A 144,179-nucleotide genomic window follows, 5' to 3' on the forward strand; every position below is an offset into this window, starting at 1 on the left:
TTGTGTTCATTGAAACATTGAAGTGTCTGTATTGCTATAGTATGCTGACTTTAATTCCTTTGGATAAATACCAAGGAGTAGAATAGCTGGGTCATATGTGGTTCCACTCCTGGTTTTTGTTTTTGTTTTTGTTTTGCTTTTTGGGGAATGAAATGGCAATTACCTAAGAATCTTTCATGTTATAAAATTTAGGCAACCAAATTTAATAGACTAAAACTCTGAGAATGACAGGTCAAGGCAAATAAAAGAATTTGGAAAATTCAGAGCTCTGGAAAATGGAGAAACTAAAGAAGTGCATAAAAGAATAAATACCTTAATTAAAATCTGAAATATAAGGAGGCAGGAGGCATAGAATTTAATATTTGGTACAGAAGAATAGATAATGTAAGGCGAAGAACAGAAATGAAGATATAATTACATCAAAGAACACAGATTTTTAAAAAGTCAAATGATGCAACAAAATAGTAATTATAGCCTGTGACGGAAACAGATTGACAATTTAACTTTGTGATACAGCTAACTCAAACACAAATAAATGTCAAGAAAGAAGATGAGCATAATTTTCAGGCTAGAAGACAGGAGAAACGTGACCATCATGGAACACTGTTAGAAAAGCTAACAGTGTGGGAATTGATGGATCAAATTACACTGTACAGTTTCCTGGGTATAATGTTCTGTCCTTAGTTCCCTTAAGCCCTGGTCAGGCACTGCTGTTGCTGACTCTTCTTCCATCCTGCTCTGTCTTACCAAGGGCTCCAGCACCATCTCAATCCCCATAGTACCTGCACATGATCCCTCTCACCTTGTGCTTTTGCTCCATCTGTTCCTCCTGTCTTCAAAACTCACACATCCTGGAGTGAACTATTTTTATACTGGGTGCATGAGTTTCCTCAACTGAAACTGTGTTTGTGTGTCTTTTTTTCTTTTTCTTACATTTCATGAAGGTGCCCCACATTTCCATCTTCAGAGTGTGAGCTGTGAATCAGGTTTATTTTACTTCCCACCCAATGTAGAAAGCACCTCATCTTTTAAGTTGAAAGTCTGTTTACTCTAAATCTCATGTATTACCACGATGGAGTCCCTCACTCTCCATCACTCCTATCAGCCCAGTAGTCTGGTTGTTCTCTTATTCAGCACTGTTGGAAGATTTGTATGAATTATGAGTTTATTTGAGCCATTTAAGGCCTGGAAGTTGCTTCTCTGGGAACCCCTGGGTGAAATTCCCCACTTTGAGAAAGCCCAGATCATGCTGGCACCCTGCCTTAGCTCACAGCCCTAAATTTAAACACAGGTGCCCGGAGATGGCATAACCTGCTCAGCCCTAAGTAATTTGTTTCCCCATTTTCATCTTGTTTTCCTGAAGAAGCTCCTCACTGAGTCCCTCTGGTGCATTTCAGTATAAATCAAGTATTCTCGGCATTTCCCTTTGTTGGGATCAGACCCCTCAGGTCCCTGCTTTATCAAAGGTATTTCTCATCTTTTTTGTTTATTTAATACTACTTTTCAGAGCTTTTACTTCCACCGGCCCACACCTCTGAGGGTTACTGATTCCCTCCCCACACAGGCCATGTCCGAGAACCACCACAGAATAAAAGGCACCTTTTCCAAGAGGTTTTCAGCATTTTGACTATTTAAGTCACCAAAATAAAAATAAATGCTATCTTTTATGTATCAAATTGGTAAAAGAGGTTCAAAGTATACCAAATGCTTATGTGGATATAGGGTAATGAGGTGTTTTCAGGAACTAAAATGAAGTATTGATTTGTGTAGTCTATTTAAGAACAATTAAGCTGTGATTCATAAAATATGCACATAACCTACAACTTAGCAGATTCATTTTCTAGAATTTTATGAATTAAAACACAAATTTCTTATCGTGCAGTTCTGGAGATTAAAGGTCCACTCTGGCCTTTAGGCTCCAGTGTATCAGCCAGGGCTGCTCCTCTCTGGAAGCTCTACTGGAGCATCTTTCCCTTTACTGTTTTCCCCCCAGGTTCCAGAGCTGCCTGCCTGCATTGCTAGCTGTTGTTCACATTCTTTATCTTCAACAGGCATCATTCCAACATCTGCTTTCATGGTCACTGCACCACTCTATCCAGCAGCCTCTTAGAAGGCTCTCATAAAGTTCATTGTGATGAACTTGGCTGTACCCACATGATCAAGGAAAATCCTTTCATTCAAAATTATCAATTTAATCTCATCTGCAAAGTCTTTTATTCTTAACCCTCAAAGTCATATATTCATCACTTCTAAGAATTAGGTGGTTAACGTGTGGATAATCATACAATTTTAATAGCCTACACAATTGTCAATAATTCAGTGTCCATGATTCTTATTTGAAAATGCATCCAAAACAGTTAGCTTGACAATGAAATACAACTGACTAAGAAATTAAGTGAGAGTTTCAGCTCACTCCATTCAGAATGGCCATTATCAAGAATACAAGCAACAATAAATGTTGGCTAGGATGTGGGGGAAAAGATACACTCATACATTACTGGTGGAACTGCAGATTGGAGCAACCATTATGGAAAGCAGTATGGAGATTCCTCAGAAAACTTGGAATGGAACCACCTTTTGACCCAGTTATTCAACTCCTTGGTTTATACCTAAAGGACTTAAAATCAACATACTATAGTGACACAGTCATATCAATGTTTATAGAAGCTTAATTTGCAATAGCCAAATTATGGAACCAACCCAGATACCCTTCAGCAGATGAATGGTTAAAGAAAATGTGATATATATAATATATATATATGATGGAATATTATTTAACTTTTAAGAAGAATGAAATATGGCATTTGCTGGTAAATGAATGGAGTTGGAGAATATCATGCTAATAGTGAAATAAGTCAAATCCAAAAAACCAAAGGCCAAATGTTTTCTCTGATATGCAGATACTAATTCACAATGAGGAGTGGGGGAGCTAGGGAAGAATAGAGCTACTTTGTATTAGATAGATGGAAGTAAAAGGAGGGAAGGGAGTATGTGTGTAGTAAGGAAAGTAGAGTAAAACAGACATTATTATCTCATGTATATATATGACTGCATGACCAATGTGATCCTACAACAATATGTACAATCAAGGAAATGAAAGGGAGAGGGATATGAAAAATGGTGGAATGAAATAGACATCACTACCCTATGTATATATGAATATGAGAATGATATTAATCTATATCATGCACAACCATAGAAAGGAAATAATGTACTGCATTTCTGTACAATGAATCAAAATGCAGTCTATAAAAAATTAAAAAATAAAAAATTAATTTAAAAAATGTGTATAATCAGAAATGAGAAATTACACTCCATTCATGTATGATTTATCAAAATGTATAGATGCATTCTACTGTCATGTACAACTAATTAGAACAAATTTAAAAAATTAAAAATGAGAAATAAAAAGACACAGGATTAGAATGTGTACTGAATCCATGCCTATACATAAAAACAAGCAAGTACAGAAATTATGATTAGAGAAGAAAATGTAAATTTTTGAAAGTTTTACAGATATAAGTAGCTACTAAAACCATGAGATAGAGACAGAAGTAAAAGATAAAATGTGTTAATTTCTTCATCTCCAAAATTAGGATTTCATATATATGTAGAAGTTAACACTGTACCTATATTAATAGTTTAAGCCTTTATTATTTACTGGGAATTTTAAGTATTAACAAACTAATTTCTATGAAACCCTTCAAATTCAACAACAATGCTAAATTCATTTTTTTTTCTTTTTTCTGACATATTCAAGAATTATTGAGTTTTATATGTGATTTAATTTTGGGAGAATAACATATATTTTTTTCCATCATGCATCCTTCCTGCATGCACATTTGAACATATTTATTGATGTGTAATTGATAAGCATAGAAATCTACATATATCACACGTATAATTTTCTGTTTTTGATTCATCTCCTCATTTTGCTTACTACTATGTATAAGTAGTTTCTGGTATGATATTTATTTGGGGTGACCAAAGTTATTTAACTAAGGTTCAGAATGGTTACATTTGATTAGTAAACGGGTAATTTTCAAATTTATATTTTTTAAAAACATTTAAATTTCTATTTTAATACATATCAGTCACACAAAATCATTCATTAATAGTAAGAAGAAAAAGTCTGGGGAAGATATTTTGAAACTTTTGCAGAGTTCACTATTTCTTTCACTAAATACCTCCTTTTGGAGGATTTTTACTTAACAATAGGTCATCACATTGCTGAAGTTTCTGATATTTTTTTTTGTACCTGGAATTGAACCCAGGGGCGCATCACCAATGAACCTCCAGCGCTTTTCTTATATTTTATTTTGAGACAAGTATTACCCTGAGATTCTTAGAGCCTGCTATGGTGCGGAGGCTGAACTCCAGCTCTGCCTATCCAAGAACACGGGAGATCTTTCCATCTTCTAAGGTCTTCCTCAATTTCTTTCTTTAATGTTTTGTTGTTTTCATTGTAGAGATCATTTACCTCTTTAATTAGATTGATTCCCAATTATTTTATTATTTTTTTCAAGACTATTGCAAATCGAGTTGTTTTCCTCATTTCCCTTTCAGATGTTTCATTGCTTGCATATAAAAGTGCTTTAAATTTATGCATGTTGATTTCATAGCCTGCTATTTTCTGAATTCATTGATGAGGTCTTGGCAGAAAGAGTGAAGCAGGGGGTATCGCAATACCAGATCTTCAACTCTACTACAAAGCAATGGTAACAAAAACGGCATGGTATTGGTACCAAAATAGAAAGGTGGATCAATGGTACAGAATAGAGGACACGGACACAAACCCAAATAAATACATTTTTCTCATACTAGACAAAGGGGCCAAAAATATGCAATGGAGAAAAGATAACCTCTTCAACAAATGGTGCTGGGAGAATTGGAAATTCATATGCAACAGAATGAAACTAAACCCATATCTCTCACCATGCACGAAACTAAACTCAAAATGGATTAAGGACCTCGGAATCAGACCAGAGACCTTGCATCTTATAGACGAAAAAGTAGGTCCAGAGCTTCAACATATCAGCTTAGGACCAGACTTCCTCAACAGGACTCCCATAGCACAAGAAATAAAAGCAAGAATCAATAACTGGGATAGATTCAAACTAAAAAACTTTCTCTCAGCAAAGGAAACTATCAGCAATGTGAAGAAAGAGTCTACAGAGTGTGAGAAAATCTTTGCCAATCATACTTCAGATAGAGCACTAATCTCCAGAATCTATAAAGAACTCAAAAAACTCAACCCAAAGAATACAAATAACCCAGTCGACAAATGGGCTAAGGAAATGAACAGACACTTCACAGAAGAAGACTTACAAGCAATCAACAAACATATGGAAAAATGTTCAACATCTCTAGTAATAAGAGAAATGCAAATCAAAACCACCCTAAGATTCCATCTCACCCCAATTAGAATGGCAATTATCAAGAATACATGCAACAACAGGTGTTGGCGAGGATGTGGGGAGAAAGGTACACTCATACATTGCTGGTGGGGCTGCAAATTAGTGCAGTCACTCTGGAAAGCAGTATGGAGATTCCTTAGAAACCTTGGAATGGAACCACCATTTGACCCAGCTATCCCACTCCTTGGTCTATACCCAAAGGACTTACAATCAGCATACTACAGAGATACAGTCACAACAATGTTCATAGCTGCTCAATTCACAATAGCCAGAGTGTGGAACCAACCTAGATGCCCTTCAATTGATGAATGGACGAAGAAACTGTGATATATATACAACGGAATATTACTCAGCCATAAAGAATGATAAAATGATGGCATTTGCAGGGAAATGGATGAAATTGGAGAATATCATGCTAAGTGAGATAAGCCAATCTCAGAAAACCTAAGGAAGAATGACCTCGCTGATAAATGGATGATGACACATAATGGGGCGTGGAAGGGGTTAGTTTTAGGGTTAGAGTTAGGGTTAGGGAGGGGGGCAAGAATGGAGGAAGGAAGGACTGTATAGTGGGAGAAGAGGGGTGGGAGGGGTGGGGGAAGGGAAAAAATAACAGAATGAATCAACCAACATTACCCTATGTAAATTTATGATTACACAAATATTATGCCTTTACTCCATGTACAAACAGCGAAACAACATGTATCTCATTTGTTTATAATAAAAAAAAATCATCCCCTGTCATGGCTTATTAAAAATGTATCTTGAGTTGAAGGAAAGATGGCCCTGGATCTAATGTACCTACTGGAAGTATAAAGGGAAAACTCACACAGGTCACTGGAGATGCCACATGTCCCCACCTCCTTGGCCTGGAGAGGGCTGCCTCATTTGTCACGCTCCCTAGGATGCTCACTGCACATGTTTTGCCCTTTCTGAGCTGATCATGTCTTTCTTTTTTACCCCTTTTGCTGTTTGTGATTCTTAAGTTAATCACCAACATGAACATCTCACCTAGAGGGCACAAGCCTGGAATCAAAACATCTTGAGCAGGAAGAACAAAGACAAAAAACACACTTTTGTTGTGAACCTAGGAAAACATTAATTCAGGGATGTAACACATTCTTGAGAAATGGTTGTCATCCTGTTTTGAATTAGGAGGGGTGCTCCTGAGCACAACAACCCTTTTTCAGTTATAGGGATAGTAATGACTATTTTTTGTGTTAACAAGAAAACTTAATCAATTTCAGTGCTAAAGAAAGATTTGAATGATTTCGATTTGTCGATCAATGCATGTGGAGCTGTGTGATCATCATGCTCATCCTTGCAACCCTCCAAGAGAAGACAAAGCTGAAAATGACTATAGCTTTCAGCCTCAAGAGTAGATTGAAATCCAAGGGACATCACAGCTCCTGAAAGTGGGTCACTGAAAATTCATACCATCAGCTAAATTGAGCAGGGGGCTCTGCTGGAGACTGAAGTCTTATATAGGAAAGCTGACACTGTCATTGGCATATGGTTAGATGTGCAGTTTGGTCCCACACATAACTAAAATTTCCCAAGGGAAGAATGAGCTTCCTGGAGCTCCTCACACATTCATGCATTTACCTCTAGTTGCCACACCAGATTTTCAGGACTAATATCAGTGAATGCTTCCCTCATGTTTCAGTAGGGATAGAGGAAATTGAAGCATTTTCACCTATGTCCACCTGTCTCCATTCTCCTTCTCATGAATAGAACATCTGCTCCCAGAGAAGCCATCCAAGCAGACCCTAACCAGCTTGGTTTCCAACAGTCTCCCTGGTCTATGAGCAGGAAGACTCCAAATCTAGTCCCTTTGCCTTTTAGTGGGGAGAAAGGAAATATCTACCTCACGTTCCTCAGCACTTCCAGTTCCACCTGAAGAGGAGGAATGAGAGGAATTGGAAAAAGTCACAGCCCAGGGTGTCAGGCTCACTCTCTGACTGGTCTCAGGATGAAATAAGGATTCCCTCACTCCACACCTCACCCTACATCTCTAGGAAGACAGCATATACTAACTTTAGGTTTCAGCAGAGGGAACTGCAAGTCTCAGATCTTATGAAAAAGGAATCACTATGAAAACCAAACTCACAAGTACTTCAAAAACAAATACCCCACATTATCATACCACAACTGAGTCAACAATATATAAAAATTAACTGTAGAGGCCTAAAGTCCTCACAACTTTTTTCCCAGAACATCATGTTTACATGAGGACTAAATGTGAAAGGTGCACTAAAAATAAGAACATAGTTTGAAGAGACAGACTCAACACCATAATCATCCTGAGATACACAGTAATTAGAGGCTTGGCCAATTGAGAAAGAGAAACAACAATGGTTTATATGCTAGGGCTCTAATGGACAAGTAGAGGAAGTGATAGGAACAGAGAGAATGTGCAGGGTGAAGAGCTAGAGCAAGCCTGAGAATCAGGTTCCGATGGGGCAGAGATATTGCGTTGGTAACTCCAGGACTTTAAAATCACTATGATCAAATTGTACCTGTATCTAAAGTGAAAGGCAGACAGTATACAAGATCTGATGAGGGATGTAAAGAGGACAGTGCAGACTCTAGTAAGAAAACAAACATGAAGGTTAGAAGTTAAAAACATGCTAACATGAGAGGGAATTCCATACATGGGCTGCTGCATAGACTGGGCAGTGTGGCCAAGACAGAATCTGTGAGACAGAGGACTCAAAAGAGTCATTTGATGTGAACTCAACAAACCCTGAGAAAACACAGAGAAGCAATAAAAAAATCTTCCAGAGAAGGTGAACCAAGGGATTCCACTAAGTGTCCAAAGTCATACAGGAATTCTGTAGCTAAAAATTACAGTGAACAAGCTCTGAAACATACAGAGACTCAAAGCAGAATTGATCACCCAGAGGAAAGAATAAGTTAGCTCAAACACCGTTCACTGAAAACATCCCAAAGAAAGGAGAATCAAATGGAAGAAAAACAGAGTAGGAGATTTGGGAAAGTAAGAAGAAATGCCATCTCTTAAATTAAATAGGTGCTCTGATTGACAAACATTAAAACAACACTGAAACTACCATTGTATAGAAACAGTAGTGAATAAGCTGGCCATATTTCAATGTGGAAAACAAGGTAGAAAATCTTGATGAAAATTGGATCCTTAAACTTGTTACATTAGCAAAATCATTGACACAAAACATGTATAATAAAGAATTTCTACAACACAGTGCTCTTACTGTTCAATGAACGGGTTGTGTCCATTAGAAAGATGCAACATCCTTAATGACTGTTTGCCTCTGTTCCTTCAAAGCCTGTAAGTTAATAGAAGAACAAAGTACCTCAAAAACATAATCCTGATCTCAAGGTCCATAAAGTCACTGATGAGGAGTAAGAACAGCCTCCTATACCCACCTGTGCAAATCATGACTGGAAAGCATTCTTTCAAAAGCAGAAACAGACTACAGCAAGTTTTGTAAGAGTGGTGACATGCTGTATGCATAATCTTGTTTTCTAAATTACTGTCCTTACTCCTCAGTCATATCAGAATACACTAATTTGTTTATTCTGCACCTATGTTATAATTTCCATAAGGAAAAAATAAAATCTTCATAATTACTAAAAGAGAGGAAGGAATGCAGTGCCAAGGAGCAGCTCTATGTTGGGTCATCACCTCGAGGTTTTCCACCTATCAGTTGGCTTGACTTCCATCCATTCCCATTTCTACTGGGATTCTTACTTTACACAGAACCACCTAGCCTGCTCCAGAAAGCTGTCACTTTATGCACATCTCATATTTGTTTATCTAAGTTCTTCAGGGATGGTTTTGGTATATGTGCAATAATGGCTTCATAAACTTGGAAGTTTTCCATTCCTTTCTATTTCATGGAGTAATGAAGAGTCTTGGTATTAGTTTTTTTGTAAAGGTTAGTTCACTTGGGTTGTTTTTGTTGGAAGGCTTTTTATTACTGCCTCTATCTCATTACAAGTTACTGATCTTTTTAGGTTTTCTTTTCCTCTTGATTCAGTTTTGGAAGATAATATTTATTTAGAAATACATCATTTCTTTTAGATTTTCCAATGTATTGGAATACAAGCTTTCAAAATAGTCCCTAATGATCTCTTGGATTTCTGAGATACCTATGATGATTTCTTCTTTTTCATTTGTAATTTTTCAAACATGGCTTTTTTCTCTTTTTCTCTTGGTTATGTTTGCATAGAGGCTTATCAATCTTATTTATCTCTTCCAAGAAACAACTCTGTTTTGTTGGTTCTTTGTATTATTATTTTTATCCTCAGTTTCCTTAAATTTGGCTCTGATTTTAACTATTTTCTTCCTTCAATGTTTGCTCCTCCATGATAGCCTGGCTTTTAAACATTTTACCATTTACACTGTGTATGATGTGGACTTTCTTAGTAAATGGTGCTGAAGGAAGTTTTCAGGATGCAAAGGCCTCTTATTGCCAAGCTACTGCACCATTGCTTTGTGATGCTGATATGAGTTCATGCCAGGACAGCATGGATCAGGTGATGGACAGCTCCTGAGGAAGGCATTGGTCTCCAGGAACAATTTCCCAACTCTTTCCAAGCTTATCTTTGATGATGGTGCACATGTGTCGAATGGTCCAAAGGTAGTGGGAGGCACCTGGATCTCAATTTAGGACCTAGCAGTCCCTGTTCCTTTCCATGCCCACCTTCCTGTGGTTGTAAAGCTAAAACCCATCATATTTTATTTTGGAGAAAAATTTCCAGGATATCAAGGAAGGGCAAGTGGAAGTCAGCTTCCCGGACTCCTTGCTTTACACAAAAATTAAAAGCATCAGTTTTGAAAGTGGCTCCTAGAGTAAGACTTAGGCACCCTACTTTTCTAAATACCCCAGTTGAGTTAGGTGTGCAGCTAAGCAAAATCCATCAGTGGGACCTGAGGTTAGAATTTGAGCGACTGCTTGCTTGCTGCATACAGCCAAAAAATCCTTTCTTATCTATGTTATAATGAGAATGGGGGAGGGTGAGTTCAGTAGGTTCAAGCAACCAAAGTCCAAAGGCTTCAGCATAGTTCCCAGAACATAGCAGGTCCACAATTTATGGTAATATTATTGAATGACTGATGAGATCAGAGTCCTCATCATCTGATCACTGCCTAAGAACCCCAACTCTGAACCTTCCTGCATTGGGGACCATGGATTCAACACATGAACTCCGGAGAACATTGCGGATAAAAATGAGAACATCATTTATTTTTTACTGTCAAGCAAGCATCTCCCATTCTCCAGTCTCCTGTGTAGTCAGTACATGATCTCTGATACAGTGGGGGATCCCCTCTACAAGCCCAGGGACAAGCATGTGTCTCAGGTCAGGGAATTCAGATCTTAAACACACAGTGCTCTGTTTACCTGAGTAGTAGCATACCAACCACACTGTCCGTGACAGGTTAATATTCCCAAGGGACCCTCTTTCTGCCCAGAGGTTGCTGCAGAACCCAGGACTATGAACCCAGTGCGTAAGGCAGGGACAGGCAGGCTGGGGAGGACATTGAGTCTGGGTGTTGTGGGGTGGAAGTGTGGGGATATCTCTGGGCATTTTTAAGATGTGTGCAGGGGTGGATGTCGCATGAGGATCCTGCCTGCTTCAACTGAATGCTCTCCTGTGCCCTTGGGCTTGTTCCCCAGGGACAGAGACACAGCAGATGGTGCTGCACACTGTGAAGAAGGAGGTAGGTGACAGGCACAACACAGAGAGGGTGCAGCTGCCTTGGGTTGAGGACAGCAGCTCCTGGAGAGGTACTCCTGAGTGGTGGGGCCACCACATTAGAGGCAGGCTCACCCAAGGTAGGTATCTAACTTTAGGGGTTGGGGGGTGGTAAGTGAGTTTGGGGGTTGTGGGGTGAAAAAGTGGGGGTATCTCTGGGTATTTTTAATATGTGCACAGGGGCAGATGCAGCATGAGGATCCTCCAGGTGGGGAGCATACCTTGAGATGTCTGGGTGGGACCCCATCTTGTGGAGGAATAGGTTTATGGGTCTCAGTGAGGGGGTCATATGTAGAGAAATGATCCGAGGGACCGGGAGTCCCTTTTTAGGGGGGTGATATTGAATGGGGCTGCCAAAGAGGACCCAGCCTTAAGCAAAGGGGAGTTAAGTTTGGGGACATAAAGACTTCTTCCTGCACCCCCAGATTCTCAGTTCTTGAAGCCACCTCCAGGACCCAGGAGACACCTTCCTAAGAGTCCTGGGTCAGGGTCTGTGGACTGTTTCTCTGCTCACCCCTGCCTCCCCACACTGGATGAAAGACAGGCTTCAGCTGCCCCTTTGTCCTTTCACTCTCCCTTGGGCCAGCCCAGAGTTAAGTCCAGTTTTCAGATTCATAACTAGCCACATCCCAGCACCTGTAGAAGTGGGAGCATTTATAGTGGTGGGGACTAAGGTTGACATTCACAAGCCTGGACTGTGAGTGTGTGTCTGTTCACACATGGGTGTGTGTATGTGAAGACTTGTGACTGGACATGTTCATCCATTTGGCAATGTCCAACTCTATTTCTAGGCAGTGTAAGTGAACTGTGTGAACTGTTTTTGTGAGTCTGTATTTGTGTGATGTATGAATATATGTGAATTAATAAGTCTATAATTGTGTGTGTGTGTCTGTTGCCATCCTCTTTTCACCACCTGCCCCCCACTCAACCTGGCACCCCATTGCAGTCATGTTTGCATCCTCTGAGTTGTCAGTCCAAGATCTTGTGTGGTTGTAGACCTTGTGGGTCAGACTGGTCCTTGTGTGTGCAAGGATGTGTGTTTGTGCCTGTGTTTGTGTGTGTTAGGCATGTTTACATATGGTGGCAGGACTAAGAACCACTGAGGATTCCCTTCCCATGAGGGGGCAGACAACCCTCTAGGGCATCCTGGAGACTGGGATTTGTTGCTGTGCCATTTTCAGTGTGTGTGTGTGTGTGTGTGTGTATCTGTGTGTGCCTTGTCTCCCTTTAAGAGTCAGTTCCAGGGTTGGTTGCACATTCTAGTGTTTTGCAAGGAAACTTGTAAGATATCTGGGATCTCTCAGAAAGGCCTAGTGGTTTGCTTCTCAGCCCTGGTTTGTAAGAAAATGGCAGGTTGATCCAATTGAGAATGACAACCCCAGGCAGGAGACTGTCAGCAAAGACCATGGGAGGGCTCTGGCTGAAGTCCTGGTTGCAGCTCAGCACAGACTCCCTCAGAATCCTGCCCAAGACATTTTTCTTCTCTAGGACTGTGTGTCTGACAAGTAGGTATTTTTAGGTATTTCTTTAGATACAGTAGTGAACCAGAGAGGTTCAACCCCTGCCCTCCTGGAGCTGACATTCTACTGGAAGAGAGAGACCTTGGAAAATTGTCGAGAATAACTATGAAGATAATTGTAGGATGCATTTGGCACCATAAGAGCACTAAAAAGGGGGATAGGGTGTTGCCTAGTAGTCAAACATTGCCTAGGGAAATTCATGTAGGTCCAGGGAACATGGCTTGGGGTCAGGTACATTCAGACAGAGGAAGAGGCAGCAGGAGTGTCCATTCATCCCAGTCTGTGCAGGACTGTGAAATCCAGGCTGCATGATTTGTATTCATCTCAATGGGTAGCAGGGAGCTGTAGAAGAAGTAAGAGCAAGGAAGGGTTTGCTTAGAGCTGTCCTTCAGGGTGTCTCAGCTGATAGCAAGAATGAGGGTGGATATTTTCTACTGGATTATAAAAGAAAATTTCATTTTACCCTCTCCCTCCTTTTCTTACTTCCATAAATATTTATTGATGTCGCGCTCCCCGCCCGCAGAGTGACACGACACCTGGTTCTTTTCAGCCCTTTTATTGCGCGCACCCCCATCCTCTCAGTTCTCTCTTTGTTATCCTTTTGAGGAACTTACACTCCAATATATACAGTACTTGTAACCAATCAGCATTTTCGCACGAGGGGAGAGCATAACAGATACAGGCAGCAAAGGCAGGCATATCGTGGACCTGTACTGTCCATCAGGGAGCTTAGCCAATCCCTGGAACTTCCTCAAAATAATGTCAGTTGTTTGTGCAAAAGTTAACTGCTCTGGCTCACTGCCAGGCGCCATCTTAGCCTTGCCACACCTAGGGCCAGGGGTCCGGCCGAAACCCCGACAGTTCCCCCTTTTCTCTTTTAAAAAGAAAAGGAAAGCTCGGGACCGTGCCTGTCTTAGGCGGAGTGGTCAACCACCGTCCTTACCCGTCATCGGATAACTGTAGAGCATGCTACAGCTCCTGTCTTAGGTCGGTACAGTGGTCACCTCCTTCCTCACCCGTCTGGCTAGCGATCCAGCATCATGAGCCATACTTGTGGGGAACTGCCGGCCTCTAGGGCAGCCATGGCCTGATGGAAAATGATACGATCTCTAGCTTGATCTCGGCGCATGTGCATGATAAAGCGTGTGAGGAAGACAACAGTAATAACCATGAACATACAAAAGGCTCCCATACCTGCCCATTGTTTTACAAAACTGAAAGAAGAGGATAGCCAACTTAGCACTTCGGACATAGGGGCTACATTAACTCTAGTAGCATAGAGACTAACAATTTGAGATCTAAGAATAGCAGTAAGATTATCAAATTCATAAGACCAGTTGGAACGTAGCTGAACAGACAAGATTCTAGACAAATTTGCTGCATAGCTGAAGTTATGATAAGCTATGGGTGTAACACAAAGTCCTCTTAGGTGATAAATGCATCCTACGCTTAACAGTTCCTGCAAAATGTCCATTTGTTCCTGGAGTAAGTCCACCCTCTGGTTCACCAAGAGAATTCCCGCTTTCATGTGTTGATCTACTGTTTGTTGAGTAGACAGAGCAGTAGCTGTCTGCTGGACCACTTCATTAAGCTTAGTTGCTGACTGTACTGATGTCGTCAAGGCTACAGCTGCTGCGGCTGCTGCTGCTGCTGATGCAACTATGGTGGTAATGACTGCTGTGGTGATTCCAAAGTCTCTCTTGTTTCTAGAAAGCAATACTGGCAATTCATCATCTGTAACAGAAACTGGTATGGGCAAGAAAGTAGGAACACACATTAAGTCTGCCAGCAGGAACCTAGAAGCATTTTAACATTGAGAGATAGCACAAATCTGAAGTACAATTGAGAGAAGCAGTTGTTTTGTTACATAGTTGAACTGTTCCTCCTAAGAGACTAAAAAGAGGTAGTAAGTAGTTTATTCCGTGGAAACACACAAACTGAGCCGCAGCTCCAGTAAAGCACCAGGTTACCCTTATTACCCAGAGTTAAAAAAAAACCCCAAACAAAGAGACAAAGAGAAAGTTTATCTTTAGGGGACCTGAAGGTCTCCTCTATTCCCCCTTTTTGTTTATAAAGAGTATTTTTGAGGGTGAGATGTGTATGTTCAACAATACCTTGTTTTTGTGGGTTATAAGGTACATCTGTGGTTAGAGTTATTTTAATTTTAGTGAGGAATTGGTTCTTACCAATTTTAGTTTTTAAAGAAAAATTAAGACTTTATAACGTAGTACAAATTTTTAACAGTTGCTTAACCATAATTGTATAAACCCCTATTTTTAATAAAACTTAAGAGACACAAAGTTAAGAATGAATTGGTGTTTTTAAGAAATCCTTGTCATTTTACCATGTCATTTTACCATATAGATTAAACTTTGGCTTATATTAGAACATTAGTATTTTACCTTAGGAAAAACCTTAAATAGCTTTAGCTGTTTTACATACACACAACCAACTTAGTTACACACAGACTTGTTGAAACTTGCCCTTTGTTACACACAGACTTTTTTGTCCAGAAACATTTTCTTTTCCTTTTTATTAAATACATTTTTAAACCCAGAACCTTTTATTTTCTCTTCCCTATTTGTTGACCCCTTTTTGTTCACATTCTGAAACAACTCTTATGAAATTTCTGAATTTAGATAAATCACCCTATTTTAATAAGATTAAATATTTTGTTGTTTATAGTACTCTTAATTGAAACACAGTTGAAACTTTTGGGACCCTTTGTATATAGAATTCCACTTGTTAGGACATAACTTTTAGTAACCTTGTTTTTAGTTTAGTGATGACACAAAGCAATTTTAAACCCTTTTATTTACCATCCTATGAGAACACCAATAAGGTTTAAGTATGATACCCCATGGAATAAAAGGAGTTAAGAGTACCTGATGTTATTTAACAATTAGCATTTTAACTTTGTAAATTAACCAGACGTCTCTACAAACACATTTGAGTAATCCCATACATGTTAACTCCAATTTATTTATTTTATAAAAACCAAGATATCAGACAAGTGTCCTGAACAGGATCCGTTGCCTCTTTCCTGCTGAAGAAAAGTCCTAGAAGTAATTGATATTAGACATTGTTTAACATTAACATTTCATTAGTTTGACCACCTGGAGACTTATAAGTTATTTTTAAAAACATTTTACTTTTATTAGTTTACCCATTTTAAATTGAACCTTTTTAAATCACGTGAATAAAAGTATTTGGATCCATTTTTAAATTTTAATTTAAGAGCTCTCAGTTTTGACGCAGACAAAACATGACATTAGACAGCACAACATAACATATAACACAAAATTAAAGGCCTTATAACTTTATAGGTAAATGTTCATTGCAATGAAACAGCTGTTCAAAAACTTCAGTTGAATAAAAAATAGAACTGATCAAAAATAAAATCATTAACCTAGGTATGTAGGATTAAACTTATGAGCTCAAAAATACAGCATTAAAGAAAAAACAAAACAAGAATCCTGAAGAATAAGTTAGTTTTTTGTAGCGGCCCAGGAGTTAAAACGGACACTTTTTTTTTCTTCTTTTCTTCTTATCTTTAGGTTACCCCCCTTTTCTCCTTGAGACGCTGTAGTTACATTCCAATGTGGCAGGGGGAGGGAGGATCACCCAGGACTTTTTAACCCTTTTTTACCTGGTTGAGAAATCAGGTTAGGTTTGAATGCAGAAAATTATGAAACAATTATCTCCCAATACTTGTGGGGACTATGGCTACTATTTTATGTTCCCACTGTGGAACATTCCATGACTTTTTAGCAACTCCCTAAGAGGCTGTTGCATTTTAGTTTTAGACAGTTCTGTTCCTATGATTAAATCTTACAGCACTAAGAGCTCCGAGCACACAAACAAGCCACACAACAAACACAAAAATAACACACCACACACACAGTTTGGTACCACTTCATAAATTGAAACTAACTAATTTTACCGGGCAACGAACCTGCCTTCTGTGAACTTTTACCGGGCTTTCAGCCTATTAATCTTTCTCTGCTACCGGGCTTAAAGCCTATTAATATTTCTCTGCTACCGGGCTTAAAGCCTATTAATATTTCTCTGTTACCGGGCTTTCTAGCCTATTAATATTTCTCTGTTACCGGGCTTAAAGCCTATTAATATTTCTCTGCTACCGGGCTTTCTAGCCTTACTTACTTTATTACTTTATTGCTTTATTATTTTATTACTTTATTACTTACCACTTAACTTACCCTTGTCTGTGAAAAATTATTGCTCTTTGGCTCCCGGGTTTCGGCGCCACTTGTCGCGCTCCCCGCCCGCAGAGAGACACGACACCTGGTTCTTTTCAGCCCTTTTATTGCGCGCACCCCCATCCTCTCAGTTCTCTCTTTGTTATCCTTTTGAGGAACTTACACTCCAATATATACAGTACTTGTAACCAATCAGCATTTTCGCACGAGGGGAGAGCATAACAGATACAGGCAGCAAAGGCAGGCATATCGTGGACCTGTACTGTCCATCAGGGAGCTTAGCCAATCCCTGGAACTTCCTCAAAATAATGTCAGTTGTTTGTGCAAAAGTTAACTGCTCTGGCTCACTGCCAGGCGCCATCTTAGCCTTGCCACACCTAGGGCCAGGGGTCCGGCCGAAACCCCGACATATTGACACATGCTGTGTTCCAGGCTCTGTTCCAAAGGATGCAGATTCCATACTTACTCACATGCTCTCATTAAGTGTACATTCCAGTGTGAGGACATGTGGATAAATAATATGTCAAAGGTGACAAGTGCCATGTGGGAAATAAAGACTGGAGAGAGATGGAAGGGGCTCACCAGAGGTGGTGGTCAGGGATCGCCTCCCTGAGGGCATAACTTTTGAACTGACAGCTGAAGGAAGGATGTAGACATCTGCAGGAAGGTAGCTCCTGGCAGAATGATCAGCATATGCAAAGACCTTGAATGTGAAGAGAGCGTAGCAAGGAGACTGATGAAAGCAGAGCCAGTGAAGAGTGTGAAGATGAGACCAGAGAAAGAACAGAGTTCATCTTCAGAGCCTCATGGCTGCTGAAGTCTTTGGATCACACTCTGGGTATGATAGAGGCCCTGGGAGTTTTTTGAGCAGGGAAGATACATGCAAGTATTGGGGGTGAGTGGGAAGGAAGCAAGGGATCTAGATCATCAGGCAAGAAAGGAAATTTCTACCTATTCTTTGCAGAGTTTTAATTATGGGCTGGGAACCCCAGGTCCCAGCCTTCACTCCCTGAAAGACGGGAGGTGAAGAATGCTGTTCATTGATTGAGTGAAGAAATTCCAAGAGGGACATTTCTGGGCACCCTAAAGCCTGTAGGATTGACTCAGTTCAGCTGCATGCATCGTGTTTGTAGACTCATGGGAGCAGAAATTCTCCTCATGAATAACAGTCCTGTCCACCTGGTGAATTTTAATACTTTTTCACAGATCTGGCAGCACAGTTCCTGGGAGCTTTGAATTGCGACATGCATCTGAGGCAGATTTGCGTACCCTGGTTCTCAGTGGCAAGAAGAGCAAAAGGGTCCTGGCTTTCTTGCTTCCTGTGTCTCCTGTACCATCTACAGGATCTCTCTGTGGAGATTCATAGGATACCATAGGAGCTGGTAGGAGCATTTTGTCTTGTATTAGCAGGTATTTAAGGGTACTTTTGTCATCCCTGTGGGCACAGCTCTCAATAACTGATAGGTATCATTATTCATGTGAAACAGTTAATGTGGTGTCTTCAGCCTGTTCTTTAAGAAAAAGGATGTTCACAAAGTGTTAATGTCATGGAAACCAAGGAGCACCTGCACTGATCTACTGGAGCTAGTAGCCTTTTGGGACATGCTCCCTGACTGTATGTAAATTAAGTGCCCTGGTATACATGGACAGGATTGAAGTCAACCTCAATATGAGTTGGAAAACCTAGAAGTGAGGACAAGAACTGTCCTCAACACTTCATTCCCTCCATCTATTGTGTTCATCATTAGGAAGATTTTATTTTTCCTTGGGGAAATGCGTTAATAGGTGGTGAATAAATATCTTAGTCACTTCTGCGGGGGCTCAGGAACAGTTGTAAGTGCTAAAAAAGCTGGTTTCTGTGTATCACTGTATAACCAGTCACAACCCTTATGAAAACTTTTCAGTCTGTTTTTGGATTTGTTGAAATGTTTCTCAGCCACATTGTATAGAGTTGGGGGGAGATGGTCACTTTCCCTTCTTTTTTTTTTTTTTTTTTTTTGTGGTGCTGGGGATTGAACCCAGGGCCTTATGCTTGCAAGGCAAGCACTCTACCAACTGAGCTATATCCCCAGCCCCTCCCTTCTTATAAATTTTTTTAATAGAAATTTGTGATTTGGATTATTGATTTAAGATTATTTAATTTACATTTGAACAAATTCCCATGTGAAATGACATACATCAACAGTCATTAAGGAAGAGGCATCTTTCTGTTGAATATAAGCCATTCAAGGGAGAATAAGGATAGTGTATTTTAGAAATTCTTTAGGATGTGTTTTTGGGTCAATAACATAACTTGCTTAGATTTTAATAAATATTTTGTCAGGTCAGCTTAGTTTCTACATTTTTGATGAGAGTAGAACATTATCTTGTTTTCATATTTGTTGATGAGAGGACCTATTTATCTTGAGACATCATTTAGTTCTACCATTCAAAATGTGTAGGTGTGTAAATCCAGTTGCTTAGGTGAAACTACTGTGGTATAAGGAAAGTCTTTCAGGTGTCTGGGCACAGAACAACACAACAGATTCAAGTACATCTCTATCTAAGGGTTGCAGTGATGTCATCAGGATACTGCCTTTCTCCATCTCTGCAATGCCCTTTTCTGCTCATGCTGTCTCTGTGGAGAGGTAGCATGTTATCTAGCAGCATTAGGGGCACAATCTGCTGGCTTGGCATTGCAGAAAAAGAGTTTCCCCTGCCTAATGATTATATCAAAAGTCACAGGATTCATTGTGACTGGGCCAAACTGGGTCAGCCTGCACCATCAGTACAATGGATTGCTCTAAATGGTCAAGACTGGAGGACAGGAATCACACTTAAGTCATCTTCTCCCCTTTTCTTAGGAATTTTGTAGCTGATGAATCTACTGGTATTTTCAGGCGAGCATAAACAATGATTTTCAAACTTCACTATCAGTTAAAAGAACTTAGCATTATCTGCCTCTCACCTTTGGTTGGATGGTAATGAGAAGCCACTTAACTCCGTGTGCACAAGGAAGATGGTGCTGAATCTCCTTGGATGGTTAGCTAATTCTTGAGGTTCCTTAGGACAAGGGAAAGACATCAGCTCCTTATGTTCCATTCAACAGTGAGCACAGGGAGCTCATTGGACTTGCATTAGGTAGGTAAGCTTTCCCTGCAGGGAGTGGTCACTTGTTCACTTTCCAGTCCACCAAAGTGTACTGTCTGTCCTTCTGACTGCTCTGGTCACCTCAGATCTTGAGTCCATATTGCCCCCTGAAATGCTTTGTTCATACTACTCAGACTTTATGTCCAAATTGTAGTAGGAAATATAGGAGTAACTTGGGTATCTTGAACTACAATAAAAACAAAAGGAAGTGACTTGCTGCCACCCTGAAAGAAGCAGTGTAGCCTTTCCGTAAAGATGGGAGAAAGAGAAGTCCACTCCTATGGTTATGATCATGCTATTGAAGCAACTCTTGATCACATCACACCATCCTTGTTTCTTGATATATTTTGTGCATCAGTGAATTTTATAACCCAAATACTTTCTCCTAGGTGAGGCACTTAGAAATGGAAGCAGGGAAATGCCAGCTCCATGCCATTTCATGGTGTCTCTGGGTCTCTGCATGCTGCCACACTAACTTTTTTTACAAATTCCTATAATCCCATCAGTTCACTCTGTTGTGGGGCTATGGAACCAGACAGAAATGAGACTTCCCATGACTCAGACTCAGAAATGATATCCCATGAGGCTTGCTGATTTCTGTTTTATAGAAACAAGATGCTGATGTGGATACCCTTAGAGGGAAGGGAGCTAGAAGCCATGGGCATCAGGATCCTGTGGTGTTTGGGATCCCTTGCAGTGTACACACATCATACAATGAGAAGAGGCCTTGAAACAATTGTAAATCTCACAGGAATTCATTGGCAGGTCTATGAAAGTTAGTCAGATCAACCTTCCAGTGATACAGTGGGAACCATGGCTAGGCAAGCAGTTGACTGACTTTCCCTCTCTCAACGTGGTACTCAGGTCATGGTAGATTTGCATTTCATCCTTTCTCCCCGAACTTCCTATATTGTGTCATCTGTATATTTGTGCATATATTAGGATTTTTCAGAAAGTACATGTATGGGCACATACACCTACTGACAACCTCTAAGCAGGCATAGGAATGATCACTGGGGAACATGTTTAGATCCCAAGGAGGCTCTGCAAGGCACAATGACTTCTTCAGAGTCACACACAAAACCAGAAGAAGGGGATGGGTCTGAACCAAACTCTGTCCCAAACCAGGGGTACTGGCTATACCCAGGTCTCTCTGAGGACCTGATCCAGGGTGTGTTGGTATAGCTCTGTCCACATTTGCATGTCATTTGAATGGGAGCAGCCTGCCTCCCTGGGGGCTTTGGAACCATCTTGTGTGACCTCACTTCCTTGGCAATGGAATGCATAGAACTTGAAACCCTAGTAGCTAGGTACCCACAGTCTACATAGAGTCCAATCTGCTCACTGGTGTTGAGACAGCAAGCCCACAGTAATGAGTTCTTTTTGACTAGCGATCTGTGGATTCTCAGGTTGAAGGAAAATCCTTAGTATGGGCCTTTCTCTAATATGGAGGTGCTGGGTCAGCACTGTGTCCTGACTCTGGTGATTTTACCCAAGGAGAACAGAGGTGAGACAGGACAGGGGACTGCACATGACTGTAGTCTAGCCCACCACTCAGATTCCCTTTTCAATAGCCCCAGACCCTCAGCAGGTTCCAGGTGTTTCTTTCTTGTGTGTGTGTGTGTGTGTGTGTGTGTGTGTGTCACATCCCCTGAGAATAAGGAGAAAAACATTTTTAGTTTTGTTTTTACTTGAGTGTATAGCAGGTAGTCATTTTGCAGATGTCTATTGTTTCCTTATTGAAATGCCCCATCTACTGTATACATGTTGAAATATTCCTTGTTGGTCCCTCACCCTAGGGGGAAGATGACTAAGATTCATCAGTGGATGTGTCCTGTCTAGTGGAAACCTTCAGAATGCTCATCCAGCAGGAGCTCAAGATTGGCCTGGTACCTACCCTGTAGAAGGGGTATCAAAATGGGGCTGGGTGCAGTGGTGAGCACACAAAAAACCCAAGTATGTTATAAACCTCTCAATAAGATAGAGGTAACTGTATCATTAAGATTTATGAATATTTTATGAAACAAAATGCTTCATTCCCCAGTGTTGCTCAAAAACTTTGTATAGCTACTGTGTATTTTATCTATAATGTTTAAACATAACTTGCTCACAAAAATGATTTTTTTGTCTGCTATTCTTACTGAAATCATCTATAATATTAAATCAGAATTTTGCTTTTCTTGACTCTCATATGCCTTGGAAATATTTGTTTTAGTTATATAAACCCAGAGACGTGGTGGTCAGAAGCAGGGAGACAGCAATTTGGAGACCAGCCTTAGTAACTTGGTGAGGCCCCAAACAACTTAGCAAGATTCTGTCACAAAATTTAAAAAAAAATGAAAAATTCTGGGGTTGTGGCTCAGTAGTTAAGCTCCCCAGATTTTTCTAAAAATTGAATATGATATACTAAAACTGAATTATTCTTCTCCCCTTTTAAAATATGTTCTTTCTGTCAACAGTAGTTGCATATTTTTCTTTTGGCTCACATTTAGATATACCACATAGTATGTTAATCATAATATTTAATTTGTTCTTAAGTTAATTCCTTTTCCTAAGCTTTTATTTTACAATGAAATCATTTGCCATTACTCTTTTAACATAAAATTTACAATCTTTCTCTCCTTTTCTCACCAAGTCTACAAAGTACTATTTTATTCTTTGGTTATCTATCAATATTTCTCATATAGGAAATAAGTTTGACTATAAGAAAGCTAACAAAGATTTGGTCTCATGCCAAAACACATTGAAAATTAAATGCAATAAAGTGTTTCAAAGTTAATGCAGTAAAATGGACCATATACGTGTTAGAAATTGTTTTAAATTGTGTTCCTACTAGGATGTAGTAGATCATTATGTTACTATGTGAATTATAAGAATTTTAATTAAGTTTGGGAAATAATCATTTTATTTGCTGTTTGTGTATTTACTTGTTATTTAAATATCTGTATTTTAAATAAATTTATTTTACCAAGTTTTGTTTCATAGTTTTTGTCTCTGGCAAAAAGTAGAATACACACAATTCTTTCAGATTGTTAAAGAAGACAAAAAATGATTGATTAGATTGATAGTTTTCACAGTGTTAATGGGATATGGTCCTTAGGTATTTGTCTATAAATAATTTTAATGTGTTTCTATATAATCAGATCTATTGGTTTATCTTTAGTGTAGCTAGAATAAAATTTAATCACCAAAAATATGCACATAAAATTCATTTTACTAATTTGCACAATATTTACTTAATATTATTTTTATGAAATAATTCTACTCCTACAAATGATCACCTTTAATGAATACTATTTGTGTATGTGGAATTTGAAATATAGTATTGTTTTTTTCTTTTATTCAACAAAAGTTTAATACCTATGAAGTATACTTAAATTATTTTCTCTGAAATATTCTATTTTCTAAGTACTTACACTTTTGTCATGCTTGACTATATTGCAGTGAATCGGTGTTAAATAAATAGAAACTCCAAATTTTGTCTTTCTCACCATACAAAAACAACAAAAAGTGATTCCTACAACAGTCTAAACTTATTTAGTATACACTTTGCACAATGAATTACAGTATGAATTTAGAAATCTAAACCTACTTGAATGGGTTTAGATAAAACTCCTAAAATGGGGTTATTTGAATGTATACAGTTTGTTTCTGTTGCAATTTTATGTGACATAAAGGCAGTTAAACTAGTCAGGAATTAGAATGCAAATATTCTTATTTGTAATGAAATAATAAAAAATTATTCTTGGATACCATAAAAACATACTGTATGTATTATATAATTTATCATAGATTTGATTTACAAAAACTGAGAGTTTAGAATTTAACCTTCATTTCTTTTGACTCATAATTAGAAATGTTTGATACTTGAATGATTTATGTAACTATAATAGATGATAATTATATAAAAACTGTATAGAAAGTTGAGTTGTTATCTCTTTAATTTTGGGGGGCTTAACATTAAAGCAGCCTTTTTATTTGTTAATGTCACATAAAATTTAAACATGTTACTGATGCATTTTAGTAGAGAAGCCCCTCCCTCCATCTCACCACCCCATCCTCATTCCCCTCCGGAATTAAGAATCTAACAGAAGTAACCATAAAACCAAGTTTTGTGGAATTCTTCATCCACAGTGTTTACATGATGATTAGATTAACATCAACCATCTTACTAAATGTCTCTTTTCCATTTTAAAAAAAGTTACTTTGAATGCTTTTTACAATAAAATTCAGGACAGAATTTCAATAGATTAAAAAATGTTTTCCCCAATCCCTCACAGCAGTTTTTTTTATAGCAGAAAACAATCAAGAGCAGATCACTAATCTGTATGGAGCAATCTCCAAATTATGCCAAACAGTGATTTATTTATCCTTCCCTCACATTCTCAAAGAAATTTAAAAATGAAAAAGAAAAGAAAATACATGTTTTTTAAAGCCAAAAATTGTGAGTGACCCTTTCCACACAGTACACAGTTAATAGTGTCAATAATTCACATCTTGCAACAAAGTGTATGGATATGATTTATTTTACAAAATTTTCAGTCAAAAAGGAAATTAAGGACATCAGATTCACAGCGTAAAAACTTATGTAAAAGAAATATGAAAATAGTCTGTGCTTTTGAGAAGGCTCTGCATTGTATATCCTTAACAATTATCATACATCTTTACCGTAAGGAAGGCAGTTGACTTGAGAAGTTTACATAATTGCATAGCTTCTGTTGGATGATTTTGGGGCTCCCTGCTGGTGGAATACTTCTTCCTCAACAACCACCCCAGTTAGTTCTTCCTCTTCAGGTATGGTTGTTTAAAAGACTGTACTTATTTGTATAACCTCCTCTCCCTGTGAAATTTTCAGTATAAACTACACATCTTCACCAGTGCCCAAGAACTCTGGTTCTTCCAGAAGAGGTCAGTGGGAGGACTGGTCATGACACCAGGATTTGCAGCCCCCATTGAAACAGTCTGACCTGCCTTCAGCACATATCTTGAAGTATGTTGTGAGCATCGATGTGTCTACAATTTTCATGATCACTTCTGCCTGCCATTGATTGATCCTGTTCACAAGTGAATAAATTTCCCATCAACCTCGATCTCTTCAATGGACACATTCCCAGTGACTGAGGTGGAATGAAAGATGCTGACACTACTGCTGACCTTTGATTCTTCCACATGAACTCCCTTCTGCTTTCCTCTACTTGTGCACACACTACCCCTTGAGGATGCACAGGGCACTGACACATGGGAAGAAGGACTTGTAGAGGGCTTCAGCAGCTCCTCTTTGCCTTTTAGGAGTTTCCTGTAAGCACGGCTTTCAAGTTTAACATCAAGAAGTTGTTCATAATCAGTCAGCTGTTGCTGCACCTGATCCCTTATCCCTTATTTACCCATCGCTCTTTGTCAGCATGCAGTGACAAGCTCTTTCTTTGCAAGCAAGCCCTCAAACTTTTGAATTATTTTCAAACATGCTCTATCTAGATTTTTGTAGAACAGAAAGTTGAGATGAAAGTCTTTCAATTCTCACAGGATTTTCCCTCATTTCTTCCCTGGCACTGTTGACAGTAGCAGTCAGTATTCATCCCTGAGGACAGTCTGGGATTCTCAAGTTTGGCATGGTAAATCTGCTCCACCTCTTCCTTGTACAGCCTCACTTGGGCGTCATGTTGCTTTCTCACCTCATGAAGGACTTGAGCCTGCTTATATACATACTCAATCTGACATCCAGAATCCACTTTTACCAAATGTGTTTCATACTTTCTTGTCTCATTAATCTCTTCATACAGGTTTTTACAAAACTCCAAATCCTCAAGAAGACTCTGAAAATGATTCTCCAAATCCACTTTAAGTAAAGTTTCTTTGTGTTTTTGGCAGCAGCTCATGGGTCTTCCACCTGGGAAAGCTGATCCTTCAGGTCCTCTAAATCTCCCTCTAAACTTGTTTTGAACACCAAGTGTAAAGTAGCTAGAGTTGTATCTTTAGAGTTTAGTGCTGCTCCACATTCTCAAAGCTTGATCTAGGCTCAATTAATATCAGATTCTTTCTTAGCATAATTGAGGAGAAGCTAGTCATGTTTGGTCTTGCATTTACCCAACTCCATCTGCAGCTTGGCTGACTCTTGAGTTGCATCCTCTAGCGCCTGTCGTGCATGGGCCAGCTTGGTTTCTTATAGTGCCTTGAGTCCCTTGAACTAGTGACTGGGTACCTCTTTCCACTCAGTCACCTGCAGCTGCAGCCCACTCTTCTGTCTCAGACTGCGCACATTGGTTATTGAACTCATGGAGGTCCTCCTTCTGCAGCTGCAATAGTTGTGTGGGACTCCTCAGAGTGGTGGGGACACCCGCGCCAATGCCTGTCCACTGTGACAAGGAGGTCACTGTTGCCATGGCAGGCAGTGAGGCATTCTGGCGGGGAGAACACAGCAATGGGACAGTTGGCAGAGAAGAGGCTGCAGGGGCTAAGCCAAGACCAAAAGCACAAACTGGTGACCCACCCTTGCATTCTGAGTCCACGCAGGGAGGGCAGAAGCACCTAGGATAAAGGCAGCAGGTTAAGGAACAAAGAGCAAAGGGGAAGTGCTAGGAATCAATCAGTGGATCCTAAATTGTCATTTGGAAGAAAATATGCACACAGGCAAGGCCTGAACAGGAAAGAGGATGGTGACCAGAAGGAAGAGCAGATCCATGTAGCCACCACCAAGTCTTTGGCTCCCACAGCACTTTGTTCCTCTCAGACTGAGCTGAAGCTGCTGCGGGCTGGGAACAAGGACCTTTAATTTTTTTTTATGGTAGTATTGCAAGCATTAAAAACTTTAACATTGTGATTGAAAGTAAAGAATAGTCGTTAATTTACACAATGTGTATTTATATTCTAATTCTAAGGTTTACAATATGATCTTAGGAATATTAATCTTCTTTTGCTCATTTTTTTCATCTTTAAAATTGGGATTTATGAAAGTAATACTTTTTGAGCACTCATGATTCTGATTGCTGTTACAAAAAATACTACTAGTTTAGTAGATTAAAAGAAAACTAAGAAGCTGAAGAAAGAATACCATGCCTTGCTTTTTCTATCTTCTAGGACTTGGTGGAATTCTTGACCTGTGGCTTCTCTTGATCATTTAAAGTAGGAAAACCAGACTGAGGCTTCGCTTTGCATGACTTCATCTTTGCTTTCTGTCATGTTTTCTCTAGAATCTGCTTCAATCACTCAAGTTTGAAAAGGCCTTGCAATTATACTGAGTTGACCTGGCTCTTCTAGGGTGATCTACTTAGCATGTGACTGACAACATTAATCCTACCTACAACCTTAATTTCCTCTGGTCATATAACACTGAATCTTCTCCAGTTGTTGAGATTAGGATGGGAACATCTTTGAAAAGATATTTTTAGACCTCTCATAAATGCAAATTATGCAGGCACTATTCTATATTTTTGTGTATTGTATTAAGGTGAAATTAATTTATAAATTTATATAAATCTTAAAATCAAAGCTCATAAATTTCAGAGTATAATTTTGTATTCATATTCACAAGAACCTATGTACTTATTATTATCTCCACTTTACAGAACATTCAGCTGAATAGTAATAATAATGACTCTCTCAGAGTAATTGCAACTATTATTTGGAAATGCTGTCAGGACTAAATAAAATGACTTTGCTGAATTGTAAAATGGTATATAACAGTATATTAAAATTATTAATATTATATTATCTTGGCTTTTACTATTCTTATTCCATATTCCATATAACACTCTTCTCAAATAGGATTACTCTGAAGAAGTAAATACTTATAACTTCTACTTAAATATTACAGATTAAATCTTATATTTATAATCTCTCCCCCCAAAATAATTCTGAATATTAAGTGGATATAAAAAGTGTAAGTAAATAAAGCATAAAGAATAAGGAAAATTAGAGCATGACAGCAACATCACATTTACAACTGGAACTAAGTCATAAGTGACTTAGAATAGCAAAGATATTTAGACCATAAACGCACAAAAGGGGAATTTTACATATAAAATAAATCACATAATAAAATTTTAAAGACTCAAGAACTGAAATGACTGGAGTCTTTTAAAGTATAACTGCTGTTGGTTAAAAATTCAAAATCGTTTGTTTAAAAAATATGACATGATTAAAATCTTAGAACATAACTTACCCAACCAGTTTACCCTGTGGAGCTGTTGAAAGAGAAATTGAACCCTAGAATATTGCCAGTTGAATACCTGTTGAAGAAAATTTGGGCGGCTACAGAAAATATGATATGCTGAATAGTTTTCAAACACTACAGATTCAGTTTCTTTTAGTGTCTAAAACTGGGTAGTCCAAGATCAGGGTACCAGAACATCAGTCTTTGGTAAGGGCCAGTTTCCTGGTTCCTAGTGCCTTCTCACTGGGTCCTACATGGTTGAAGAGTTCCCATGTGCACTCATAACCCTGTTTCGTGAGAACACCAATCCCATAGGTCACATAATCACATCCCACTGCCCACTTCTAGTATCAACACCCTGTGGGTTAGGATCTCAACATAGGAATTTGAGGTGGACACAAACATGGAGACCATTAACTTCACCCAGCAAGATCTGTTTTCTGAGTGCTCCCCTCCCACAGTGACAGTGAGTAGCAGCTCATATCTATTATGAGGCCCGGAGAATTTCTCCTTGCTTATCCAGACATGAGTGGGAAATAAGTCCCTACCATCAGCTCTCTGAAGACATGTGGTGATACATCACTTATGAAAAGGAAAAGAGCTACAGGATCATCTTATGGTAAGATGTATATTCCAGATCACTAATTGCTCTTCCTTGAATCAGATAATATATCACAGATCACAGATGTTCTTTTTTCCTGTTTGCCTTTGTTCACTCTAGTGCAATTTTCTCCCTAAGCATACAAACATCTCTTAATAAGTGCAGAGCAAATTTTTTTCATTAGGCTTTTATTTTCCTATTTTCCTTTTACCTTTGTAGTTATCTTTGAATAATCAATGTGCAAACAATATAATGGAATGAATTACATTTAATTGTATGCAAATGGCTCTTGAACACCTTAATAAGTATGCTAAGGCAATTATAAATAACTATTTTCTTAGTAATATAAAAATAATATTAAAGTGTTGACATATCTAGGGTTCACTGGAAAAGAGCCATAGTGCCATCCTGGGAGACCACCTCCCTGAAAGTTCACACTTCAATTGTGAAAATTCTAATGTATACTAGTTTCAGAATACATAGTCAAGCAGAAGGTTATGTGTATTAAAAGTATTTATTCTTGAAACTTGGCAGCATTTTACCTTTCAGTCATTGCACAACCCCTATTATTTTCACTACACTTAGGTATTCAGCACACTTTAAGTGAAATTCAGGTTCTGGTATTTTCAATCTCATTACCTTTAGAACAATAAATACTATCTCTTCAGGAGAGCCAAATTAGAGATGGATATAGTTAGCAACCTAACCAAATGACAACATTTTTTATGACATCCTAAATGTTGCAATGACCCATATCTTACATATGCCACCTTATGTACAGAAAATTTTAGATCTGAGACTATTCCAGAGGAAATTGGCCTCAGACACATTCTTCATGTGAAAGTTTGCAAGGCACTCCCCTCTCCCAAGAAACCATAAGATCGTGGATTGGTTTTCAGGCAAACAAATCAAAAGAAGAAGCATCCAAGTTCCTAATTCAGTCATTTCAAGAAATAGAATTTACAAATACTCCACAGATAGACCTGAATATTTTGTTTAAATAACAAGAGATTAACTGCAAGAAGCATATAATCAAATATATTTTTCTCATAGGTAAGATGTGTAATGCATAAATAAATGAAAAATAATATTTACATTCAGTTTTATAACTAGAATTCAAGTTTGGCTAATAAATCTTAATTTTATAAGTGTATTAATTTTGAAATACAACATGAAAGAGGCAGTATTGTCAGATATACAATTGAATTATTATAACAGAAATAACAACAATGAACAGAGAAAGAGGTTTCTGATAGAAAATTCCTTTTGTTATCAGTAAATAGAAACACCTGAGTGTATTTCAGATTATTTTCATTCAAAGGCTATCAGAATTGACTGCTAAGAATATTAAATAGCTTCTGGACAAATCAGCAACACTCAGGCAGCTGTAGCATTTGCTTGGTCTCATAGAGTAATTTGCTAGAGAATAAAGCAGAACTCGGAGTGTTGCAAGTTTTAGAAATCAATTTTTATCCCATTTTATTAAAACTAGCCTCTTCACAATCTTCTGATGTTGATGGGACTTGGAAGTGAGGGGGTGGGAGGAAGTGGACAGGGAGTGGGTATGGAGGAGGGCATGACCAATCATGGTGACAGCCAGGGATATACATCAGCTCACACTGAGTTCAGCAAACCCACTCAGATTCACTTCATCAGGAATCTCTTACCCTTCACAGCCAGAAGCCAACTTAAATGTCAATCTTTTTAAAGCTTTGGCATCATCAATAATCTGCTGTAAGTTAGCAGCCTCTATGACTACATCAGGACTATCAACCAGGCCAGCAGAGAAGAGCTCCTGCAATATACCATTGACCATATCTCTTCCTGGAGAAAACTCAAACCACATATTATTAAGTCCCTTTCTGGAGTTTTTCAATCTTAAACAAGATGCACAGCACAAGAAGCATCTCTGTAGTCTTCACTCACATTGGGGTTGGCCCCAAGATTTGTGCTCAGGGGTTACTCTATTTGCTGGGGGATGATACTGATATTCACCAAGACCTCTGGATTTTCTTAGTTTTCATGACTTTTCTTGAGAAGTAGCTCTTTTCCCCTCTTCACTTTTCTCATCCACCTTTTTGTCACTCCACTCCCAGTTCCTACCTTTAGTTTTATGGAGGTGTCCACTTGACAACGGAACTACTCTTACCTTCTTGGCTCTTTGGTCTATGTCTGGCATCTGGTAAGGAGACTCTCAATCAAGTACTCTCTGTTGTTGGATTTCTGGAAGTGTTTGTATTTTAAAAGTTCTGCTGCTGTGGGCCTTTTGCAAGGATCTTTTTGAAGACAAAGTGAAAGTAATTTTCTAAGGACTTGCTGTAATTTTTCATCATTTATCTTCTACTTGGGTTTCTAAAGTGGGTGCATCATTTTGCAAAGTCAGCATTAACACTTTCATGGAAGGTTATTTGTGATACGGTGCTGCTTGGTACTATTACAATGGTGTAATACCCAAACTCCACATGTCAGCCTTGAAGTTGTAGTCTCTTACTAGTTTCATGACTTCAGGTGCCATCCATCAACTCATGCCAAGACATTTTTTTACTTTATTACTTGTATCATCACCCCCTGTTGCTGAGAATGCACTTACCCCCAAATCTACTATTTGTGCCAAACATCCTCACCCAGAGGAATATTACCAATTTCAAGTCGCTGTGAATCTGACCATTTCTGTGTAGATAGTCTAAGCCTTCTAAAACCTCTTTAAGAATTACCACATCTTCCAGAACTCTGTTCTTGAGGCTGTCTTTGGTTGACAATGGATCTGATGATGTCCAACATTGAGCCTTCACTTAGCAATTTCATGACCAGTCAAAGTTCATCTTTTACCACAAAGGAGGTGTAATAGGTCACTACATTGGGATGGCTACACTGACTCATGGTTTGAATTTCTTTTAATGATTCATTCACACTGGTCTGTCATTTTTCCAACTTGATAACTTTATTGCTACACATTCTTGCTTGGGCTTGCATAGGGTAGCCTGAATCACAGTAGTAACTCTACTGTCCACAACTTTCTGCAGCTTATATGCACCACTGTAGATGGGCCAGCCAGGGCCAAGGCCTGGGACCAGCTGGGACTGAAGCAGGCACTGCTGTCATAGTCACAGGAGCCTCTGACTTGCTGTCACCTGGGCTACCTCCTAGGGAAGCTGGATATGCATAGGCAAGCTGCTGGGCTCCAGTATGATGCTGCCAGAGGAGAGCAGGACAGCAGAAACCTTTCACTTGAAACTTCCCTTCCCTCACCACAGACACCTCTTGGCCAGTACACACCCTCCCTTCCTGAAACTGCCAAAGAATTATTGATCATTACTAATTGACACATGCAATAAAATTCTACAAGCCAAAGAGTAAGGAAACAGGTCATTCTCAGTTCAAAAAAGGAAAGCTATTAGGTTTCAATACAAAAGTTAAGATATTGGAAGTTTTCTTTGTATAGGAAATTATCAATTCAAGAAAAATTAGCTATAAATGTTGAGGAGTGATGCTATTCCATGAGAAGGAAAAAAATCACCTTAGTTCTGTCCACTAATTAAAATGCACTGCTGATTCACATGCATTTCAATAAGATTTGTTTTACTACTTTTAAGGCAACTTCATGAATAATCAAATATTTGCAGGAAACAGCTTGTATGAAAACGAAACAAAACAAAACCAGGCATGTAATAAATTCAATTTCAAAGATATTAAAAGCATGCAATAAGAAACAGAAAAATAAGATTTTGAATCCATCCAATTTATTGACTCTTGATTTTACTTTTTGCACTTTAGGGATCTTGTTAAGGAAGTGGGGTCCTAAGCTGACATGGTGAAGATTTGGGCCTACTTTCTTCTATTAGGTTCAGGATCTCTGTTCTAGTGCCTAAGTCTTTGATCCCTCTGAGTTGATTTTTCTGCAGGGTGAGAAATAGAGGTTTATTTTCCTTTTGCTACATATGAATTTCAAGGTTTCCCCTGTACCATTTGTTGAAGAGGCTATCTTTTCTCCAATGTATGTTTTTGGCACATTTGTCTAGTAAGAAATAATCCTATATGTGAGAAAATAATTACAACATGCACCTCAGATAAAGCATGAATCTCCAGTATATATAAAGAACTTAGAAAACTTAATACTCCCCCCCAAAAATAACCCAATCAATTAAATGGGCTAAGGAATGGAAAAGACACTTCACAGAAGAAGTAATATAATTGACTAACAAACATATGAAAAAGTGTTCATCATCTTTAGCAATTAGGGAAATTCAAATCAAAACTATTCTGAGATTTCATCTCACTTCAGTCAGAATGGTAATTATGAAAAATGCAAGCAACAATAGTTGTTCTTGAGCATGTGGGAAAAATGGTACACTCATACATTTCTGGTGGGGCAGCAAATTGGTGCAACCACTCTGGAAAGCAATATGGATCTGGAAAGCAGTATGGAGATTCCTCAGAAAACATGGAATGGAACCACCATTTGACCCAGTATTTCCACTCCTTAGTTTATACCCAAAGGACTTAAAATCAGTATACTACAGGAACACAGACACATAAATGTTTATAGCAGCTCAACTCACAATAGCTAAACTATGATACCAACCTAAATGCCCTCCAATAGATAAATGGATAAAGAAAATGTGATAAATAAACAATGGAATATTATTCAGCCTTAAATAAGAATGAAATCATGGCAGTTGCAGGTGAGTAGATGGAGCTGGAGAATATCATGCTAAGCTAAATAAGCCAATCCCAAACAAACAAAGATTGAATGTTTTATCTGATACACAGATGATTCATAATGGGGGTGGTAGGGAATAATGGAGGAACTTTGAATGGTGCAGAGAGGAATGAGTGGAGAGGAGGGATGTGGGGAACAGAAGGACAGTGAATTGAGATAGACATTATTACCCTCTACACACGTATGATTACACTATGGATGTGAATCTGCACCATGTACAGCCAGAGGATGGAGTGGTTGTGCTCCATTTGGATACAATGTGTCAAAATGCATTCTACTGTCATGTATAACTAATTAAAATAAGTAAAAAATTTTCAAGAAACAAAATAAAAAATATGGGAAATTAAAAAACCTTAAACTCTAAGTGTAATATTGTTTTACATAATAAAAATATACTCTTTATAGCATCATTGAGTTTTTCTATAATTTCAAGTTATATGCTACCAAAAAAACAAAAAAGGAACAGAAAAATAAAAATATAATAATATCCCAAGACATGTTTTAATCACACAAAAACGTGATACTTTGTAATAGTAATTTCAGAGAAAAAAACTAGTACCCAAAAAGGAAAACTTAAATAAAGGTGTATTTATTTAGGTAAAGTTACCAATGCAATGGAAGCCAAACAAAACATGTAGGTATTTATTTCTCAAATTTATTGTTTCACACAGGTGTCTCTAGCAAGTAGTTACCTATATTTCATATATTAAATTAAATGTACATAAAATATCAGAGAATATTTTGCTGAGAAGGTTACAGTTGTATTTCAACATACCTCTTTTAGATTCTCTGTGCATTCTTTCTGATCAGCCATTCAAGAAAAGAAAAAGAAGAATCAAAGAAGAGTGAATTAATAGGAATCAAACCAAAATTAACACATTTGAATAAAGCAATATGGTGGAATAGGTAATGCATGTATATGAATATTATATCAGATTATGTACATTTTGCAATAATATACATAAATATAAGATGCATGTATGATTATACCACATGTAAAGTGTAAAGTGAATGTTATATTACAAATATATAAGTGAAAATAATAAATATTAATATACAATATTTAATTATATAAAATATATTCAACATATTACATTGTCTATTTTATATTGCTATAAATTATACATAAGTTCCTACTGAACCCTATAAAAATAAAATTAGCTATTTGTACCAAATGAATAATTTTCTAGAAAAGTTGAAAATTCTGAAAGTTGATGACAAAACATTTGGAAATATTATCATTCAGTATAATGAGAAAATGCATAAAATTTTAAAAGAACTGTCCATAACCAAAATACCATTCCAATTTATTCAAATAATGATATGAAAGATAATTGTAAAACATTTAACAATATTTTAGAACATATAAAGAAATGTTTATAATATGAAGATACCTTAGACTCCATAAATCCCCCAAAATAAACATAAGCCTAAGAGAACCTACTCTTAGGTTCTGAGCACCTATTCTGAGCACCTTGGCTAGGAGGAATCCTTGACCTTCTTTTCTTTTCTGTTTTTCTCTCTGTGTTCCATCGCATTCTCTGCTGCCTATGCTACATGTGCCTGAAGTACTAGAATTACTCCATACTGACATGTCTTAAAGAGCCAGTGGTCTCTCTGACCATAATGCTGTGCACTCTGTTCCCAAATCCATAAACTGCTAACAAGAGAGTTAGAAGATTACACTGTGGAGTCCAGTTTGAAATAAACTCACTGTTGCACAACAACCCCAAGACACACTGACAGAAGTAAGTTGCATACTGTGAAGGCACCACATAAAAGTCAAGAAATATCCATCCAAGCAGATGTGCAAATCTTACCATAGCAACACAAGAAATGTGGAAAAACAAGGTAACGTGCCATCTAAAATTTACAACTTCAAAAGGCGACTGTGACTAGGTGAGATTCTTGGCAGTCAGGGCTGCTGAGGAAGAGGAGTGGTGGCATCGGTGACTGGGACCAGTGCGGGGATGATGGATGTACCACCTGGGCCTAGCAGCCTCCTCCCACAACCAGCACCTCTGGCCCTGGCAGTGGGCAAACCCGTTTGCCCCTTCCGGGCGGGTTCTGCTCTCACCTGCTGCAGCAAGGACCAGAAGGATGACAAGGAGCACAAAGGCGTTGTCAGCAGGAGCTGGGTGGGCGGCTAACTGATTCCCCAGGAGCAGAAACAGGTCTTTGGATTGATCAGCCATGAACTGTGACACGTCCGTGTGGCTGCTTCCCTCAAGAGCAAGGTCCAGGTGGCCAGGAGCACAGCCAACCTCAACAGGGACCTCAAAGTGACTGCAACAAAGGGAGCCAGGGATACTCTCAGGAGAGTGACCCCTTCACTCCTTCTGCATTAATGCAAGAACTGTGCTCCCCATCCCAGGGCCAGTGACCCTGCGGTGGCCTGCAGTAGACTGACGGCAGGCACAGAGTAGAAGACTAGAAGTTGTGGCTGCTGTCTTGGTCCCTGGTCAATGGTTGCTGTTTACAAAGTCATTAGGAGAGCAGGGAGATCGAGCCTATGGATGATCAGATGACATGATATTTCTGATATGAATCCAAGCTACAAATGCCTGGTATCATGAGACTGATCACCAAAGATCTGTCTGACTCCTACTGCATTTATATGTATAGATATTGTATCCACAACTGGACACAGCTGTGCTTCTTGGCCATGGTAGGGAAAGAGTGTGTAGGTGTCATTATTTGCAAGTTGGATATGCCAAAAAAATGTTTTTCAGAGGTTATATTGTCATACTAGCTGTGGATTCCAAATACAGGAGAAATGGCAGTAGTAGTAACTTGATTAAGAAAGCGACATGTGCCATGGTTGAAGGAGACTGCAGTGAGGTTGTTTTGGAAACAGAAATAACAAATAACAAATAAATCTGCTTTGAAACTTTATGAAAACCTTGGTTTTGTTTGAGATAAGATGATGTTCAGACTATATATAAATGGAGTTGATGTGCAGAGTGCTGTGGTGCAGCCTATAATTCCAGGGGCTCAGGAGGCTGAGGTAGGAGGACCACGAGTTCAGTCAGCCTCACAGACAGAAAGGCACTAAGAAAGCCAATGAGACCCTGTCTATAAATAAAATACAAAAGAAAAAAAAATAGGACTGGGGATGTGGCTCAGTGGTTGAGTGCCCCTGAGATCAATTCCCGGTACCCTCCCCAAAAATAATAAAATAAAAATAAAAAATAAATGGAGTTGATGCTGTGCAACTTAAACTGTGGCTGAATTGAGAAGTTGACATCAAGGAATAACTTCCATCCACACAGAATTGAGCTTTGCATGCAATGCAGAAATTGTACAGAATTGCTTTCCAGGTGGGTTTAGTAAGTTCCATGCAGCAATTCCCTGTCAGTGTCTCATTGTGTGTCCCATAATATTTGCTGCACTTTGGCATAGCATATTTTATCTGAATTAAAAGAGATTGTTTTAAACTTCAAGTTATTTTGGTATGAACAAGATGTGCCAGTTCCTGGCCAATTTTTGTTCATTTACAGAGCCTGCTGACAATATTATTTACGTAGTGATCATTCTATCTTAGAACCAGTAAATGGAACATGATTTTTGTGCCTTAAAATAGCCAATGTAGGTTATAATAGTCTCTAAGTATATAACATATCACACAAACCTGCCATAGTTTTCTGAAATGATTGAGGGACAAGCTTCAATTTCATGTTTTATTTTTTCAAATATTAAATTCTCCAAACTTGAATATTGGTAGCCCAGTGAATAGTGAATGAAGAAAAATGTAGGGTGGTGTATTGTCTTACAATAAGTAAAGTAACAAACTGCATCTACCAGTGCCTGCATAGATAAGAATATTTGTCTTCATCTCTGGTTTTGAATGCATGCTCTCTTTTCCTTTTCTTTAAAGTCTTTATAAGAAAACTTTGTTTTACTTCAATTCTAATTTGGTAATAAATTATTTCAGATTTTTTAACTAGGATACATTTTCCAGGTAAGTAACAGAGTGGTTTACTTTAGAAGTTCTTTCTTCCTTTCTTTCTTTTTTTATTTTTTCTGTACTAATTAATTATATATTACAGCAGAATGTATTTTGACACAACTTCTCATTTCTCTGGTTGTACACAATGCAGAGTCACGCCCATTGTGTCTCAATTATACATGTACACAGGTAACAAAATTCATCTTATTCCAACACCCTACCCACCCTACACACCCCTTCACCCCCTTCCCTTTCTTCACTCCCCTCTGCCCAATAGTTTCTCCATTCTTCCCTAGCCCTCCCCCCACATTATGTAACAGCATCTGCATATCAGAGAAAACATTGGGCCTTTGGATTTTGGGAAACGTCTTATTTTGCTTAGGATTATATTCTCCAGTTCCATCCATTAATCTGAAAATGCCATAATTTCATTAAGACTGAGTATAATCAATCCACTGTGCATATATAACACATTTTCTTTATCCAATCATCTGTTGAGGGTAACCTGGGTTGGTTCCATAGTTTAGCTATTGTGAATTCAGCTGCTATAAACATTGATGAGGCTGTGTCAATGTAGTATGCTGATTTTAAGTCCTTTGGTTATAAACCAGGGAGTGGGATAGCTGGGTTAAATGGGAGTTCCATTCCAAGTTTTCGAGGAATCTCCATACTGCTTTCCAGAATGATTGCAATTTGCAGTCTCATCAGCAGTGTGTGAGTGTACCTTTTTTCCCATTTGCTCACCAACACTATTTTATTCATTTTATTCTTCACAATGGACTAGAGTGAGATTATTTATTTATTTATTTATTTGTGGTGCTGGGGATGGAACCCAGGGTCTTGGGCTTGCAAGGCAAGCACTCTACCAACTGAGCTATCTCCCCAGCCCTAGAGTAAGATCAAATCAGAGTATTAATGATTTGCATTTCTCTAATTGCTACATATGATAAATACTTTTTCATGTTTGTTGATCAATTATATTTCTTTCTTTTTTTTTTAGAGAAATACTGATTTTAATTAAACAGAATAAGGTCATCCCTAGGCATTATCATCTTTCAGCCTAAAAATTAGCAAAAACAGTTGAAAACAAGGCACGGTTTTCCCCCCCATACTTGTTATGTGGCTCCAGTTACCAAAAAAAAAAAAAAATTAATGCAAATGTTAAACATAAAAATAGAAGTCTTGAGAGTTTTTTTAAAAAGTGTATAAAAAGCCCCACAAAATGTGTCAAGGTTCCTGATTCTACTGAATAGCACCAGTTAAGAGGAGTAAAAGATGTTAAAAACCATCACAGCAGAATTTCAGAAATGCACCTTGCCCGACCTCCTGTTCCCCTAAAAAATGATGTTATCATGGAATAATAAAGGATTTTAAAATCTCTGGAGGGAGGATGGAGCTTTTATTGCAGTTTTCCCCCCAGCCATCTCTTAGATGAGGGGAAAAAGTTAGGAATGTGCTTCTGTCCCTGGCTGTCACCGGCTTGAGTCCAGAAAGGATGAGGAATCTGGGGACCTGTGCCTACTGGAGAGGGGATGAGGGGGTGTACCTTGCTAGGTTCCCTCCGTCACACAGGGAAGGAGATAACTGAGAAGCCCAACTTCTACTATGTAATATCCGGCAGCTTATATTTAACTCTGGCCCACCCCTTCCTGAGATTCCCCAGAGGCAGCTTCTATTGCAGTTTCCAGGAGGGATTTAGCTAAGGTGGCCCCTGCCCTTGCGTGTGTCGGGGGGACAGCCCTGAATGAGATGATGATGATGATGTCTTCCCTGCTGAATCACCATCATGGTGGGAAATACTCTAATGGCCTTGTACTGAGGCAAAGATTCAACTATGTGTCACTTCCTCTTCTGGTAGCCCTAGGAAAAAAAAAAACTCCATGCTGGGCCTTTAAAATGTCCCTCAGTTACATGTCTACAACTGCACACTCCTGCAAACAGAGCTGTAGACATTTTTTAAAAGTCTTGCGATAACAGTCTTGGGTGATTTGGCATTTCAACCTGAGTATCGGAGGGCTGTGAGTATGTGGTTTTGGTATCTTAGCCATTGTTTCTGAGTGGTAAACTCGGGAGGGAGGAAAAAGTCATTTTACTATCTACTTCAACTTTTAAAGTGTTAGAAGAAAAAATGAGCACCGTGTTTGGCTGCTCTGAGCAGCCAGGTCGGAACTGTGCACAAGGAGGTGGCACCTCCAGGATGGGGGGGAAAGGGGGCGTCCTTGAAGTCGGAGGACTGGTCACTGCAGGCCCCATTGATGACGATGATGGAGTCCTCCCTCCCGCTGGCGCCCTGCTCTTTACTGAGGTGTCTGGTGTCCCCCTTCATTGTTTCCTGCCGCGGGGCTGGCTGGGGCGCGGCTCTGTGGTGGCGCTGCGGGTCAGGACCAGCGGGCTGGAGGCCTGCGGGCAGCCAGCAGGGTGCTAGGCTAGAGACTCTCTGTCGCCGCGATCGCAGAGCTGTTTACTTGCGTCGCTTAATCCCAGCTCTGCCGGCCAGGCGCGGCCACCCGCTTGCCCGCCTTTCAGTGGGCGCCAGGAGCGGAGCGTCCACGCGGGCTGTGGCGGCTGGGCCAGGGGCGGCAGCTGCAAGGGAGCGGCGCGGCCGGACCGGGCTGCGGCGGAGGGTCGATCAATTGTATTTCTTCTGTGAAGTTTCTATTCATTTCCTTAACCCATTTATTGATTGGATTATTTGTGTTTTGGTGTAAGTTTTTTGAGTTCTTTATATTAAAATGCCTACATTACACCTTGAAATTTATTTCCAAGATGAATAACCCAAAGAGATTGGATAAGAAAAATGTGGAGATAAGGGCTCTATTTGAGGTGCATATGGTAGAGATATTCTCCCATTCTGTGGGCTCTCTCTTTACATTCTCTACAGTAGGAAGTTGAATCTATTTGCAAAACTTTAGAGGAGTGGCATGAAAGCTATCAGAAAAGTTGAGGAAGAATGGAATTGCTGAGTTTTGGATGCACTTTTTTTAAGAGGGCATTTTTGGAAAAGAATAGAAAATTAATGTAAATTGGTGTGATATTTTTAGTCAAAAATTTTGCTAAGCTGTGAAGATCAGCTTTTATAAAGTAGCTGGAATTTCTTTCCCTATTGATTTCGATTCACATTCCTTTTGCTTTTTAAAATGTTTCACTTTTGGTTCTTCATCTTAGAAATAAATTTCAAGGTGCATTTTATCTATTTTAAACTGCTTTTATTTTCTTTTCACTTGACTCAGCAGATTCTTTGGGGAGCTTTGCTTTGTTCCTTCAGAGAAAACACTAAAGGTAGAAATGAAAAAAATATTAATGTGTTCTTTTTGCTTCTGAACAGCTACCATGTTTACTAATACAATGTATTTTGGCTAATCAGTGAAATGTAGTGAATTTTAAAGTTAATTGGTTTCAATTGAGTTAGTAAATCTTTTTTTCTTTCTTTTTTTAAATTTTTTTTTGTTTTTTTTGTTTTTCATTTTTTTTGCAGTGTGGGAGGCTTTATTTCACTGTGGGGAGCCTGGACAGAGGGGCAGCAGGTAGTCGGAAGGGCTGGCCGTCAGGGGGGCTGGGCGGGTTGCCCCAGGCCTACTGAGGAGGAGATACTGAGGCCAGGCGTGAGCCCAGACCTGCCGGGTGGTGGGGGAAGGGTGAGAGTTGGGTGGACAAACGAGGGCCCCTCCTCTGGGCTGCACCCCACTTTCCTCGTAGGGGGCCTCAGTCCCTCCTGCTTTCTGGGCTTGGTGACCCCCGATCCTGGCTGCCCCCAATCCAGAGGGGGCCTGTCCACAGAGGACAGTGGACAGGAAGCTGGGGAGTTAGGAGTGCAGGGTGGGGTCCACGGTGTGCAGAGGGGTGGCAGCCACCGGGTCCCTCAGTTCCTGGCAGTGATGACCACAGAGAGTGCCATGTCCCCCAGAGCAACAGCAGTCTCCCCGAACAGCCACTTCCAAGGAATGGACTACGCGCTCTTGCTGGTACACTCACTTGGCTGGCAACTGGCTGGGGTTCCCAGTATTTTCTGGTAGAGGGCCTTCTCTGTGCTGTGTTGAGCAGTGTGTTTCTTCACCAGCTTGTACAGCTGTGCATGGATCATCTTGTTGGAAGGTTCCAGCTTCAGGGCTGCCCTCAGGATGGGCATAGCCGTACTGTATTTGCCTTGCTGAGCCAGCACCTTGACCTTCTGGAAGAGCGCCTTGATGTTGTCGGGCTGGTGCTCCAACACCAGGCTTCAGGAGCGCAGGGCGGCGCGGTAATGGTCCAGCTTCAGCTGCGAGGGTGCCAGGTCGTTCAGACACTTCACCTTCAGCTGCAGGAGTTGCTCCTCCTCCTTGAAAGTCATGTCCAATTTGGCACTGGACATGATGGCCTTGATGGCAAGGTCGTAGGAATTGGTGGCCAGTAGGAAGTCTCTTGCTGGTAGTGGGTGTTACCACACTCCCGCATCCGGTTGGTCAGGGTCACCCGCTCCTGCCCCATCAGCATCTCCAGGTCAGGCCCATCCACAGCTGTCTTCAGGGTGACCTCCAGGCACTGGCCCCAGTGGGGGGGATGTAGGGGCACCTGCTGCCCTGGGGGCCTTAGCAGTACTTGGAGTCAGCAGTGACCATGGCCATCTCACCCACGTCCATGAGCGGGACACTGAGGTCCAGGGCCTGGATGACTTCGCAGTTGTCCAAGGGGAACACCAGATCCTCCTCCTCCTGTACCCACGTGCCATTTTCCAGTGACATCTGCAACTGCATGGTGACCACCTGCCCCTTGGCTGGTAGGCTTGAGCCAGGTGGGCCTGGGACCAGTGTCTTCTTTCTCAACAGCCCATTTGCCAGGATGTCCAGCCACTCTTCTGGAGCTGGGGCTGGAGCAGGCTCAGGCTCCATGGCTGCCAGGAACTCTTGGGCCAGAGCCCCAGGCTGCTCAGCCTCCTCCAGAGGGGACTGTCCCATGCCCTGAGAGGTGGCAGCTCACTCAGGTCATCATCCTCCTCTTCCTCCTCTTCTTCCTCACCTTCTGCATCCTCAACCCATCCAGCAACTTGAAATCATCAAGAGGTGGGACACAAGAAGGCGGTGGGACAGTGGGCTTTGAGGGCTTAGCACAGGATACCATACTGCTGGGGGAGTGGGAACTGGCCCTCCCGCTCCAGGACCCCCGCCTGAGGTCCTGTACCCCGCTCACCGCCCCTGAGTCAGTAAATATTTGATGGATAATTTACTTAACTAGAAAACCTAGGTACCCATAAGAAAAAAATGATTTATTCTTGGTGAAAACTCTTTTGTAGGAATGTTTTCATTTTCATTTGGATTTATTTCTGCTCTAGGATTTGTTTTGAATATTTTATAAACATAATCACTGCATTTTTAAAACTCTACCTTCATTAACAGTCGATAAGGCTCTTTTCAGGGAAGTTTGTTGATGTTTTATTTTTAAAGGAAGATACTCTTCGTTCACGATAATGTTTTGAAAATGAACATGATAACAAGGACTTTCAAAATAAATATACCCAATTTATATTTGATGAGAAGTAAAACTTCCTGCTGCTGGGATCTTTTACAATTCCTTATTTTTAAGAAGATATTTCCATTTTACATTGTCTTTAAACATTTAATGGGCAAATGCTGGTTATAATAAAAAGTATCATGACCACAGTACTCAGTTTTTCAGCTGACCCTTTTGAGTCTGTTTATGATCAAACTTTCATCAGGTTGAAACAGTTACTTTTATAATTGATAGAGTGGGTTCACTTGGCTAAAACTGAGGAAAATTGGTGCAACTTTCTATTAATGGGGATCTGTATCTTTAAGGATGACTGTACTTTATCCACTGACAGTGATTTGGCAGTTGGTACTGTTAAACATTTTTATACATGCTACTGTGAAGCTATATATGTTAGTGTTGAAGAGGCTAATGTGTATCCTATGAATTTTGGTGTGTCGACTGGCTATGATTTCCTTTACATTTGGATAAAGATACTCACTCTACAGAAGTCCACAGATCAGAAACCAGGCAGTAGTTTCTGAAATTATAGCCAAGAAAATAAGAAAAAGTAAAAATATTACTAAAAAAATTTGTTTTAATAATTTCTGCCTCTCTTTTTCAAATTACCTTCCCCCTTTGCTCAACAAATATACATAAAGGAGTTTGTCACATTTCAACTTCACCTTGCCCTGTGTTCTGATGTTGGCTGACATGTATACAACTGGATGTGTTTGTTTATTATGCTGTCTAAATATCATGAAGTTCACCACTTTGGAGGAGCATAGATAAAATTAAATTGATAGCATGTCAGAGTTATTTTTCTATGCACCATGGCATCATTAAAATAAGTGGTATATTGTTAACAGCTTCTCATGTTTGTAAAAACATAACCATATTACATTGATAGCAGATGTGAGTTGAGTATCTATAAAATATAATGTGCATCTCAAAATACTGGACTACTGTTTGATGAGTGTATATTGCTACATAATTTTTTCTTATTCCTTATATTCTTTTGGAGAGTTTTAATGGGATTTGAAATGTGCAAGCTTTCTAAATAAGATGCAGTCAAATAAAGCATGATTAATTTGTGTTTGCACTTTTCTTTTTCTTAAAAATATTTTTATTGTATTTAAATTTTTAAGTAGAATATGAAACCAAATTAATAGCTAGTACCAGAGAATGGACTTAAATGTTTGGTGTTTAATAAGAACAGCTTCTCCGTAGGATCCCAAGAGACTTACAGAAAAGGGGAAAAGTCCTAATATTAAGCAAACAAAACTCTTGTTTCAAACAGATTATACAAAAATTAATTTGTACATCATTTCTCTTTTTTGATATTTATAAAGTGCAGATTTAACTAAAGGTATTCATATCATTTCTCTGTACAATGACAAATATAATTATGCAAACAATAGTCAGTCTGTTACCCCAAAATCTCAGCGTTTAGCTCTCAAACTTTAAGTCAATGAATTGAATAAAGATTAAAGAGGGTTAAAAGTAAAAAATCTATGACACATTCCAGATAAAGGGAAGCAACCAATACATTCGCCTAACAACAATAGGTTTAACATAAAACTTTTCCAAAAAAGCTGTGACAGCATTTCATTATTTTGTACTGGAATATTATGGATTATTTGCCAATGCTGCTTTTTACTACTAACCAATTATAAAGTCAAATGAGGGGAAAACCTAAGAACAAAAACCAGCATGACATATGAAATTGTTGGCATTATCTGAAAATTCATGAATTTCAATGTAGATAAATCCCTATGTTGTTGTTCGTGTAAGCCAAGAGATCATTAAAATGTGTGTCACAACACAAAAAGAATTTTCAATGGAAGCTTCTGTCCTAAACTCAGCCTTCCTTGAACTGAATTATCCTAATCACAATTACTCCAACAAAGATATCACCTTAGGATGCTAGCAGCATAGAAACTAAACCTATCCTATCATAATGATAATCAATGAAGTAACAAGAAAGATGAATTGAAGAATGAACAGAGTTAGAAATAGTTAGAGGTCTTATATTTACATGGGAAGACTTTGTTGTCCTTTTTCTTTTTTTTTATTATTATTGTATACAAATGGGATACATGTTGTTTCTCTGTACATGGAGTCAAAGCATACCATTTGTGTAATCATACGTTTACATAGGGCAATGATGTTTGATTCATTATTTTTTCCCTTCCCCCCACCCCTCCCACCCCTCTTTTCCCTCTATACAGTCCTTCTTTCCTTCATTCTTACCACACTCCTTATCGCTAACCCTAAACCTAACCCTAAACCTATTGCTAACCCCTCCCACCCCCCAATGTATATCCTCATCCGCTTATCAGCGAGATCATTCATCCTTTAGGTTTTTGAGATTGGCTTATCTCACTTAGCATGATATTCTCCAATTTCATCCATTTGCCTGCAAATGCCATAATTTTATCATTCTTCATTGTGGAGCAATATTCCATTGTATATATATGCCACCGTTTCTTTATCCATTCATCAACTGATGGGCATCTAGGTTGGTTCCACAATCTGGCTATGGTGAATTGAGCAGCAATGAACATTGATGTAGCTGTATCTCTGTATTTTGCTGATTTTAAGTCCTTTGGGTATAGGCCAAGGAGTGGGATAGCTGGGTCAAATGGTGTTTCCATTCCAAGATTTCTGAGGAATCTCCACACTGCTTTCCAGAGTGGCTGCACTAATTTGCAACCCCACCAGCAATGAATGAGTGTTCCTTTTTCACCACATCCTCGCCAACACCTATTGTTGCTTGTGTTCTTGATAATCGCCATTCTAATTGGGGTGAGATGAAATCTTAGGATAGTTTTGATTTGCATTTCCCTTATTACTAGAGATGTTGAACATTTTTTCATATATCTGTTGATTGCTTGTACATCTTCTTCTGTGAAGTGTCTGTTCATTTCCTTAGCCCATTTGTTGATTGGATTATTTGTATTCTTGGTGTAGAGTTTTTTGAGTTCTTTATAGATTCTGGAAATTAGCACTCTATCTGAAGTATGGTTGGCAAAGATATTCTCCCACTTTGTAGGCTCTCTCTTCACATTGCTGATAGTTTCCTTTGCTGAGAGAAAGCTATTTAGTTTGGATCTATCCCAGTTGTTGATTCTTGCTTTTATTTCTTGTGCTATGGGAGTACTGTTAAGGAAGTCTGATCCTAAGCCAACAAGTTGAAGATTTGGACCTACTTTTTCTTCTATAAGATGCAGGGTCTCTGGTCTGATTCCGAGGTCCTTGATCCATTTTGAGTTGAGTTTTGTGTAGGGTGAGAGATAGGGGTTTAATTTCATTCTGTTGCATATGGTTTTCCAGTTTTCTCAGCACCATTTGTTGAAGAGGCTATCTTTTCTCCATTGCATATTTTTGGCCCCTTTGTCTAGTATGAGAATATTGTATTTATTTGGGTTTGTGTCCATGTCCTCTATTCTGTACCATTGATCTACCTGTCTATTTTGGTACCAATACCATGCCGTTTTTGTTACTATTGCTTTGTAGTAGAGTTGAAGATCTGGTATTGCGATACCCCCTGCTTCGTTCTTGCTACTTAGGATTGCTTTAGCTATTCTAGTTTTTTATTCTTCCAGATGAATTTCATAATTGCTTGCTCTATTTCTGCAAGGTACATCATTGGAATTTTAATTGGAATTGCATCGCATACAAATATATATTAAAAAGATAGTGCACCACGATCAAGTGGGTTTTATCCCAGGGAAGCAAGGTTTGTTCAACATTCAGAAATCAATAAATGTCATTCACCATATCAACAGACTTAAAGTTAAGAATCACATGATTATTTCAATAGATGCAGAAAAAGCATTTGATAAAATACAGCACCCCTTCATGCTCAAAACACTAGAAAAAATTGGGGTAGTGGGAACATTCCTTAACATTATAAAGGCAATCTACGCTAAGCCCATAGCTAATATCATTCTAAATGGTGAAAACCTGAAAGCATTCCCCCTAAAAATTGGAACAAGGCAGGGATGCCCTCTTTCACCACTTCTATTCAACATCGTCCTTGAGACTCTAGCCAGAGCAATTAGACAAACCAAAGAAATTAAAGGGATACGAATAGGAAAAGAAGAACTCAAACTATCCCTGTTCACTGACAACATGATTATATATTTAGAGGAACCTGGAAATTCCACCAGAAAACTTTTAGAACTCATAAGTGAATTCAGTAAAGTAACAGGTTACAAGATCAATGCTCATAAATCCAATGCATTTTTGTACATAAGTGATGAATCTTCAGAAAGAGAAATTAGGAAAACTACCCCAATCACAATAGCATCGAAAAAAATAAAATACTTGGGAATCAATCTCACAAAAGAGGTGAAAGACCTCTACAATGAGAACTACAGAACACTAAAGAAAGAAATTAAAGAAAACCTTAGAAGATGGAAAGATCTCCCATGTTCCTGGATAGACAGAATTAATATTGTCAAAATGGCCATACTACCTAAAGTGCTATACAGATTCAATGCAATTCCAATTAAAATCCCAATGTTGTCCTTTTTCAAAATCCATGTTTGTTCAAGATTTCTAAGAGGGCATGATCATAGGTCTTAAAATTAATAATATTCTAAAGTATTACTACATCTTAGGGTAAGGACAACTTAAGACAGAAAACATGTTTCTTGGAGGCCAACACATTTGGCAAACATGTTAAGAAAATACACTCTTCGTTTCCCACTTTTTTTTTGATTGAGAGAGCCTTTATTTCTCCTTAACTTTTTTTTTATTGTAAACAAATGGGATACATGTTGTTTCTCTGTTTGTACATGGCATAAAGGCATACCATTTGTGTAATCATACATTTACATAGGGTAATGTTGTTTGATTCATTCTGTTATTTTTTCCCTTCCACCCAACCCCTCCCACCCCTCTTTTCCCTCTATACAGTCCTTCCTTCCTCCATTTTTGCCCCCGCAACCCTAAATCTAACCCTAACACTAACCCCTCCCATCACGCATTATGTGTCCTTATCCACTTATTAGCGATATCATTCGTCTTTTGGTTTATTGAGATTGGCTTATCTCACTTAGCATGATATTCTCCAATTTCATCCTTTTGCCTGCAAATGCCATAATTTTATCATTCTTTATGGCTGAGTAATATTCCATTATATATATATATATATATATATATATATATATATATATATATATACCACAGTTTCTTTATCCATTCATCAATTGAAGGACATCTAGGTTGGTTGCACAATCTGGATATTGTGAACTGAGCAGCTATGAACATTGATGTGGCTGTATCTCTGTAATATGCTGATTTTAAGTCCTTTGGGTATAGGCCAAGGAGTGGGATAGCTGGGTCAAATGGTGGTTCCATTCCAAGTTTTCTAAGGAGTTTCCATACTGCTTTCCAGAGTGGCTGCACTAATTTGCAGCCCCACCAGCAATGTATGAGTGTACCTTTCTCCCTACATCCTCGCCAACACCTGTTGTTGCGTGTATTCTTGATAATCACCATTCTAATTGGGGTGAGATGGAATCTTAGGGTGGTTTTGATTTGCATTTCTCTTATTACTAGAGATGTTGAACATTTTTCCATATGTTTGTTGATTGCTTGTAGATCTTCTTCTGTGAAGTGTCTATTCATTTCCTTAGCCCATTTGTCGATTGGATTATTTGCATTCTTGGTGTAGAGTTTTTTGAGTTCTTTATAGATTCTGGAGATTAGTGCTGTATCGGAAGTATGATTGGCAAAGATTTTCTCCCACTCTGTAGGCTCTTTCTTCGCATTACTGATAGTTTCCTTTGCTGAGAGAAAGCTTTTTAGTTTGAATCTATCCCAGTTATTGATTCTTGCTTTTATTTCTTGTGCTATGGGAGTCCTGTTGAGGAAGTCTGATCCTAAGCCGACATATTGAAGCTCTGGACCTACTTTTTCTTCTATAAGATGAAAGGTCTCTGGTCTGATTCCGAGGTTCTTAATCCATTTTGAGTTTAGTTTCATGCATGGTGAGAGATATGGGTTTAATTTCATTCTGTTGCATATGGTTTTCCAGTTTTCTCAGCACCATTTGTTGAAGAGGCTATCTTTTCTCCATTGCATATTTTTGGCCCCTTTGTCTAGTATGAGAAAATTGTATTTATTTGGGTTTGTGTCCATGTCCTCTATTCTGTACCATTGATCCACCTTTCTATTTTGGTACCAATACCATGCGGTTTTGTTACTATTGCTTTGTGGTAGAGTTGAAGATTTGGTATTGCGATACCCCCTGCTTCACTCTTTCTGCCAAGGATTGCTTTAGCTATTCTAGATTTTTTATTCTTCCAGATGAATTTCATAATTGCTTGCTGTATTTCTGTAAGGTACATCATTGGGATTTTAATTAGAATTGCATTGAATCTGTACAGCACTTTTGGTAGTATGGCCATTTTGACAATATTAATTTTTCCTATACAAGAACATGGGAGATCTTTCCATCTTCTAAGGTTTTCTTTAATTTCTTTCTTTAGTGTTCTGTAGTTCTCATTGTAGAGGTCTTTCACCTCTTTTGTGAGATTGATTCCCAAGTATTTTATTTTTTTCGATGCTATTGTAAATGGGGTAGTTTTCCTAATTTCTCTTTCTGAAGATTCATCACTTATATATAAAAATGCATTAGATTTGTGTGCATTAATCTTATATCCCGCTACTTTACTGAATTCACTTATGAGATCTACAAGTTTTCTGGTGGAATTTCCTGGTTCCTCTAAGTATATAATCATATCATCAGCAAATAGGGATAGTTTGAGTTCTTCTTTTCCTATTCGTATCCCTTTAATTTCTTTGGTCTGTCTAATTGCTCTGGCTAGAGTTTCAAGGATGATATTGAAAAGAAGTGGTGAAAGAGGGCATCCTTGCCTTGTTCCAGTTTTTAGGGGGAATGCTTTCAATTTTTCACCATTTAGAATGATATTAGCCATGGGTTTAGCATAGATGGCCTTTACAATGTTAAGGAATGTTCCCACTATCCCTATTTTTTCTAGTGTTTTGAGCATGAAGGGGTGCTGTATTTTATCAAATGCTTTTTCTGCATCTATTGAAATAATCATATAATTCTTGACTTTAAGTCTATTGATATGGTGAATTACATTTATTGATTTCCTGATGTTGAACCAACCTTGCATCTCTGGGATGAAATCCACTTGATCGTGGTGCACTATCTTTTTAATATGATTTTGTATGCGATTTGCTAAAATTTTATTGAGAATTTTTGTGTCAATGTTCATTAAGGATATTGGCCTAAAATTTTCTTTCCTTGATGTGTCTCTGTCTGGTTTAGGTATCAGGGTAATATTGGCTTCATAGAATGAGTTTGGGAGGGTTCCCTCCTCTTCTATATTAATGAATACTTTGAGAAGTATTGGAATGAGCTCTTCTTTAAAGGTTTTGTAGAACTCGGGTGAGAACCCATCTGGTCCTGGACTTTTCGTTGTTGGTGGGCTTTTGATGACTTCTTCTATTTCTTTACTTGAAATTGGTCTATTTAAGTTGTGTATGTCCTCTTCTTTCAGTTTAGGCAATTCATATGTCTCTAGAAACCTGTTGATGACTTGAAATTTTCTATTTTGTTGGAGTATAGATTTTCAAATAGCTTCTAATTATGTTTTGTATTTCAGTCGTGTCTGTTTTGATATTTCCTTGTTCATTCCGAATTTTAGTGATTTGGGTTTTCTCTCGTCTTCTCTTTGTTTGTGTGGCTAAAGGTTTATCAATTTTGTTTATTTTTTCGAAGAACCAACTATTATTTTGTCAATTTTTTTATTGTTTCTTTTGTTTCAATTTCATTAATTTCAGCTCTGAGTTTAACTATTTCCTGTCTTCTACTACTTTTGGTGTTGGCCTGTTCGTCTTTTTCTAGGGCATTGAGCTGTAGTGTTAGGTCATTTACTTGTTGAGTTTTACTTCTTTTATTAAATGCGCTCCATGAAATAAATTTTCCTCTAAGTACTGCTTTCATAGTGTCCCAGAGATTTTGATATGATGTTTCTTTGTTCTCATTTACCTCTAAGAATTTTTTAATTTCCTTCCTAATATCTTCTGTTATCCATTCATCATATAATAGCATATTGTTTAATCTCCAGGTGTTGGAGTAGTTTCTGTTTTTCACTCTTTCATTTATTTCTAACTTCGATCCATTATGATCTGATAGAATACAAGGTAGTGTCTCTATCTTCTTGGATTTGCTAACATTAGCTTTGTGGCATAAAATATGGTCTATTTTAGAGAAGGATTCATGTGCTGCTGAGAAGAAAGTGTATTCGCTCTTGGTTGGATGGTATATTCTATAAATGTCTGTTAAGTCTAAATTATTGATTGTGTTATTGAGATCTATGATTTCTTTGTTCAATTTTTGTTTGGAAGATCTGTCCAGTGGTGAGAGAGGCACGTTAAAATCACCTAGTATTATTGTGTTATGGTCTATTTGGTTTCTGAAATTGAGAAGGATTTGTTTAACATACATGGATGAGCCACTGTTTGGGGCATAGATGTTTATGATTGTTATATCTTGCTGATTTGTGCTTCCCTTAAGCAGTATGAAATGTCCTTCTCTATCCCTTCTGACTAACTTTGACTTGAAGTCCACATGATCTGAAATGACGATGGATACTCCAGCTTTTTTGCTGAGTCCATGTGCATGGTATGTTTTTCCCCATCCTTTCAGCTTTAGTCTATGGGTATCTCTTTCTATGAGGTGATTCTCTTGCAGGCAACATATTGTTGGATCTTTCTTTTCAATCCAATCTGCCAGTCTATGTCTTTTGATTGATGAATTCATGCCATTAACATTCAGGGTTATTATTGAGATATGATTTGTATTCCCGGTCATTTGGTTCATTTTAAAAATTTTATTTATTTATTTATTATTTTGTTGACATACCTTGGTTCCTCCTTTATTTGACAGTTCCTTTAGGATAATTCCTCCCTTTGCTGATTTGCTTCTTTGTTTTTTATCTCTTCCTCATGGAATATTTTGCTGAGAATGTTCTGTAATGCTGGCTTTCTTTTTGTGAATTCTTTTAGCTTTTGTTTATCATTGAATGATTTTATTTCATCGTCAAATTTGAAGGTAAGTTTTGCTGGGTATAAGATTCTTGGTTGGCATCCATTTTCTTCAGAGCTTGAAAAATGTTGTTCCAGGCCCTTCTCACTTTTAGGGTCTGGATTGAAAAATCTGCTGATATCCGTATTGGTTTCCCCCTGAATATAATTTGGTTCTTTTCTCTCACAGCCTTTAGAATTCTGTCTTTATTTTGTATGTTAGGTATTTTCATTATAATGTGCCTTGTTGTGGGTCTGTTGTAATTTTGTGTATTTGGAGTCCTATAAGCCTCTTGAACTTGATTTTCCATTTCATTCTTCAGATTTGGGAAATTTTCTGATACTATTTCATTGAATAGATTGTTCATTCCTTTGGTTTGTTTCTCTAAGCCTTCATCAATCCCAATAATTCTCAAATTTGGCCTTTTCATGATATCCCATAGTTCTTGGAGATTCTGTTCATGATTTCTTACCATCTTCTCTGTTTGTTCAACTTTGTTTTCAAGGTTAAATATTTTGTCTTCAATATCTGAGGTTCTGTCGTCCAGGTGTTCTATCCTATTGGTTATGCTTTCTATGGAGTTCTTAATTTGGTTTATTGTTTCCTTCATTTCAAGGATTTCTGTTTGGTTTTTTTTCAATATATCTAACTCTTTATTGAAATGATCTTTTGCTTCCTGTATTTGCTCTTTTAACTGTCAATTGGTGCTATCATTCAATGCCTGCATTTGCTCTTTCATCTCATCATTCAATGCCTGCATTTGCTCTTTCATCTCATCCTTTGCTTCCCTAATCATTTTAATTATGTACATTCTGTACTCCCTTTCTGTCATTTCTTCTGCCATGCTGTCGTTGGATTTTATTGATGTAACATCTAGATTTGTTTGGGGCATTTTCTTCCCTTGTTCTCTCATATTGTTCATGAATCAGTGGGTCATTAAGATATTGCAGATTTCCTCTATTGACTTATAATGTCCCTGAAGGTTGCTAGTGTATCCCCTCTTATCCTTCAGTAGCCTGCAGTCTTGGAGGAAGTTGATAATGCCGTCTTCCAAAAGGAAGCTGCCTCTCTAGGGTTGGTGACCCTCAGGTGGTGTATATTCCCTGTTAGTGGGCAGAGGTGCCTCCACTTGTTGACCAATGGTCATTCAAAGGGGAACTAGGCTGCGGGCTGAGGCAAGGCCTGTTTGTGCCTGTGTCTCTGGTTTTACCGTCCTTGTGGGAAAACCTCACCCGGCAGGGAAGACTCACCTGGTGAGAAAGTCTAGCTGGTCAGTTCCCCTCCTAGAGATCCCCTCAATCTACAACTACCACCTGGGCTGGGCTGTCTTCCTCTGCAAGGTTTTCAGGGGCCCAGCCTACCTCCTGGGCCTGGGAGCCTTACCCTTCACAGACAAGTCTCCTTAGGCTGCCTCTCCTCAGAGAATCTGCCCACAGTCCTGGAAACTTCACTCCGCCCCTAGGCGTGTCTCTGTGCGGCTCTTCCACCAAGAAGCCAGTCCTGGGACCCTGCTCTGCACCTAATCGCCTGGCTATGCACCCCCTCCTCTGAGCCACCACCTGGAGCCCCATACAATAGCTCCGAGACCCAGAGACCCGCCACACACCTCTTCCTCCGGACAGCCACCTGGTTTCCGACGCAGTCATTAGGAGTCCAAGCAACTCACTTTGTGTCTCCTCCTCCCGCCAACTGCCCGTAGCCCTAGGCAGTCACTCCGAGTCCAAGTGACCGCCCTGTTCCTCCTCCTCCTTGGGGTACCCCCCTGGGTGTTCAGGAGTGGTCACTCAGAGACCAAGCGACCCACTGCACTCCTCCTCCAGGCAGGCCACCAGTGTTCAGGAGCGGTCGCTTTGAGTCCAAACAACTCACCACTTGCCTCCTCTGGCAACTGCCTGTGGCTCTGATGCAGTCACTCCTAGACCAAGTGATCCGCTGCACTTCTCCTCTTCCTCCAGGCAACCCCCTGGTGTTCAGAAGCGTTTGTTCTGAGTCCAAACAGCTTGCCATGCAGCTCCTCCTCTGGCAACCGCCTGTAGCTCTGATGCAGTTCACTCCTAGACCAAGAGACCAGCCGCACTTCTTCTCTTCCGCTGGGCAACCCCCAGTGTTCAGAAGTGATCGCTCTGAGTCCAAACAGCTCGCCACGCAGCTCCTCCTCATGCAGCCGCCCGAGCCCCAGTGGTTGCTCCGAGTCCAAGTGCTGTGCTGAGCCGTCTCCTCTACGATGATCCCAGTTCCGTTTCCCACTTTTTTAAAAGAATCTTTACTGGGGTGCCAAATGCCAGCGTAGTTGCCAAAATGGAGACTGCTCAAATATAAATTGAGAGTTATTCTAAGTAGTTGAATAGGATATACATGTAATTAGAAAGACAAACCACAACAGCATCCAAACACTACAGCATGCAGTAAAATCTTCCATTTCATAAACTCAATGGACAGACAGGAAAAGAACAAAGGGAATCAGAGGTACATAGAAGTAAAACAGTCAATGAAAGAATCTGGGACAGAGGTTTTAAGGAACAATATATATGAAAGGAAGAAAGCAGATAAGTGATATTTGATATTAGGCAGAATTTATCTTTCAGTTTAGTTAGCAAGTTACATCAGTGCTTTATGTTAAACTTGACAAAACTTACTAGTTTCCCCCTTTCATTTTAAAATAACTCATACCATGAGGTGGTTGGGGAGGAAAAGTCAATAAAGCATCATACAGGAAAATGAGACACAGTGAAATAAGAGGCCAAGGAGATCCAGAGGTGGGAAAAATTTGAAATAACAAGACCACTCAAAATGAGATTCAGCAAACCGAAGTTGTCATTTCTGCAATACCCTTTTTCCTCAATTAACAACACTTTGAATTATACCTAAGTAAACCACAAACATTGTAATGGTTTACATTATGTCTACAGCACATTCTTCCACCAAAACAAAAAAGGTAAAACCAAAGAAGTTCCTTTCCACATAAGATACAGGATTAAATTAACCCCATTTACAAATGTAAGGTGAAAATGAGTGTTTTCCCAGCTTTTGTTTTTCTTTTGCTATCATGTGCCTATAGATTATAGGAACTCAAGCATGTTTTGTATGACAGAAAATTCCTCTCTTGTACAAAATAAAAGTGTTAAGTCTAACTTTTACACAATTTGTAGAATAGTTGATATGATTGCTGTAAGTTTTAATGTAGTTAAGAACTGGACTATAATACAACTGAAACGTGGTGGTGAGCTGAACAAGTACAATAAAAAATGAGGTTATATACTTGACTTTTCTATACTTTTATTTGAAGAAAATTACAAAGAAATCAGCAAACAGTCACAGATGAAAGACAAATAAAATAGGTGAATTGTAGAGTTATGATGAGAATAAAATCTGTTTAAATGGACATGGTGGTTTATTTTGCAGCAAGAAGAGAAACAGGTGTTGGATAGCAAGTGCAGAACAGGAGAATACTCAGCAACCTTTGCTCTTCCAGCCTGTCCCACCTCCTCCACTGCTGATATCTACATTTCCAGTTTACCAGGATCTTTTGAAGGATACCTTCAACTAATAGAGGAATGTCTTTCCATGTTTAGACTTTTGCGCTAGTCTCAAAAAACTCTAATGCCATGCTCCCTTATGATCTATTCTCCTTTGCCTTTAGGTACAACTCTTTTACTATCCATATCACACTTGTTTCCTAGTAACTTTCCATATCTTCATTGGTATGTTCGTCTCTGTTTCTAAGCATTTGCTGATTTTTTCAAAGCATTTACAATTGATGGTGTCATGTCCTAGCATGATACCCATTGCTCCTCTGTAGTAGGATATTGTGATGGTGTAAAATTGTTCCTGGCCTGCTATATCCCATATCTGTATTTTGATATTCTTTCCTTGTAACTCAACTGATTTGATCTTAAAGTCTATTCTGTGGTGGAAATAAAGGTAGTATTGCATGTATCATCCAATAAAGGATGAAGGTATCCCAAATCCAGAGTCCCCAGTGAGGAGTAGCTTGTGAAGCAGGTTGTTTGTCTTCTTCCACTTTTGGAGGAGTATCTTGGGCTCTCAACACCAGTGACACCAAGGGAACAGTCCTTCCCACCATGGCCAACTTCTCACAAGAGTTTTCTTTGTTTGGGGAACTGGGGAAGAATGGAAAATAGAGGGCTCTAGAGGACACAGGTGACCTACAGCCTCCTCAATGAAGCCTCATCCATGGCCTTGTCCTGTGTTTCCAAGAGTGGGAACCAAGGCTCCGTAGCTTCTCCCAGCTGTTCTGACAAATTCCCGTGTTAATATTTTTTTAAAACATTTTATAACTCCATACTAACATTCCAAAAATACTGAGGAGGTTGAAATGCTAGACAAAGAATTCAAAGGTTGAATAAAAAACTACTCAATGAAATCTGAGATAATACAAATAAGCAGTTCAGTGAACTAAGTAAAACAATACAGAATAAATGAGCAATAAAATAAACATGTATAAATTGGGGAAAAGAAACAAACACAAATTTTGGAAATTAAAAATCTCAATAAGTGAGATTAAAAATTCAGTTGAATACAGAAACAACAGAGTGGATCAAAAGGAAAAGAGCCTATCTGAACTCAAAATATGATTTTTCAAAAATATTCAGACTGAAATAGAGAAAAAAGAAGCCTCTAGAACACCATTAAAATATCAGACATTCATATAATTTGCACACCAGAAGAAAAGTTACATTCATAATACAAAGAAAACAAATAAATTAAAAGAAGAATAAAAAATTTATCAAATATGAGGGAAAAAATGGACATTCATGTTTCAGGGCACTTAAAACCCACACAAACATAGTCAGAGATGAATATCTTTATGATATGTCATAAATAAATGTCCAAAAATGCAGAAGAAGAAAGAACTTTAAAAGTTGCAAAAGAAGATGTGCCATGCCACAATAAATGAAAACCCATTTGACAAACAACAGATTTTACCGCTGGATCTCTAAAGGCCAGAAGGGAATGAAATAATGTAATTAAAGTCCTAAAAGAAAATAACTGTCCACCTAGATTAATGTAAGAGCAAGGTTATCATTCAGAATTTAAGAATAAATAAATACCTGTTAAGCATAAACAGAGGGAATTCATAACTACTAAACCAGCATTATAGATTATATTTAAAAGAACTCTATCTACACCCAGAAGAGAAATAAAGACAATTGCAATCATGAGAACATGTGAAATAATAAATCACAATGAAGGGGTAGACAGGCTAAATAGATGTAGGAAAGAATCAAACATTATTATTGTTGTAGACCATCAAACTTCTAAGGAGAGTAAAAGATGAAGAAGTGAACATAGAATATTCAAAACAACCAGAAGAAAATTACTGAAATGGCAGAAAGAAACACATACCTTTTAATAATCATTCTGAAATAAATACTCTTAATTCTCTGAATAAAGAACAGGCTGACTGAATACATTAAAAATAAAAAAAGATTCAACAATATGCTGTGTATAAGAAACTCACCTAAAATGCAAAGACAGACTCAGACTCAAAGTGAAAGGCTGGAAAAAAGTATTATAAGCAAATGGAATTCAAACACAAACAAGGATAACAATAATTATTGACATCAGATCTGCTATTTTGCTGACACCAGTATTCTGCCCGCCAACACTATTTTACAACCCAGATCATCAGTCTGGGAACACCCTAGCCAGTGATTGATCTGCTCGTCTGTCTATGAACGTTCTTGGCAGTCATTGGTTCAGATTGTTAACCTGCAAACTCCCCAGTCACTGGTCCGTTGATATTAGCCCAAGAAATTCCATACCCAGGAATAGCTTCACCACTGTTCTCTCTCTCTTTTTCTCTCTCTGTCTCTCTCTTCCTCATTCTTTCTCTCTCCTCCTCACTCTCACTCTTGCTCACTCACTTTTTCTTTCTGTCTTCCTCACTTTCTCTCGCTCTCACTGTCTTGCATTCTCTCCCTTTCTCTCTCTCCCTCTCTCACTTACCCTTTGGGCACACACTCTGCCTGTTTGCTTACTAACATCTCTTGCATGTGTTCCCATATTCAGAGTGGTTTCTGGGTGCTTTCAATAATTATATCCAAGAAAATAGAATTTTAAGGCAAGATTCGTTAAACAAAGTATTTCATTTAATACTGAGCAAGTGAAAAATACATCAAGAAAATATAGCAATTATAAATGTAAAAACACTGAAAATTGTAGCACCCAATTTTATAAAACTAATATTATCATACATAAAGTTTGATATAGGCCCTGATATAAAGAATGATGAAGGATTTTAATAACATTCTGTTACCAATAGATAGATCATCCTGGCCAAAAAAATCAAAGAAGAAACAATAGTTATATTACTGATTAAAAGGATTTATCAAAGGTCCACAGAATATTCCATCTATCATAAACAGAATACCCTTTATTTTCATCAACATGTGGATCTTTTTCCAAAATCTATCACATACAGGACATAAGTAATTTTTAACAAACTTTTATAATTTGAAATTATTTATTGCATCATCAGATTCAAATGATATTAAACTATAAATCACCAGCAAACATATGGCAGAAATTATACAAACGCATGGAAATTTAGCAATATACTGTTGAATGAATAAGGGTCCTTGAAAAACACCTCAGAGGAAAGCTAAAATTTTCTTGAATTAAATGAAATGGAAACAAAACACACTTAAAACTGTGAGACATAGCAAAATAGACTAAGAGAAAATTTTACAGAAAGAATGATTAAATTAAAAAAATATTTTCTCATAGATAACCTCATGACAGAACTAAATTTTTCACTAAAAGAAGAACAAGTCAAACCCCCGAAAAATGGGAATAAATAGAAAGGTTCAGAATAGACATAAATTAAATGGTGACTGAAAAATAGTAATTAATGAAGCTAAAAGTTGGTTCTTTGAAAGGATGATCAAAATTGAAAGACCTTTAGCTAACTAACCAAAAGCAAAGTTGAAGACAAATAAATAAAACTAAAGATGGAGCAGAAGAAACAAATTAAACATGAATTAGAATTAAAAGATCACTAAGGAATGTTTTAAAGACTATATGACAATAAACTGGAAAATATAGAAAAACAATGGGCAAACATTGGACACATAAAACCACTGAAATTGTAATAAGAGGACATGGAAAATATGATAGATCATTAACTTGTTTTAATATTGAAATAGCAGTTGAAAGACTGAGCAAGAAAAACCAAGTTCAGTTAGATTCACTACTGAATTTACACAGACTTTTGACAAAAACACCAATGATCCTCACATTATTGCATAAAATCACAAGGGAAAGCACACTTTCCAATTCAATTTATGAAGATAGAATTACATGGGACCAAAAGCTGACAAGGTCACAACCCAAAATAAGGCTACAAGCCAGTATCTTTCATGACCATGAATAAACTTAACTCAGGATGAGAAAAACCTTTACAAGGAAATTTCAAAAACACTGACAAAATGAATCAAATAAAACATTTGAAGTTGGAAAGACCTCAAATATTCATGGATTGGTAGAATTAATATTATTAAAATGGCCATATTACCCAAAGCAATCTACAGGTTTGGTTTAGTCATTGAAATGCCAATACTACATATAAATATTCATAACAGTTTTCTTTGTAATAGCAAAAAGTAGAAATAAACCAGGCATATTTGAAAGGTAAATAAGGCAAATTGTGAAACTTTATATTATGGATACTCATAATAATAAAAAAAACCACACGTCAATACACACAGATTCATCAGTAGAATTATGTTGTTTCATAAAGTCAAACTCAAAAGATTATACACTATATAATTCCAATTATGTGACATTTTGAGATGGAAACATTTTGGAAATGGACAACAGATTATTGATAGTAGAAGTTCAAGTTGGGAGGGAACTGGGAGAGAGGTGTTTGAGGTTATAAAATGATAGCAAAAGAGGGATCTGTGGTGGTGAAACTTTTCAGAATTTTATCTATGGTAGTAGGCAAAACAGACACATGGGAAACATAAAGAGCTAAATATACATACACATTTACATAGATGTGCACAAATGTGTGTTGGTAAAATTGAGGAAACTAAGATCAGTATATGGTGTTGAAGTCAGTATCCTAGTTGTGACTCTATGCCATAATTCTGTGTAATGTTCTTTTTGTTTTGTTTTATTTTTAAGAATTTAACCTTTCTATGTTTGTTTTCTATGTGGTTCCAAGGATCCAACCCAGTGTCTCACTCGTGCTAGATAGGCACTCTACCACTGAGTTACACCCCCAGCACCTGTGTATGCTCTTATTTAAGGGCTTATAAAGTACACCTGAGATTTCTTTACATTATTTATATAAATACAAGTTAATCTACATTTTTCATGATAAAAACAATCCTGAGGTATTCCAGATGAATTTGAAAAAAACATTGTCTACTTTTAAAATTCTTCTGAAAGTTTTAGTCAACAAAATAGAGTACTTTAAGAATGATAAATAAAGGTCCTATGCTGGTGGCGGCCCGGCGCAACAGTCAGGGTGGCCAGCAGAGCGGCACGGAGGGCGCGACCAGCGGGCAGGGGAGGGGAGCTGCGTGCGACCTTCAGGGCTCTAGTCCCGGTGCCAGGGCGAAGGTAACAAGGAGAATCCCTTGGGCAGGCTGGGCTCCAGGCGCCTGTATGGGGAACTCCTGTCCGGGCGTCAGGGTCACGCTGCTGCGCTCCCTAGCGCTATATCACTTGAGGTCAGAGAACTCGGGGAGATATTGCTGCTGGAGCAGGAGGTACAGAGCCTGTGCAGCAAGCAGGATATCAAGGGCTGGCTCAAGGGGTCAACAGCCGCTGCCATGGCCTCTTCCAGGCCTCTTGTTAGCACGTGATCCAAGCACCCAAGCTCGCCCAGCAGGAGATGGCATCCCAGGCACCCCAGCTTACTATGCTAATGTGCCGCCTGGTGGCTTCCAGTCCCTGCCCACTGCACAGCCCACCTACTTGAAGTTGCTGAGCAAAGCCTTAATGCTGATATTGCAGCTGTAGCAGGTAACACCGCCAAGCACCTTCCAACTGCCCTGCACTGACTTTCTGTAAGACAGGGGCATCCTGCAGCCTTCACCTCAGCAGTTCTGCAGTGGTTACCAAGCCAGCCAAGGCAGCAAACATGATTGGGACGATGAGTGGGAGGACAGCTCCATGGTGGCCTACGAGCCTGGCACACTGGGCATTGAAACCTACTCTAACCAAGGCTCATCATCCGTAGTCTGCAGCGTGGCTGACCACTACTGCTTGTCCATGTGCTGGGACTTGCTACTGAACCAAAGGTAGAGCTGCATCTCTGTGACACTACCATTCAGGAGCCAAGAGCTTGGCCACAGTGAGTGACAACTTCAACCTCCTCCTCACTTCTCAGGTCAGGTAGGGAGGCCTTCATGATGAATATGGATAAGGTATGCATGGTGGGCGAAGTGGCAGGAAAAGCCTTACCCCCTCCTGTGTACCATGCATACAAGCTCGTGCCCATGCATACACAGATGCTGGTGCACCAACACTACAAGCACTTTGGTTGTATGCTTGCCTGACTGAGAAATTTCCTGTCATCTCTGTGCCACACCTTCCAGAGAAGTGGGACACTGACTGCTTGGAAGAGGACTTTTCCAATGCAGAAAAGACCTGATCTGGGGGATGAACCATATGGCCAACCACCCAGTGCTGACACAATGTGATGTCTTCTAGCACTTCCTGACCTGAGATGTCTCAAAAAACTCATGTAAGAAAATCAAGAATGTGTAAAGTTGAAATGATTGGGTTGTAAATTCTCTGACATAATCAGTGCATTAATCTCTTGAGAGGGATTAATTGGGTGGTAAATCAAGGCAGAAAATGTTTGGCCAGAAGAGGTGGATCTCTGGGAGTGTGCCTTTTGTATTTATATTGTGACCCTTGTCTGCAATGTGTCTCTTTCTCTCTGTGTCCTTGTTCCATGGTTCCAGCTGTTTTCCTCCAGTGCACACTTCTGCCACAATGTTCTGGGGAAAAAAAAAAGAATTTTATTCAAGTAAAAAGAAAAAATTAATACCTAAGTATGTACTTCTCTAGAGGCATAGAGTAGAAAGAAAATGGGAGGGTTATAGGGGTATTTAAAATTTACTATATATTGGTGCCTTTTCTATGATAAAGAAACATATTGTTCATTTTATTTGCTGGTTACTCACATTTACATTTTCTTGAAAACACAGCCTTACAGGCATGGAGACATTGCTCAACAATAGGGAATAGCTTACAATTTTGACTTTTTTGCTTTGTTTTGTTTTTTGTCTTTTTTTTCCATTTGAAAATTCTCATAGAAGCTAGAAAACTAATACTGCTGTCTTTGGAACTCTAATGGACTTATTTTCTCAATGTAGGATTTCTGTATCCTTTTTGCTTGATCACATGTGCTTTTGTTAAGGAGAAGACAGGACGGCTTGGAAAATTGTGTGGGTGATTATGGGGAAGAGAAATCTAAGGAAATTCACTTATTCTATACCAGTCTATCTTTCTTGCTGATATCTAGGAAATCTTCAGACCTGATGTTTTGGAGAAGAAAGGGAAAAATAATCAGCACATATGGATACGAATGTAAGTTGAGTTACTTCAGTTATAAAACTAAGAACATGTTTTAAATATATGTTTATATATTTATGGGTCAAAGGAAAAAGTCTAATTTGTGTCCTTTCCCAGAGATGGAGAATAGTGTCTACAACTTCTACTTGCTATTTAATTTCTCCCAGGAATATAGATATTTTTCAAAAATATATATATATATATATATATTCATATATATATATTTTTTAACTTATTAAGAAGAAATAATAATTTTTTGAGAAATAAAAGCCACCCCTCTTTGAGTTGCAATGTTTTGATGCTAGGTAAAGTATTAAAGGAAAACAATGAAGCTCATTTTCTATTTTCTAGAGGCATAGAGTAGAAAGAAAATGGGAGGGTTATAGGGGTATTTAAAATTTACTATATATTGGTGCCTTTTCTATGATAAAGAAACATATTGTTCATTTTATTTGCTGGTTACTCACTTTTACATTTTCTTGAAAACACAGCCTTACAGGTATGGAGACATTGCTCAACAATAGGGAATAGCTTACAATTTTGACTTTTTTGCTTGTAACTGGGATAATAAAGGCACCTCCAGATGCCTGTAGAATTAAGCTTTACTTCAGGAAGATCTCGACTGTGAATGGATCCAGTGCCTCACATGCCTCGGTTCTATATAAAAAGAGGGCACTTACCAGCTCTCAATCTTGAAAGAACTAGGTAATCATATCCACAATAGTATCAGCTCATACCACTGTTGCTTTTCATAGTCCTATTTTCACTTACTAAAGTTTAATGTTTATAAAATATATGATTCATAGATATTAAATGTTTTTATCAAGTCAAATGTTTATTTTTCTACTTGTTTATTGTTATAGCATGGGTTACTTAAAACAATGTATCATACAGAGAATAAAACATTTTTCAGTCTTTTGACAAACTAATGATGTAGTCTGTTTCTTTAAAGAAGTTATTAAGAAAAGAGATTTTTCTTTCTATTTACATAGTAATAGGAAGGCTATTTTTCTTGAAGTGGGTTATTTCTTGAAGTGGGTTAGGGAGCAGAGGTTTACTCTATTTCAGATGAGAATACAATTCAAGGACTCACATAAAGAAAACTCATCAATAATAATTTTAATGAAACAATTGTCTCCAGCTGAATGAAGTGACAGTGAAGGGAATTCAACCTTTCTTTAACTTTGTCAGCTCAATAAGGTGTTAGTATTATGGTCAATGGAAGCATAGCCATGTCAAATATTAGCAACTGATTCCTGTAGTTCTGCTTTTTAAAATAGCAGCATTCAGCAGTGCATTTTTATATAAGCCTTTCAACGTCAAAATTTAGTCTAGTGCAATCAGCACTTTCTACATTCATAGACATTATCATAATTTCTTCTTGGAAAGAAGGTGAGAAAACTGTACCAATATCAAACTTTAGATACTAATACTTATGTCTTTAATGGAAACAAATTTCTCACTTTTTACCCTTACATTGGCTTTCTAAAAGTTAACTTTTAATTTTATTCCCAACCTTAGATAATTTAGCTAAAAATGGCTCACAAATTATGGAGAATGAATGCAATTTATTATTATTAAATTATTTTCCATATATATTAAAAGGAAATATTAAATATTAAAAATAGACAATAAAATCTTGCTTGACATAATCATTTAAATATCCTCTTTAGACAGCACTAATAATTCAACAGAAAAGTAATTTGCTTACTTAAAATGTAACATTTTACATTAAGGAATCTGGAGGCTAATAGACTAATGATGTCAGGTTGAATAAATCCTTCAAACATTTCATCTAAGGAGGCATGGTAAATCCTAAGTGTTGATTATCAAATGTTTTTTAATATATAGATTCCAGGTCCCAAATCAAACATACATCAAATCTTACTTCTCAATTTGCTCATCTTTATAGAATCATATTTTGAATTAACTATGCTAGAATTTATTGAGTCTCAAACCACAAATTCCACACACCTAGTTCTCCCTTCCTCCTCCTACCATGTATCATGGGTCATTAAGTTCTACTGGTTTTTCAACTTTGGTGACTGTAAATAACAGCACCTGCTAACTGGTAATGAAAATACAAATTTGTATCATCTTTCTGCTAAAATATAGTAAACTCTACTCTGAGCCCCTCATCCATGGTTCTTACATTCTGTAACCCATCTTCAGCATTATAGCCACTGAGATTATTCTAAAAAGTAAACATCATCGTGTTACTCCCACCTTAGTTGACATTATTTGTTCAATCTTCTCTGTAGTTCCTACTGCTTAATAATAAATTCTGAGTTTATTAAAGGACCATGCAGTATCTCCCTAATTTCTCTTTTGCCTATTTTTCTTTGTTATAGAAATATACTGTGCATTTCAATCAAACTAAAACTCTTCAGTTCCCTTAACTGTCTGGTGTTCTACTTTGGCAGATGCTACTCTGCCATCTGATCAACCTCTTTTTTCATCACAACCTCTCAATATCATTCTGCTCCCATCTGGAAATATTCAACTCCTCTTTTGTGATCCTTATAAAGTTCCTTTTTTTGAATGTATACATACCTACAATCAACTTGTTGACTTGCTGATTTAAGTCAGTTCTATTTTGGGAATATTTGCAAAACTGCACTTACTACTTCATATCAAAATTATTTACTCATATCACTATCTTCATTCTATCACCATGAAAGTCAATAATGTTACATATTTATCTGGTTATCCCTAGCACTTCTGACATTGTCTGAATATATTGTGATGATAGAGACATTTGTTGAATTTAATTGGCTTAAAATGAACCAAAAATGTGTACTTATCTAAGGTTCTACCACTTAAATTATCAGATCTTTAGAATACAGTGCTTTGAGATATCTGTGGTCCAGCAAAGACAGTTGCCCCTTACTGAGAAGAGCTCATATTGATTACAAACAGATTATTAAAAAAGGAGTTGAAGTCTTATGAATGAGACAGAATAATGAGAATCAGATTTTATTTCATTTTTCATTGGTTCTTTTGAAGACTCAAACTATCAATCTTCTTTTCTACTTTTTTTAAAGGTACAATAACATTAACCATCCTCAGAATCTTTGCTTGTTTATTGCATCAGTTTTGAAAAGTACTTTCAAGGAAGAATGCTAATAAATTGTTACTTGATCAAAAGCGATGCTTGCCTTCTTGTGGGATCAGCCTACTTCCAATGTTTCATTTCAGTTTATCTTCCCTCCATGGATGGGAGAAATTGTAAATACTCAAGACTTAGAAGAGCTCTTAGAGAGTGGCAAGGAAGATTAGATGCTAAAGAAATAGGATTTGCCTCAAAATAAAATCATACAAGGTAAATAGAAATCCTTTTAAAACCTTTAAAAATATTTAGGGTGCTTCCTTGTCATATGTTCCATATCAATTGAAAATGTGAAACTTTCTAATTGAAAACTTTCTCCACAAGACATTCAAGTATCACATTAGCTTGACTAAATACAATTTCCTTTCAATTATTTTGTGTATACAACATTTTAAAAGGAGCATTCATGTTTTATCTCTGTGCTTCTAACTCTGTGTTTGTGTCACTATAGCTCAATTAGTAGCTCAAGAAATGTAAACCAAACCTTCTGAGTATTCTAAAGTGAAATCAGTTCAACATTATGTTAGCAACCAAATGACAATTGAGAATTTTCAAAAATAGGTTAGGTTTCATCTAATTTACCAATAAAGGGCATTTCTTTAAATCTATTACATATAAGATATATTTAATAAAATTAATGATCATGTTAATATAAATAATAAATTGCCAGAGTTCTCCATGTGCACATTCTAATCTATGGAATGAAGCAATGTGAATAAAGAGCAAATGACAATAAATATGTATTAAATAATAATTTAAAAAAACAAGTATTTGAACATTTTAGAAATGAGAGTTAAATTATATAACCAAATATGGAAGATAACTTCAGTTCTAGAAGATAGCCAAAGTGGAGGAAGCAAAGACAAAAAAATAGATTCAGAGGCAATTTTACTAAGAAATAAAATAAAATTCCAGAATTACAGAGTAACAAACAGAAACTTTGAAGAAATGGCAAATTTTCTGGATTACAAGAACACTTTTGTAGAACTGCTTAGAACTGTTTTTCTGACTAAAATGGAAATAAACCCTATTTTATTGTAGGAATCCTTACTAAAAAGCTCCTGAAATAATCTTTTATGTTCCTTATATTCCACTACAACCAAAAAAATCTGTTATTATGCAAATCAACAATTGAGTTTACATATTTTGAAAATTATAAAATTGCAACTCACATCACAGTTGAGTTAGGTAATACTACTGTAACATTGCTTATGATTGGATTTTCTGTAGTTAATCAAAGTCTTAACGGTGGCACTTATAAATCTGGGATATCATTAATATATTTTATATCATTTTTTTTGGTATAGTTAACTACAGTAAAATGCTAACATTTAATTTAAAATTAAATATGTTTTGACAAATTTACAAACCCTGTGACCACAAACATTATTATGGTATAAGACATTCATCATTTCCTTGGAGATAATTTCTGGCCAACTGTACTTAGTCAAGTATGTATGATTCTGTTAGATTACATCAACGTATTCTTTTCTAAAATTTCACATATATAGAATCATGTGATATGTACTTTTCATATCTGGCTTTTTTTACTCAAGAGAATAGTTCTATGAGATTCAGTTATTAAATTTAGAACCAAATACATTTTATTGCAGAATTATTTTCAATTATGTTTGTGTGTGTATTTATTATTATTACCAGAAATCTGTTGAGGACTCTTGTGTTCCCAATTAAAGCTAATGTTAGTAAGCATCTCTTGGCATCGCCATTTAACTATTTACATTTGTAAATAGTTTACATTTAATATTTACATTTAATTTTTCACTTGCTTTGGATAAATACCTAAATGTGAAATTGTCTGGTTGTTAAAGTAAATGAAAACTTGCTCGGCAATTTTCCAAAATAGTGCTTGAAATATTTTATACTCTCATTAACACTGTGTGAGAATTACAGTTCCCCCTTTCCCTTTTTACATTTAATTAACATCACTCTTTCCGATTTTGTCAGTCTAGTGAGTCTATAGTCACAGATATTGTAAAAAATTTCCATAGGCTAAGCTTTGACAATTTAAACAAAATACCTGTAGGACTGACATTATTCTTTCCTGATATTTTCCCTTGTAGCTTCTTACTCTTTTTACCCATTCACTTACATCAGACTTCCTAAAAAATGATTTGCAAGAGATAAAGCCTACAAAAATAAAAATATTTTAGTTTATTTAATTTTTTACTGGGCAGTTCACTATTTTACAAATAATAAAGAAAAATTGTATTTTAAAAAACTTTATACTGTTATATAATTTACTCATTAAAGTGACAATTTTTTAAAACTTTATTCTTACTACATATTTTTAATGGAATCCTGGAACAGAAAAGGAAATTTGGCAAAACTAAAGAAATCTGAATACAATATGGACATTAGTAAATAATTATATATAATTATTAGATGTTTCACAAGTATAAATTTGTCACTGCTAACACAAGATGTTAATATTATAGAAATTGGATGTAGGGTACATGGTTACTGTACATATTCACAATTTCTAATATATGTTTAAAAAATTCACCACAGGATTACAAGTTTGATTAAAAACAATAGTTCTTAAGTAACACCAAATTGATTAACTGACAATAATTTTAATTGCCACATACTTATTACTGTTTTCAGTTCTCCAATATATTTCAACTCTTTTTTACTCTGAAAGAAATGAAAAAATGATGAAGTCCCTTTAAATTGGACTCATTAGTTTTTTTTTAATTATAAAATCACTTCCTATGGAAAGCAGCAATTTATGTATTCATTATTATTGATCCATACCTATGCCAGAATAAACAGTAAATATTTTACCTAAACAGAACATTACTCAGCTCACTGTGTTATTGTATTTAGGAAAAATACCCATAATTTTTTTCCTTAAAAAGTAAAGGCTTGAAGAGGCATATTAAAATAAGCAAGGTACAGCTGCCCGCTGAGGCCTCGCGCCCCTCGCCATTTTCCAGCAGCGCTCCTACGCGGTCCAGGCGGCGGGGAGAGGCGGAGCCGCAAGAGCGCGGCCCAGGTCGGACCCTCGGTGCGGTCCTGGCCATGATGGCGGCTTCGGGCCCAGCTCCCCTTCCGCACCCCTCCCGCCGGAGATGAGGGGAAGATGTCCGTGTCAGGGCTCAAGACCGAGCTGAAGTTCCTGGCGTCCATCTTCGACAAGAACCACGAGCGATTCCGCATCGTCAGTTGGAAGCTGGACGAACTGCACTGCCAGTTCCTGGTACCCGCCGGCGCCGCTGGGTAGCCCGCACTCACCGCAGCTGCCGCTCACACTCCACTGCTACATCACGGAATCTTACCCATCTTCTTCACCAATATGGTTTGTGGACTCCGATGACCCAACTCTGACATCAGTTCTGGAACGTCTAGAAGATACTAAGAACAACAATTCGCTTTGTCAGCAATTGAAGTGGTTGATATGTGAACTCTGCAGATTATATAACCTTCCTAAGCACCTGAATGTTGAGATGCTAGATCATCCACTACCCACGGGTCAGAATGGAATAACAGAAGAAGTGACTTCAGAAGAAGAGGAGGAAGAAGAGATGGCCGAAGATATAGAAGACTTTGATCATTATGAGATGAAGGAAGAAGAGCCTATCAGTGGGAAAAATTCAGAGGATGAAGGAATTGAAAAAGGAAATTTGGCAATATTAGAGAAAATTAGGAAGACTCAAAGGCAAGACCATTTAAATGGTGCGGTGTCTGGGTCAGTGCAAGCTTCAGATGGACTTATGAAAGAGCTCAGGGATCTGTATATACAGATCACAGAGTTATAAAACAGGGATTTATTCAGTGGAACTCATAAATGACAGTTTATATGATTGGCATGTTAAACTGCAGAAGGTTGACCCTGATAGTCCGTTGCACAGTGATCTTCAGATCTTAAAAGAAAAAGAAGGCATAGAATACATTTTGCTTAACTTCTCTTTTAAGGCTAACTTTCCCTTCTATCCTCCATTTGTTCGAGTGGTATTACCTGTTCTCTCAGGAGGGTATGTGTTGGGTGGAGGAGCATTATGTATGGAACTTCTCACAAAACAGGGCTGGAGCAGTGCCTATTCAATAGAATCGATCATCATGCAAATAAATGCCACCTTAGTCAAAGGCAAGGCCAGAGTGCAGTTTGGAGCAAATAAGAATCAATATAATCTAGCAAGAGCCCAACAGTCCTATAATTCCATTGTACAGATACATGAGAAAAATGGCTGGTACACTCCTCCAAAGGAAGATGGCTAAAATATGTTGACTATCATATGTTTGGACCAATGTTGCTTTAAAGAAAATCTTCCCAACATGCAGATACAAGCTTTGAGTGCCCTTATAACAGCAGTACCGAAGATGTTAGCTAATAGATATTTTAGTGGATAATCTGTCAACTGACACCCAGTGTAAGTTACAGCCATTTCATTTTGCTCACTTTAGTTATCTTGGATTGAGCAGGGGGCCTTTACTCTATTTTCCTGATAAATACACTTATTGGCCACTCCTTATCTCTTTTTCTTGGAAAGTGAAATCTTTTAAGTAGGCAGGTCAGCATCAGGTTACTGCAGTTGCGACTTGGCAGTGACTTTCCTACATTGAGTCCATGGGTTACGAGGATTTGTAAAATATGGTTCCATTTAGAGTCAATAAAAGTTTAATCAATGTTCAATATTGGTTTAGAAAATTTTAAGTCTTCTAAACCACAGACTTTTTAAGGCCTAAAACCATTTTATGATATTGCCAATGTAATGACAGGAAATTTACTCATTAAATTGTTAAACATTTTTTATGGCTATATGAAGTTATGAACTGTTTCCTGAAGGTATGCTCTTACTTGAATTGTACTTTTTAGGCAAAGCAAAGTAAGGCAGTGCCACTTAAGGCTTGTGAGTAGTAATTTCCACTGGGGCAGCAGAGTCTTGCTGGGCTGAATCTGCTTCTTGTTGGTTCAATATTTCTTATGAAGAAGAGCCACAATATAGAACTTGAAGTTATTTAAAATACTAAGTCATTTTACCTTTCCATCTTATTAATGGGATGTTGCAATTATTTGTAAACCAATAAACTTTTAAAGTGATTGGCATGAAGACAGACTTCCTTGAGCAAAAAGCTATATAGTTAAGTACAAAAAGATACCTCATTTGGAGAATCTTAAAGTTTTTGATGTCATGACAATGGCTTTTACAACCAAAAGACTAATAGAATCTCTTCATTCTTTTGTAAAACCTGACTCAAATCAATGTACTCTCCATTTTATTGCCATACATGAATCAGTCCTGTTTGGTTGGTGAGAGATTTTTTTTAATAAACCCAAGTTTGATTTAAAAATAAATTCTAGTTATTAAGCACTTTTAAAAGAAACCCAGAAGCACATTTTTTTCTGCACAAACCAGTTTCAAAGTTCAAACGCATTTCTTATGCATTTGCTTTAAGATTCGGTTTTTAACTCTGTAAACCCTATTCAAGAGATTTGGCACTTATGCATTATTGTGTTTCTTTTGATTTTAATTTGGTTAGGATAGTAGATAAAGATTTTCTTTATCTTGCTTACTTGGTTACATTTATATAAATCTCTGATTGCCAGTTGCTCAGATAACAAGTGACAAGACAGAATTCTTTAAAGCATTAAAGTTCCTTAAGCCTAAGGCTAAATCTTGAATACATTAATTCTTTAATATCCTGATAGCTAGCAGATTGACAGCTGCACATTTGGCATGCTTTGTTTTTTGGATTTTATTTTTCGTTGCAGATTTATTTGGCAATGTACAGTAAATTTTGTAAACTTGCATCAAGTTTATGAATAAAGAACCATTTAAAAATTAAAAAAAAGAAAGCATAATTAAAAGGAACAAAGTTACAGTTTCTAGCAAAACAGAGGAGGTGGAATAGTACTATCACATATATCTATATAGTTTAATAAATTGGGCAATGAATTACAAGATATCTCAGAAAATACACAAAAATAACAGATACCCCAACACAAAACTTATATGTCAAAATCTTCTAATGGTGTTATGAGTGTCCTATATTTCCTGTTATTGAATCAATGATTGCATTTGCTTTGAAGTGTTTACAGACTTCTTTTTCAAAACTGAAATAGTTCACTAGACAATAAACAACATAAGCACATATGTTATTTATGGCATTATAGGCAATAAGCTAACCAAAAAGTCCTCAGTGCACATTTATCATCAGGAAAATTCAAATTAAAAGCCAAGTGCATTACTATTAGGTAACAAGAATTGGCCAAAATGAAAAAGTTTTGATAATATTGGGAACAACTGGAATTTGTGTTCATTCCTGGATAAAGTCTAAAATTTAGCTGACACTTTGTAGATCAGTTTACTAAGTGCATCATGCATGTGCCAAGAGGAACAGAGATACATAATGACACAAGGAAGGCTAACAGCAGTTCTTGTCACAGTGGCTTCACACTGAACATGGCACATGTGCCTCTCAACTAAATAATGGGCTGATGAACATCATCATATCAGGCTATATGATATCATCATATCATAGCAATAAAAAGAGCAAACTCTACTGACAGTGTAGACACGAGGAGAATTTTATAATCATATTAATCTTAGAAGGAAAAAAATCAAGACACGAAGAGTACCTGGTGCCAGTTTGCATCAAGATATAGACCAAGTTAAATGGGTGGGGTCAACTGGGGCATGCTGTGCAGCCTCACTGGAAATGGCAGGAGACACCTTCCTGAGGTACTGGTGGAACTCAAAACAGGGATGGCTGGGTTCTCCTATCTCACAAATTCAAACAAGGAAATCCATGGACACCAATGTGAGAGCAAAGTATCAGGATTCATTAGAGTAAGAGAAAGCAGATTTCCCAAAGTGAACAATGCCAACAGGTTTCTGTTGACTGGGGGTTTCATGGGCTTGATCTGCCCCTATCAGTGATTTCTGGGGTATAAGATTTGAAAAGGTGTTCATCACATTTCTCAATTTTGTCTTCTTCAACAAGTCTGGGGAGAGTATTTCCCAAACATTTATTAGCACAAGGGTTGGAGTGAGGGTTTGCTTTACAGAAAATTTTGTGGTTGTCAGTGGCTGGAGTAGGGGTGAAGAAACTAAGGATTAACCCTTGCAATTGAAGCTCCAATGTCTCCTCCAGGATGGCACAATTTCATTGCCCCTTTCCCTTCTCTGAGATCCTTATCCTGTCCCTATAGGTTCTCTGCCTTCCTGCCTTAGTGGGTTGTGTCTCTTGAAGGTGGGTGTGAGCTATGAGCACAGACTTGTTGAAACCTCTGAAAAGAATGTCTGCAGTCCAAGCACCCAGCTATGTGGAAAGAATACACTGATTGGCAGCAAATAATAAAATGAATCCCAAAATCACTTAGACACTTAGTTCATTATTTGAAAAAGAAATAATTGTGATGCGTGATATAAAAATTTTACTGACATTGTGATTCACAGACTTTTACCAATCCACTGTTTGACTGGTGAAGACAACTCAGTAAAAAACTCAGTGTGAACATTTATGCACAATCCAGAGTAAAGCAGAATATATATATATTTAAAAACTTAAATACTTTCTCCTGAGGAAATCCAAAATTCTTTGTAGGGGTTTTCCTGTTGGGGCAAGTAGATGAACTTTTAGTCATTATTCAAGGTCACACACTGACTGCACACTTTCTCAGGGGCCCCTTGACCTCATTGTTCCTCAGGATGTAAATGAGGGCGTTCAGAATTGGGGTGAAGGTGGTATAGAAGGCTGACACCACCTTATCATGGTTATCTGACCTGTTGAATCTGGGTCTCATGTTGATAAAAATGGCATCTCCATAGAAGAGCCCCACCCAAGTGTGAGGAGTAGGTGGCAAAGTCTTACTTGTTTCTGTAGAGTGCATGTGGAGAACAACAGCTAGGATGAGACCACAGGTGTCAGGATGAGGCAGATGGGCATCAGGAGCATGAACACACAGCAGATGTACATGACATTCTCAAAGACATATGTGTCAACACAAGCCAAGCACACCAGCATGGGGACCTCACAGAAGAAATGGTCTATCTCATGCCGACTGCAAAATGGGAAGTTCAGGAGCAGTAACAGCCTGCATGAGCCCATCAGCTGCTCCCAGGAACCAGGACTCCATGATCATCCTCAGCCACAGTGGCCAGCACATGAGCCTCGGAGAGTGCAGTCATTGGCATACAGCCACATAGAGATCATAGGACATGGCTGCTAAGAAGTACTCTCTACCACCCAGAGTGAGGAGTAAGAACATCTGCAAGCTACAGCCAGCAGGAGAGATGGACTTTCTTCCAGCAAAGCAGTCAGAAACCATTTTGGGCACAGTGATAGAAACCAGCATGGTGTCCATGAGGGACCGTTGATTCAGGAGGAAGAATGTGGGTGTGCAGAGCTGGAGGTCCCATTGAATCAGGAGAATCATTAGGAAATTTCCCATTAGAAAAGTGATGGATATTGCCAGTATTATTGTGAGGAGAAGGGAGTGAAGTCTTGGGTGCTTGAAGAGTCCTAGGAGAAAGAAATCAGATGTGGTTTTCCTACTTTCCATAATTTCAAACACTTGAGTGACACTGCTAATTAGTTCACTTTTCACATGACATGTTGACTAATAATTTTAGAATCATAGAGGAAAGATTTACAATCTTAATGTTAAGATTTGGTGAGAGGGATCAAATTGCAGAAAGAAAAAATAATAAGTTATTGCTTAATTTTTTTATGATTCCTTGCAGGATATTGATGGTTAAAAGAAAAGGATCTATGTTTGACTTCTAGTACCTTTGGATGACAAGTAAATGTTTTAGTCAACTATTTCCCTGCTGTGACTAAATGACCCAACCAACACAACTGTAAAGGAGGAAAGGTTTATTTGAGGTCTCACAGTTTCCAAGGTCTTAGTCCATAGAAGACCAGCTCTATTCCTCATGGTTTAAGCTGAGGATGAATATCATGGCAGGAAAGGGTGGTGGAGGGAAATAGCCTACATCATGGTGATAAGGAAGTACAGTGAGACTCCATTCATCAGATACGAATATATATACCCCAAATCACACCCCAATTCCTGCCTCCTCCACACATTCCGTGCCTGGCCCCAAGTCCCACTCAGGTAACCCCATCAGGTGTTAATACACTGATTATGTTACGACTCTCAAAACCCAATAATTTCTCCTCTGAACCTTCTTGCATTATCTCATATGTGAAGTTCTTGGGGGACACCTCACATCCAAACCTTAACTGTAAGTATGTCACGATTGCACAATCATCCTGAGTTAATGCTGTGGAAACAGTTGAACATACAGCTAGAAACCCTCCTGCTTCCTGCACACCATACTAAAGGCAAAAAGGCATGCATCCTGGTGTGCTGTCTCTGTTCATTTCAGTGTCTAGAGCCAACTATTGGTTTGGGACAGTTACTGGCCCTGTGATGATACAAAGAGTCTTCTCTGGTTATCCCCCTGATGTTTTTTTCTTGCAAATCTTTCACCTAATGACAATGAGATGGTGGTTGCAGATGATTTCACAGTAAGTGTAATTAAGCAAGGACTTCCATGGGAAACCACCCCCCAGATGCCCCAGGAGACCACACTAAAGTGGGACACAAGTATCGCTGCATACAGATAAAAATATTCATTATCCCACCACAGGACCTTTTGAGGCTGATGTGGCTGTGATACATGACACTACACAATAAGGAAACACCAGATGTGTTTGAAAAATATAAAACTTTTATGTCTTCATCTTAGATGACATTCAATTTATTAACAATTCCAGGAAATCTTGACACTATAAGATTTCAAGAATTTAATACAAAAAAGAGAAACTTCTGAGGAACAACTGACAATTATTAGAGGTTATAATAACAAATAAAAAGTAAAAATGGACTATAGATGAACAGAAAAGATGCTCACTTCTGAGGGACCCTCTTGAACAGGATGGTTGAGTGAGACCTGGGTTCAAAACTTGACCTCTGAGTACAACTAAAGAGCAGGGAGGTGAACCTTGCAAAGGGGTCAGGACATTAAGCAGTTTGGTATTGAGAGGAGGAGTTCTCTGCTGGGAACAAAGCAGGCCCTAGACAGTGGAGCTGGACAGCTTGCTTGGGGTGAGGGGAGACAGCTGGAGGAGAAGAGCAGGAATTCTTGGGACAAGATCTCAGTGTGATAATCCCTCTGAGAGGCACTGGATTTTATGAGTGAGATGGAATTGTGGTCATCAGATGGAAGTTCAAAATAAAAACTAACAAAAATATTGCGCTTCAGATATCAAAATAGTTTGCCACAGATGCTTGTGGTTTTAAAGTTGATAAAACATTTACTTCAATTTTTCCTGACACTTAATTTACATTAGTAGAGATCAAAACCAGAATGTGTATTAATTATATTTAAATGAAAATACTTGTGTCTACCTATGAAGTAAATATTTACATTTATTGTTTTTTAGGAATGAAAATGTGGTACTCAATGATTTGCTGAATTCTGGCAATAAAATATTATGCCAAGTATGATTTACCTAGGAAAATAGTGTCTCAAATTAAAATGGTATGAAAATAAATTGGAGCAATAACATGAAATAATGTGAAGTGTTTCTTCATATTATCACCAATACCATCCAGTCTAATATGTGCTGTGGATGTTTATTTACTTCACTTAAAGTAAATAAACACCTGATAGAGATGATTATAGGGTTACATTTAAAATAGGATGGAATTTAAAGAGTTAATAAATGTGTGATGGGTTTGTCAACAAGTCCAGTGTTCCTGGACAACATCTCTCATCTTTCTGCCACAAGGCTGTGGCTTCTGGAGCAAATCAATATTCTAAGCCACTCACTACTACCATTGCTTATGTTGAATAAAAATTGGTGGGAATGGGGGTATATCATTATCCTCAGCAGTGTCAGGAGGAGCAACTCTGTTTTAACTCAATGTTGCTGAATTTGTATAAAAATATTTCCTTGTTGGAAAAAACCCTGGAAACTTAATTCAAACATCTAATAATTTCAGATGAATGTTTTCTGCTTACTGTGAGGCACAATTGATTTAGTGGATTGATAATACAACTAATTGTACTACTACAATTTTTTATGATTTACACAGTTGAAATTTCTCTCTAAAAATGGGCCTTTTGTTTGTAAAAAATGAAAGCAACATTCCTAATTCCATATTTAAAATTCACAGTGTTCACAAGATTCTGCTCAAGAAACTGTCAAAATGATATTGTAAAACATTTTCACAAAATGAACATCTGCTCTAACTAGAACACATGCTGAACACTTTTCTGTAAACATCATGATGAATCAGATGACTACTAGTGGTCAGATATCCACTGGCAACAGGTCTTGAGCTGGGTGTTTGGTGTGCACTCCCAGACCTTGATGGCACCAAGTGCAGGGCATTCCCTACCCATGACCTGGTGAGTGTTATTTCACCTCAACTCTGCTCCACATGAATTGTCCTGCTTTTCTTGATGCAAACCCACAAGCCCCTAGGAAGGCTCTTCCCCACCCACAGCAGAGGTGTAAGAACAAATAAGGAGAACGATTAATGATCCCAATACTTTTGTTTCCATGAAAATCCTTCCTTCCACCACTCACTTTTCATTTGTAAGCATGAGTCCTGAAGTGACTCATGAATTCAAAGAGGAATAAAAGGGTTAACTGCTCGTGGCATATTATGGGAAATATTCCCTTTGTTTCTATAAATAGTAATTGCACCTCTTCTGTCATATAAGGAGACACTACATGTGTTTAAATCTGTGTTATTACTGCATTTCATGTTTCAGCACCACTCAATATTTCGTTACTCTTATCACAATGTGCAAATACAGACCCAACAGCTCACTGGCAGAATTCCATGATGCATGTCTATCCTACAACTGCACAGTTATCTGGTCCTGTGCTCAAGTTGATTCCCTGAGTTATAAATTAATCCCTTTACGTAGTAGAGATTGTTGCTGCCCAGAGCATGTGCTGGTCTGATGGAGGAGCCGACTTCAAGCAGAAGGCTGTTTGCAGGGTATGCTTAGAACTGCAGAGCTCTCATCTCACCCACATTGCATTCACCATTGACACAGGTGCCAACTTGAGGGTCAGGGAAAGAAAGGGTATTGATGAGCATGCAAAGACAATTAGAGGCACCAATTCAGCAGGTGCAAGGAAGTCTGAAGTCACAACCAAAAATACTAGCAATGCAATGGGGGAGTGTACCCTGGTTCTGCTTGGTTCAAAGGAAAGGTAAATCTTCTAGAAATAACCATAATTTGTTTAAAAATATGCAAGAGCCAATGATATAGGTCATGACACCTTACCTTGAAAATGTGAGGAGGGAGTGGAGTTAATGTGGAGTGTTTTTACATTCATATATTATTTTTGTAGTGCTGGGGACTGAGCTCAGGAACTCATGCATTGCAGGCAAGGGCTGTACCAGTGAGATACACCCACCTTTGTTTTAGTATTCTTGGTTTTTGGAAGGTAACCAAAATTAAGTAATCATATGATTAATATAACCCACTATTACTATAAAATAATATCTAGATTTCTTGATAATCACTAAGCAAAAACTTGATGCACTAAAATTAAAAAGGAAAGATTCAAAACATAATAATATGTGCAATCGCTTAACCACATGGAATACAATAAGAAAGAAAAAAAGAATTGATATACAGAAAAAACAGAAAAACAGCAAAGTGAAAGAAAGGAGTCCTTTCCTATCACTAATAACATTGAACATAGTATGGATAAATTCTTCAATTTCAAGAAATAGAGCAGCTGAATTGTTAAAATGACAAAGAACAACCATATATTCTTCCAAGAGAACCCCTTCTTTTGTAAGATCACACAGAGGAAAATACAGGATATTCTATGAGAATGGAAGTCATAGAGAGGAGCAGCTAGGCTTGAATCAGACAAAGTAGACCAATGCTAAAAGAATTAAGTTAGATTCATCATCTTTTAAAGGATAAGATTCAGCATGAGGATAAAACAACGGTGAATGCATGAGGCATACCAAATATATAAAGTGACACGGTTCACTGTAGGGAGAGAGAGATGGCAGTGTAGTAATGACAGGGAATTTCAACACTTGCCTTCAGCAATGGGAAGCTAAACCAAACGGGCAACCAACAAAGCAGCCCTGGATTTAACTGCAAGTGAATTCAAATGGACATAGTGGGCATGCAAGAACATGGCACCCAATACATTCTTCTCAATAGCACTCAGATATCCCCCAGAGTAGATTCCATATTACTGAACAAAAGGAGTCTCAACAGTGCCACAAGGAATGATATAAAGACAGTAAAATTTTGATTAACCAAACACACAAATATGCTTTAAATGGTAAAATGGAAAATGGAGGCAAAATAAATAGCATAAAAAAGCACAAGTTCAATGGAGCAAATAAGCTAGCAATTTGTAAATGTAGCATGAATTCATTTTGGGTGTTACCATCTTCATAAATCCTCAGTGTTGGCATCACATAGCATGTTTCTTGCTCAGCCAATTTCTGAAGGCCCCCTTGAATTCTTTATTCCTCACGCTATAGATGAGTGGTTCAGTGTAGGTGTGAAGATGGTGTAAAATGCAGAGACTACTTTGCCATGGTCCACTTAGTGGTAGGACTTGGGCCTCATGTAGATGACCATGAGGGTGCTGTAGAACAGCCCCACCACAGTCAGGTGAGAGGAACAGGTGGCAAAGGCTTTCTTTCAGGCTGAGGCAGAGTGCATTCTCAGGACAGCAGCCGAGATGAGACTGTATGTGGCCACAATGAGAGACAGAAGGATCAAGAGCATCAGGGTACAGCAGCTATAACTGAAAAGTTCAAAAACAGTGGTGTCTGCACAGGCAAGGCTCACCAACAAAGGTACCTCAGGGAAGAAATGGTCAATCTCCCTTGAGTGGCAATAGGGGAAGCTCAGAGTGGCACTGGTTTGCATCAGTCCATCAATCCCTCCCATAAGCCAAGAGCCTGCTACCAGATGGGAATACAGTTTCAGGCTCATGAGAACATGGTAGCACAGTGGGTGGCATATGACCACATAGCAGTCCTAGGACATGGCTGCCAGGAGGAAGCACTCTTCCCGTCCCAGAGTGAGGAACAGGAAGATCTGGGAACCACAGCCAGCAGGAGAGGTTGACCTGGAGTTCATCAGATAGTTGTCTGCAATTTTGGGGATGATGGTAGAGACCAGCATCAAGTCCATGAAGGAGAGCTGGCTGAGCAGGAAGTACATGGGGGTGTGGAATCTGGGGTCAGTGTGGATGAGAAGGTTCATCAGGGCATTGCCCAACAGGGAGGCAATGAAGGTCATGAACACCAGAGAAAACAGGAATCCATGGTTCTATGTGTGGTCACAGAGTTCCAAAAGGATGAATCTCATCTCTGTGGATTCATTGGCATTCTCCATGGCTGTGATCAAACCTAGCTCCTGCCCCACCACACCCACCTCCTCACATAGCACCACATCTCCTAATCAGGGGCCACTGTTCAGTACAGTGCCCTGTTGACAAATGACACCCATATCAAATGGATTGACTAAAAATTCCTATTTTAAAAGTCAAAAATTTTATAGAGTAACATAAATAACCTAAAGGAACATAAATTGTGCAACCTACATGCTCTCAAATTTACATTAATCCTATGTTCTCATGGTAGGAGCTAAACACCAGTCTGTTAACTAAGACTGGTCCAAACAAATTCTTTGCTTGAAGTTAGTCAGCATGGATTATGAATAGGACACAGAGTCCCTCAATCTTAGAGATGTCTCTATTGTCACCGACACCTCCAGATGTCATTTCTCTGCTGTGATGACTATCAGCAGATGCAGTCCTGTGGGTGAAAGGCTCTCTTCTCACACTTCAGTGAGATTTATCTTCTCCTTGCAAATTTAAGTTTGGGCAGAGAGCAATAGATTAATGATTATCAGTAGAATGATGTTGGGGTCAGTCATAATCTATGTGTAGCAAATCATTTTCTCAAGTACTTTTTCAATGTAATTGAAAACCAAGATAAATTTTTGTAAGTGGGTACCACATCTCTAATAAACACTGCAGCTATTAGGGACTACTTTATGCCAACGATGCTATTTAAATTTAAAAACTTCAGTGTTCTTATCAAAACAGCAATTTTTAAAATTATTCCAATAATGAAAATTATTATTAAACATATTACTGTCATGCTCTTTTAATTGTGTATGTATGTATATGTATATCCAGTTTAGAAATTCTTAATTACTGTTGCACCTGTTAAACTTTATGCATATTGTATATTATACTTAGAAATGCTTGGTCCCACTCAAATATTGGTAGTATAATCTATGCCCTTTAAATGAGGTAAGAATTTTTGTAGAATTTTTGTAAAAATCTTAAATTTTTTTCTTTATTCTTGAAGATAAAAGAATTCCTTACTTTTTCACTCTACTCAGCTGTCAATCTGCTTCAATTCCTGCATCTGTGATATTATTACATATTTTTAGGAGTAGTAGTAATCATCAATCATAGAACAGCAAAAATGATTTTTGTGTTACATTTCCCTTGATACTGGGGCAGAAACTTTAATATTCCTTGACCTCTGAATTCATCTGCAAACACTTTGTGAAGTCTTTTCCTTTTTTTCTATTGAAAAGGTTTCTTATACATGTCATTATTAATACACAAATTCTTCATTTTATCATTTATATACATTGCCCATATCATCCCCAAGCTATTTTATAGAATCCAAATGAGTATTACATTATTTAACATCAATTTGAATTTTATGTCACGTATTAGTGCACGTACATGCTGTTACTTGTAAATGGACTGCAATATGTGAGTAGGTTTTAAATCTGAATGCTCTGCATAATTTTGGGATTAAGATGTGACTGATTGATACATAAGTGATATTCATGATCACAGTGAGTTTGGTATTGATTTTTTGGTTTGCAAGTACTGTGATCACATATCTCGATCTTACCATCACATTGGTCAATGTTCATCTTTTCATTGCCTGGAGCATATAAAAAGGATGCTCTGTGTCAGGTTCAATCACAGAAGATGAAGGAGGGCTTGCTGTGGCCAAGCCATGCAGTGCCAGGGTACTGTGGATAGAGATGTGATTATGGGTTGCTGTGTTAGCATGGAGAGTGGGAGGAAAACATCAAAGTTCTGCACAAATCTACTCTGAAAATGTGTGTTAGATTTGGGACCAGTCAGCCCCACCCCGGATCCTTCCTCAGCAGGTTCCAGATAGGGGGAACCTCACAGTGCCCCGGAGGATTCCAGCTCTGATCTCACTACTGTCTTGGGGTTTCATAAAAACAGAATTATTTGTGCCAACACCAGCTTCCCACAAAAACTTCAAATACCTTAAATGTAATTAGGAAAGTTGTCGGGGTTTCTGAGACCCCCCAGCCTTAGGAATGGTCAAGATGGCGCCTGACGCTGAGCCAAAAGCGGCCAGCTATACAGTAAACAACCAGCGAATTCCAATGATTGGCTAGTTAACGATGTGACTAGAGCATGCCCCCCTCGTGTACCCATCCTATGCTTGCAGCTGTCCGCGTTTATCTCGTGTACTCTCCCCTGATTGGTTGAAGTGTATATAAGCCTGGTGGGTGGGAGAGTAGGGGGCAGAAGCTGAGGAAGAGGCAGAAGCGGCGGGGGCTGAAGAAGAGGGAGAAGCGGAAGAAGCGGCGAAGGCGGAGACTGAAGCCAAGCTGGAAGCTGGGAGTACGCGGAAGCTGGAAGAAGCTGGGAGAAGGGAAGCTGGGAGTGCACGGAAACTAGGAGTAAGAGAAGCGTAGGAGAGGGACTGTGCACAATAAACTTCCAAAGCTTCAGACATTTGTCGTGTCTCTCTCTGCGGCCAGAGGGGACGCGATAGAAAGTCTCTATTCATAAGGGAAGAAGAAAATAATTTCATACTAAAAGTATTTTAAAATATTCATTGTGATCATATCCACTTAATAAACCCTTTCTATTTAAACTTCTACATGAAGTGTCTTGTTGAATATTTGTGGATTAAATAGTAAGACACCTAAAATCCAGAAATTTATGTGAATTCTTAAGGAACATTCGAAAAATTAAAGAACTTATTTGAAGTTGTCTTCCTTACTTTATCTTAATAGAATCATTAATTGTATGAATATAGAAATACGGATTAATGGTCTGGGTACTTAAGCTTGAAAATCTATATATCTTATTAGTAGTTGGATAAAGTTAGGCAGCTTAAATCAATCAACTTTATTTGATGGAAAATGGATGACACAAAAATATATGTTAGAATTGTGTCCACCTATTCCAACATTTTATGATAACAAAAAAAATTTATTCAAAATTATTGTAGGATGCATGACCCTTAAGTTCCACATATATTAACCATAATTATTTTAAAAATATCATTGTAATTGGTCATAAATAGATATTGCCTACCCAAACATTTTGGGAAAAAATAAATATTTTAGGACTAGCTTGCAATATAATTTTGTATGTATTCAAATCAAATAAAAAGTTTAAAATGCAATACTTTTAAAATCAGTATGGACTCTGCACTTTATTCATCTTTCTTGAATTCTCTGAACACACAACAGTCCCATGATACCACAGTTAATTAAGTCATTGTAAGTCAATGTGCGCTTGTTTATTAGTCTTTAAATGTTTCTTTTATTATCAAATTAATTTAATTAGTAAAATTAATATGCTTAAGCAATTTAATTAGTAAAATTAATATACTTTAAGAATTATTTTGAGTTAATATACTATGGAAATGTTCATGTACATGATAATTTTTAAATTTATTTCAATATGGAAGCAATACATTAAAAAGATCAGCCCCTGTAATGTGTTTGTGTTCAAAAAGATGTGACCAGATGAATACAATTATGTGTGAGTCCATACAATTAATTTGAAGACAGATTTGTAGGTCAAAAGTATTGTCATTTCCCTACCTTCTTTTGTCTCCATATGGAAAACAATAAAATCATTCTGATGCTTATTTTACAGTTATGTAAAATATATGACTATGGAGAACTCAATTCTTACATCTATGGTGTACATCCATCCCACTTCCATGTTGTTTCCCAGAATGAGCAAAGTTGCAATGTTTCCACTTGAACGTGCATGTCACATATCTTTCTGACCAATAGTTTGATATGTCCTGAGTAGGGTAATTTTCTTCAATAATCCAGAAAATTCACAATGAAAGCACATTTCACCAGTTCTGCCAGTGAATAGGTGTCTTACTATTTAATCCAACACAGATGAAAATAGCTGAGGTAAATTTGCCTAAGCCCCACTTTGGCATGGATCATCTTATGTAATGTGCAACAAAGAAATGAGGCAGATTTTGCTTATATTTTAGAATTGCAGATGTAGAAACATGGTGTTTAGATAAATGTTTATTTTTTTCCTAGAAAATTAAAGGGAAATATCTGTCTTCAAAGTAGCATACTACAGTGATGCAGCCACATCAATGTTCATAGCTGCTCAATTCACAGTAGCTAGATTGTGGAACCAACCTACATGCCCTTCAATTGATGGAATGAATAAAGAAACTGTGGTATATATACACAATGGAATATTATTCAACCATAAAGAAGAATGAAAGTATGGCATTTGCAGATGAATTGATGGAATTGGAGAATATCATGCTAAGTAAGATAAGCCAATCTCAAAAAAACCAAAGGTGGAATGATCTCTCTGATAAGTGGATGATGATACATAATGGGGGGTGTAGGGAGACAAGAATGGAGGAAGGATGGATTGTAAATATGAAAGAGGGGTGGGAGGGGTGAGGGAAGGAAAAAATAACAGAATGAGACAAATACCATTACCCTATGTACATGTATGATTACACAAATGGTATGACTATATTTCATGTACAACCAGAGAAACAAGTTGTACCCCATTTGTTTACAATGAATCAAAATAAATAAATTATTTTTAAAAAGTACACAGCATGAACCTAGATTGCAGAGTCGAGAGTTTCCTTCCAGGTTTCCCCTCCCAAGTTTCATTGCAACTGAATTACAACAGTTCAAGACACACATACCAAAACAAGCAACATAAAATAAATAATGGACTTCCCAAGGCATACACTGGATCAAAGGATAAGCTTTACACTAAGTGCCAAGTCAATTCAAAGAAGGCACATTATTTCTGTAGTCATTTTGAGTAGATGTAGTGCCAAAAATATTGTTTTTTCACAAGGAAGTATGGGAGAAATATTTTATTGATTTATAACAAATAAAAACTATTTGACTCTGGGAATAGTGACTAAATCAAAGGAAACATTAGTTCCCAACTTCTTGTAGTTTAAATCATGTGCAATCCTGATCAGTAGGCTTCAGTGAACCTGCCATTTCTTAGAAATGGGTTGAGGGCAAGGGTGTGGGCTTCTGCATGACAGAATTACTGGTTTCTGTTAAGGCAGAGACAGTTTCTGAGAGGTAGACACACTTCTCACCCCACCTGGTCTGTAGTCAATGTCTTAAAATATGGATAGAAATCTTATCACAGAGTCATAAGAAAAATGTGGTAATGCAGACGGAGTGATTCATCAGTTACTGTTACCTAGTTAGCTCTCAGTTAATTGCAGAAACCACTGCTTTCATCTACTCAAAAACTACCACTGCTCCCAGTGGCAGGCACAGGCAAATTTAAATGATAAGATTAACTGCATTGATTTAAACTAGAGCTTAACCTGAACAACTCCCAGTTCTGAAACTCTCAACAATATTGTTTGCCTAATTTCAACCTGATAAAATAAAATAATTCAATTCAAGCATAAATAATATGTAGGCTCCTCCATGGAAATTAGACAAGTCTAGAACAATTACTGTGTTTCTGCACTCACATTGAGACTTCAGTTTCTCTTTATACTATGCAATGCCTGTTGGAATATACTGTATATTAACTACAGTGTGACAGTTTTAAGTGTAACCTGTTCATTAACAAGGGGTGAAAATGTAGAGCTAACCTGGTACCTGAAAATGGAAAGTAAAACAATCTGAGAGCATGATTCCTGCCTCTCATTTGACAGCTCTCAGTCTCAGTGCTCTTAGAAACCAGGCACATGATTAGAGTCAGGGTGTCCTTGCCCTGGTTCACAAGGACTAGCAACACAAGAGATAAAACTGTTGAGGAATCTCCAGAAGAGCAAATTACCAGGCCTCTTAGCCTGCACTGGTATGATTTGGATTTTCTTCCTTTCTCACCTGTGTTTTCTCCTAACACCTACAGCAACTCATTTTCATCCCCGGCAGACGTGTTCCTGCAGGGTCTGACATCACCATGGTTGCCAAGTTGACTAGCTGAATACTTCCTGCTCAATTTTGAAATGTTCATTCAGAAAGACAGCATTTGATAGGCTCTCAGTGTCTATCAATATTCATAAATATCAGTCACCCTTACCAACATTTCATAGGAGTAAACAAGTTTTCTCTTTATTCCCTGGAGCCAAAGGAGCACTCTTAGTTAGTGCCGAGTCTTCCTCTTGTTGAAGCAAGACATCAGAAGAGAGTCCTGCTCCCACCAGAGCCAGTGCCTGTGTCTGCTTCCTCTGCTGGAGAGAACAAGAATCGCAGAGCTAGTAACATTACTGCCTAGGTGTCTTCTCCTGAAGACCCACATCAAATTAGTCACACACCTTGGAAACATGAACTTTCCTGAGATTGAAGGTATAATACAAAATTCTCTTGGCTTCTCAACTGATAACATGAATTCTCCATTTATCCCTCTCTTTCTCCTTAATCATTCATACATCAATGACTCCATTTTTACTGCCATTCTTTTTAAATCTCTCTTATTTTCAAATTGTTTCTGTTTTTAAATCTCATAAAATTGAAGAAAAAAGGTTTTGTTTTAACATTTTTAAATACAATAGTCTTCCTTGTTCTTTGGCATTAGTTACATATTAGTAAAACTCTGTTAATGTTTACCAAATGTTTCTCAAACTTCTGAATTAAGTGGTCCCCTTCAGGTCATTATTCAACTTGATATGTCGATGTGCATGATATTATCATAATATATACTATTATTTTTTGAAATTGGTGGTTTTTCTTCTGGTTCTATACTAGTTGTCTTGTCATTGTCCTCAAATAGCAGGTTACTTCCCCTAATTTGAACACCTAAAATACCCTAAATCCACAACTCTTGAACAGCAGTTCCTGTCATCATTGGGTGAAAGTCCTGCCCCAGTGTTTCCAACAGAGCTCACACTGGCCTACATTTGCTTTCTCTCCATGACTGCCTTGATTCGTCTTTATTTCAAGATCTGTTCTTCTTTGACTTTTCTTCATACTTTTGATCACTGCTTCTAGATGATGCATGCAATTTGTTTTCTGAATCCCATGTGCTATCAAATGCATGGCACCTATTTTCGTTGATAGACCTTCCTTACTGCATGCTTGCAAAGCTCATGTCTGAACTCTAATCTTTCCATGAATCCACTGTTGTTTTAATGCTGACTTTGGTTTTCACGTCACACTCTATCTTATGAATGACACACCTCACCTAGGTGTTCAGCAGGAACTGTACCCTCACAGGGAAATACCTGCCTTTTCAAAAGTACTTCCTGCTGGAAAGGGATATTATCAAAAGTACTTCCTGCTGGAAAGGGATATTATCATATTATCATCCTCTTGTAAGGCTGAGACAGGAAAATCCCAAGTTCAAGGTCAACCTGGGCAATTTAGCAAGCCTGTCTCAAAATAAAAAATTGAAAGGGTCAGGGACATAGCTCACTGTCAAAATGCCTGCCTAGCAGGTACAAGGCCCAGAGTTAAAACCCCAGGAAGACAGACAAAACAAACACAGCAGTGACATCACACACCTAGTTGCACACAGAATCCTTAGGCTCTTCTTCATTCTTATCATCTATGTCCATGGGAAGAACATTTCTTTCACTGTGTTCTCAAAATCATTTGTCATTGTTTGATGGCCTATTAAATTTTTGTGAACCTACTTTATGAGAAATGATATCTCACTTTTTACATTAATACTCATTTTCCTTACTGATTTGGGGAGTTATCTCATATATTTATTACCAATTCTCATTTCTTCTTCAACTAATTCAGTTTGAAACCATGAATATTTTCTAAGAACAAAATAAAAATATAATTTTAAAAATTTCATATAAATTATCAATTTTGCAAGAGTTATATAACTGTATATTGATTTATAATACCATCTAAGGTCATTTACCAAATGTCCGTTCATAAAAATACATTTTCCTAAAACCTTTAAATTTATTTCTTTTAAAATTAGAAAATTATTTGTTTATTAATTTCCATGACTTAAGAGCAAATATTGATAAAACCAAAGAAGGAATCTCTGGTTTTATTTTAATTGCAAAGATTCATTAAGTGTTCTTTATCCTTTATCTTTCATCCCAAATGCTTAAATCTGGGCTTATTTGGTTTTTAAAATAAATAATTTTAATGGGAATTGGTAAGACAGTAGAATGAACTGGACATCACTTTCCTGTGTTCAAATATGAATATATGACTGGTGTAACTCTATGTTATGTACAACGACAAAAATAGGATGTTATACTGCATGTACATATAATATGTTGAAATAGACTCTGCTGTCATGTATACCTAAAAAGAAAAATAATAATTTTTCATTTCATTCACATAAACTAGGGAGCTTATGTTTAATAACAAAATAATTTCTGTTATTTACACAATTTTCATAGTCTGTGACTTTCTGAGAGTTTGTTCTGTATAGCCATAAGTAGAATTAGTGACTTTTAGTTTACATGTATTAATTAACTAGATAACATAAGGCTGCTCTCTGAGATGCCAACATTTGACCATGCTCCCAAAAGTAGTTCACAGAATTCAGATCTGCACTCATTCTCTGAATCACTTAGCTTCATTCAACTTTTGAAATTTTGCTAGCTTATTGGTAGAACAAGTGATGATTCACTGGTTTTTCTTGTTACTTCTCTGATAAATTAAGGAAAGCGAGTTTTGAAAGAAATGTAGATATACACTTAATATTGTCAAATTTATTGAATTTTCCTAGAAATAAGAAATCATCTTTTAATCGATCAGTGTGCTAGGTTTGGTAATAATGTGCTACACTAAATAAATAATCTTAATTTATATGAATTAAATACTATTTCATTGAACTTTTGTTCTTTAAAATATGTCCTATCTACTTTTTGAGAAATTCATGATTATACATTATGTTTAAATCATTTTGTATTAGTATAGCCTATGTTTATGTCTTTAAACAATCTGGGGTTCAGTTTTAATATATTTTTAGAAAGGAAGACAATTTGTTTTACTCAGCATACTGAACAAATTTTCTCCAAACCGAACGATAACATTTTTTGTTCTTTTTATATTTAAGTTCTTCTTTATCAGATAATGTCTCTAAAATTACAAGACTTTTTGTATTTTATTGATTAATTATAATTATACATAATGGTGGAATTTACAGTAACATATTTGTACATGCACACAGTATGACACCCTAATGTGGCCAATTTCATTACTCAGACTTTCCCTTCCCTCCCTACCCCGCTCTGATTCCTTTCTTCCCCTAAACTGAGCTCCCTGTTCTTTTCCTTTTCCTTTTCCCCCTCCAGTCTCCACTTATGACCTGTATAACCCTGTATTTACTGTTTGTCTTAATTCACTTAGCAAAATAGTCTCAAGTTTCATCCATTTTCCTGCAAGTGACAAAATTTTATTTTTTTGTGACTGGATAAAACTACATGTGTATATGTACCACGTTTTCATTTTATTCATCTGTTGATAGACACCTAGGCTGGTACCATAGTTTGGCTATTGTCAGTTGTGCTACTACAAACATGGGTCTTCATGCATTCCTGTAGTATGATGACTAATTCTTTGGATAAATATTGAGGAGTGGGATATCTGTGTCATATAGTGGTTATATTCCTTGTCTTTTTCAGAACCCCCATACCAATTTCCACAGTGGTTCTACTAATTTACAATCCCACTCACAGTGGCAGAGTATTCATTTTTCTGAACCTACTCTGTAGTATTAAATTAGAGCCTTATAGTTATATATAAACAGGAATTCATGTGATACATTTGTACATGGACATAGCACAATTTGGGAGTCTAACTCTGTAGCTCTTCCTGTATCCTCCCCTTCTTCTCTCTCAATCCCCTTCCTTTACTGATCTCCCCTCTATTTTTATAAGATTCCATTTTCTATTTCTTTTTCTATGTTCCACATATGAGAGAGAACATTTGACTCTTGCTTTGTGAGTCTTGTTTATTTCACTTAGCATGATGTTCCCCAGTTTATCCACTTACCAACAAGTGACATAATTTCATTCTTTTTATGGCCGAATAAAACTCCACATTTTCTTTGTCCACTCTTCTGTTGATGGACATCTAGACTGGCTACATAACTTGACTATTATGCATTGCATGATTAAACACTGCAATGCATGTATTGTTATAGTATGCTGACTGCAATTTTTTTGATTAAAGACCAAGGAGTTGGGTAACTGGGTCATATGGTGCTTCCATTCCTATTTTTTTGAGGACTCCCTGTACTTATTTCCATATTGGTTGTACATATTCACAGTCACATCGACAACATATGAGTATTTCTTTTCCCCCACATCCTTGCCAACAATTATTGTTATTTGTGTTCTTAATGATTACCATTCTGATTGAGTGAGATAAGATCTTGGTGCAGTTTTGATTTCCAATTCCCTAACTGCTAATGGTGTTGAACATTATATTTGTTCACCATTTGATTTTCTTCTTTTGAGAAGTATTTTTATTTATTTTGCCCATAGGTTGAATGGATTGTTTTATTTTTTTGGTGTTAAGTTGCTTGAGTTCTTTATTCATTCTGGATGTTAATACCCTATTGGAAGAATAACTGGCAAAGATTTTCTCCCATTCTGTAGGCTCTCTCTTCACAGTCACTTCCTTTGCCATGCAGAAGCTCTTTTATTTGAAATCATCACACTGGTTCTTGGTTTTATCTTTTTTAAGCTTTGTGTGTCCTATTGAGTAAGATGGAGTCTATGCCTTTACCCTATGTTTTTTTCCTAGAATGTGGAGTTTCTGGTCTAGTTTCTAGGTTTTTGATTCACTTTGAGTTCATTTTTGGGTAGGGCAAGAGATGAGAATCTAGTTTCATCTACATATGAATTATTTCCCATTTTTGTTTGAATACTGCTGACATTACTTATGGGCATTGTACCATGCAATTATAGTGTTTGATAATTATATTTTAAACTTGAGTCTTCTAACATATTTTTCTTCTATTGTAATTTTATACCTTATCATTGCTATTAATCATCTATGCATATGCAAACTTAATCATTTAAGAAACACTGAACCCCAATTATTATTGGGTATCAATCTCCAGTAAAAACCAGCAGGTGTGATGTGGGTGCAATTAGAAATGTTGATGCAGAGAGAACCTGCTCTGAAGTTTGTGGAATTTTTCTGTCCCTGATGAACATAATTGGGCCCTAACATATTTTTTGTTCTTGTGTCTAAATTCTACTAATGTCTAATGTGAATGCTAAAAATATGTAACATAACTATAAATTACAGAATAAAATCAATAAATTGAATTCTCTAAAAGGAAATTTGGAGCAAAGCTGAACTGGGAATTTATTGAACTTCAACAAAATTTAATCTTTCTGCCTTCTGTTCCTCTTGTATATACCACAGTTTGCTTTTGTGGGTGAATAAGAGGACTTTTGTAAGTTCTTTTTGTAAGGCTTTTGTAAGTTTTGTAACAATGTTGTCCTCATGGTGGAATTTATAATTTTTAAAAATATTTTAAAATATAAATAACAAATATTTATATTTTACATGTCTATGTTCTTCAAATGGCACTTTTCAAAGTTTGGGACATTTCCCTCAGGGGCTAACATCACTTTATTACAGCTGTACCAATGCAAGTACAGTGAGGGTCAAGAGTGCCAGAGCATGCTCAGAACTGAAACCCTTACTGTGCCACATACTATCTACAGGGAAGTCTGAAGGAACCTATATCATCACCCTCAGTGGAGTGACTGGCACATCTGCTGGAGAAGTATCAATAACATGATAGGCAACAAACAGATCCAAAATCAAGAGAAGTTAAAAGATGAAGAAGGAAATAGATAATGGAAGGAATAAAAAAAAAGTGCCTATATCCAAATGAGTGTTCTTGCTCAGTCGACAAGATAGCTCTGAACTCAGACATTCAACTGTCAAATGAAGAAATCTTATCAATCACATGCAGTTATTGATGTGTTGCTAAACTAATGCATTTGAAGAACTTTTCACAGTGCTCACCACAATGCTTTAATTTTATGGCTTGGGATTTTGTATATAGAATAAGCATATTGTATTAGGTGCTAGTAGTAACTGGGAGTGATCCAAGTACTCAGAGTCACCATCTGGTCCTCCAGTAAGTAGATGCCACCCACTGCATTGCTGTTCTCCTCTTCTGAAATTGGGTGCACCCCTCCTGACAGCAGGTGTTGACCTGTAAGTAGGACAATGAAACGTCAGCAGAGATGACTGACAGAAGCAGAAAACCAGTGTGTACACTCCCACATTCTCAGTCTGTGCAGTCGACCTTCCACTGTGTAATCTGTCTTCTGATGCTCAAAACAATTTCCTGTCAAGTTTTCTAACTTCAGAACTGCTACACCTGTCTTTGATTTCACATGAACATCAGAACTTCTCACGTGAGTGCTATTTTTTATTATGATTCTCATTGGAATCATAATATACATTTGCATTATTTTTGACCACAGATTTTACATTATTTACTGTGAACAATTATTTTTGAAATACACACTTTGATTGCTTTAAACATATTTACAAAAACTTGCTTACTTGTGAGTTCAAGGTTTTTTGTTTTTGTTTTTTTTTTTCCACATGGTGTCAACCTTCTGGGAAGGCATGTGGGGTTGCCTAGATTTACATTAATGCTTAGGATGGAACTTACAATGTGGATAGTTTTGTCTCTGAGGTGAAGCATTCTGATTGCTGGGGCCTCTCATTTTCTTTTCCACATTTTTTTATTCAAATGTTTACATGCTATATTTCAGTGATACTGGGTTCTTATTTTGTGATGTTTCTGTCAGGGGTACACTGTATAGAAAGCCCCTTCCCCCAAGACCTTCATTTGACAGGTATTGTAAACTGAAAATAAAGCTGGAGTGCTAGGATTATAGTTGCTATCACTGTATAACCTACTACACAACAGTTGATACTGTTGACAATCAAAATCTTTTTTTTTTTTTTTTTAGTGGTAGGGTTAAAAACTTTGCCTTGCAGGTTTAGGCAAGTGCTTTGTCACTGAGATGTACACCTCACCCTCAAAATAAATCTTTCAGGTATTTGATGCTAAAAAACCAAAACAACATTATTTTAACCACAAAATGTTCTGAACAAATGTATGGAGTTTAATGAAGTAATAAGTGGTAAGAAAAGAAGTGTATATTCCTTTAGTCATTCTAGCAAATCATTTTTAAAACATATAAGCAAGCAAGTAAATGTACCCACAACCCCTGAATATGGTTTTGGCAAACACAAGTCATTTGGTGAGGGTGGTAGTGCAGCCTCTTTTCCTTGCCAAGGATAGGAAACTTGTGAGACTCTGCAGTCACCCTGTTCTTACTCCCATTCCTCCCAGTTATCTTCACAGGGCACACGTGTTCCTCATATATATTTTTCATATTTAATTTTGGATGAGTGATTAATGTAATGCTTGCATTTCTTCTAATATAACCCATTTTGCCTTTGAAAATATATTGAGACCATTTTAATCTTAAGTTTATAACTATTTAACAAATGCATGACTTTACAATAGAATTTTAACACAGAATCCTCCTAAAAATAACATTTGGGCTTTCTAAGGTGGGTTATATTTCAGTGGTCAGGATTGAACCCAGGGTCTCACACCTGCTAGGCAAGCACAGTACCACTGAGCTACACCCAGCCTCCTAAAGTTGGGTTTTTAGTGAGAGTCTTTTAAACTGAATAACAGGTATATCAGGTCATTCTTCTTAATGTCAACTCTGTTACCCATGGCATATCCAAATTATCCAAAACCTCCTCAAAAGGAAAATGTTGATGTAGGATGTATTTTAATGGTCTTATGTATTACATTCACATAAGAAATATGCAATAATCCATCCTAATGAATCACCTCAGTTTATTACCAAAACATGAGTAGCTTAGGGCAAGCCTCTTTCATTTCCAGTGTATTTCCTGAATTAAACATGCTTGTCAAGATTTTCTTGATAGTTCATTTTATTTCTTCATTTCTAAGACTGTAACAGGGTTGAAGAGTTGGGGGATGATGGAGTAGAATACAGAAAGCGCAATATCCTGGGTGGTGGCGGACACTTCAGATGGCCTCAGGTAGATGTAAAAGCCTGAGCTGTGGGGACTGACACCATGAGAATGTGGTGGACACAGGTGGAGAAGTTCTTTTTTTCTATCTGCTCCAGCTGGCAACCTGAGCACAGTAGAGAAGATGTGAACATAAGATCTGAGGATGAAGACAAAGCAGCCTCCACCGATCACCAGGCTAGAGACAGCAGCAGTGACCTTGTTACTGAAAGTGTCAGAGCAAGAGAGCTTCAGCAGAGAGGCGATGTCACAGAACAACTGCTGGACAGTGTTCGACCTGCAACCAGAACGTATTGCTGGTGTGCACGGCAGCATAGATTAGACCACTGAGCAGTGAGGCCAGGGTCATCCAGGTACATGTGCCGGGGCTCATGACCGCCAGGTAGTGGGGCTGGCATATGGCTATGTATCACTCCAAGGCATGATAGTGAGACACACGAGCTCTACATACACAGAGAAAACCCCAGGAACACCTGAGCTGTACACGCTGCCCTGGAAATGCCACTGCTGCCCAGCAAGGAATTTTTGCACGACTTAGGGACTGTCATTGAAATGTAGCAAACATCCAGGATGGACAGGTTTCTGAGGAAGAAATACATAGGCATGTGGAGACTCTTGTCGATGGTGGTGACAACCATGATGAGAATGCTTTCCATTAGTCATGAAGTAAATCAGAGAGAAGGATGTAGCAAGTAAGACCAGCAGGTCTTGCACATCAGAGAATGCTACCAGGAGAAAGTCCATCATCAAGGTGGAGTTGGGCATGTGCGGCACAGCTCCTGTCTGGGAAGGGGAGAGAAGTCCCAGAGCCATGTTAGCAAGCACAGTATGACCTCTTCTTCCTACTTACTTAGTCACTTATGCATGCATTTTGTGGTGCTGGGGATGGAAGCCAGAGTCTCAGATGAGCTGGGAAAGTTCTCTACCAATGAGCAACCCGTAAGCACTTGATCTCTCCCTCTTCTTATCTGTACCCTGGGCCTAACATTTTTAAAGTGATGATTCATTGGAGTACATGACATTCTTTTTATTCAAATTGAGATGATGCTCCATTGTTATTGTTCCTATTGTTTGTAAGTTTTTGAAGGATTAATTTATGCAACATTTTGACTATGATGAGGTAAAGCTCTTGATATTATATACATGTTTTTAATACTGAATAAGTTGCAGCATCACAAAAATATTTTTCTCATTAATTCATCATATACAGTTTTGGGTACAGAAGTTGACAACTGTTTATCCTCATTACTATGATATTATCTTGATGTGTTTAACAATTGAACAAACAAATTCTGTGTTCTGGAGAGGATTTTGTTGTTTATTTGTTTTCATTGAGCGGATACAGTAATTTTTAGAAGTTAGGAGTATAACTTCTATTCCTGTTTATCTAGCTAAAAATCCTAGTGTTTTTATGGTGTAAAATGCACATTTATTTATTTGTGCATGCACTGGGGTTGAACACACCTTATGCATACTAAGCATTTGGCCCAACAGTAAGCTACATGCCAGCCCCTGAGCTGGGGTATTATGAACAGGCCCAGATTTTGCTTCTTTATTGAGCCACAAAAAAGGTCCCTTCCTCCTGTGGAACATGGACAAGATTAGATGAGCTAACATGCATAGCACACTTGGAAATGACCCAGGACCCCACCATGTTGGTTTCACTGTCAGGAATGTCACCATTGTGATTGCCCTGTCTCTACATCTTCAGAGAATGTACAGCTATGAATACTGTTTAGGAGGAGTTCTCTTATTAATTCTGACTGTCTCAGGTCTGGGGAGTTAATACTTCAACCTCTTTATAGACAGGATTCCTGTCTGGTTTTCAGCTGCTGTTTCATAACAGCTACTGTTGCATATCAAGCTGCCCCTCTGGTGGCTCTGCTCTGAGGCTGCACTTAGCACCCTGGAGCTCCTGCCCTTGCAATGTTTCTGCCTGTTTTGAAGGAGTGTCATTTTTGTGTGTGGGAGGCAGCTTGGAGGTACTAGGGATAAACCCAGGTCACATGCATGTGGGGCAAACTCCACCAATGAGCTGCACCCAGGCCTATCCTCATGTTTTTTTTTTTTAACTTGTTTGTTTTGATGGTTTGGGGGTTTGAACCCAGGTCACATACACACCAGGTAAACCCTCCAGCACTCAGCCATACCCCAACCCTGTGCTCATGGTTTCTTAAAATGATGATGAACTACTTATAATTTCCTCCTCTTTTTTGTTTTGTTGATGATTTATTAGAATTTTACTACATAACTTTCATTTACTATTGTGCTAGGTAACTACAGCATGTGGCCAACAGATTTTTAAGCAAGGCAAACCAACTCAAGTCTCACCAGAACCCTCACTGTAGAAGAGGGAGCCAGGAGTTTCGACTCTTTTACTTCCACTCACCAGGCACATAAAGTGGTTTCACCCAACAGAAATGCCTTCATCTGTAAAAACAGAATAGTGGTTTGTGCTTTTGTTCCAACATAAGTGACACAGATTTATTCATTTATTTTATTCCATATTTAATTATAACCACAAATATGTACTAAGTGCTGCTGTCACAGGAGTTTTTTGAGTAATAAATGAAACCAAAGTCACTAAATCTCGTGACATGTTCATTTATTTGAAGAGACTGATAGTGTAGAGTTCAACATTAGAGGAAAATCAAATTTTTCTGATGGTTTTAGATGATTCTGTGTTAGGAGAGGACAGCGTATGTGACTGGGGTGGAAGCAGAGTGTAGCCAATTCAACAAGAATTATGGAAAATTAGCAAACCACTGTGGAAACAGTCCCATATTTTAACTCTTTCTGGGCCCCGATGTTTTGTTTTTGCTTTTTGTGAGAAGTCTAACATGTGTCTATTGAACAGATTTAATAAATTATATTATCACTTCATACATTGCTTTGAGCCAAAGGCTGAGTTGTCAAACTTGAATCCTAATCCTACGAAAGACTTAAGACCAGTGTTGACATAATAATCTTATCCTGGCAGATGAACTAAAATCAAGAAAAAAATAACCTTTTGAAAGATTGAACTGATCTATAGACTAAAACTTCACTATTTAAAATATTTTTATTATTGAAGAGACAGAGAGGAGTGAAGGGAGGCTAGGGGACATAGAGGTTGGAAGGATAAGAGAATGAATTGGACATTTTTACCCTATGTGCATATATGTTTATATGACCAGTGTAACTCTTCATTTTGTACACACATAAGAATGAGAAGTTAAAGTCAATTTATGTAAGATGTGTCAAAGTGCATTCTACTGTCATGTATGAATAATTAAAACAAATTTTAAAAGTACACTGGAGACAAACTGGTGGTAGCACTGACACTGAGTCACTGCAAAGTAGAGGGTGACACAAACAGAAGGACAGAGAAACTCATTGTAGTAATTTGGCACAGGAAATATCTGAAGAACAGAAAAGCAGTATGATCTTATGACTTATAGGGTGCACAGTGTTGTGGTGTTTGAAAAATGTTCCAGGTTTCCCTACTTGTGAGAAAATAGATGAGGCAAAGAGAAATCTTGAGCATGTCACACTGGAGCTTGCTGCTGCAGAAACCTAGGAGATTATAGCAAATATTGCTACACTGTCCTGGCCATTTCCTACCATGAGGCCTAGGGTGCATCTGGCAGTATGTGATTGAAGCAGGAGCAGAGTTTCTATCCAGGGAGGTAAATGAAGAGATATTAAGGGTGTATAACTAAATTATTTTCATGATGAGTATGGTAACTGAAGAAAGATGGGAAACTCAACTAATGATTATGATTACATTCAGGTGCAAAACATTTGAAGGCCATATACATGGGTGATGGAGTATGTTAGAATATGCACCCTGCACCTATGGTGGTTGGTTAATTTTCCCTGGAAGTGAAATTCCTGGGAGGCTCCAGAGTTCCAGATGCCCAGAAGAGTGTGACCTTTGCCTGGTTCTGGGAATGTACTGATATAATATCTCTCTGGAGTAGATACCACCCAACAAATTTCCAACATTCTAATCAGATCCAAACAGTGGCCATTGAAACTTTCCATTTAGAACTCTACATCTGCCCTGCCTAGGAGTCCTTCAAACTAGTCTGTTCCACCCCAAAAAAAAATTTTCAATGAATGGCATTTCTCATTCCATCTACCTCCTCAAACTGGGAACAGGGAAGTTGAGAGTTATTATAATCAGCTTTGTTTCCAGACCACTGCAATTAGCATTTTGGTAAGAAACACAGAAAAAAGAAAGGTTTAACAACTCCTAGTCCTCACTCTGTATACAGGTTGCATAGCACAAGAAGAAACAGAAAGAAAGGTTGTCAGACATGAACAGTAAATATTCATCCTTGTCCTGTTTCACTCAACTTAGTGGTTAACAATTCTTTGAGTTTTCATTACATATTTTTTTTTGTGATCTGGTAGAATTTGGTGATTGGTTCATATATACACATATGCAAACATTTGTTTCCTTTTTGTTTTTCATCATTTTATTATTCTTTCATTATTTTGCAATTTTTTAGGACTAGTGGGAGGTGTTTGTTGTTTTTGATTCTAAACACTGAGTTTTTGCTCAAGGGGAATCTTGGAATAAAGCCGACCTCCAGGACTGTGTGATGCTGTGAGGGTGATCTGACCTGTCTCCAGTCTCTGGAGATGACCTCTGTGAGTACAAAACTTGTGTTACACCCAGACCACCAAAATCCAGCATTTTGGACAAGTGACTGAATGTTGTATCTTCCCATGGGATAGGAAAGAATTCAATGTAGGAAAATTCTAATTTGGGAGTACAGATGGCCTGAGAATATCTCCAATCAAATGCAGTTTCCTGACCTATTGAGAGGAGACTCTGCCTCCCCTCTTCTGAAACTTATCAGATCTAGGGTCACAAGCACCCTAATCACTTACCTAGGTTTGTAGGTGGAGTCCCTGAAAGGCAGATATTTGTAGCACTTTTGTCTCCATTCACTAAGACAATGCCACCTGTGGGGACAAAGGACATAGCTGAGCTTTATTTCAGAAGTGGTTTTGAGACAAGTTTAGGCTCAGCTTATTGGTGAGTTGACATCGGGTGAGGACTACATCAATGGTGGTCTGGATCTTGACATGGAAAACCTGTTCAAGTTGTTAGACTTCTACTATGGCCCTCCCTCCTTCGGTGGTTCCCCTAAATCCCAGAGAAAGCCTGTCTTTGGACATCACCGGAGTGAACCCTTTTGACTCTTGTTCTCACTCTTCCCCAGTTCCCTTCTGGATACAAGAGGCTTCTAATTAAATTGGACTGTTCTAATCCTGAAAGCCCTTCTGTAAGGGGCCAGCTGTGAGCACTTTTAGACCCACCTAAGCTGAAGGTCATGACTTGATTCTTGGTTAAGGGTGAGGAAACTCCTAGAATCCCCTATGCAAAGGCTCAATCTCCCTTGATACTGAGCTGATGAACCATCTAAAAATCAGGCTTCAGGGGCGTCCTCTCAGCCAGGACTCCTGGTCATGTGTTGTGTGTCTTTAAGTGGGAATTTTTAGTCACTCTCTCTGAGGAGAGTGAAGAGTAGTTGAGGTTGTTCCCTTGATGCTTCTGATATCTGCCCTTGTTGAAGGTGGTGACTGATAACCTTCTGAACAAGGGTCCCATGGACTGCAGGTAATGCAGACATGAGACATTTCATGGCTGTTCGGAGCCTTAGAGACCTGGCTGAGATGCTCTGGAGGGGTTGCTCTTTGAGCAAATCTGGATCTGGGGAGCTTTTGGAGGATGTAAGTGTCTATACGATCACCACCTCATCTTCATTGTGGGTTGTATGTTGGACTCAGTCTCCATGAAAGTGTCCATGTGACTCCTTAGGATAGGTTAGCAGGGGACATTAGACCCAAGATAGAACTGGCTAGTATCTGCTATGGATCCAGGCCCTGGCATGCAAGGCTTCTCCAGAGGCGGTGATGGGAGACTGAAGTTTTCTTGTCCTGTTACTTGGGATCTTGGCCTCACTGTCCTGTTGTAAGAACAGGATTTCTGGAGACAAGAGATTAGTCCATGAAAGACACATGTAAAGAAACTAGAATCTTGGCTCCCCCTAACCATGAAAGATGACCTTGAATCCAACATGAATCCTTTGCCCAGTTCCTGGGGAAAGTAGGAAATGTCACTATTCAATGCCTTGGTGATAGCTAAAGAGAAGTAGAAAACAACTGATATAGGAAAGACTAATGACTATTATATAAATATGTGGAGAAGTTGGAAATGTTGATGAAAAGCAGTCACGGGTATCTTGAGTGTGCTTATTTCTCTAAAAGGGCTCTGAAGAGTCTGAAAGGCAAAGTTCTTAGGCCACCATCTTGTGGCTATACCCACAAGGGTATACCCACAAGGGTATAGCCACAAGGGTCTTTTGAAATGCAAGTTCTACCTGGGGAGGTTTAGGACCAAGAGAAGACAGCCAGATGATGCCTGGGCCTCTAATGTGCTGGCATCTCATCAGGCACAATCTTAGGCCCCAGAGGTGGGACAAGGCCATCTCCATTGTTTCCCTATTCTCCAGGGATGTGGCTGTAGTGCTCTAGGACAAATTGGTGATAACAACATAAACGTTATCAAAACTGAGAAATGCTGATATACTAGGTGTCAGGAACAGACCACCAAGCAACTTGTGTTCTGGTCCCAAAAGAGTTACCCAAGTTTCTGGAAATGAATGACCTTATTAAGGTGAGGGTAAGGTTCAGTTAAATCCACAGAGATGTTGTATCTTAGGCTGTCCAGGAGGCCCCTCTGCCAAAGTGGTGTGTATATCCTGATCAAGTTTGAATAAAATGAATAGACACATCCTCTGGATGCCTGGCAGATCTGGTTTTCCAGGTTGACCCTTGGTGGTGGGTACACACTTCCTGAGATGGCATCAGAGGTGCCAAGACACTTGGCACTGGTACTCTGTATGGTGGCCTGTGCTTGGCATCTTTCACACATCTTTGCCCATCTTGGATGGAGACCCAAATGCCTTCAACCCTCTCTTCTGGGGTTTTCCAGAGTGTTTTGGGGATTGGTACCTAAGGAAACAGGATGACAGATAGAAGAGATGTCAATAAATGCACCAGCTGGAAGGGAGAGAGCCTTGACCAGGTGGAATTTTCTGAAGATGAAATGACCCCAGTAGAGGAGGGACACTGGGCCCCTGATAGGTTGCCACTAGCAGGGACCATGGCTGAAAATGGACATGTAAGATCCATTTCTTGCCTCAATCCCTCCCCTGGGAGTTGACCACTGAGAGCTGTATGCTAGTAAATGAATTCATCAGAATGAGGGAAATTGAGTATCATGTCGCTGCATTGGCTAGTCAGTGAACCCAAGCTTGCTAGAATTCTTGTCTGATTTCCTTTATCTTGATTCCTTGCTGGGAGTGATTCCCTCAATCCACTTCTGCTTCTCATCTCCTTCAGCAAGGAAAACATGAGACTAGAGACTTCAGTAAGTTAAGGATGTTGTTGATTGTGCTAGTGGTGTAACCCAAGGTCTTACACACAAATAACCACTGATCTAACTACTAACCATTAGTTGGTAGACCCTTATAAACAGGGACTTAGGACATTTAATTGAACATTTCCCAATCATGTTAGCAAGCAGGGCTGTAGTTGCTACAGGGCTGTTTGCTATCCATTGTATATGAAATATGCATGTTTGAAGGAGACACCAGAGTCTTTGCCCAAATGTCCATGAGGGATAAATAGACACCATCACTTTCCTGAATATCACTTCCTGTTTCCACTCAGTTCAGCTTCCTGGTCAAGAGTCTCAAAAGTATTATACCCTGCCAAGGCATTTAAATTTGTACACTTGCTATTGATGTTGAATGATGTCTTTCTATAATTCATAAATTATTTCCAGTCAGAAATTAGTCTTATGCTACACCAAGAAAATCATGATTCAAGTTGTTCTGAGCACTTGGATTTGACTAGTTTCCCAAAGCAACCCAGGCTGTGTGTCAGCTTTGCTTGGATCATAACCTAAAACTAGGTGGCAATACAGATCAGGCTGAATGCAAATGAAGTGAGCATAGACTGTAAATAATAGCACACCCATTTCCAGCTCCACAGACTGATGGTTAGGGTCATACTGTCCTGGATCTGGAACCAAAGTATGTCTTTGTCTCACAAGCTCTAAACCCATGAGGTTCTCCTGGTCAGAAGTACCTGTGTCAACTGGAAGCAACCTGGATAGCCAGCTGCTCTGTAGTGAATAAGTCTTTGCTTCCTAGAGTGGCCAGGATCTCTCCAGAGTTGAAGCTTGGAGGATCATGGCCACCATGGAGGGGAAAGTTGACCATTACAGACTTGTTGTCACAGTTCCAGGGAGAAGCTGATCTTGATGGCATGGCCCAAAACCAAGATGGTGGCTGGGGAAAAGGTGTGGTCTGCAGTATTGTGTGCCTTCTCTGTAGACCTCAGCAGTTTCAGGAAGCTGCTGATATACCAAGTACAGTCAGGATGGGGAGTAGCCAGCTAGGAAGGGGGTGAACTGAGTGGGAAAACACTGGGCCTCTGGGCACTTTAAGCAGTAATAGCTGTGGTTGTGGTCATTCTTCATGGGGTTGGGGAAAGAAAGACAAAGTGTCATTCAGGAGCTGGCTGAGCCATGACAGACACATGGATGGCTGTGGCCATGGGAATGGGGTCATAACCCCTAAGTGTGTCCCCACCCATGCTCTTACAGAAGTCATGAGTGAAGTCGTGCATCTACACTCTCGCTCTTCTGGAAGGGTGGCTGTTGGTCAAAGCTGGTGTCCAGACTAGCCAAGAAACCGCCTTGCTGACCATTTCCATGTCTTTGGATGTTATTGTCAATTTGGAAGCTGAGCACCCACCACAGTGACCTGATGGCCCTTTATTTGGATCCCTGTAAAGAGCTCCAGGACTTGGACGAGGTGGCCTTTCTCCCACTTCTTTCATGTTGTGGTTCTTTCCTCCTTGAGTTGCTCTCTGGCCTATTGTCTGTCCATGTGTTCATGGGGTTTTGCTGACTCTGGGACCCATTTGTACTAGAGTGTTATCTTCAAGATGAAAATCCATGTAGGGTCATCCTGTTCTTGAGATCCTTGTCATTCTGTAACCCAGGACTTGGTCAAGAATGAACCCCCTAAAATTGCCCAGCTGAGGGAGCTCCTCCACCTGAAGCTCCCCTACCTGAAGCTCCCCATGCAGCAGAGGTTTCTTGCACATTTGGAAGTGACATGAGCACTTGTGTGCTTTCTGTACAAAGACTGGTCTATACTGTGTACCCTGTGCCCACTGTCCCTGCAGGAATGCCCATGAAGTAGCTTAAGCCACTGGTCATGTCTGCTGTTGTGGCGGCCACTGCCCTTTCTCCCACTAGCTATCCAAACTGGCTGACCCTGGATGGATACTCTGGAGTTTTCTAAAGTCACTCCAGACAAGGGGACCATTGCCTTGCTGTGATGGAAATGAAAAGATGCCCTAAAGAAAGTCTATTCCTCGCCAAGGTCACTGACCATTCAAAGTGAGACATGGGTCTAGGAATGGAATTTGCCTTCATCATGGCATTGGTGATTCCTATGTATGGGCTTCAGTGGGGATGGGACACCTCCCACCCATCCCCACCACTACCAGCAGCAGCCTCATTCTTCTGCCCTGACTGAGGCTGTGTCCTTCTCAACCCCAAGCACATCCAAGCTTATTTCAGAACACATGCATCCTGGTCTCCTCTAACTGGTGGGAGACTCCATGTTTCCCTTCTTGGTCCTTCAGTTCTGCTAGGAGAGAACTGAAGAGCAAAGCCCTGTCTCATCAGCCCTCACCTCTGGGACCATCCTCAGATCCTGGTCACTAAAAGGACTACACAGCACGTGTAAGCTTCTCTCCTGTCATACCACCTCCATGTGGGCCTGACCCTTGGAACGTGTGAAGAACAATGTCTGATTTGTACTGGGGTCTTCTCCTTGGTCACCTCCAAGTGTGACTTCCAAGCAAATGGTAGAAAAGACTTCACAAAGACATGTCTCTGCTCCATGTATTTTCAAATGTGCATGATTCAAAAAAGAACAATCTAAGAGCTAACCTGGACTCGTCCAAACATTGAATTCACCAAACCAGGTTCAGGCCAATGCATCTTGGCAAGAATTCATATGGCTAGGTACAGACAGCATCATGTCTGGAAGCACAGGCCAGGGGCTCAGCCTAGTTGAGATGAACGTCCACTGGGAAGGAAACTCCTTATGATATCTGAGTATATGATTCCTTAAATGATGTATCTAGTTTCATCAAATCCTTGACTCTTCCCTGAGTCAGATACTTCTAATTCTATCTTGTGTACACTTCTTAATGAGAGTGTTCCCTTTTAATATCAGTCTCAGATTTTGCTAAGTGCTCTTTTCTGTTCAGATTCTTTGAAATCCCTTTAACCTGGCTATTATTGCCCCAAGTCCCCAGTGTGCTTCCTCATTTTATGAGACAACTTTGTCCACGTTCACCTTGGGTTTCTCCTATTCCAACCCATAACTGGCCTGTTAATGTTTTTGGCCCCTGTCAGTGGGGAATACTTAAACCCTGCATACTGGCTGGGACCACGTCTCCAAGCTCATATTCTTTGAATTAAACTAAGCATGTGGAATGGTGGTGACGATCATTTCTGATCGAACCAGAGGTGTTTCTGAAAAAGTAGAAACTTAACCCTGAATTTTTTCTCTACCACTTCTGTCCAGTCAGCTGCTCTGTCACTTGCTAGGGATGCTTAGTTCTGTTAGACTGGAATAAGATGGCAGAGTATTCATTGACTGTCATGGTAATTCAGTTCCTAGCCCACAGATGGCATCCATTTAAGGTCTTATGAGAACCAATTGGAAGCTGTTCAGTAAGAGATTAGTGTTTCTCTTGGCCACCTCCTTACCTAAGTCAGTGACTTGATCAGCTGGATTTCCCAACCCTAGGTCACTTAGTCACTCTCTTGATGTTGATCCTCAATCTTGGGCTATAGTATCACCTTGTATTTAGGTGAGCTGATGAGCCACTTGACGTGCTTCCATGCATGTGCACTGGGAGAGTGATTCTCAACTCGGCTGAATAATCTGGTGGATACGATGGTTAACAATTTTACCCTCCCCCACCAACTTGAAACCATGGTGTCTTTGAATCAGATACTTGTATGGGTAGGACCAAGTGCCCAATGGGACAAAAAAATGTTTCAGTGATATCAAATCTCAGGAAGGTGCTCGACAATTCACCCAAGCACAAATGCTGACTCTCCTTGGTGACAGTACACCACTAGGTAGAGTCTTGCCAATTCTCGGCCACCTGTGGTGAATCTGACAGTCCCTTAGCTTCCGCTCAAGGTTATATAGAAACATGTCTACTCCAGCCAGGTCACCCAGGCTTGGTTCCAAGTCGCAAGAAGGCAGTGCCAGGGAAAGTATATTGGCCAGAGGGGTCCCATTTTTATTGTCGCTTCCTCAATCGCCAGCTCCACCAGCAGATGCTGGAGCTATGGTAGATGTACCCAAACCTCCCTGTGGAGCCCAGTACCTGCCAGGGTTCGGCCCTAGCAGGAGTCAGGGGTCCTTGGTGGATGGCAGGCATCAGTGCAGTGGAGAAACAGCACACAGAGACACCAAGTGTTCTGAGGCTGAATCTGTATTTTTTCTGCCAGTCTTTTTAGATTTTTTTAGTAATGATTATATCATTTTTGGTTAGTTTAAAACAAGAAAAACCTTCAAAAGTACAATCTATGCTTCTTCTCAAAGTACACATTCTCTCTGTATGACAGTCTAGACCAAAATAACCTTATTTCCCAGCTAGATTAAACAACCTTATCTCCCAGCTAAATGAAAACAAACTTGTCTCCCAGCTAAACTGAGGGCACCATGATCTGCCTGCCAACTTTTAACCTTCAGAACAAACATATTACTAGATTGTCTGAGAAACCACCCCCACCATGAACTCCAGTATTTAACAGTGAAAAGTTTTTACTATTATTAAAGGGCAAAGAAATCAACTTATTATTAATATTTAGTCTATTCTAATTTCATATAATGGCAGACTACAATCTTATTCCAATTCTTAAATAATTAGACTAAACATAGGAAAAGCACAAATTATATTTATGACTAAACTAAATGTTTTTATTATGTAAATGATCTCTAGAATCAACTATTGAAACTAAGGAAGCAACAAAGGCTAAACCCTGCATCTAAGCTCAGAGGAATGCCTCTTTATCTATCTATTATTATACTAAAGCAATCACAGGCTTCTTTAAACTCAAACACAGCCACAATTGTTTATTTTCATATACTTTATATATAATTTTTATTGTGCACTATTTTGTGTCCCAATACAGTAAAACCTTCCCAATGTTTTTCCAAAAAGTTTCTAAACAACATATTGATTATTAATATTAAAAAGCAACTCTACATGGAGAGATGCCACACCTATGGCCCCCAAGAGGGAGGACAATCAACAAAATCATATCAAGTGTTGAGTCCTTTACTTCAGCAGACCCTGTCAAGTGTCGGAGTGGCAGGAAATAGATGCGGCAAGTTCCCAAACCTCTCTGGGACATGAGAGTATCTTTTTCTGTTTGTTCAGTGTCAGGAACTTGTGAGAATGGTATGGATCAGACAGTGTCTTCCTAATAAGGTGGGATTTGACCTTGGAGCTGACCAAGTACTTCTACCTTATGTGGAAGGCAGGGACTTCAAGATCTCTACCTAGTCCTCCCAACCAAGGTGGTTTGTCACGTTTTTGTGAGAGTCTGAGTATGTAGGAGAACTTGTGAGACAAGCTGGACTCTTTTTTGGTTCCTCCTGATGGAGTTCTTGTTCCTTCTAACCAGGTTCTGGTTCCTGAGTACTACTTGGAAAGACTATGAAGGTGATGGACAGTTTTTATTTTCCTGTCCAGAGAGGCACATATCAGGGCTGTCACACTGTTGACACTGAGATTGCTACTTGGTGAAACTTAATATTTTCCCTTGTAAAGATTCTTCCCCCTGTTGGCTGATTTTTGTGTGGGATAAATGAGACCCTTAAAGATATCCTACTTCATTGAATTCTATTAACATGCTGAATCAGGTATATAATTCAGCATTTCTCTAATTCTATGATTAGATACATCCAGCTGCTCCCCCCATCACCACCACTGCCTTCTCAAAACCACAACATGGCCGCAGTGGCCTCACTTCCTTAATTCATGTTTTTCTCTCCTGACCAGTTTGAAGAATGTGACTGACCTCAATGTACTGGCTATTTGAACAACAGTCTTGGTATCCAAGAACAGGAAGGCTGAGACTCAGATGGGCAGTTAGCTTTCTGGTGTTGGGGTCTCAGGCAGACTAACCACATACCCCACAGTGCAAATGTAGGCCCCCATCCACTTACTAACTTCAACTGCAGAGTATGGTCCTCAGATGACCAGTGATGTTGGGATGTGAATGTGAACCACCTATCACTGTTCTTTGGAAATGTTCCCATCACCTTGCCTCTAAAATCTACCTTGAGAACTGACCTGGAAGAGCTTCCTGGCTGTGTTGGCAGGGCCCCTACCAATATTGGCACCCCGCTGAGTCACAGCATTCCCCTCTTGTTTCCACTGGGTTCTTTGGCAGATTGGTCAGAGGCTGAGTGTTCCCAAAGTGACCATCTTTGGTTTGACTTTGGCTTGTTGGTGTCCACAAATTCATCTCTGGTGGGAGTCTCTGGCTGTATGTGCAAAGCCCAGAAGGTAAAGAGACTTCAGAGTTCTAAGGTGACATTTTCATGTAGAATGTCAACCATGGAATTCCTGGGAAACCCAAGAGATGCCACTTACCTTGAGCAAAGTGACATAATGCACATGTTGAGACTATAGGAAAGTTTAAAATAGGCTTGTGAAAAAGTACTTGCACTGAAACATGCTATGATCCTCTGACTGGCCTGATTAGGACTGAGTTTTGCTTTAGAAAACTGAGTTTTGCTTTAGAAAACTGATAAGAAACTTGAATTAGAATAGGCCCTCCCTCCAGTGACAAAGACTCACGTCCAAAAACAGACTAATGAGTCTTGTTTCTTCTGTGTTCACTCACTCCTGTTTCTGCACATTTTGAAGCAGAGGGTGGAGCTGTTTCCTCCACACCTATGGCAGAATATACACATGTGTCTTAAACAACTTGACCATAATCACATCTTTGTTAATAAAGAAGTTGTGGGTAACTGTAAGCAGTCATGCTTCCTGGAAGTAGTATAATGCCTTTCTTCAAGCTACTTAAATCATGATCTAAATACCATCCACAAATTCGATTGGGTGTTACTGCAAGTGTGCTTAATTGTAATAAGGGTTTATCCTCCTTTCCCTTATATAACATGTGTATGTTATATGAATTTTTTTTGCTGTAAATGATGGTTCATATCCTAAAGATTTCTATAGCAGACTGACTCCTCCGGTCACATGTCCATCCAAATTTGTAGCTTCACCATTTTTTGATATGCACAGGTATTCTGTCTTTGTGTTTTCAGTTTTCCATTTGGGATTATCTTCCCAAATCCTGGAGCAGTAGTGATATGACAAAGCCTATATCTAAAAAGTAGGAAAGTGTTCCCACTCTGTAGAACTGGGGTGAGAAGAGGTCTTCAGCCATTAAGCACCAGAGTTGCAAGATGAGGCATGGATGGAGCTTACAGGGTCCTCCATGATAATTGAAATTGACTATAACCACACAAGAGTGTCCTTTTGGTAATTTCTTCCCTCCTTGCCCTCTGGATACAGAAATCTTTTACTTTATATCTGATCTCTTCCAATGCTGAGAGCACAACACACTGGCCTGAGCTTTGGAGAAGAAACTGAACATGAACTAAAGAAGGCTGAATCTCTCTGGGTACTAAGCTCCTGGGGTGCCTGAGAATTGAGTGAGCCCACTCCCCAACTTGACTCCTGGGAGACATCTACCACCCATCATTACACCATCTTAACCCAGATGATTTGAGCTATGAGAAACTCCTTGAGGTGGAGCAGGTAGAACAGTGGAGGTTGCTGCTATGAAGTTCGATGGCTGTGAAAGTAACTCATACCCCCACCAGCAGATGAAGCATCCACCTCAGCTCTGAAATTGAGCAGCATTGACTTCTTCATTGCTCCATTAAGCCTTTCTAGAATAGGGCCTGAATCCTTGGCATTAAGTCTTTTTTGGCATCTTCCAAAAACTGTAATCCACATTGATAGCCAAGTGGCAATCACCAACTCCTTCCATGGTGAGTAACCATGTTACCTAGGAGTATGTGCAAAATAGCCTTCTGTGACTGATAGGGACAAATTGAGGGGTTTCATGGGAAGGTTATTTAGGCACAAAGTAAAGGCTTTTTGCTATCTGCCACATTCTCAGTAAAGGAAGACCACGGTTTTCTGTCCTGTTGAGTGTGAACCCATAGGGGCAGAATTGCCCTCCTCCATTGGGGAACATGGTGAACTTAGGGACATTCCCTCCTGGTAGCCATGGAAGATGACAGAATATATTCAGGAACAGATACTCCTCACCAATAGTGGTATGTGACTGATGCTCCTTAATGCCTTCCTGGTTATCCTACAAAGGCAACCTGAGGCAGGTAGCTGATACATTGGGATGACCAGGATCAACTTCTATCAGGTGAGGCTGGACATGTTGCAATTCAAGGGTTCCTTATCATTTTTAAAGACATACTGAAACATGTAAGGAACAGCTTAGAAGGTACAAGATGGCGGCAGAAGAAAGTTGCTTTTATTGAAGCTTCACCTGCAGTTGTCCTCATAAGAAGGTCCCATCCCAACTTCTGACCCAAGAGTTGGATCAGAGATGCTTGAGCAGGGCTACATTGTAGCTAGTTGGTCAGATGGAGGTGGTGATGTCACTTCTTGGTCACCAGCTCTGAGAATCATGAGATGGCCAAAACTTGGTGCACAATGGCCCCATGAAACTCCCAGATTTGAGTTAAGGATTCATCTTTGTTGTAATGTTTGGTCCACATGGAAGTGGTATATATAGGAGACAGTATCTGACTTCAAGTTCAATCACTGGTCACCTTTGAGCATTTCTGCCACCCATATAGAAGACAGGACCTCAAAGATTTATACCAATGCTACAAAACCAGTGGCTTTCAAATTTTCAGGACAGGTTAATCCAGAATATAGGATATCCTATAAGACAACCTGGACTCTGTACTTGGTTCCTTCTTATTTTACTCCAGTTGAATACTTGCCAAGAGTCTAAGGAAAGTGTTGGTCATTCCATATGGGATCACATATTGAGGAATGTGTCATGGTGTTCCACCCCTAAGGATGCTGAGATTGCTCCTTGTTAAGTTCAACAGTCTTTCCCTTTATAAATGTTCAACTCCTTGTTTTGTGGTTTAATATATAGGGTAAAGTTTTGAGATCCATGAAAATGACTTTCTATTTCAACTATAGAATTTGAAACTTCCAGATATTCCCTATCCACAGATGTTATAAGTACATTCTATACTTACAAAGAAAATTATTCAGTTTTCCTTCTGGAAATTGCAATAGACCTACAGATGGTTACTGATATAACCCTTTTCATGATTACTTTCTAAATTATCCTGTTTAGACAATAAGCCTCTTCAAACTGACTAATCTTGATATAAGCATATATTCTTCATGTATTGTCTCTGGACAAAATATGATCCAAGATCACTTTATAACTTGAGACTCGACTTTCATTGAACATATTATATATGTTCATTGGGAATATTTAGTAAAGATGTATTAGCGAGGTTATTATCCCAAAATATGGGGTTTCAAGAAATCGTAAAACTTTGGCTATGTAAGAGACCCAGATTCTTGGCAAAGGGGATTTTAAGTCTGAGATATTAAGTTCCTATAGAATCAATAATGTCTGCCATATCGAAGACTACATAGTCTCATAATTATGCACAATAGGAAGGTGTCTGACCACCACACTCTTCTGTGATTTCACAATAAAAGGAGTTTCCAAAGGACAGCACCTATTAGCAGTGTTCATGTCAATCATGGCAAGATGACTCGTCATTCTGATGAGCTCTGTGAATGAGCCAGGGAACTGGCCAGCCTGTTCTCCAAAGTTGTGTGGCCTTTATTGGGCTTTACCACCATTGTTCCCTCTTCCAAGGAGTGTTTCCCTGTCACCTAGAAGCTGTGACTTCAGAATGACATGCAACTTGTCCTGAGACTGCCCACTGAGGGGCTGATGTCCAGCTTCCTGCTAAAAACACTGGTGGCTGACCCTTCAGTTCTAGCACTGCAAGGACCATGACCTTGTCTCCCTCAACTATACCTGTGAGATGACTTTAGGACCTGGTATTTGGGTTTGTGCCATTGCAAAGTCTTCCCCTATGGGAACATTTCAGAGACCTAAATTATGATGCTGGGCAATGTCCATAGTTTCTCCCTAAAGGTGCTCGGGTGCTTCCTGTGTACAGGGTCCCATGAAGGGAAGGCTGGGTGTCCCTTTCCTGGCCCAGGCCCAGAATGAGTGCTATAACTACATCACTTACATGTTCATAGTTACTTGCCTCTGCTAGGGAATCCCCATATCTGACTGAGTGAGTTTATGGCATCTTCAGGGCCAGACACTGGATCTTTTTCTAAATTTGGGACCAGGGTGAATTTGTCCATTTATCACATGACTAAGATAACTGCTTCTCTCTCCTGGCTTTCTGGGTCATCGACCTTTTTTTTCTAAAATACCTCTGATGGACAAGGGATAGAACTGAGGTCACCTAGGGCTTTGCTTCTGTGTGGCTGATACTGATGTGCCCTTGCTAGGTACAATGGCCCCTCCTCCACTGTCCTTGGTGTCGGCTTCTTGTGGGATTGGGTCCTGTGTGTACCCACTTGACCAAAAGACTAGCATTCCACACAAGTGGTTGTCCTTACCATGGAATCCTGTAGGAGGGGAGAAGCCCTGGGAATGTCTCCAGTGCCAGAAGGGAGTGTTCCTGCCCCATTGAGAGCCCTGCTTCCTTTTTCTGTGTCATTAGATCTAAGGTCATAAGTGTCCTGTGGCTTCCACTATTTGGGGTGACAACCCTAAATGTCAGACTCTGGCAATGATAGGTTTGAGTCATTGCAAGACAATTGAGCTCAGCTACCACCCTTGACCATTCACCTGACGTATTGTCCTTAAGACTGAGAACATCCAGAGTAAGAACAGTGAGAATCCACTTCAGAGAAGGAACTGCCTCTGTTAGGGTCTGTTTTGACTGACTTGTAGGAGCTATGGGGGCTGCCATCATATGTGCCTAGGCTGCTTCCTCTAGTTCCCCCAGCTCCATGGAGGAGCCTGGGAATCCTCCTGGGGAAGGCAGAGCATTGAGTTCTTGGAAGGTGATCCAAACTGTACCACCTTAATGGGAGTCATGATCTGTGTTTTTTTTCAGTCTTGTTAGTTGAAGTTTAAGAAATAGTCTCTTTTACCTCTTCCTCTCATTCACATTTTCCCTTGTTAAACCCTGAAGCTTCTTGTTAGGGAAAAGTGTTGTTGTGTCACCAGATCCAGTGAGAAACTACTTCACCTGGGAGTACAGGCAGGCTGAGTCTAGGAAGGGCAGAGTTGTATTTGCCCCAGAAGTCAACATGAGGAACCAAAGTGCAGACCCCACGAAGGAGGAGAAACTGGTTCAGACTGAGATGACCATTCCCTAGGGTCATCATCCATGTCCTTCTCAGAAGTCCTCAGCTTGGATCTCTAGTGTTATCAATGTGGAGGTCTGTCCTCAGACCCAGGGCTCTCATCTGCATTTCTCTGGGCTTTCCTGTGGGTTCCATTTTCCCTAGATTACTTCTCCCTCACCTTGACTGTGGAATCTACTTGTGTGCAGACTTGGTGGGAGCCTCCTGGTTGTGTAGGGTCAGGTCCTGCTGGCATGAGCCCCCTCCTGGCTTAAAGTCTCCCTCCTGTTTGATGGAAGATACCTTGTCATTGTTGCAGGGTCCCTGTGTCAGAAGTGGAACTGATGGCCAATGTTCATAAAGTGACCGTTCCTTGCAGACCTTAATTATCTTGGTACACATACAAACCTGTCATAAGAATGTCCAATTTGCCCTCTAGGAGTATCCCTTTTAGTACAAAGAATGGGAAAAGCACTGAGTTCTCATTAAATATGATCACATAGAATGTCAAAGTGGGGTTCTTGCTATACCCAGGAGATTGTCACTTCTTTGAATTGACAGGCTAGGACCTCAGAATATTTGTGGGATTTGAGAAATGGCTCAGGGTATATATTTGTCTTCTATGTGGCCTGAAAATCCATTTTCACATCTTAAAAACTTATAAAACTTCAGAAATACACAGAACTATTCAGAAAAATGGCTCTACCCATCATGTGTTCAAGCCACATCTAACAGCTGTGACTCAGTGTCATCTCCATTTGCAGCACACCTAAGTATCATATGTATGTATGTTTGTGCATCTCTAACTTTTTGACAACACCTTTAGCATATTAAATTTGGTTCTGTTATCCAGTAACATGTAGACATTCGAGCCAAACTTTCATAAGGATCATTGTCTTTTAAATCGGGATCCAGATATTGTCCACACATTTGTGCATGGTTGGGATCACAAGTGTCCCCTACTCATAGGGGTTTTCCCCACCTTTTCCCCTGGCAATTTAATAAACTTGTCTTCCTGTTTCCTAAAGTACACATTTACTACAGTTTTTCTCTGAATAGACTTTCCAACTAAATCTAAATTTCCAATTGAAGGGCACAAAATGCTAATCTGAGGTCTTGGGCGAAGAAATGAAGGGAAGTTACTTGGTACTAAGTTGGTTGGGTACCAGATCAGGTTTTAGCTGAGCCTTGTCCCTGCCATGACTCCTGGGAGACATCTCTGACTTGAGATGGCATATGTCATGTGGTAGATTTCTACAGGCTCATATGGGGGATGATAGTAAGGAGCGACTGAGGATACTGTCAGCATCTGAATTGTGTTTCTCTGCTTGAAGATGATACTAAATAATCTCCTGAAAGTCCTTAGCCTTGGGGGTGCCCAGTGCAGCCATTGGATTGGATTCTATTGCTGAACAGCTGTTCCCATTTAGGGTCTATCTAAATAATGCTCCTTGACCATTTTGGATTTGCTATTGCTTTGGGGCAAATGATTTCATACAATCACTAAATCATCTTGTTGAAGTTACAGACCAAGGAACATCTCCAAATAAGTCTCCCTGGCTTCTCGGGACTGGTTAATAAGGGACTGCTTGGTACTAGGATTCTTGACACTAGGTAAAGCTATTCTGTCTTATGAAGTCCAATCATTTGTGACCTGAGATGGAGATTGAACTTGTTGAAATTGGAGTAGCCTAATGGCTGTATTGCACCAACTGTGGATTCCTGGAGACCCATAAGACTGTACAAGATACTGGAAAGGCAAATCAGCAATATCCATTCCCCAATCGTGGAGGATTAATGTTCCAAAGAACACCATCTGATACTGACTTCCCAGTTCTAGAAAAGTGCTATCGGTCCCTATTGCACGCATTGGCGCTTATCCTACTAAGACAAGTGAGAAACAGTAGTTGACATGGAGGCCAACCTGGGCCACCTCATATTTTGATAGAACTGGAAATGGTGCTGAGATGAAAAGTCCTCACTGTTTTAAGTGTCTAACAGTTATGGAAGGAACCTGATGGTAAGGCGGTGAGAACACAAGGTTGCTGTCCTGTAGCTTCAGCTCAAGGTTGCCTTTGTCTTCAAGGCAGGGTCCCACCTGGGCTTCAAGCTTGGAGCAGTCATAGGTTTTCCAAATTGTATCTGATTGGCGTCACAGATCTGGATTCATCACTTCTTTCTTGCTAGTTTATGATGGAGGCTTTTGGCAGGTACATCCCAGTTGCTACATGGGGGCTCTGCTACCAAAACCTCTGGGATGTTACGTGGTTTTTCTATGATCATAATCAAGTTCCTATGGAGGTGGTTATTGATGCTGTTTACCAGCTCTGAGCTCCTGGTGTACCCAGATCAGCTGTGGGTTCTTCTGCTCCATTGGAGATAGAAATCATGTGCACATTGGGTTCAGCTACACAGTTTGCCAAACATGATACATTTTCAATATCACCATCTCGGGAAGCTCAAATTTTCAGTCAAGGTCAAGTGTATTGTGCATGTGGGGGTTTCAGAAAAACTTGGGAGGGGTCAGCAGCTCCTGAACCTGGTCATTGGTGGAAATTTTTTGAAAGCAGCTTATGTTGGGCAGGAAACCTCAGGATATGAGGGCTCTCCCCAGCCTATCTCAACAGGGAGATAACGTATGATGGAAAGTGTGCTTTTCACCTTGGTTACCTCCCAGTATTCCCATCACCTGTCTTAAACAGGAACTTAGAATTATACCAGCCCCACCTGCTGATTTTTTAAAAAATTTTCATGATGGGCTAATTCAGAATGTGGGATATCTAAAGGGTTCCTTCCCTTTAGGCCAAGTACTGCTTGATAATACCCTGAAGTTGTTGAGTATTAAAATGTACTATCTACAGGCACACATTGGTGTCCCATCACTGGGGATATAGTGATCCCCTCTTGGTTAAGTTGAACATGTTTTTCAATCCATCACTCTGTTTACTGTGTCAGACAAATGTTCAAGATCCCTGAAAAGTTTTTCAATTTTATTAATGTATTAGAAATTTCCTACCTCTGAAATTCAGTTTACACCTGATGAAAAATTGTCAAGAATTTTCCTTCCCTCTGCTTGTGATGAGTATTATAGGCTCTGGGTGGCATAGGTACCAATGACCAAGGAAGAGGAAACAGTAATTTTCTTCCATGATTTTTATATTGTATGGTGAGCTCTTGTACAGTAGACACTGCTGGAATTTGTTCTTGGAGCTCATATCAAGAGGAATAGCTAGGAAAGTAATGACTTTTCTGCCTACCACCCCTGTGGATGAGCTGGAGCTTGGTCAGCCTGGGTTTCATGAAGTTCCAGGCTTCTCTGGCTCTGTGAGCATCAGTTGGTCCATTCTTGGCTCTAGGTTGCCCTATGGGATTGGGTCATATTGGCACCAAGAATCCATTCTGAAATTGGTCATAAGGACACTAATTTTTAAAACTCCAGCAGCAAAGCCGGTGGCTATTAACTCACAGGTGTGGTGCTGAGAGTGCAGTGTGCCCTCCAGATCTGGGGCAGGAAGCGCGAGTCTGGAGGAGAGCAGGTTCCCCTCTGTACCTCTCTGTGAATGATCCCTCATGTGCACATGCAGATATGGTGGGAGCCTCCTATTGGGAGGGCAGCCCCCCTGCAGAAGTTGGCTCCATTCTGAGTTGGGTGGGATATCTTGTCATTGTCACTGGGTCGTGTACTTCAGAGATGGGCTGATTTGGTGTATGGTCATGAGGTGACCCTTCTCAGTTTGCCTTTCTTGGAATAAATGTAGGCTTGTCCCGAGTGGGAGTTGCCAGGTGACCCTTCACATCCTTCATTAGCAAAATCCAAACAAAGGACAAAGCTGTCAATGATGAAGTTAACATCTGCACATGGGATGTCCATGTGGCATTCTTGGGAAATCCGAGAGTTTGTCCTTCCCTTGAATTAAGTGACACAGGTCAGCACTATAGGAAAACTGAGATATTTCAAACCTGGGAACAGAACACACCCTGGTCTTCTGGGTGATCTGGAAAGGTCCTCGGTTTTGCTTTTAAAAACGTGCAGGAAACTTAAATACAAATTGGAACCATGGTTCCACCTTCAAGGAAGCATTGACACATCTAACTGGTTTGCTGAGAGGGAGAACGTTTCGTGCTTCCACCCGACCGGCATCAGTTTGCATCAAACATCAGACCCATTTCTTCCATATCATGGTGTATGTACGCACATCTTCAAATGAAGCCAAAATTGCAACACCTTGCCAAAAACTATTCCTTGATATCCATCTACAAGTAGTAAAATGTCAAATCCTCATAAGTAAAATTTCACTAGGTGACTGGAGGATCTGAATGTTATCCACAGGTTTGGGGTGGATATCACAAGGGTACTTTATAGTTCAGGATTTCCCCCACCCTGACCATGCCTCATCAGTGAAGGATGGCCATTATCCTGTAGATGTTCCAGGTGGCTCCTGGGGCCCATGTTCCTGTGCTCATGTGCCTCTAAGTTCTGTTCTATTCCCTGGAACCCTCAGGCACTGGCTTTCCTTTGAGGTAATTTTCCACCTGTAACTTAGAACAGGAGTGGTGATGTGGGGAATCCTTTGTCTAACACACAAAGGTCTTCCTGTGTGGCACTGAGGACTGGGGCAAGGAGAAGGCACAATCGGTCACTGGGCACCAACTTGGCAAGATGAGGTGCTGACTTTGCTTCAGGCTCTTGAAGCTGTAAAATTAACGTCAACACAGCTCTTTGGGCAACTGTTCCCATTTTTCTCCCTCAAGTTCTTAATGCTACAGGATTCCCAGTAAATCAGACTCTGCCAATCCTGAGACCATAAGGTACGGGCCTGAGTCTTCAGGTGAAGAAACTGCCCCTGGGAAACCAAAGAGTTCCATGTCCCTCAAAATGTAATCAGTTCCTCTTGAATGCCTTTGTGGCTCTCATACAAAGGCACTAAGAAATTGGACACACCAGTGATGACCTAGCGTGGTTTTTTTTTTTTTTGGTGGTAGGGTGGTGGGGAAGAAATGCAGACTTACCATGAATGGGTCACCAGATGACTATCTGTTCTGATTTTGCTAATGAAGGATGTCAAGGACAAAAGCTTCAGACTGCTAGTGAAGTTAGCATTTTCGAGCAGTTCAACACCCAAGAGTTTCCTCCATTTCTGATGATGTTGGGAATCTTGCAACAGTGTGAAAGCTTGTTAGAATTTCTTTAATCAGTTTTTTTAAATGGTCTGAGGAACCCCGATGCTATCCCAGTTGTAGAAAAAGTGCTGGTCTTACTGTAGCTTCACCCCAGGGGATGGTCTGTCTTCAAAGTCAAGTCCCTATAGGTTTCTGATCCCAGAAGCCAGTTAAGAGGCTTAGAGGCAGTGCAAACCATGGCCAACAGGTCAGGGATCTGCTCTTGTCGCTTGGTCACTAGCTCAGTTAGCCAGCTGATCAAAACTTGGTGGATGAATCCCAACTGCCCAATGGAGACTATTAAATCTTATAGTTGTTACTTAGCTCATTTGTATTTCAAGATGCTCACCTGGTGATAGTATTGACAGGGGACAGTGTCTGACTTCAAGTCCTCCCCTGGGTCACCTACAAGCACTCCTTGAAGATAAAACTTTATAGAGGATCTACACCAGCCCTAGTCATGTTTTTCAAGATTCCATGGCAGGTAATTTGGAATGTAGAACAATCTGCTAGACAAATCATCTAGACTCTTCACTGAAACCACTTGCCAGCTTAGTACTTTGGCAAGAATCTTAAGATAATGGGCATATTGCATGTGGCACTATCTAAGGTGTACCACCCCTGGGGATGCTGAGATTGCTAATGAGTTCATCTGGACCTCTGTCCTTTATAAAGTTTTAACTTCCTGCTTTTAAATTAATATGTGGAAAAATGTTTGAGATCCTTAAAGGATTTTTGTTCTCCTAAAGGACAGCATTAGAAGGCTTCCAGGTAGTAACTCCAATAGATTGAATTTCTCCATCTATACTGATCAATGAGAAATTGTCAAGTGTTTCTTCCCCATCTTCAAAAAGCATTAAGACATCTAGATTGTTCACTCGATGTCACTGTGATTGTCTAAACTCTGCATAAATGGGAGCCCTCTTAAAACTGGCATCTATGTAATAGAAACTAAAATTTCTCTTGCATCTTATTGCTGTGGGGTACAATATCAACTGTACTTCTATTTTCCTTATGCAGATTCTTAACCTTTCTAAAACATGCTGATTACATTTAGTGGGGAATATTTGTAAGTTTGGAAGTGAGTTTACTGCTCCAAGCTTTGAATTTACCTTTTTACTACATGGTACCAAATTGTAAGTCAGAGTTTTAATGTAATTGCTTAAGTAATGTCATTCCTAATGAGGAGTAAAAGCTCGGTCTAAGCAAGTTTTCTACCAGATCCCTACCAATTGCAGTACATCACTTCCCAGGAATCTGCGGTACAAATGGCCAGTGGGGAGGAGCAGTCTGGTTGTGTTGTCCTTTTGATCTCATAAGAGTGAGCTCTTGCTTAAGGTGGCAGCTGTTCCATGCATTCCTGGGGATCATGACAGATGAGGGCATCTAGTGAAATTATTCCCCCTACCAGCTCTACAGATGAACTGGGGATGTAGCCAGGCTGGCTGCACAAAGTTATTCCAGCCTGCATGACACTCTGCATGGTGGGATCTGTCATTTGGGGCTCTATTGCTGCCCTGTGTGATCATGTGTGCCAATCATGCCAGAATGAGGCCAAGACCCCACCCATTCCAAAGAATTGGTCACTGAGGGACCCAGTTACAGGTTGCAGCCTAACTCTCTGATGGTTATTTGAGGCTGCAGGTCAGGAAAAGGGACTTGTCCTTTGATTCCACATTGTACCTGTGAGATCACTATAAAAACCTGCCTGTTTTTTTGCCAATTTGAGGTTGTCTCTGGGCACATCTCATTGGTCTCAACTCTGTATGTCTGACATTCCCAAATCTGCCCTGGCTCTCCTTCAGTATAAAGCCAGGTCTGGTGTCTGGGCATCTCTCCCCCATCTTAGGCTTAGAACCAAGGGTGACCCAACCACATTGCTCTTCTAATCCACATGATCCTGCCTTCTGGTTTTGAAAACCTCATTTTAGTTCATTCCGACTTCAGGGTCATAAACTGTACTTTCATCTGAATCTAGGAGTACATGATAGACAAATGTCTGCTTTCTGCACAGTTGAGCTTGTTTATTTCTGATTTTGCCTCCTGGTTTCTGGGTCTCTGATCAGTTTGGCTGAATATTAAGAGCAGCTGCTTGGTATGTGGGGATGGGGGGCATGGGATAAAACTGAGCATAGCTCTTGGTTTTCTGCTGTGTGCTTGGTGTGGATGTCCTCACTGGACTCAGTGACCTCTGCACTACTGTCCTCAGTGCTTATATTGAAAGGTGTCAGCTGCTTATGGGTTCAGGCCCTGTGCAAACCCAAATGACCACAGGACACTCATTCCAGACAAGCATTAAATAGAAGGTCCATGGGAACATTGGAATTGCCCTTCACATGGAATTCCATAGGAGGGGAGAAGCCTGGGAATGTCTCCATTGCCAGAAGAGGGGGTTCATGCCCCATGGAGAGAGCCCCACTTCCCTTTTTCTTTTCCATACATCATCCTATCTAGAGTCACAAGCAGCCTGTGGCTTTCTATACCATGTGGGTGGAGACCCTAAATGTCACACAATGACACTTGTGGCAATGATGGATTTGAGTCATTGCAAGACAAACTTCAGCAACTACCTGTGACCATATTGTCTTTTGCTGTCTCCGGCAAGAAGATTTGAGACAAAATATGTGTGTCAAGAAGGACTTTGACAGTGAAGAGCTCATTTCGGACAGAGGGAACGATGTCTAAGCTGTAGGTCTCTATATGGACAGAGGGAACGACATCTAAGCTGTAGGTCTCGATATGGAGGAGTTTCTTACTGTCTGCTTTTCTGATTTCTCCCACTTTCTCTAACCTTCTGACTCCCCAGGGAAGCCTGGGACACCAATGATCTCTTCCAGGCTAATGGGAGCTGCACCAAATTAGTAGGGATCAAGATGGCTGCATCTCGACTCCAGTTCTATGAACTGTGAGTAATAGAGTCTCTAACTCATTGACTCCTTGATTTTTCTTGTGGAGGAAAAAGGGCAGGTGTGTCCTTGGTGAGGAGGCTGAGGAACTGCTGCTGCCTAAGGAGAGGAGGGTGAGGCTTGGAAGGCACTTGGTGTCTGCTTGAGTGGCCAGTAACAAAAGCTGAACCTCAGACTGAAGTGCGGAGGGAGGAAAAGCAGGTTCAAGAGCCCTAGTCAATTTCAGAATTCCTGAACTGTCCTCGGGTCAGAAGCAATCAGGCAATGGGGCCGTGAATGCAGACATCATGAGGCAGGACACCTGTTTCCTGGGGTGTCCTTTGGGCACCATGTTTCCAGGGTGAGTTCTCTGGAATCCACCTGAGTGCAGACTTGCTGGGTACCTCTTGGTTGTGTAGCAAGGGTTTTGGAGTTGGTACCATCCTGGTGGAAGCTCCCCCTACTCAGATAGGCAGCCTCTAGGTCACCAGTGTCAGATGGGCCCCATGCTGTCTATGAACTGACTGTCCTTGGTTTGCCTCAACTTCCCGGATGTAAGGAAAGACTCTGCCAGATGTGGTGCAAACCTGATCCCAATGGCTCCAGAGGCTGAGATAGGATTGCAAGTTCAAGGCCAGCCTCCTTAATTGAGCCCTAAGTTACATAGCAAGACGGATTCTCAAAATAAAAGGTGATGGGTGTGTGGCTCAGTAGCTCCCCTGAGTTGATCTCCCCAGTTCAGAAAAAAACACCAAGAAAAGAGGCTTATATTAAACTGTTTACCCAAAAAATGCAAAAACAAAATAATTTGAATATAGCATGGTCTATAGCTGTTTTAATCCCCTTTCTTGGAAATACATAGAAAGCACTGTGTCTCACATAACTTTATGATCTCCATACACCAAATATTTTCTCAGGTGCCTCAGGCTGTCATTAACTTTCTTTGTGAGGAAAGAATTCCCCATCCTGTCATTTTGAGGCACATCATTGTTTGTGTATTCTTTTACTATGACGGGATTATTCTTTGGATTTGAAGTAACATTCAGAGTCCTCCAAGGCATCTGATTTCTGGGCTTTCATGTTCAGCTTTAATTGATGACATCAGGTCCTTCAGTGTCTGTGGGACAGATCCCAAAGGCAATGGAGAAAGGTGTGCCTTCTCCCAAGGTTCTGGGTGCCACTGCATTGGGCCTCTTCTTTGGAGGGGAGCTTTGCCATCTTCCAGAGTATTGTTTGATCCCTGTCACTGTGACTCTTGGAGTCTGTGGTTGACCAGATGCCTGTTCTTCTGAGTTTCCACTAATAGATTCTAATTAGGACTTCCTGAAGATTCTATCCTGGGCTTCCCCCACGTTCCACTCCTTTCCTCTTGTGATATCCATTCTCAAAGTAGAGACTGATAGTAGGAAAATTATTTCTGCCAAAAAGCTTTCATCTTGAAGTCATTTTTAGTTTTCTGAAGTCAAAAGAAAAATGAGCATGTTTCAAGTTGGTCACCTAGAAGGAAGGACTGGATTCATTCAGCTCTTTTGGGGTGATTCTTCTACCTTCATCCCTGCCTTCTGACTTCCAGGGAATGTGTGGGCCCTTGACAATCAAGATCTGGCTGAACTGACTTATACCATGAGCACCAGGTGGGTGAGGCAAGACTTCCACCGGAGTCTGACCTTCGCTCACTGCAGGAAGGGCCATAATTTTCCCTTTTCAGAAATATCATTGTGGTAAAGGGTCCAAGGCCTTCAATGAAATTCCCAGAATTAAGACTGGTCAGGACAAGGGTTATACCTACTGCCTGTGTCCCCCAAGCTGTCCTATGAGGAACATGAGACTGACTGTAGCTGTCTGTGCATAGTACCCAGAGAGCCAAATGGCCAGTGGGTCTAGTTTGTCACTCATTGGTCATGATATCATGTCAGGATGAGACAGCTTGGTAGACATACCACAACTAGTTCTTAGAGGCCATGTTTCCAACACTTTTTTGCTAAAGAATTTCCCTTATGTTAAAAATGTCTGGGACACAGATGTGGGTGGGAGATAGTGTCTGACTTCACATATAGTCTTCAACTAGGCCACTGCCAAGATTCTCCACATTTCTGGAAGTGATGACCTAAGATGACATCGATGCCAGCTTTTCCCATGGTCTTACAAATTTTCCTGGTGGGCTAATGAAGAAATTTCTGTAAGACTAATGATACCCTTGGGAAGCCATTGCTCTTCCTGATTAGGATGCAGTTGGATACTGAACAGAACCCCATGAAGGCAATGGGATGTTCCTTGTGTCAAGAGGCACATGCCATGGCAGGCCAATGATACTTACTAAGTAAGAATGAACACCTGTCTCCATGGAAGGTTCTACTCATTCTGCAACATGCTGTCGTCCTATGTGACAAGTGAGGTAGTGACCACACTGGAGGACATCATGTATCCACCCTGAAAATGTGCTCAGAGTGTCTGACGGGCATTTCATGACACTGGGGGTTATTGACAGGGTCTGGAAATGAAAGGACCACAACCTTCCAGTCCTGTCTGCACCTGAGTTAATAATTTCCTGACTGAGGTTTGTGCCCTTGTCTTATGGGCACATCTCACTGACCTTGACTCTGCTTCTCCATAACATCCATGGATTGTCTCTCTAAAAATGACTCAGGGTTGAGTCTCTGAACCTGGGGTGATCCTGAGTGTCCTGTGGTGGCATGATGCAGTGGGACATCCCTCTTCCCTGCCTCCTATTCTTATAACCTACATCTGGATGAGGGCATGTGAACGTCAGCACCATAAAGGAGGCCATCTCCAGGGATACAGACAAAATCTGACTGGTTTTGTTCACAAAATCCATTATTAAAAGCAAACCCTGGGCCTCAAAGACCAACCTACCAAGTGAATGGGATGATCCTAAGATTGGAATGGGTACAAAAAGAAAACTTATATGTGACCTCTGCTTTATTTTCCAAGTGGTACTGAGTAGCTTCCCTTCAATGAACAATATTTCATAACTTGAAAGTTCAGGGGCACTAAATCTACAATCTTGGAATAAGCCTGAAGGATGAGCTCAAGGGATTAGACTTGTCATTTTCATTTGGCATCGATGTTGACCATGTCCACTTTCACTCTAGGGCTGGGCTCCCTCTCAGCATAACTGAGCTTGCCCAGTAAGTGGGGCTCACACTTTAGAACTGACCCTGTCTGGGCATATTGACCAGATGGCCAATAACCTGTTTCATCTCCTGAGTCCATAGCTTCCATGGAACTTTCTAGAACCTAAGTTGGTTAGGATGTAAGGGGACTGTATCCAATCAGTCTAGTCTCCATGTGACTCACAGCCTCTCAAAGTCCTGTTTTGAAGTCATTTTGTGACCTATTGAATCCAATACCACCAGTAACAGCCCTGCAAAACTTAACTCTGTTGAAGGTGATTGACACCATAATGCCACAACCTTCAGCAAGAATAAAAGCCAAGCTTTATCTTAATGTGGATCCATAGTACTAGAAATCTAACCACTAATATCGGCAGGGTTGGAGAGGAGGGCATTGATCATGGAAATATCCTCTTTCATGAACTTCCTCCCACTTTAACATTTATTGAAGATTATTGACAGAATTTGAATGTTATCAGGATGATTACAAATTTCTGAACTCTAGCACTCTTTCCAGTGCATAGTTACCCCATAATGAAACCATGGTAGAAACTGCTGTACAATATAGAGGTGACCCACAGATCATCTCTAAGACTGACAGGACTATCAATTTAAGTGCACAACATTAAAAATCAAGCCCATCAACTGATACGTTACAAATGCGTAGTTTTCAAAATAAAAATTCAAAGGAAAATGACCTGCATGCAGTTGAACCTGCATTCACCCAAAACACATAAGATGAAAAACTTCACTTACACACTTAAAAAGCAATGTACTATGTACTTAAGATTGGGAAACATGCAGGAAATGGTTACTAGTGGATATAATACTGGTAGAGTGCCCTGGGGTTTTAAATCACTGTCAAACCACAGAGGTCTCCTCTGAAAACTTAGACTTCATATATTCCAAATCCTATGTTCTGGGAAGGGGAAGAGAATGGCCCCTTCTGATTTCAAATACTTAGTCTGAACATAGAAGTGTTCCATCCGATTTAACTAGAATGAATGAAAATTTCAAGTGTTGGATTTTTAAACACTCTGTCTTCCAACCTATGAAGCAGAGGGACCTGCCAGTGTCAGGGGTGCCGTCCTTGACCCCCACCCCATAGTGCACAGGCTGCTTGCAGGAGGGAGGCTGGCAGGGTGTAGGTAGGACCAGGGCTTAGCTGTCCATGGCCTGGTGGAGCTGACTGTGGGGGTGGGATGCAGGATGTTCCACCATCCCTGTGTCTGGTGCTCCTGGCCATTGGAGGCTCGTGTTCAAACCTCTGCTCCTGTGAACACCTCGGGGACACACGCTATGCTCCAGGAGCAGGGGTAGACATTTGCAGGCAGGAACCAAGAAGACTGCACTTCCTTTGTATCTTCAGGAATCCAGGCTTCTGCAGAATGAAGCCACCTCTGACCCAGCCTCTGTCTGCTGGGAGCCTGGCCCTTTGGGCCACAGGCCTCGGGTGGCAACTCCTATGTTCCTCTCCCAAGCCTGAGCTGGAATTCTGGTCCAGGAGGCCAGTGCAGGCTATCGTCAGGGCTGCAGCATCTGCTCCAGAAGGGCATGTCACCCCTACCTGGATGTCCCTGTTCCAGAGACATAAGAATGTAATGCCCACCTTTTTGATTCCTTTTTTTTTCTTTGATTTGCCCAAACCTGTAAGTTGTCAGACTGGTTACAAATTTCTGAGCTCTGCCACCTCTTCCAGTGTGAAGTTTATTAAGTCTTCATTGGTTGGGGAAAACCCTACTCATGATAAAATCGTAGTAGAATCTGCCAGCAAAAGGTCACTTCCTAGACTCAGAAGTGTTGATTCTAATGACATCTAGATCTGTCCTCCTGGGTCTTGACAGGACTGTTCTTTAGATTCTGCATGTGTCGAGTGATTTGCTGGCACAAGGTTTGGGGCGTTTGTGCATGCAAAGTGCTATCAATTAAAGTTGACTCGAGCACCTCGGTGAGCAGGGCAGAAGGCAGCAGGAAGCTGGGTCTCCTTCCAATATCTTATACTTTCCTCGCCTCTTCTCCTTGGACTGGAGTCTCTGCCTTCCCACCGGTCCCCTTCACAGTGCTTCTCATGAATGCAGATGGTCTTGACCAGCTGCCTGGTGTACTCCAAATTTTCTGGCAGTGCTTAAAAAGGGCATTCCATGTAGAGTCCCCAGCTCCACACCAACTTGCAGCCCCCATTCTCAAAATTGAGGCTAATGGCAAGGAAATTCTTTTACCAAGCAAGCTTTGACCTTGAAGTCATCTTAGTTTTCTGAAAATCCAAGACATGAATATGCACTTTGAAGAACCAGCCATCCAGCAGGAAAAACTGGTTTTGACCTGTTTTTCTCCTCAAGCCTCCAGGCCTAGCTGGACTTTCTGCTCTGCTGAGAGCAGTCCATGATGGTCTGGGCTGGGCCTGTTCTTCACCCAACACAGGAATTGTCCCATTCTGGTGTTGGATCAACCAGCTCTTCTGCTTGGCAGACCACACCCTGTTGCTCAGTCCTGTGCCAAAGAAGGTTCTGCTCATTGTATCAAAATGGAGTAACATGGGCCGGAAAACTGCCTTCGGGGTTTGTTTTGGGGATTGGGGTACAGGGGATTGAACCCAGAGGCACTTGACCACTGGGGACAGCCTTTATAATTTTTGATGTCTTGTGAAGTTGCCTAGTGACTAGCTAAACTGCCACAGCTGGCCTTGAACTTGAGCTCCTCCTGTGTAGCTAGGAGTGCAGGCATGTGCCACCAGGCCTGGTTGCCTCCTGGTTTTAAGTATGAGGTTCACAAGGAGATATTGGAGCCACTTCAGCATCTGGTTACAAGTGGGTAGTCGCTACCTTCTTCCTTCTAAGACATGGGACCCTATGTGCCTCGCAGGGCAGAAGTGACAAACTGAAATAATGTGTGATTTCCCCCCTCCCAAAAAGTTGAATTTCTTAGGGTCCAAAGTAGTGAAAATATTTGACATACTAGTTACCCTTGTGTAATGGCAAATGAAAACAACACTTGTAGAGTGTTCTGGCCCAAGAGTGTGTGTTCTCCCAAGGCAATATTTACAGGATGTCTGTATTCCTTCTAAAATCATGCCAAATTCGCCAGGGAGGAACCCTGTGTGTGTCCACTGGGAATGCGACCCAGGGCCTTGTGCATACTAAGCAAGTGCTCTCACTAAGCTACCTCTCCAGCCCAGAAGGAGCAGTTTTAAGCTGGTCACTATGTCCTCTAAAACTTACGTCACTGGTCTTCAAGCATTGTTATTCCATACAAGATTTTGTTCTCCTAGTTCACATTTCCCTAAGATGTTCTGGGTCCATTTAGTAGTGGTAATGTTTAGAACTCAGAGTTCTAAGTTCATTATTCATAGACGCTGTTCTGTGTGTGTGGGGTGCCTGTTATGGGCATTGTAACAGCAGAAAGTCACAGGTTCACAAAACGGACTAACTGTTCAGCAGAATGAGACATTTACCTTTGTAAATCTTGCAATTCCCATTTAATTCCCAATATAGAATCCAGTATTTCCAGTGAAGGCAAGGGAATCTGGCTGCTGGCCTCCTCTGACAGTGGAATTGGGACCTGGAGAAGAGGCCAGCTCAGATCGTCTTGAAGTAACCATGGCAAAATAGTCCCTCTTCCTGCACCTTCCTGGGTGATCTAAAAGTTTTACCAGCAGAGATCTAAGTTGAACAAACCTTAGCAAAGGAGTCTACAGTGTCCCAGCTCCTAATTCCTAATCCAAATACCTAAAATTAGATGAGACAAAAGAACAAGATCAAATACTGCACCATATCTGGAAGTTATAGGTACACAGAGCAATTTTCTCTGCTGAATCCACTTATGTCAAGGTCTCCACAGCCCACCCATGAAACTAAACATCCATATTTTCCCAAACTCAGTCCACGGATTTCTCCTGCCAGCCATGCTGGAGGTATCATGATGGCCCGAACCCCTAATGTTCCCTTTTCTCTTGGAGTATGTATAATTGAGTCTCAACCAAACTTCTCCACTCCAAAATTCAGCAGTCATTTCAGTGTGCTCGGCATCCTTTGAGCAGGGTCAATCCATCTTCCAATTCAAAATACCATTCATTCTTCCCCACCCTCTTTTCCAAGTTTACTGGACCATCTGTGGCTTTGCCTAAACTTTGGACCTGGATACTAGACCAGCCTGTCTCTGGATTAAGTTCAATCACCTATAATTCATTATAGTCCAATAGGAGTGTTGGCCATTGGACACACAGGCCCCAAGGCAGACATCTAGCCCTGACCTCAGCAGAGGTCTGCTCCTCCACATGTCAGTTTTTACTGAAATCCTGGGTCAACTGAAATGAGAAGTGACCAGATTCTTGGACCACATGATGCAAAGTAACTGGTCAATTTTTAAATCTTTTTAAATTGGTGCCTAATGGATAGTGCAAGTCAGTGAAATCCACTGACATTTTCGTACATGCTTATATACTCCAGTTTTAGCCACCCACCCTACAACTCTCTCACCAACTCCTCCCTAGTCCCCTTCACCTTCCCTAAATTCCCTGGTACTCTCATGTCTTCTTTTTGGAGACTCCACATGAGAGAAAACATGGAGTACATGTCTGTGTTTGGCTTACTTTGCTTAACACGAAGTTCTCCAGTTTCATGTTTTCCTACAGAGGACATGATTTCAATCTTTGTGGTTAAATGATACTCCATTGTATACACATACCATGTTTTCTTCATTCAGTCACAGGTATCTATGCCTATTCCATAACTTGGCTATGTGACTGCTGCTGCCACAATAAAGATGTGTGTGCAGGTATCTTCTCTGTGCTGACTTTGATCTGATTGACCTAAAATGACTCCTGGATATCTGAAGCAATTAACTAGTTCCATTTGATCTATACTGTAATTAAACAGACACCTACAGAATATTTCATGAAAAGGCTGCAGAATAAATTATTTTAACATAGCAGAATTTTTAAGAGATTATAGGACATAAAGTAAGTCTTAGCAATATAAAAATTTGAATACTATTTTATCAAACTATAAAAATAATCAACAGCAAAAGAAGCTGCATAAATCATATGCAAACAGATGACAAAATATGCTTTGAATAAATAGTAGGTCATTGAAATTGGGAAGTCAAATTCCTAGAATCAAATGAAAATGGAAACAACTAACCAGATCCTGTGGGACATAGTAAAAAGTTCTAAGAAAGACTTTTACAGCTGTGAATGCCTACAGAACAGATCTCAAGTAATAACCTAATGATGCATCTTAAGGTCTTAGAAAATTGAGAATAAACTAAAGCACAAATCAGTAGAAGGCCGAAATAATAAAGATCAGAACAGAAAGGCTAAAAACATAATGAAAAGGATCAAGGAAAGAGTTGGTTCTTGGAAAAGATGCACAAAATTGACAAAACTTTTTATCCAAAAGAAGGAAAACACAAACCAGGAGATGAGAAACAGGGAGGTCATTACAGAGGACGTCCAAATCCGAAGGACTTTCAGGGAATATTTTGAGAAATGATACACTCATAAACTGGAAAATCTAGAGAAAGTGGACAAATCTCTAGACCTGTAGGATTTACCAAAATTGAACTAAAGGGATATTGAAATGCTGACAAATCAATAACTAGCAATGGAAGCAGTAAGTCTCCAAAGAAACACCCATGGCTGGATGAATTCACTGCTGAATTTTGCCAGACTTTTAAAGAACTGAAGAGAATTGATGTATTGTCCAACTACCAAAACCTGATAAGGACATAACAAACTAGAGCTGGTTATCCTTGATGAACATAAATACAAAAATCCTCAATAAAATACTTGAAATAAAATGCAATATCACATCCAAGATCATGCACCAAGATTGAGTTGGTACCATTATAAAGATGCAAGTTTGTTTGACATATGCAAATTGATAAGTGTAATGCATTTCATGCAATCAAGGATAAACACCAGACAATCATCTCAACAGATACAGAAAATTGGCTCCCTTGAAAACTCATGGTAACTTCATGGTAAACCCTAAAAAATGGGTTTAAAAGGAAAATAAGCCAATGTAAAATATATAAAACACAACCAATACTGTACTGAATGGGAGGAAATGCAAAGTATTTCTCTAAAACTGGGAATAAGATGAGGGTGTTCACTCCTACTAAAAACGTTGTCCAAGGTTGGTACGGAAAATCCATTCTGCAAGTCAGATTGTTCTATCACTATCCTTAGATTTTCTTTCATGAATTAGTCTAAATATCGCACACTCTGCTTAATGGATATGGGCAAAATCTTATCCAGTTGGAACAGGGATGTGACCAGGTCACATGGCTCAGAATTGGACCAAATTAATCTGGTCTCCATGCTGGTTTGTGCTAGTTCTTCCCAAGGGAGGAAATGATCAACTCAGGCAGGTAACATCAACTCAACCTGAACTCTTAAAGACTAGGTTTATTCCACTTAATGCCATTGTAGGGCCATACTAGAATCCATTCACTTTCTTATTGTAAATCCAGTAGGATTTTCAGAAGAGAATTGTTTTCCATGACTCAATAAACATATAAGGAATCTACTATGGGTCTTTTGGGATGCCTCCCATTTCCTTCCATGGCTGGCATGGAAGAACTCCAAGTTTCAAGTCAGGGAAACCCAGGGCTTAGGGCCTGGAAAGATGTCATATTGCACATGTAAAAAGAGCGCCCCCTGAGGTCGGTGCTGCCAATGCCTGTACTCTCTACTGTTGACTGGGATGATACCTTAGTGAACGGAAACCATGAGGGAGGAGAGGGAGCTGTACTGGATATGGGTTCCACCCATTGTTCTGGATGGCTATCCTTGCCTGTCTCAGCAGCAGTGAAAACCAAAGTAATCAGAAATTACAATTTTGGATTCTGGATGGTTTAACATGGTGTCATCAAAACATTGATCACAATGTGGTTTAGAATAACCTTCCCAACATCCCCTTGGACTTCATAGGGAGTGAATGCCCTGATGGTGCTTTCCAGGCAATGGTGAATCCACTCGACTTTGTTGCTGGTGTAAGTTGTGGCACTAGCGCAGCTCAACATGATGGAATGTGAGACCCAAGCAATTCAGCTGGACTGGGCTTGGCATTGGTGAAGGAGCAGATGTGATGGGAGTTGGGTGTCACCTGTGTCTCATTTGAAGCTTTCCATGATGCATTATCCTTCATCCCTGAACAATGATTCTGTAAGGACAAGGTCAAAACCAGATGGAAGTATTATGCGACGATCTGTGGAAACCAAGAGCTACAATGGTCGCCAGGATGTGGTTATGCATTGGAACCTGAGCTGTCGGGCCCTTCTGTGGCTCTGCAAGTCTGCAGCTCTGAGTGTCACTTAGGCCAGAAGAGTCACTGAACTTTGTTCCCAAGCATTTATTTTGGTGTCTATGGATTACCTAAGATTCTCTGAGGGTGCTGTGCCATTGTGTGTGTGTGTCATCTGGTTCTACTTTCAAGGACATCAGACTTGGATAGTGAATTCTGGCTCATAACAACTCTGTGAAGTGTATCTAGAACTTGAGTTGGAATCGGACCATCCCCTGAGAGAGCCTTGGCTTGATGGAGATGTCCCTCCTGAAGGTGGAGGGGCCCACATGCCCTTGTGTGGCCTCATCAGAGGAGTTCAGGCAAACCAAAGGTGTTCCTCTAACCAGATTCCACAAGGAATTTAGAACAGCAGATGCTATAACCTTCCGATTCAAGCAGAGGACATTGCCTCTAGAAATCCAGTCTTCAAATAGAGATCCTTATCTCCTTGACTCATAATAAAAAATAACTTGAGGAGAGAAAAACATACTGGGGTTTGTCAAAGTCACATGGCATGATGTGCTCTGGTCTCCTTGGGTTTCCTAGAAACTACTGAGTGCTCTTGTGAGTCCCAAGATATGAAGACACTATTGTGGCCAAGAAAATCAGCATGTGGTAAAATAATCCCCCTGTCCTCTGAGAAGGTAAAAATGTTATAGAATTGACATTGCATAAACTTCTGAGTTATACTAAAACTTGGTTCACAAGGTATCCATCCAGAAGGTATAAATGGTAATCACTGAGTATGTCCATCTTGGGATTCTGGTCACATTCATGGCAAGGAAGGGCCTCCATCCTTAAAACCCAGGCCCACCTGGGCTTCACCAGACAGGACATAGCCTGGTGACAGGGCCCAGGTTCCTCTTCCTCTTATTCAAGGCAGAATGAGCCTTGTGGGGGCAGTTTTAACCGCCCCTCCCCATGCTGTCTCCCTGTGCAGAGCCCCAAGTTTGCATCCTCCTGTCCACTTTTGCAGGTCCCCATAAAGCCAAATTTCAGGTACATCAGATGATGAGCCGAACACCTCTTCGCAGGAGGAGCTCACACCTGGGTTCTTGTTCCTGTACAAGTCCATTGGCAAGGTCAAGTGTGTGGTGGGTGGTGCCATCAGTTATTGATTGTGGATTGACTTCTGCAAAAAGGAAGCAGAGAAAGATGTCAGACCACCCTGTGGCTCTCCTGGAACCTTGGTGTCCCAAGGAGGGAGATCTGGTTTCAGTGCTTTCTCTTGGGCTAAGATGGTGGAGTCTGTTCTCATCATGGTCATGGGGCACATTTTGTAGCTCCATTTTTGTTACAGATGCACCACTAACTTGCCCTTTTCTTCCTGTGAGGATGTTGGTTGTCACAGGATTGGAGGAATAAGTCACAACCTATGACCCCATATTCTCAACTTTGAGGGGACAGAAAGACCTCTTGGGAAAGAGGCAGCTGAGGTTTTTTTTTTCCTCCCTCAGGTACATATCAAAGTGTTGAGACCAGGAAAAGACCTGCTGTCTGCACTTCCACCTTGATCATCTTCTCTTGACCTCCTGAGGGCCTCAGAAGGCAGGTCCTCCAGGAAGGATGTTGGTGAACAGCCCAGTATTTCTCTGGGTGGAAGTAAAGCACCCTGGGTGCTTTGGCTTGTGCTGTAGCCACCTGCCTTCTGAGAAGGGATCTGTACCCACGCCTTCAAGCAGATCAAAGGGCCAGGTGAAGTTGGCATCTTCTCCCCAGGTTTTAAGCTGCCATTGCTTTGTGCCCTCTCCTGGACAGAGAGCTGTCATCTTTCATGGGTCTCTGTCACTAGGGTCCTTGTCACCTACAAAAAATAACCCCTGCTGCTGAGCTGCTGTTGCTTGAAATCTGGGATACTTGGGGACATCCCTCTTGTGCTTCCCTTCTGTCTCTCGAATACTCTATCATGAAAGTAGAAGTTTGTGACCATTCTTAACAGACTTCCATCTTCAGGTTGTTTCTTCTCTAAGAAGTCAATATAAATGCATTTATTTCCCAAGTGGGTCATTTGCAAGGAAGGGTTGGTTTATGCTATTGTGCTGGGGTGATCCTTCTCTCTACTTTCATCTGACTCCCTCAGGGTTGGGTTGATTTCTGTGCCACTAGCAGCAGGTAGGTGAGGCACAACTTAGCCCCACGTGTGACCTTCACTAGCTACAAGGACCTGAACTTTCTCTTCCCAGAAATCTCATCATGGGAAAGGCCCAGGTCTTCAGTGATCTTCTCAGAACAAAGCCTGCAGCGGGGTATGATAGCCAGGTGCCTTCTGCTTAGGGCTCCTCAAGCTGCCCTGTGAAATGCATCTAAGAGGCTACAGTGAATTTTGCGTGGTGCCTAGCAAGCCAACTGTGTCCACTGGGTCTGTTGTCACTCTTTGGTCACCATCTGAGAGTGAGTGACCAAGGCAGATTTGGCAGATGTATCCCAACCACTTCTTGGTGGTCACAAAGCTGTCACTGTTCCCTCCTCTACATAGTTGATGTATTCAGAACACAAGAACGACATGGATGAGGGTCCAATTTCAAGTGTGGTCTCTGATCACGGCGAGCCTGAGTGCCGCTTGTTGGCTCAGGATACCTGGTGGCATGCCACACTGGTACCTCCCTCTTCCCTTCCTGTTCCTGAAACCTCCCTCTGGATGAGTGCATGTGAACATCAGAGCCATGAAGGAGGCCCCTCTGTGACTGTCTCCAGGGATGGACAAGTGCCTGTTGGTCATGTTGTCAGGGTGCGTGCTTCTGGGTCTGCTAGTTCTGTGAACCATTTTCAGTTTTCTGTGACATTGGGAGAACTTCTACCCTTCAAGGGTCAGCATGGAACAGAACTCAGTCCCCAGGACATGAATGCAGTGGGGCTGGTGGCTCTGGCTTGCAGGGTCCCTCCTCCACTGTACTCGATGCCTATCCTTGGTGATATTAGCTTCTCAGGAGCCCAGGTCTTCTGCTACCAAATGACCAAAAGCAGACAGGAAGCCAATGACCCTTAGTCATCTCCCCACATGAAAGTCCTAAATGAAAGGTCAGACAGCCTGAAGCATGTCCAGTGGCTGAAGACCATTTCCTGTCCCCATGGAAAGAATCAGCTTCCATTTTATTTCTGGTCAGTCAAAATCTCTAGTGTCCCATGAAGCCTGTGACTTTTCCTATGTTTGAAGCAGGAGCTTCCAAAGGACAAGGAAGGTCATCTGTGGCCCATAGCGGTACCCATTTATGGCAAGAAAAGCTCAGCCCCCACCTAAGCTTACCCACAGGGGTAGGTATTTTGTCCACAGAGGGGACTCGCATAATAAATCCTTTGGGCTGAGAAGGACTTGACAGTGAAATTTCCGTTCAGTGAAGGAAACCACATACTTCATGTTCTAGGTTTTGACTTGGAGAAGCTGTTCATGCTACTTACAATTTTTGAAATTTCCTCTTTGTTTTTTTTTTTTAAAGAGGAAAAAATTATTATTTAATTAGATGACTACCCTTTCTTTTTTTTATTTATTTTTTATTTTTATTGTAAACAAATGGGATACATGTTGTTTCTCTGTTTGTACATAGAGTAAAGGCATACCATTTGTGTAATCATAAATTTACATAGGGTGATGTTGGTTGATTCATTCTGTTATTTTTTCCCCTTCCCCCCACTCCTCCCATCCCTCTTTTCCCTCTATACAGTCCTTCCTTCCCCCATTCTTGCCCCCCTCCCTAACCCTCACTCTAACCCTAAAACTAACCCCTCCCACGCCCCATTATGTATCATCATCCACTTATCAGCGAGATCATTCTTCCTTTGGTTTTTTGAGATTGGCTTATCTCACTTAGCATGATATTCTCCAATTTCGTCCATTTGCCTGCAAATGCCATAATTTTATCATTCTTTATGGCTGAGTAATATTCCATTGTATATATATGCCACAGTTTCTTTATCCATTCATCAACTGAAGGGCATCTAGGTTGGTTCCACAATCTGGCTATGGTGAATTGAGCAGCAATGAACATTGATGTGGCTGTATCTCTGTAGTATGCTGGTTTTAAGTCCTTTGGGTATAGGCCAAGGAGTGGGATAGCTGGGTCAAATGGTAGTTCTATTCCAAGTTTTCTAAGGAATCTCCATACTGCCTTCCAGAGTGACTGCACTAATTTGCAACCCCACCAGCAATGTATGAGTGTACCTTTTTCCCCACATCCTCGCCAACACCTGTTGTTGCTTGTATTCTTGATAATCGCCATTCTGATTGGGGTGAGATGGAATCTTAGGGTGGTTTTGATTTGCATTTCTCTTATTACTACAGATGTTGAACACTTTTCCATGTGTTTGTTGATTGTTTGTAGGTCTTCTTCTGTGAAGTGTCTGTTCATTTCCTTAGACCATTTGTCGGTTGGGTTATTTGTAGTCTTGGTGTTGAGTTTTTGAGTTCTTTATAGATTCTGGAGATTAGTGCTCTATCTGAAATATGATTGGCAAAGATTTTCTCCCACTCTGTAGGCTCTTTCTTTGCATTGCTGATAGTTTCCTTTGCTGAGAGAAAGCTTTTTAGTTTGAATCTATCCCAGTTGTTGATTCTTGCTTTTATTTCTTGTGCTATGGGAGTCCTGTTGAGAAAGTCTGGTCCTAAGCTGACATGTTGAGGCTCTGGACCTACTTTTTCTTCTATCAGATGCAGGGTCTCTGGTCTGATTCTGAGGTCCTTAATCCATTTTGAGTTGAGTTTTGTGCACGGTGAGAGATATGGGTTTAGTTTCATTTTGTTGCATATGGATTTCCAATTTTCCCAGCACCATTTATTGAAGAGGCTATCTTTTCTCCATTACATATTTTTGGCCCCTTTGTCTAGTATGAGGAAATTATATTTATTTGGGTTTGTGTCCGTGTCCTCTATTCTGTACCACTGATCTACCTGTCTATTTTGGTACCAATACCATGCTGTTTTTGTTACTATTGCTTTGTAGTACAGTTGAAGTTCAGGTATTGCAATACCCCCTGCTTCATTTTTCCTGCGAAGGATTGCTTTAGCAATTCTGGGTTTCTTATTCTTTCAGATGAATTTCATGATTGCTTGTTCTACTTCTGTAAGGTACATCATTGTGATTTTAATTGGAATTGCATTGAATCTGTATAGCACTTTTGGTAGTATGGCCATTTTGACAATATTAATTTTGCCTACCCAGGAACATGGGAGATCTTTCCATCTTCTAAGGTGTTCTTTAATTTCTTTCTTTAGTGTTCTGTAGTTCTCATTGTAGAGGTCTTTCACCTCTTTTGTGAGATTGATTCCCAAGTATTTTATTTTTTTCAAGGCTATTGTGAATGGGGTAGTTTTCCTAACATCTCTTTCTGAGGATTCATCACTTATGTATAAAAATGCATTGGATTTATGAGCATTGATCTTGTATCCTGCTACTTTACTGAATTCACTTATGAGTTCTAAGAGTTTTCTGGTGGAATTTCCTGGTTCCTCTAAGTATATAATCATATCATCAGCAAATAGGGATAGTTTGAGTTCTTCTTTTCCAATTCGTATCCCTTTAATTTCTTTGGTCTGTCTAATTGCTCTGGCTAGAGTTTCAAGGACGATATTGAATAGAAGTGGTGAAAGAGGGCATCCCTGCCTTGTTCCAGATTTTAGGGGGAAGGCTTTCAGTTTTTCACCATTAAGAATGATATTAGCCATGGGCTTAGCATAGATGGCCTTTACAATGTTAAGGAATGTTCCCACTATCCCTATTTTTTCTAGTGTTTTGAGCATGAAGGGGTGCTGTATTTTATCTAATGCTTTTTCTGCATCTATTGAAATAATCATGTGATTCTTGACTTTAAGTCTGTTGATATGGAGAATTACATTTATTGATTTCCTGATGTTGAACCAACCATGCATCCCTGGAATGAAACTCACTTGATCATGGTGCACTATCTTTTTAATATGTTTTTGTATGCGATTTGCTAAAATTTTGTTTAGAATTTTTGCGTCGATGTTCATTAAGGATATTGGTCTGAAATTTTCTTTCCTCGATGTGTCTCTGTCTGGTTTCGGTATCAGGGTGATATTGGCTTCATAGAATGAGTTTGGGAGGGTTCCCTCCTCTTCTATTTCATGGAATACTTTGAAAAGTATTGGAATGAGCTCTTCTTTAAAGGTTTTGTAGAACTCGGCTGAGAAACCATCAGGTCTTGGACTTTTCTTTGTTGGTAGGCTTTTGATGACTTCTTCTATTTCATTACTTGAAATTGGTCTATTTAAATTGTGTATGTCCTCCTCGTTTAATTTAGGCAATTCATAGGTCTCTAGAAACCTGTTGATATCTTCGAAATTTTCTATTTTGTTGGAGTATAGATTTTCAAAATAGCTTCTAATTATGTTTTGTATTTCAATCGTGTCTGTTGTGATATTTCCTTGTTCATTCCGAATTTTGGTGATTTGGGTTTTCTCTTGTCTTCTCTTTGTTAGTGTGGCTAAAGGTTTATCAATTTTGTTTATTTTTTCGAAGAACCAACTATTTATTTTGTCAATTTTTTGTATTGTTTCTTTTGTTTCAATTTCGTTGATTTCAGCTCTGAGTTTAACTATTTCCTGTCTTCTACTACTTTTGGTGTTGTTCTGTTCTTCTTTTTCTAGGGCTTTGAGCTGTAGTGTTAGGTTGTTTATTTATTTATTTGTTTGCTTCTTTTATTGAATGTGCTCCATGAAATAAATTTTCCTCTAAGTACTGCTTTCATAGTGTCCCAGAGATTTTGTATGATGTTTCTTTGTTCTCATTTACCTCTAAGAATTTTTTAATTTCCTTCCTAATATCTTCTGTTATCCATTCCTCATATAATAGCATATTGTTTAATCTCCAGGTGTTGGAGTAATTTCTGTTTTTTACTCTTTCATTTATTTCTAGTTTCAATCCATTATGATCTGATAAAATACAAGGAAGGGTCTCTATCTTCTTGTATTTGCTAACATTAGCTTTGTGGCATAATATATGGTCTATTTTAGAGAAGGATCCATGTGCTGCTGAAAAAAAAAGTGTATTCACTCTTCGTTACATGGTATATTCTATAAATGTCTCTTACGTCTAAATTATTTATTGTGTTATTGAAATCTATGGTTTGTTTGTTCAATTTTTGTTTGGAAGATCTGTCCAGTGGTGAGAGAGGCGTGTTAAAATCACCTAGTATTATTGTATTGTGGTCTATTTGGTTTCTGAGATTGAGAAGGATTTGTTTGACATACATGGGTGAGCCACTGTTTGGGGCATAGATATTTATGATTGTTATGTCTTGCTGATTTATGGTTCCCTTAAGCAGTATGAAATGTCCTTCTTTATCCCTTCTGACTAACTTTGGCTTGAAGTCCACTTTATCTGAAATGAGGATGGATACCCCAGCTTTTTTGCTGGGTCCATGTGCATTGTAAGTTTTTTCCCATCCTTTCACCTTTAGCTTTGGGTATCTCTTTCTAAGAGATGAGTCTCTTGCAGGCAACATATTGTTGGATCTTTCTTTTTTATCCAATCTGCCAGTCTATGTCTTTTGATTGATGAATTCAGGCTGTCAATATTCAGGGTTATTATTAAGATATGATTTGTATTCCCGGTGATTTGACTCATTTTATTCATTTATTTTGCTTATTTTTGACACGACTTGGTTCCTCTTTATTTGAGAGTTCCTTTAGGATATCTCCTCCCTTTGCTGATTTGCTTCATTGTTTTTCATATCTTCTTCATTGAATATTTTGCTGAGAATGTTCTGTAATGCTGGCTTTCTTTTTGTATATTCTTTTAGCTTTTGTTTATCATGGAAGGATTTTATTTTGTCGTCAAATCTGAAGGTAAGTTTTGCTGGGTATAAGATTCTTGGTTGGCATCCATTTTCTTTTAGAGCTTGAAAAATGTTATTCCAGGCCCTTCTAGCTTTTAAGGTCTGGATTGAAAAATCTGCTGATATCCGTATTGGTTTCCCCCTGAATGTAATTTGGTTATTTTCTCTCACAGCCTTTAAGATTCTGTCTTTATTTTGTATGTTAGGTATTTTCATTATAATGTGCCTCGGTGTGGGTCTGTTTTAATTTTGTGTATTTGGAGTCCTATATGCCTCTTGAACTTGATTTTCCATTTCATTCTTCAGATTTGGGAAATTTTCTGAAATTATCTCATTGACTAGGTTGTTCATTCCTTTGGTTTGTTTCTCTAAGCATTCCTCAATCCCAATAATTCTCAAATTTGGCCTTTTCATGATATCCCATAGTTCTTGGAGATTCTGTTCATGATTTCTTACCATCTTCTCTGTTTGTTCGACTTTGTTTTCGAGATTAAATATTTGTCTTCAATATCTGAGGTTCTGTCTTCCAGGTGTTCTATCCTATTGGTTGTGCTTTCTATGGAGTTCTTAATTTGGTTTATTGTTTCCTTCATTTCAAGGATTTCTGTTTGGTTTTTTTTCAATATCTCTAACTCTTTATTGAAATAGTCTTTTGCTTCCTGTATTTGCTCTTTTAACTGTCTATTGGTGCGTTCATTCAATGCCTGCATTTGCTCTTTCATTTCATCGTTTGCTTCCCTTATCATTTTAATTATGTACATTCTGAACTCCCTTTCTGACATTTCTTCTGCCATGCTGTCATTGGATTTTATTGATGTAACATCCAGATTTGTTTGAGGCATTTTCTTCCCTTGTTTTCTCATGTCGTTCAACTGTCAGTGGACTGCAGAGATGTTGCAGATTTCCTCTATTGACTTATAATGTCCCTGAAGATTGCTAGTGTATCCCCTCTTATCCTTCAGTAGCCTGAAGTCTTAGAGGAAGTTGATACTGCGGTGTTCCCCTAGGTAGCTGCCTCTCTAGGGGTGGTGGTCTTCAGGTGGGGTATATTCCCTGCTAGTGGGTAGAGGTGCCTCTACTTGTTGACCAATGGTCATCCAAAGGGGAACTAGACTGCGGGCTGAGGCAAGGCCTGTTTGGGCCTGTGTCTCTGGTTTTACCGTCCTTGTGGGAAAACCTCACCCGGCGGGGAAGACTCACCCGGTGGGGAGGTCTCGCTAGTCAGTTCCCCTCCTAGAGGTTCCCCTCAGTCCACAACTACCGCTTGGGCAGGGCAGCCTTCCCAGGCAACGTTTCCAGGGGCCTGGACCTACCTCCTGGGCCTGGGAGCCCTGCCCTTCGCAGACGAGTCTCCTTAGGTTAGAGAAGCTGCCTGCAGTCCTGGAAACTTCTCCGCAGTTTTTTCTCTCCGTTTTTTCGCTCCGCTTCGCTGTCCGTGTTTATCGCTCCGGCGGGGGTAGGGGCGTCTCGCCGAGCCACTCTACTTCACAAAGTTCTCTGCGTTCCAGGGCTACTGCCCCATCCGGGATGCCTCCTGTATGGGAGAAACTCTGCCTTTTCCTCTTTGATTCTCCTGTCTTCATGGGGGAGTGTCTGGGAAGCCACCAGAGAGGAGCCAATGAAGAGTTTAAGGCTGTCCAAGGCCTACCCATCAGCCCAGGGTGATGAATAATTCCTTCCCAAAGAACTAGACTGAGAATTGCCCAGTTTTCTTTCTGTTAATTTCCCCACCTTCCCCTTCTAACTCATGGACCTCCCCTTAGGACAAGGCAACTGTGTCCTCTAAGGTGTGCTGGTGAGGACCTGCACTTGGCATCTGAGCAGAGGGACCAGAAGCTTGGAGGGCAGAGCTTTAGCTTCTATCTGAGATTCCAAGACAGGAAAATCAAGCCTCAGACCCCAAAGAACAGAAACAAGTCCAATTGAGGTGAGCATTCCCAGGGTCCTCATTGAGGATGAGCTCAAGGGGTTGAGCCCACAGATAACTGATCAGTACCAATGTTGGCTGACTGCTTTTGCTCTGGGGCTTTGGGCACTGATCACCCTCAGGCATATCCAGCTTGCCAAGCAGAAGGGCTGGCACTTCAGAACTCTCCTCCTGGTCTGGTTGTATTGACTAGCTCTCCCAATAACCTGTTTGCCTTCCTGAATCCATGGCCTCCAGAGAATGTTCTAGAACCCCAATTCGTTAAGTAGATATACAGGACTCTTCTGATCATAGTGACTGACAGTCTCTCAAAGTCCTGGTTTTTCTGAGGGCTGTTTTGAGAACTACTGAATCCAGCACCATGAGTAACTTCCCTGCCAAGCTTAGTTGATGGCACCATAATGCCAAGACCTTCTGCAAGAATAAAAATGCACAGGGCTGGGGATATAGCTCAGTTGGTAGAGTGTTTGTCTCACAAGCACAAGGCCCTGAGTTCAAATCCCCAGCACCACAAAAAAAAAAGAATAAAAATGCACAGAAAACAAGCTGAGCTTTATTTTAATGTGGATATATAATACTAAAACTCTGACCACTAATCACAGGGTTGGAGGGGAGACCAGAGAAATATCTTCCTCCATGATCTTCTCTTTATTTTTTGAGGATTTTTGCCCAAACCTATCAGTAATTGGGATTACAAATTTCTGAATTCTCCCAATTCTTCCAGTGCACAGCTTTATATGACTAAAAATTCTGATAAAATGATAAAAACTGCTGGTCCAACATGAGAAATGAAATACAGAACATTGCCAAGATTCACAAGACAACAATTTAAACAAAAATGAACTGAACTCATCAGTTAAGAATGTGCAGCTTTCTGATGTTGAGCATTAAAGTGGTTTTAGAAAGAATGAAATCAGTGGAGCAGAGGAATGGAGTTGGATGGGAAGAGGAAGAGCAGAATGCAATTAACTGTTATGGGGCGCAACTTAAGAAGAGACCAATCACCACTGAGAACTCCAAGGTTAAGAGTCTTTATTAAGCTGGCCAGCTGACTGTCTCACACAATACCCCCCTGCCAAAAAAAAAATGGCTATTAGGAGAACAGCCCCAACCATAGGGTTGTAGGGGTTCTTATACCAAAAATCACATGAATCATAAGTGTCTGTTGCTATGATTTCAAAATTACAAGCTAACATCATGAAATCATTAGCAGAGGGGTAAGTGGTTCAAAATGACCCTTACCTACTGACCATTTTTTGGTTTGTACCTAACATCCACACAATCATTGTTGACATCACCATTTACTTGGTGTGTTGTTTAGGAGAAAAAGGAATCAAAAAGAATAAATCTTCATTATGAGAAGTGTCATTTTGTATTGCCAACCATGTCATGTTAAGCAACTCTTAACGAGAGAAGCATTTCCTACACAATGTGGAGTCTCAGAGCAAAATGGAGTCTGTTTAGTCATTACCCCTATAGCCTTGCCTATGACATTTTCATGGAGTCAAATCTGTCAGCCCATCACATTGCCCAAAGCGTTCATGTGCATGTGTAAACACACTACCATGAATTCCACTGATACATCATCATAATGCAGCAGTAAAAACCCAAATATGAAAGGGAGATCAATTTTTAGCTTAATCCTATGAGAAGCAAATTAACCTGCATGCAATGACGATGGTCCCCTAAACACAGTGCATGAATAATTGTACCTCCACAATTATAGTGCATAGTTATGCACTTAAAGTTGGGAAGCAATCTTCAAATTTTTTAACCAGCAGAAATACAGAAAAACTACACCTGACATAATGCTGGCAGTGCCTTGGTTTTAACCCACTGTCAAACCATTGAGGTCTTCTGATTAAGAAAACCTTGAATTTTTAAGAATCCTATCCTCTGAAAAGGAAGAGAACATGCTCCTTTGCCTGCAAACACATTTTATGTAAAGTTGGACCACAAAGGTCCCATAATTTGTAGCCTTATGGACTTCCCCCCAGGAGGAAACTCCTACTGCTTACTCCTTCAGGATGCTCAGCTGCAGGGAAGTTCCCCCTCAGAACTATTGAAATTGCTTCCATTTCAGAAGAGAGAGCACTTCGAAGCCTGAACAACTTTGCCCATGACTAGCAGGAGTGAAGAGCGATTTGAAGTGTTCCCTTTTGTGGGATTCATTGTGGTCTATGTACACATGCATATAACACACCAATATGAATTGGGCAATATTCCTTACAGTTTGGATGTGAGGGGTCCCCCCAAATCATGTGTGAGATGATGCAAGAAGGTCAAGGTGAAATGATTAGGTTGCAAGAGCCTCTACCCAGTCTGTGAATTAATCCCCTGATAAGGATTAACTGCGAGGTAACTGCAGGCACATAGGGTGTGACTGGAGGGGGGGTCCCTGGGGGTGTGTCCTTGTTAAACAGAGCTCACTCTGTCACCTGGCTATGTCCTGAGCCACTTCCTCTGCAACATTCTTCCACCCTGATCTGCCTCATCTTGAGTCCTGAGGAATGGAGTCAGCCATCTATGGACTGAGACCTTTGAAAATGACCCAAAAATACTTTCCCTCCTCAAATTGTTCTTGTCAGGTCTTTTGGTCACAGAGGTAGAAAATCTGATTAAAATCATTCACAAGTATTTTGAATTTACCTCCCCACCTCCTGCCCCCTTGTCCCTTTTCTCTACTGATCTCCCTTTGATTCACAAGACGTCCCCAGACCTTTCCTTGTCCACTCATGATTCCACATATGAGAGAAAACATATGACCCTTGATTTTACAAGTTTTGTTTTAGCCATAAAGAAAAATTGGTAGCAAAAAAGAACTCGAGACCATTATGTTAAGCAAAATAAACCAAAGTTCATTGTGTTTAAATACCATGTTTTTCTTATCCATCCATCCATTCATTGATGGACACTTAGGCTGATTCCATAGTTTAGCTATTGTGCATTGTGCTACTATAGACATGGGGATGCATGTATTGCCATGGTATGATGACTTCAATTCTTAAGGATAAATACCAAGGTGTGGTACATCTGGACTACATGGTGGCTCTGTTCCTTGTCCTTTGAGGAAACCCCATACTGGATTCCACAATGCTCACATGATATTCCAATCCCAGCAGCATAGGTGTTCCTTTTCTCCATCTTCTCTCGAGCATTTTTTTGCCTTCTTGATGGATGAGTTTCTAACTGCAGTGACATGAAATCTGTAATTTTGATCAGTATTTTCCTAATTGCTAGCAATGTTGGACATCTTTTTTCATGTATTGGTCATTTGTATTAAAGTGTCTACTTAGTTCATTTGCCCCTTTGGGAGTCATTTTTGTGTGCTTAGTTTTGAGTTCTTTACATAAGGTGGATATTCATCCTCCATCACTAGTAACAGCCGAGGCAGAAGGATTGCAAGTTCAAAGCCAGCCTTGGCAACTTAGCAAGGTCCTAAGCAATTTGGTAAGATC

General features: G+C 39.5%; 1 protein-coding gene and 8 pseudogenes across 1 annotated transcript; 3 read left to right on the top strand and 6 right to left on the bottom strand.

The window, feature by feature from the left end:
* Window positions 1-24,721: 24,721 nt before the first annotated feature.
* On the bottom strand, window positions 24,722-26,405 carry LOC124974714 (lamin-B1-like; annotated as a pseudogene).
* Window positions 26,406-30,693: 4,288 nt separating this feature from the next.
* Window positions 30,694-35,081, bottom strand: LOC124974705 (STE20/SPS1-related proline-alanine-rich protein kinase-like; annotated as a pseudogene).
* A 384-nt stretch (window positions 35,082-35,465) lies between these two features.
* LOC124974706 (N-alpha-acetyltransferase 30-like) lies at window positions 35,466-36,550 on the top strand (annotated as a pseudogene).
* Window positions 36,551-41,303: 4,753 nt separating this feature from the next.
* LOC124974715 (peptidyl-prolyl cis-trans isomerase FKBP8-like) lies at window positions 41,304-42,538 on the bottom strand (annotated as a pseudogene).
* A 12,889-nt stretch (window positions 42,539-55,427) lies between these two features.
* LOC124974707 (ras-related protein Rab-10-like) lies at window positions 55,428-58,272 on the bottom strand (annotated as a pseudogene).
* A 2,342-nt stretch (window positions 58,273-60,614) lies between these two features.
* LOC124974708 (sorting nexin-18-like) lies at window positions 60,615-61,679 on the top strand (annotated as a pseudogene).
* A 7,067-nt stretch (window positions 61,680-68,746) lies between these two features.
* LOC124974717 (ubiquitin-conjugating enzyme E2 Q2-like) lies at window positions 68,747-69,988 on the top strand. The gene is given in 4 exon segments (XM_047537781.1): window positions 68,747-68,869; window positions 68,871-69,039; window positions 69,118-69,395; window positions 69,397-69,988. Coding segments are annotated over 4 exon segments (1,056 nt in total). The 3' UTR covers window positions 69,883-69,988.
* A 3,273-nt stretch (window positions 69,989-73,261) lies between these two features.
* On the bottom strand, window positions 73,262-74,170 carry LOC124974709 (olfactory receptor 2T33-like; annotated as a pseudogene).
* A 4,916-nt stretch (window positions 74,171-79,086) lies between these two features.
* On the bottom strand, window positions 79,087-80,021 carry LOC124974710 (olfactory receptor 2T33-like; annotated as a pseudogene).
* Window positions 80,022-144,179: the final 64,158 nt, after the last annotated feature.

The sequence above is a fragment of the Sciurus carolinensis genome, unplaced genomic scaffold (genome assembly GCF_902686445.1).
Source record: "Sciurus carolinensis unplaced genomic scaffold, mSciCar1.2, whole genome shotgun sequence".
In the NCBI taxonomy this organism is placed as follows: Eukaryota; Metazoa; Chordata; class Mammalia; order Rodentia; family Sciuridae; genus Sciurus; species Sciurus carolinensis.